At 38.7% G+C, this 144,179-nt stretch overlaps 2 protein-coding genes and 2 long non-coding RNA genes across 4 annotated transcripts; 2 read left to right on the top strand and 2 right to left on the bottom strand.

The window, feature by feature from the left end:
• Nucleotides 1-27,254: 27,254 nt before the first annotated feature.
• armc2 (armadillo repeat containing 2) lies at nt 27,255-88,362 on the top strand. Its single transcript, XM_002940547.5, has 18 exons — nt 27,255-27,343; nt 28,140-28,421; nt 37,660-37,732; nt 38,993-39,158; nt 40,556-40,715; nt 44,950-45,026; nt 56,443-56,538; nt 56,766-56,941; nt 60,567-60,669; nt 61,923-62,146; nt 64,318-64,463; nt 65,825-65,924; nt 67,886-68,204; nt 69,872-69,994; nt 71,681-71,794; nt 78,766-78,898; nt 85,710-85,870; nt 86,547-88,362. Exons 2-18 carry the CDS (start codon nt 28,213-28,215, stop codon nt 86,699-86,701), a joined length of 2,535 nt encoding a protein of 844 aa, XP_002940593.2. The 5' UTR covers nt 27,255-27,343; nt 28,140-28,212; the 3' UTR covers nt 86,702-88,362.
• An 11,408-nt stretch (nt 88,363-99,770) lies between these two features.
• sesn1 (sestrin 1) lies at nt 99,771-111,906 on the bottom strand. The gene is given in 10 exon segments (NM_001129939.1): nt 99,771-100,984; nt 101,935-102,079; nt 102,659-102,849; nt 103,722-103,834; nt 104,006-104,150; nt 104,905-105,144; nt 105,440-105,622; nt 106,056-106,256; nt 107,443-107,508; nt 111,690-111,906. Coding segments are annotated over 10 exon segments (1,449 nt in total). The 5' UTR covers nt 111,768-111,906; the 3' UTR covers nt 99,771-100,897.
• A 786-nt stretch (nt 111,907-112,692) lies between these two features.
• On the top strand, nt 112,693-114,377 carry LOC105947405. The gene is made up of 2 exons (XR_001170831.3): nt 112,693-112,912; nt 113,825-114,377. It is a non-coding gene; the product is annotated as an uncharacterized LOC105947405 (long non-coding RNA).
• Nucleotides 114,378-135,204: 20,827 nt separating this feature from the next.
• Nucleotides 135,205-139,124, bottom strand: LOC101734322. The gene is made up of 3 exons (XR_208629.4): nt 138,530-139,124; nt 137,284-137,407; nt 135,205-136,141 (listed from the first exon to the last, which is right to left on the bottom strand). It is a non-coding gene; the product is annotated as an uncharacterized LOC101734322 (long non-coding RNA).
• Between the last annotated feature and the right edge of the window lie 5,055 nt (nt 139,125-144,179).

Raw genomic sequence — 144,179 nt, 5'->3', positions numbered from 1 at the left:
GCTACGAAAAATGCGCAACTGGTCGCGTAAGTTTTAACGCTATGAAAAATGCGCAACTTTTTACGCAACTTTCGTAATGGATACGAAAAACTCGCGTTTTTACGCAAAAATCGTATTGGTAACGAAAAATTCGTAAAGAATCCGAAAAAATCGCAAAACATACGAAAAAGTCGCAAAATGTTCGTTTTCAAGTCGGAACTTTTCCAATTCGGGTCGGATTCGTGGGTTAGTAAATCAGCCCCTAATTAGTTGTGTGTATGCTTTGAGAAGGGTCCCAGTGTGGACTGTGAAAATCATGTTGGGTACATTTTTAATACACAGTACTATCTAATAACAAAGAACCCAGTATTCCTGGTATTTTTTTGGGAAACATATTATAATTTACAGTGCAATTGGAGAGTGTGAAGAAAGTGGAGCGTCACCCTACAAAATTATACATATATATATATATATATAAAGATACAAGAACAAAAGTGGTTTTTTCCCTGAGGAAGAGCACAGTTAGTGCTCGAAACGTTGGATTTCTTTGCTTAAATACATTTTCTATTTTTTCAAGTCCTAGTGTGTGCAGTTCACTGTCTTGCTCTATATATAAAGATATATATCTGTTAATAAAGTAAATTATGGCATACATACACAAGTGTTGTAATGATGGAAAATGGTTTGATAACTGTTAATTTCTGCTGAGCACTGGAAATGACAACATTCCAACTCTTAGCACAACTGTGTCTGGTTTGCACCTGTTGCAACTGGCCCCATGGCCACATTTATGCTGAGATTGTTGGAAAATGCTGCATTCAGGGTAAAACAAACAAGGTTAATTGTGTCCAAAATTGCACAATGTACTTTGTAAATGAGGCCAATAGTTGAGAACAATGTAAATTACACAAGATTTAGCCAAAGCCTGACATTGCAATATAATCTCATTTATTATACAATTCTCAAATGTATAAGTAACATTGCTATTTATAGGCCATGTATTTATTACTGTGTTATTCACCTACAGCAGAACTGAATAACATTCACAGATTATGAGCACACTGTAACACAAGAGTACTTAAGAACATTAAGCCATTCATGAAGTCCATTATTTTTTATCTCAATGGTAAGTAATTGATTGTTATCAGTAGTGACCTTTTAGTTATACCATTCCTGGATGCTGTTGCCATGACACCATAATTATGCATATACTGTATCATTATCTTCTAGTTCACATTAGTCATATTTACTGGAACATGAATCTTACAATTTCATATTAGGAATTAATGATTTTCCTCTGTTGTCCCCTGTTATGCTCTGTACTTAAGGTATAGGAGGAAAGTATAGATTATCAAAATTTTAATATACATGCTAATGCTACATGCTTTCAACTGAGCCATAATTTCCTGTAGGCAACCATTGTAGGAAGATTGCTCAAGACACACACACACACAAAAAATGTAACTTTTTAAATTCAGATAATAATATATTTAATATTAATTACACCTTTCTACAAATTTCCCATACAATAAAGACAGGGGTCTCCAACTTTTTTGCTTGTGAGACACAGTCAAATGTAAAAAGACTTGGAGAGCAACACAAGCATCATATTATAGTTATATATAGCTATATATATCATATAGTTAATGGGGGTGCCAAATAAGGGCTAAGATTGGCTATTAGGTAGCCTCTATGCACACAGCTTACAGGAGGCTTTATTTTGTACTAAATCATGTTTTTATTCAACCACAAATTAAGGAATTTAAAAATAACTACCTGGTTTGGGGGCACTGAGAGCAACATCCAAGGGGTTGGTGAGCTACTTGTTGCCCCCGAGCCACTGTTTGGGGATCACTGCAATAAAGGTATACACACCCTGAGTGGCTAAATGGGATGCCCAACTGATGTCACCTCACAAGCCTGCTGCTCTGCTTTGGGATAATTCAGAGTCACCTTCTTTAAATGGTGGCATTCACAGGGTATAAAGTATGTGGGAAACCTTTATAAGAGTACGAGTAAGTTTAACTGGATCAACTGGAACAAACATTTCACCCACCTATTAGTGAAAAATGTCACTTTTGTCAACTACAACATTACATTTAAGCTTTGCATATGCAATCAGCTTTACCTTCTTAGGTTTTGAGACTGTGTGTGTGTCTTTCCTTATTGTATCGGACCTTAATGAGGATGTTAGACAATACTCCACCATCTCATATACAGTATAAGGTACTGAAAACAGGAACTAAATGAAACCCTTGAATCATAAGCTTGGCAAAGAATTTGGGATAGAGCTAATAAGTGCACTATAAATTTGGGACAGGGTGGAGAGCTCTTATAAAGTTTTAACTCAATGATACTTAATCCTAAAACAGATACATAGAATGTTCCCATCATAGTTCCCATCATATAGATTGTAAGCTCTACAGGGCAGGGACCTCCATCCTCTTGTGTCTTTGACTCTTACCTTATTGCAACTATATCTTTTATTAATTTATTATGAATTAATGATTTATTGTAATACTTTGTATTTATCTATTATTATCTTAATAACCCCCTGTTTGTATTAATGTATTCTACTTTACAGCGCTGCGTACATAAGTAGCGGTTTATAAATAAAGATATACATACATAGTTCTCCTGTGCTTTAGAAATTTGGTGGAGAGGGAACAATGACCCATATATTGTACAAATGCCCCTTGGTACAAAGCTTCTGGACAAGAGTCTTCTGTATGATAGATTCTATTACAAATATTAATCTTAGGAAAGAACCTTTGACAGCTCTGCTCAACTTGTGGATCCCTAATATTAACGCTAATAACCCTTATCACTTTTATATTTACAGCTGCCAAATAGTTGGTTGCCCAATCGCGGTTAACCTCTTCCCTCTCAGCTCCCCATTTGAAAGTGTGGATTACTACAATCATGATTTTTTAAAAATAGACTTCTATATTATCTGGTACTCATGGCAAATTCCTTAAAGGTACAACATTGGGACTTGAAATGTCTATTCTTTCAATATAGATTTTGTTGATAACCTGCTACCCCCTCAATATTTCTGCAATGAATATAATATTTGGTGCTGTTTATGATATAACAAAAGAGCCAGGCAACTAGTTTTGTTAATTTTTTTAAAGGAAAACTATACCCCCGAACAATGTAGGTCCCTACTTCATCTAAATTTAGTGAAATCATGAACTGTTTTCATAAAAATATACTTTTTTAGTATTATGTGCCATTGGGTAATCCTAAATAGAAAATTGCCATTTTAAGAATTCAGGGCCCAGTCCTGGGATCATAGGATTCACAGTGCACACAAACAAGCCAAGGCACACATACATGCTAGGCCACATCAGCCAATTAATGGGCAGAGTTCTGCCTTTTGCTCCCAAACTACTTCCTGTTACAGTGAGAGCTGCATTATTTCCTGTCAGGTGATCTCTGAGGGAGCACACAGCCCATCACTAAATGGTGGATCAAGGGAAAGATGTAAAAGGGAAATATTTACTGATAAATGTATTCCAGTTTGGTAAGATTCTTTAATAGGTCACTTAACATAATATAAAAAAATCATTCTGGGGGAATAGTTTCCCTTTAATATAATGTCTTGCATAAACTAAAAGCATAAGTGATTTACATATTATTATAATATCTTACGTACATTAGCTGTAAAGGTTTCTGCACTTTATGACTATTACTTCTACATTATCTGTACCTTTTTTCTTTATGCTTGAATAAAATAAAACTCCAATAAAATGTTGTTATAAAAAACAATTTGGGGCAGCGAAAAAAAGAAGGTGTTACCCTAAATGTAACTTTTATTCAGCAGAACAAGTATTAAAATTGAGTAAAATAGCATTTTTACTAAAAACTCCTGATTAACAACTTACTGATTGTTTATCTGTCCCTTATTCTTTATACCTGCTTTTTCTTTTGAGTATTAAATGGTACTGTACAATATACCAATAAAATATATAAAGAGATTTTTCTTTTCTCCATTTATGTTATTATTCTGTCTTCACCACATGTCTGATAATTAACTTTTATTAGGGGACGCAGTAAACTGTAAAACTTTATTGGAATGCTAACAGTTCGCTGCCATCTATCGGCACAAATCGGAAAAACTCTAAGCATATCAGTATAAGACACAAGTTTTCTGTGTACTGCTGAACATTCCTGTTGTAAGTATATATTTATCTGCATGTGTGTAAAGTTATATGGAACTCTTTACAATATGCTGAGAGCTATGTGAACAAATAGGCACAATATTATGCCATTCAGTGTACAACACCCTTGCATCTGGTACTTGTGTCCTTATGCCCATTTTAGCATTAAAGACACATTCCAGACAAAGTGCACAGCAGTTACTAAAGCAAGGGAATTAGGGTATTTAATGTATCTTGCACCTGCAGACAATCTTGTTTGCATATTATGATGTACAGTAGGGGGCATGCATAAAGGAGTGAATGTAGCCTCTCAAATGGATGACCTTTAAATGGTTGTTGCAAACAGCACCTCACAAATGCATTATGCATTTATGTGATAAAATATGGCTCATTGTGCCAGTTTTTCGAATTTGCACATGCCCCACTTCTTATGTGAGTCCTATGGTCTCCAACATATTTACATTTGTTCTAAACATAAACCAAGTCTGATCCTATATCCTTGGTTGTATTGTACATTTTAAGGTGGTCAGGGTCGGACTCGGAGCACCCAGCGGGCATTGGGCCTGGACTGCCTGGGCCCACCAGGTTTTTTCCCACCGGCCGAGACCAGATCCCCGCTGGGTGCTCCACTGGGCCACCACTCTCCCTCCCCCTACGTGCTGAAGGAAAGTTACATGTGTTTGGGGAAGGGGGTCAGGTGGGTGGTGGGGCCCCCTGCGGTGGGTGTGGAGGCCGCGGTGGGGGTCCCTGGGGCATCAGGCCAATTGGGCCCTGCACCTCCAGTCCGACCCTGAAAGTGGCTATACACGCCCAGATTTAAGCTGCCATTTCAGCCCCTTCAGAGAGATTCAGCAGCTTATTTGTCCCTGTATGGGGCCCTGCAACATGCCTACCCAACCAATATCTGGCTGAAAATCGTGGATCAGCACAATATTGCCCACCTTAGTTGGGCATATTAGTTGTAGATCCACTCGTTTGGTGACCTTATGGTCAGCTTAAAGTAATAGTTCAGTGTAAAAATGAAACTGGGTAAAACAGACTGAGCAAAATAAAAAATGTTTTTAATATAGATAGCTAGCTAAATATGGAATCTATGAAAGCTGGAGTGGGCAGATGTCTAACATACTGGCCACAACTGTACTTCCTCCGGTAATCAATCAGTAACTTGAGGGAGGGCCATATGGGACATAACAGTTATGTCCCATGTGGCCCCCCCTAAAGCCACTGACTAACTAAGAGGTTAGAGAGCTGAAAACAGGAAATAGTGTGCTGGATATTATGTTAAACATCTGCCCACTCCTGCCTATATAGATTACATTTTTGCCTATCTAACTTTATTACAAATATTTCTTATTTTAAGCAGTCTGTCTTTTTTACCCAGTTTCATTTTTGCAATGAACTGTTCCTTTAATGCTAAGGGTACAAGGTGCTGTGCCTCAGCCTGCATTTTTATTGAAAATATCTTCTTCCCGCAAGCATCCCATATAATATTGGCTAAGGTTGCCCTTTTTTACCTGTGGCCAATCTTGCAAGTTGAAGATGAAAACAATTATCTGATTAGTTCCTTGTGATAGCAGCTATGTAATTACAAATTTTAATGTTCTGAATAATCTTGTCATTCAAAAAAAATCATGTCAAGAGGGAACAGGATGCTATTAGTCCTAAAATGTGGGTGTGTGTGGAGATAATATTTTTTCACTTTAGAGAGGTGTGACTTTATAGTTCCTACATAACCATAGTAGATGTCATGGGTATTTGAGTATTGTATGAAAGTATATTTTCATCAAATACTGGTTTGACAGCTCCCACTGTCTATGAAGAAGAACTCTTGATACTTGTCATGAGCCTCCTTTATTAAGCATCATTATTGGAGTGCTGATGATACTTCTCCTTAGTATCTGTGATATATATAGTTTATTGTACTGCCAGTAATGTGGTAAAAATGGTAAGAACGCAGGTCTTCAGGCTTCAAAGTCTGTGTGATCCATTTATTAATTGATTTTTTACTAAGTCATAAAAAGAAAAAGCTTTGGTTCAGTTGTGCTTTTACATTTTCAGTTTAAGGGATGCAGAAGGCAAACAGGTACAAATATTGTTTTCACCACTTATTCATAAAAAGCTTTTAACAACATCACCCCATGATTTTTTCAATTCAACAAGATTTGTCTAAGACAGTTTGAATCTATACTAGAATATTAAGTAGAGGTTAAAAATAAAACTTAAGAGAAGGGAGGTAGGGTGTAAAGAGAGGGGGGATAGATATACAAAATGGGGTGGGTTGATTTCTAGCATAGTCCTATGAATTTTTCATTTAAACTAGGGCTAAAGTGGCACTTTCTCTACAAGACTCTATTGCCAGAACTGCCACAATCCCAGAAATTTTTTTTTGATCAGTTATGTGCTGGACATTTGTTGGATAGTATAGTTGGTTTTTTGCCTAAAGCAGTGATCCCCAACCAGTGGCTCGTGGGCAACATGTTGCTCACCAACCCCTTGGATGTTGATCTGAGTGCCCCCAAACCAAGTAGTTATTTTTGAATTCCTGACTTGTGGTAAATTTTGGTTGAATAAAAACAAAATTTACTACCAAATAAAGCCTCGTGTAAGCTGATTGTAAGGAAAGGCGTATGACGTCAGCGCGCAATGGCGCGAAATTTAAAATATTTAAAGGGACCTTTGGTTTGTTTTCATTGCCCGTGATAATGTCATGGTCGGCACCCTAAACCAGAACAAATGCCAAGTTCCCTGGTCTCGGCTCGGCTTCACCAGTATTGTGACCGCCTTTGGTTTTGGGAGGAGCCCTCAGCTACACAGATGCCACCTGGACTTAACTAGAGGAACAAGGCAAGTTCTGGCAAGCAAAGGGACACGACTGTATAAGGAGTCAGTTAGGCCGAAGATCACGGTACAAAAGGGTTAGGCAAGTTCGTAGTCAGGCAGGCTGGGTCGAGGCAGGCAGATATATATGATCGTCAGACAGGCAAGGGTCAAAACCGGGTAATCAATCAGACGGGTGAGGCAGAAACGAAGTCGAAGTACAAGCTGGGGTCAGGTTACGGATATCAGAGTAGTCAGGAAGCAGGCCAGGCCAAACACAGGAATACACAGGCCAAATATCAAGGACAAAACGCACAAAGGCTCAGGAAGGCACCAGGAAACAATTCCTATCACGGGCAATGAAAACAAACCAAAGGTCCCTTTAAATATTTTAAATTTCGCGCCAGCGCGAATGCGCCTATAATTTGCAGAGATGCGCGCGGCGCGCACTAGGAAATAGCCGGCAAGGAGATAGGGCAAGACACCTTTCCTTACACTGATAGTGTGCATAGAGCAGGGGTCGGGAACCTTTTTGGCTGAGAGAGCTATAAACACCACATATTTTAAAATGTAATTCCATGAGAGCCGTACAATATGTTTGGCCGCAGATGCTGCGGGGCAAGGTAGGGTGGGTCCCAAGAATGCCGGATACGGATGCGGAGGAGGGCGTGGCCTGCGTTTGGCAGATAGAAGACGTGTTCTAAGGCTTAGAACACGTCTTCTATCCACCAAGCGCAGGGGCAAGGTAGGGTGGGTCCCAAGGATGCCGGATGCGATGCGGAGGAGGGCATGGCCTGCTCTCGGCGGATAGAAGACGTGTTCTAAGGCTTAGAACACGTCTTCTATCCGCCGAGCGCAGGCCACACCCCCTGTTATTTTTTTATCAAAGATTTGGCAGCGAGCCAGATGCAGCCATCAAAAAAGCCACATCTGGCTCGCGAGCCATAGGTTCCCTACCCCTGGCATAGAGGCTACCTAATAGCCAATCCTAGCCCCTATTTGGCACCTCCATGAACGTTTATGATGCTTGTGTTGCTCTCCAAGTCTTTTTACCGTTGACTGTGGCTCATGAGTAAGAAAGGTTGGGGACCTCTGGCCTAGGGATTGACTGCACCCAACTCTGTGCTTTCCTTCAATTATCTATTGAGCTGCTCCACTTCATGGAGAGAATTTCAGATATATGTCTCATTATATTTTTAACATCTTATTTAATACAAGCCTTGCAGCCCAGCCTAAGGCTGTGTGCCAGAAAGTTTTTATATACTAAAAGTTATCAGATCATGTGAAAAATGTAAAGGGCACCTGTCATCAAAAATTATTTCCCCCAATAGACCTGTGGGGTAATAGAGGCCACACATGCTTGCCATAGCCTACACTCCATATAATACATGACTTGTTACAGGGGTCTACAAACATCACTGACACATACATAATTACATTGCCTGTACAAAAATGTTGTACCCCAGAACTGCATTACTGGCAAATGTAGAATACTTAAAAAACATAATTGTCCATATATTAAAGTGAATACAAACTCAAATGTGCATTGCACTCTGAACTCCGTCAACAAAACATCATGGTTTGTAAACAAAATGCATTGCCTTCAGCTACCCACAGGTCACATGCATTTGGATTCAGTATGATTGAATAGTATGGATTCACCAGAATTGGAACCATGCCAAAAGGCTGGAATGGTTAAATGGCGAATGGATAGAGAAAGCAAGGAGATGAGTGTCAAGAGAACAAGTAGACAGTGCTGAATGTCTTCAGTTACATGAAGGAGAGCATCTAGTGTCTTCTGCTTGGTTTGTAGTGAAGGGGCAACAGGTCGGTTTTTCCAAAGCGAAAGTCCTTTGTGAGAGTATCTCCTAAATGTATCCGGCAAACATGGAGATATGCATTAAATATCCTTATGCCAATTCAAATTTAGTGAAGTTCTGTTCTCTAACTAGAAAGACATTATCCTCTTTAGAGAAGCGGCATTGCATTGCTTAATTACCACAGTCTGAAATTAAATCTAATTTGTTTAAAGGCAGTATCGTAGTACACTTTCCTAAACCTGCTACTGTTATTAACTTATTAGACTGACACTGTATCAGTTCCCCTCAGAGGAAAGAAGAATATTCAGTTGTTTTAATATATAATAATGTGTATGGGAATTTTAATTTACATGCAGTGACATTAAAGTAATATAAACAAATATATTCAAAAGTACAATCTGAGGCTTAGCTGTTGGCAAACAAATATTTAACATACAGGAGATTATACTGAGTTTAGAATGGCTTGTTACATTTGATAGGGACATGCATTCAGTTTGTTGCGATTATTGGCATACAGTCATTTTGGTGGATAAATCAGATAGTTCACAGTAAAGGTGGCCATAGATGAGCCGATTTTTTACTTTCAAATGACCAATTCCAGCACGATCCGATAATATTGTTAACTTCTCGTATAGTTGATGGTGTGTGAACAATCCTAGGGCCACTAATCGGGCCAACATTATCGGGCAAAAATTGATCAGATGGGTTTAAAAATTTTAGTCATTCAGTGATAAAATCTGACAGTTGGTGTGAGTGCCAGATATTTGTGGTTGAACAATTATTCTCTGCGCATGTCATGATTGCCAGCGGAAGTCAATGAACATATACTGAAGTACACTAACATTCTTTGTGAAAATTTAATTTTCTTATTGCAGTGTTCGCTCGTATGTGAATGCTACATATTGCATAACATGTTTTTTGGATAGTGCAGCAAGTTGCAATCATTTCCAAATGCTGGCAACACTCCCCAGAACTACTGGTAGAGTAGGGTATGGCACACACAGGGGCATGGGGCAGGCAGGAGTATGGCACACACAGAGCATAGGGCAGACAGGGGTGTGGCTACAGTCTGCCTGAGGCGATCTTTCTGTATTTTATGTCAACGATACGATGACATATTTTCAAATAATCATTGTTTGTTGAAATGCTGATGGTAGAACTATTTCAACCTTTCCTCAAAGTAATTCCAGGTTTATAAAGAATTCTAGAGGTGGAGCCAATGGAAAAAAAGCAAATTATTACAAAAGCTGATAAACATTTTTGACTTTTAGTAACTCTGCCCTGCCCTAAAATGCCTGAAAATTATTTTTGTATGGCTTTTGGCATCTTACAAATATGTATTCATCTAAAGTTCCAAGGAACATAATTGCTTGTGTGGGTTTTGTTTAGATGACTGAAATAAGATCACTGAACACTACCAGACTTTTTAGTAAACACACTGTAATAAAAGAAAACAGGATGTCCGCTTCAAAGTTTGAACAAAACATTTTACATGTGAAAGATGTGTTTTAAGAAATACTGGCTTTACACAGAGAATATTTTTGCTTCATTGCAAATTGTAGGAGGCATATTTTACCTTATTTGGCACCTTTATCTTAATCTTTTGTTTCTTAAAGGGGGCCTGTCACCTACATATAAAAAGGTGTATAACAAAAGTCCTTTCCAAATAAAATATGAAACCCAAATTCTCATTTTTTTAAAACATCCATGCCTTCCCTGAAACTCCCTCTAAAACATTAGTTAAGCAGAAATTAAATCAAATTTTCATATGGATTGGATAGAAAGAACAACTAAGAAAGAAAACAAATGTTTTGACACCTGGACAACTTACTTAAACTCATTTCCACTTATTCACATTTAAGAGTTTACACCTTCCAATACACAACACAGTATGACACAGAATCATTAAAATGGGAATACAACAATAATATCAAATAAAATCAAAGCACCAATTACACCCCCAGGTGTAATTGCTCAATTATGCTACTGGCCTCATATACATGAAGTAATAATAATCCCAGGATTTACAATTTTATTACAACTGACTTTATTATTATATAAAGTTATGTTTTATATTTTCTTACACAAAATGAGCATGTTTCTTATTACATTTGGCTTTATCAAGTGTTTGTAGGCTTTTATAAAATGTGAACATGTGTAGAAACCCAATATAAAAAAAAAGTTAAAAAAAACACCCATACCTATTATAATGGTATTTAAAAACCTCAGTTGTCAATCTTAAATTGCCTGCCCTGCCTCTATGTCTCAGGCAAACAAGTGGGGCAGACAATTACTTTCACTTTCCATTCTGCAGTTTCTAGATGTCACTGCACTCCTTACATTCCCCCTCCCTCCTTAGAGTAGGGTCCCACCCTAACAAATATTAGAACCATAGTATGCTGTACATGTAGCAGTTTGTTTTTCCACTCCTGTTTCTCCTGCCAAAATCATGGCATTAATTTTTCTAAAGTCGTTTTCAATTGCACCCTTTGGTGTAGGAATCACTCAAAAACCCACAGGTAATTTAAACTACCGTATTTTCCGGCGTATAAGGACGACTTTTTAACCCAGAAAAATCTGGGTTAAAGTCGGGGGTCGTCTTATACGCCGGGTACTTGCTTGCATGGCCCCCCAGCGTCCTCCACCACCCCTCCCGCTCGCCTGCTGCTTCCTCCGGCTGCGCAACCAATAAAATTAACCGCTGACCACCAATGAGCCTGTAACGCTTTAAAGGGGTCAGCGGTTAATTTTATTGGTTGCGCCCTGTGCATACGCGTCACGTCAGCGCGTACGGGGCACAACCTAAGCAGCCGGAGGAAGCACCAGACGAGCGTGAGGGGTGGTGGATAAAGCCGTTCCTTCAAAACCAGATGAAGCAGGGGTGGTGGAGGACACTTGGGGGAACTGAAGTATGTGGGGGAGCTGAAGTATGTGGGGGGGGGATGTGGGGGAGCTGAAATATGTGGGGGGGGATGTGGGGGAGCTGAAATATGTGGGGGGGGGATGTGGGGGAGCTGAAATATGTGGGGGGGATGTGGGGGAGCTGAAATATGTGGGGGGGGATGTGGGGGAGCTGAAATATGCGGGGGAGGATGTGGGGGAGCTGAAGTATGTGGGGGAGGATGTGGGGGAGCTGAAATATGTGGGGGGGGATGTGGGGGAGCTGAAATATGTGGGGGGGGGATGTGGGGGAGCTGAAATATGTGGGGGGGATGTGGGGGAGCTGAAGTATGTGGGGGAGGATGTGGGGGAGCTGAAGTATGTGGGGGAGGATGTGGGGGAGCTGAAGTATGTGGGGGAGGATGTGGGGGAGCTGAAGTATGTGGGGGTGGATGTTAGGGGGAGATGAAGTATGTGGGGGAGGATGTTGGGGGGAGCTGGAGCATGTTGGGGAGGACGCTAGGGGGAGCTGGATGATGTTGGGGAGGACGAGCTTTAGGACGCTGCGGGGGGAGATTGAGGATATTTTAACTGCAAAAGTTGGGGGTCGTCTTATACGCCCAGTCGTCTTGTATGCCGGAAAATACGGTAGTAGTTTTTTAGGCATATTAAAACAATACAATTGCAACACACTTGCAATCATTACAGTCTGCCTTTCCTTAGACAACTCACAGAAATAAACACAGAAAGACAGTTTTTGATTATGTGACATAATACACAGACAGTGTGTTTACATTTAGTATACTGGTGGGATGTTTATTTCTGCTTCCCCTTCAAATTTCAGGGATGGATATAAATAAATCTCCTCTCTACACCAGTCCCAGAACTAATGAAGAAGGGATTGAACAGTATTAAGTAATTGATTGATGCTAGAGGCTCATTTACACACTAAAAACCATAATACCTATTTGTGTTAGGATAGTTGTTTAGGCAGGCAACCATTGGGCTATGTTTTTAATTATTTTATTATCATCTGCCCATTCATTGCAGTGTATGGATAATATTTCAGTTTAACTTAGTAGAGCAGAAACAACACAGATTTGCTGTAACTTTATAGAAAAATAATATAGATAAAATAATATAGATGTAAGGTTCAGATTGAGGAACTGGAAGATCCAGGCGCTTAACCATAAGTCAGCTTTATCTGCACAACCTTTATCGCACACAAATACAATAATCTGTTCAACCTACTCTTTCCCTCTCAGACAGATTTTTTTCCCTCAGTTTCACACTGCCAAAATGGCCACCTTATTTCCTGTTCCTCCCTCTTTTATTTACTCTCCTTACTTTTAACAACTTTATTGTTTCTCTGGTTAACTTAAGCATAACTGCTACCTAGTGGCCAAACTAATTATGCTTCAACTGTTAAGCAGGTTGAACAGGTGATACTGACTAGGGTTCCATATCTTCCATAGCTGTGTAAAAAGTGGAGTGAAACATTACCGGTGTTGCTCATAGCAGCCAATCTGATGCTTTGCTTTGGTTTTATAACTGTTGAAATCTAATTTCTGATTGGTTGCCCTGGGCAACATCACCAGTAATGCTTCACTCCACTTTTTACACAGCATGATAAATATACCCCTAGGTGCAATAACTGTAATAAACTAAAAACAGCCAATTGGAAAATATAATAACTTCTTACTGAAGTATCTGGAAATAAAAGCCTTAATAGGACCTTTTTATACATCTTACCTCATGTCAGGTGCTGCTCCCATGTGCAATTTTAATTTTCTGCTAAGTTCATTTGCAAAACCAGTTATATTTAATATTTATACAATTAAGTTGAAAAGCAAAGCAGGATGTGGCAGTGCAAACTGCAGAAGTCGGTGGTTGATTGAGTATCTAGGCAACAGAAAGGTTGCAGAGTATTAGTCAGCTGAAAAGACCCTTGTCCATAGATATGTTTGCAAATGTGATCTCTGTGTATTAGTGTGAGCTGAAATCAGTTTGTAGTAGGATGGATATGGACATACAGTGATGGGTTAATTGTTCAGCAACTGAAAGCTGGCTTGTTAAACTAAAGCAATCTGCAGATATGTCACTCAACTTTGAAACAAGCCTGAGCTAAATCGAGTCATATCATCCATGACTTGGGCTGCACACTAGCAGGAAATGATACATTTACATCAAGTATAATTTTCAATCCACATACATCTGTATTAAGGGAGACTTTTTACTTACAGTTATGCTGCTTGTAAGCTTACTATCCCGAGGGTACGGCAAGCATCAGGCTTATGTAAACAGCAGGTCAGAATTTACTAAAGTCACATGGAATCTCGTGGCATTACTACAATGTTTCTCTGTCCATCAGTAAAAAGAAAAAAAAAGAAAATGCTCACTTCAAAGCATTTTATAGCCACAGATGGATTTATAGAGGTGGTTCACTTTTAAATTAACTTTTAGTATAATGTAGAGAACGATATTTACAATTGATCTTTAGTTTATTATCTGTGTTTCATTAAATTATTTACCTTTTTGTTCAGCAGCTCTCCAGTTTGGAATGTAAGCAGTTCTTTGGTTGCTAGAGTTTAAATTACCCTAGCAACCAGGCAGTGGTGTGAATATGAGGCTATATTAGAATAGGAGAGAGGCTGAATAGAAAGATACAGAATAAAAAATAACATTTACTATAAAATTGTAGCTTTACAGAGGAATAGGTTTTGGCTGCCAGGGTCAATGACCCCCAAGTAAAAGCTGGAAAGTCAGAAAAAGAAGGCAAATAATTAAAAAACTATAAAAGGTTAAAAAAGAGCAATTAAAAAGTTGAAAGAATTGCCCATTCCATAACACATTAAAAGTTAATATTTGCTCCAGGTTTAGAAACTAAGATCAACCAATATCCAGTTGGATTTAATTTCTTGACTGTCAGAAAATTTTTTAAAAAAATTCTTTAGTTTGATCTTTCATATATCTGCCCCTATATCACATGCAGGCTGGGCTAGGTGACATAATGCTACATTCCCCCACTATAGATCTTGGTGCATAGCTGAAAGCAAATTCTTATTATAGCATTATGTGTAATCTGAAAGCCCAATGAATAAAAAAAACCTTGTCGTCCTTGTCGGGTCAAGCATGCTAAAATCTCCACTGCATCTACTATGGCATTAACCTACTAAGTCAAATAAGGTAATGCCAGTGGGGGAGAAGAACGCATTTAGTAAAATATGTAGGTTTTGTGATAAGCACAGTGATTGGATTTAAAAGCTCCCCAGCGTGGGATTTATGTAGACTATTCTGAAAACTGCTCTGTGGCTAGCAATTAGGGGTTAACCAACTATATTCCTTACTCCTGTTTTAAATATTAACAAACCAACCATTCTTATTTTTACATCCTATTTTTATTTGACAAGCATATGTTTCTTAGTTTGTTTTCCTGTTGATGTGATGTTTCAGCATATTGCGTTAAAAAATATTCACTCTTTTTTCATAAGCATTAAAAAGGAATGAATTCACAGCTTTTCAATAAAATGCTCTGACACATCTGACAGACCTTCCACGTCTCTCTGTATTTCCCTCCCTTAGTGACAGCCAAGTCATTGGTCTGTGGCTGATGTGAGTGCTCTTCTGCTACTGGCTACGAGAGGTGCCTTAACCGTTATGATAGGTAGGCAACATCTGACGTGGTGACTGGATGAGTGCTTTGTATCCAGGAGAATCATGTTATGTACAGCTATTTAAATCTCAGCCAGATGATGCAAGCACTGGTGTCTGCTTCAAAAATAAAAGTACCAAAAAGGTTAACAATGATGCCATCTGAAAGGAATATCGTAGGATACTGAATTAATCAAGAAAAAAAAGAAGGAAAAAATACTAAACCTAATTCTGAAAAAATGACTGTGATATAAGCAGTGAGGCGCATAAATAAATGATTCTAGAGTAACACGAGATGTGGGTCAAAATAAGGATTGCCGTAAGCTTGGGAAATGTACAGTAGGTAAAGTTTTCTTTCGCTCAGATGCACTCAGTGAATTACATGATTGCGTGCCCTTGTGGCCTGCAGGAAAACTGAAAAATACAGAAGGGAACACTTAAGTCAGAAGCAGCCATAGCATGTTAATATGTCTACATGTTGCCTTTGGCATGAAAACAGAGCCCTTTATGTTTTCAAGCAAACAAAGATGTATTTTTATTTTCTTGCTTGAAAGCTCAAGGAAAATTTTTAGTGTTCTAGTCAACCACTATTAAGTCATTACAGAAATGAAAGAATAGCACTGTGTTTTAAACAAAATTCCCTTATCTTATACTGTACATATCTAGCTACTTTTTGTGCAGTAAATTAGGTCCTTTGGATATATAAAATAATTTTACTTCTTTGAACTTTCCTTGTTTTCTTAAATTAGTCATTCCATACATTACATATTTAAAATTCAACTTAGGGTCCTCCAAGCATTAAGCTGAAATTAAAGGACATGGAAAGCCCCCAAGAAAAAACGTAAGTAAACAATTGTCCTCCATAGCTCACATGAGTGTATATATTTATTTTCCCCCAAATACACCTTACTTTTACATCTGTGCTGGTTCATAACTGTGAAAATCTTCCTTTATCTTTGTGGACAACAGTTTTCTTCTGCTGACATCATCCTTCTGGTCAGTTCCAATGCTTTGCATATGTGTAATTACCTCCACCCAAAGACTCTGTATAATTACTATTCTTGAGCTGTACTGTTTAGAGCATTGATTTTTGTGTTTGTTTGTGCATGTTTTCCTGATACAGGTATGGGATCTGTTATCTGGAAACCCATTATCCAGAATGACAAATTACAGAAAGGCCACGTCCCATAGATTCCATTATAAGCAAACAAATCTAATTTTTAGAAGTGATTTTCTTTTTCCCTGTAGTAATGAAACCATTAATTGTATACAAACTCAGTTATAATTAATAATTTTTGGAGGCAAACCAATATCCTATTGGGTTTCATTAATATTTTTTTTAGTAGACTCAAGGTATGGAGATACAAATTACGAAGATACCTTATCTGGAAAACCCCAGGTCCCGAGTGTTCTGGTTAACAGGCCCCATATAGGGCTGCATTTAGATCTGGTGCCACCCTAGGCAATTTGATAAATCTGCCCCATAGTGTGTTTTAATTGTTCCTGCAAAAAGCTAATAGTCAGTCTGGTGCTTCTCTCCTTATGACACCCAGTGTGGCTATACATGTTGACCACTCTAAAGGTTGTCCCTGGATTATGTAAAATACAATTGTACCAGCATTTGTCTATGTGTAGAGCCATTGGATGAGCACAGACAGTTCAAATAGAAAAGCAGATCAGTGTATAAATTCCTTTTACATAGTTTGTCGTTCCTAAATGTGGTTAAGTTGCAAAATATCAGATCAATTCCCATGCAGGCTGGATAAACAAAAAAATGTTCCAGCAGTCTAGATTTAGGTACATTGATTTAACACTTATTATCTGAGGCAAAAACAATAAGAAATATTGTAGCAGTATAATAATTTGTAAATGACCGGACATGGGAAAACTGTAACAAAATAACATTCAACAAATATGGCTTTGAGTTTATGAGTTTATAAATCTGCATCTATATGTAACATCTATTATTGGCTCAAACGTTCTTTCTCAGACTAGTTCCAGTAGAACATAGGTTACACTGGACTCTCTCACCTAGAATAGGCCCAAGTAGAAGAAGATGACGGAGGTGTTGTGCAACTTCACCTCTCTTGCAGCTATACAGAAAAGTAATAACAAACAGGGTGTCAGAGGTTCTTGCAAACCAAAAGAAAAACAGATTATTTACATATCATTTGAGGTAGTCATAAACAGAGCACAAACTTTTAGCACCTCAGTGGAGACAAGCATGGCAGGTTTTCAGATACAATCTCAGGGCCTCTCTCAATGGCCTGGATCCCTCACACTGGATCAGGGAATACACGTAACCATATTCACTACTATAGTTCCTAAACTACAGGCCAGTCTTACCTAAGGGGAGGGCTACTTACAGCTTTCAATCCTTTTTTGAGCACAAGCTGCTCTTATTAGCTTGCCTTCCTATTTTACGTTCCTAGAAATAGACTCTGACTAAGTTAGACCTAGCTGGGTCCCTATTTCACCAAGGGCCTAACTACCTTTGGGGTGTTTCCTTACTGGGGCCTATGTCCCAGGCTCCCAGCATCATCTACCCTGTTCCTCAGGTGGAGGCCAAACAGGAAATGCCACTTCTGTCCCAACGCTATATTAAAGTGTGATATGAAATGGTCACCCTAGCTCCTATCTAAATGAACTAACTTAAATATAAGCCTCTTCGCCCAGTAATTAAAGACATTAATCCTGCAATGGTTTAAAGTCATAGGGGCCATTACCCTAACTTTTTGGGCCCCAACATATAGTAACATAGTAACATAGTAACATAGTAAGTTGGGTTGAAAAAAGACATACGTCCATCAAGTTCAACCATAATGCCTATACCTAACCTGCCTAACTACAAGTTGATCCAGAGGAAGGCAAAAAACCCCATCTGAAGCCTCTCTAATTTGCCTCAGAGGGGAAAAAATTCCTTCCTGACTCCAAGATGGCAATCGGACCAGTCCCTGTATCAACTTGTACTAAGAGCTATCTCCCATAACCGTGTATTCCCTCACTTGCTAAGAATCCATCCAGCCCCTTCTTAAAGCTATATAATGTATCAGCCAGTACGACTGATTCGGGGAGGGAATTCCACAACTTCACAGCTCTCACTGTAAAAAATCCTTTCCGAATATTTAAATGGAACCTCCCTTCTTCTAAACGGAGTGGGTGCCCTCGTGTCCGTTGGAAGGACCTACTGGTAAATAAAACATTAGAGAGGTTATTATATGATCCCCTTATATATTTATACATAGTTATCATGTCACCTCTTAAGCGCCTCTTCTCCAGTGTAAACAGACCCAACTTGGCCAGTCTTTCTTCATAACCGAGACTTTCCATACCCTTTACCAGCTTAGTTGCCCTTCTCTGGACCCTCTCTAGCTCAATAATGTCCCGTTTGAGCACTGGAGACCAAAACTGAACAGCATATTCTAGATGGGGCCTTACCAGTGCTCTGTAAAGGGGAAGAATAACCCCCTCCTCCCGTGAATCTATACCCCTTTTAATACAGCTCAGAACCTTGTTTGCCCTTGCAGCTGCTGCCTGGCATTGCTTGCTACAGCCAAGTTTATTATCTACAAGGACTCCAAGATCCTTCTCCATTATGGATTTGCCTAGTGCAGTCCCATTAAGGTTATACGGGGCTTGCATATTTTTACATCCCAGGTGCATGACCTTACATTTATCCACATTAAATCTCATCTGCCACTTAGCTGCCCAGATTGCCAGTTGGTCAAGATCCTGCTGCAGGGATGTCACATCCTGGATAGAATTGACTGGTCTGCAGAGTTTTGTGTCATCTGCAAACACTGATACATTACTCATAATACCCTCCCCTAAGTCATTTATGAACAAATTAAACAAAAGTGGACCCAGTACAGAACCCTGAGGGACCCCACTGAGAACCTTACTCCAAGTAGAGAATGTGCCATTAACAACCACCCTCTGTACCCGATCCTGTAGCCAGTTTTCTATCCATGTGCAAACGACTTCACTAAGACCAATAGACCTTAGCTTAGAAAGCAGTCGTTTGTGGGGAACGGTATCAAATGCTTTGGCAAAATCCAAATAGATTATATCTACTGCATCCCCACTGTCCAGCTTCTTACTTACCTCATCATAAAAAGCAATTAAATTGGTCTGACATGACCTGTCCTTCATAAAGCCATGCTGATTACTGCTCATAATGACATTCTCCACTACATAATTTTGAATGTGATCCCTTAACAAGCCTTCAAATAACTTGCCCACCACGGATGTCAAACTTACAGGCCTATAATTGCCAGGCTGAGATCTTATTCCCTTTTTAAATATGGGAGTGACATTCGCCTTCTTCCAATCACTAGGTACCATACCTGATGAAAGAGAGTCTGAGAATATCAGAAACAAGGGCCACTGCAATTCTGCCCCTAGCTCTCTCAGTACCCGAGGGTGTATTCCATCTGGCCCAGGTGCCTTGTTTACATTTATCGTGTGTAACCCTTTAAGCACCATATCCTGTGGCAACCACTGTGTAGTTGGAGCTGAGGCAACAGTGAAGCTATTGGGTGAGACTTGGCCCACTGGCTCCTCTACTGTATACACAGAAGAAAAGAACTGGTTAAGCACATCTGCCTTTTCTGTATCCGCTGTAACCATATTGTTATTATAACTCAATGGGGCCACACCCTCAAAACTCAATGGGGCCACACCCTGTAAATTAAGAAATAGTAGAAAACACACCCTGTTGATTATCCTTATTCCAACATAAACTTACAATATTTGTAAAGAATCATAAAAAGATGCAAGAAGAAGCCATTAAATGTTTATTGCCTACTGCAATGGTACTTCCCTACAAAGGAATCGTAATATAAAGACATATGCTTTCTTTCTTCACACTTGAAAACACTTCTTTTTCCTAAGGAATTACACAAATCGATGCAGTTTCAAGTTCAGAACATCTGAAAGAGACCCTCGGCTTCTTTTGAAGTGGACACTGACTATATATATGTAGCATATCTTATAACATAATAATGAATATTCGTTAATGATTTTAACATCTAGTAGATAGAAAATGGTTTAGTAAGTAAAACACTAAACTTTGATTAAACTAAACTTTGATTTTTACTATTTTTACTATTAAAGCTCCCTGTAACCTTGGGAAAACCACTCAAGGACATCAAGCCCCAGAAATAACACCAAACAAGTCACTTCATAAAAAAGCTGACACAGAAAACTGGACCATTGAAGAATAATGTGGTGCAGTTAAAAACATATTTTATTTAAAAAAAAAAAAGCATCTGAAACATAAACAGTCTGAATGGTTTAGTGCCAAAAAAGGGGGCACTTAATCATAGGCTCATTCTACAGAACGCTTGGAACTTGGGGTTGGCAGGCAGAAAAGGCAAGCGCCTGGTGCCCCTGCACCAATGTTGCACCCTTTGCACGAACTTCTTTTGTCAGCCCCTAGTTCCGGCCCTAACAAAGTAACAGGCAATTTAAGAGGAAAAGGTTTTACAAACAAATTTATGTTTGCCGCATGAAAAATATAATGTGTTCTTTAATGACTTAAAACAGCAATGTCTGATTGTCAATGACACTAAACTATAATAAAACTACTAAATCCATTAAGGATGTATCATCTCTGCGGCGGTATCTTGAGCAGCTGACGACCAATGGATTACAAACTATAGCAGTCTAGAGAAGAATGAGTAAGTTGTCAATAAAAGTTACTATGCCTTATTTAGCAGCTGGTCCTTGAAGGGGACACAAAAGTGAGATTAGAGATTAGAAGAAAGGTTTTATCACAAGGTGCAAAGAAGGCTTTTTACAGTGAAAGCTGTGAAATGTGGAATTATTTTCCTGACATGATTGCAGAGATAGATCAACACTTTGGGGCTGATTTACTAATCTACGAACGGTCCGAAGGCGTCCGAATGCGTTTTTTTCGTAATGATTGGTATTTTGCGATTTTTTCGTAAATTGTCGCGACTTTTTTACAGCCGTTACAACTGTTTCGCAAATTGTCGCAACTTTTTTGTAGCGTTATGACTTGCGCGAATTGTTGCAACTTTTTCGTAGCCTTCGCGCTGAGTACGAAAGTTTCGGATTCATTCAAGCTTCAGTATCGTGACTTTTCTTGGGCCAGGTTGGAGCTGCAGAGTGCCATTGAGTCCTATGGGAGGCTTCCAAAATCATGCAAAGTCTGAAAGTTTTGCCCGCCGTTTACAAGCGCTCAATACGAAAAAGTCGCGACTTTTCCCGCAAGTCGTAACGGCTACGAAAAAGTCGCGACAATTTACGGTAAAGTCATAACGGCGACGAAAAAATCGCAAAAATACGAAAAAGTTGCAAAATGTTCGTTTCCAATCCGAATTTTTCCCATTCGGATTCGAATTCGTGGATTAGTAAATCAGCCCCTTTGTGTAAAGTTGGTTCAGGAACTGGTCCAACTGGCCTTTTGCAGTCTTTTGCAATTTTTTCTACTTCTAAAGTAAATTGGGGACAGCCTCAGATGTATTCTTCCCAGTTCCCTCTAGATCAACAAGTTACAATTTACAGCAAAAAGCTGAACTTAATGCATATGTGTCTTTTATCAGCATTAGCTATAAAAATATAATGAGGGAAATGTTAAATACAGTCTCCATCTGTTGTAATTGTTGAACTGTGCATTAGATTTTGTATAACCTCTACCATAATTAAGAATTTATGGTGGTAAATGCAGCATTTTAGAGCTATTTATATTACCTGAATATATGAAATCCCTTGTGCTATATGGTTTGCCAGGCCACATATTAGGCACACACAGCAACATAAATGAACTTTATAAGTATATATAGTGAGCACAGAACATTTTTTATTCATAGAGCACTGCTATGAAGTTAGGAGAGTGGAGTGCAAAAAGCTGATGGAGGAGGGTTAAGCATGTTGTAGAAGACTGCTTTTCTGAGAACTAAAGAACTGGAGAATGGATGCTGAGCTAGACTATGGGTGTATTGAGTTGATTGAGCACTGACAGTCTGATATCTACAGGGCTGTATTTTCTATATGGGCATCCAAGAGCCCTTACCTAGGGCAGAATCTTCAGGGTGTGCCTCATGGGAAAGTCTAAACTGATATCCAAATGAGGCCCTGGTATTTCAAGTAGACAGAGGTCCAAACAGCCAGGGGCACAAAGCTTCTCCTAGTACCTTCATCTCTTTTAGTGCAGAGAGCACCTTCTATGCACTGGTAATGTGACCCCCTTCAAGCTTCTCCAATGCAAAAAAAACTGGGGGAGGGGGGCGGCACTCAGTGTCAAATCGGAGCTTAGAAGGAGGGAGGGTCCTATGTTGTACAGGTGGCAACTGGGTCAAAGAGAAAACAGGTGAGGGGGCATGCCTAGGATTGCACCAGCGCTGGATACCTGCATGAAGGACAAGTATGTAGGTGTTGTAAAGAATTTGCAGCAGTTCTTTATTGGCTCATAATGGCATATAGGCAACATTTCAGGCCCCATTAGATCCTTTATTAAGTTTAACATATACAACTATAGAGCAGGTTTATATACTGTTTCTTAAACAAAGAGAGTGAGTGAAGGAGGAGGTGAAGAGCCAAGGGTGGAATTGGGAACATTACCACCAAATATCTCACACATTGTGTACGTGTTAAAGGTCCATAATAGCAATGCACAAATCTGTCCCGTTTCATCATAACTTCACAAAACGGCAAAAAGTCACATTTTTTTTTACAACCGTTGGAGTCTATGGGCATTTTTTCATGGCGAAACCTGGCAAAAAATTTCACTCATCACTCCATAAGTATCCTTGTCCATAATTATCAAGTCCATTCTTTTATTTGTATCCACCTTTCCAAAATGGTTAAATTTTTTGACATTTTTTAAAAACATGATGTTACCTGAGATGCAATCATAGTTTGCATCTAGCATACACTCTCCCATTAATCTCTCTGGATCTCTCCATGGGTATGCAGATGATACAATCAGCACTCAAGAATTCAAACAAAAGTATGTGGAGTCAAACAAAAGAATGGACTTAATGATAATTATGGACTTTTACAATGTACACCCAAGTGTAAGATAATTGGTGATAATGTTCCCAACTCCACCTCCTTCTCCAACTCTTCCATTTACATCCCTTTTTATATAATTTGTTATAATTAATTTCTTTATGCAAGTGCTCTGAGCGACTGGAGGCTGCAGGTTTGACAGCCAAAGAGTTAAGATAACTCTGTGCTATTTATAATAGGAAAAGGTTACATTCATATCATATGTGTAGTGTGTTATATATTAAAACTATAGCTTAATATAGCGTATGTTTAATTGAGAGATTTTGACCGATTGTAGATAGTCACGGACACTAGAATGTATTTCTTTTCTCATGGGGTTGGGACCTCTTTCCATGGGTGTCTGCAGAAAGTTTTTCGGGGGGGGGGGGGGGGCAAAATTATCAAAGGAGAAGGAGAGACTAATAAAGAGTTAATCTCAAGCTGCAGGCATACCTTCAGTTGTCTCAATAGTGCCCTTATGTCTCCCCATATTTTACCTGTTCAGAAGATCAGAAGCCAAACAGGAAGAAAAAATGCTGAGCTGTGTATAGAAGATTCCCATAATGCAACGCTCCTGCACAGACACTGAGACCAACCAGATCTTCAGTAGCACATGTGCACACATGAGGAGCGCTCCACCTAGCATCCCATTGCCATGGCGACGCAGTATACACAGCCAGCAGGAGCGGTGAGCAGGGGGGGCTGTCGCTTGTGGACACAGTTGTGCGGTGAGCGCAGAGCGAAGCGGGGATCGGGGCGGGGGTTGAAACCAGAGTTGTGAGCAAAACCAACAGCCAGCAGGAGCGGTGAGCAGGGGTGGGAGCTGTCACTTGTGGAGGCAGTTGTGCGGTGAACGGTGAGAGCAGGGGGGGGAGGAGCCGGAGTTGTAAGATGATAAAACCAAAACGCAGGCGGCATGTGGGGGGGGGAGAGCAGAGCGGGGATGGGGGGGTTGGGGCGGCGAGCGGAGCGGGGATCGGGGGGGCTGGTAGTTGGTGTGTGAGCTGGAGTTGTGAGCATGCGCACTAGAGACGGTGAGGGAAAGGGAATGGGCATCCCTTGTTAAAGATGGCGGCGCCATTCACTAAAACAAGTATGTAGTTTGTAGTTAGTGTATCTCTGTAAATCTTTCATTAGGCAAGCCAGAAATATAGCGTTTTTACATAGCAATTGTAGTACTATTTAATTGTGTGCTTAATAGATTTTGACTTTCCTTGTCCTTTAAGCAAAAACAACCTTTATTTCTACGACTAAGCCTTTATACAATAACTAGGTGCCCAGTTTGGAGGAAACCAATTTATTGGCAAAGCCCATGAAGTTGCTCATACCTTGCATAATTGCATAACTAGGGAGGATGTTAAATAAAGAGTATATAATCTGGAACGTGTAGCGCTGCTAAGTTATTTGGCCACATGTAATTTGTGACAACACCCCTAAATACCACACGCATTTTACCAAAACATACCTCAGACGTGCCGGTGTAATTACTACAGAAAATGGATAATGAGCCAATTAACCACAAAAGAGCCACTAAATAAAATAGATAATGGGAATTTTAACCCTAGATGTGCTAGTATAATTACTATGGAAATTGAAAATCTGCATATTAACCCCAGATGTGCCAGTATAATTATTATTAAAAATGACAATCTACATATTAACCTCAGATTTGCCCATATAATTATTATGTGAAATGGACAATCTGCATATTAACCCCAATTGCGTCAGTGTAATGACTGTAGAAATGACCAATGAGAATAGAATGAATGCAGAAATCGATAGATTGAAAGCATTGCCTCACCTACACTTGTACAAGCAGAATCCCAAATTCTTCTATCCTGCTGCTCCCACACTGCTTGTCTCTCTTTCTATGCCTCCCTCTGCCTGCCTCATGTAAAAAATCCAAGATGGCCGCGCATCCCACAGTGGATGTTTTTTTTTTTTTTCGAAAAACAGGGAGCTGAGAAGAACTGAAAATAAGTAGGATAACATGGGACATTTGAGCAGCAATCTGGGCCAGGGAGTTGTGAGCTGTTAGGTATGCAAAATTCTGGGTGAGGGCAAGTTACCCCATTGCCCCTATTTGCAGGTGCTCATGCCTGCTTCTTATTGTCTTTCTAACACTTAGCACTTAAACTTAAATGTAATTAAGTTTATATTTATCTTTTACTTTATTATTGCATTGACCCCTGTTTGTTCTATAGATTGTTCTACTGTCCAGTGCTGCGTGCACATCAGCAGAGACTAAACCAGGGGTGGACAGGGTAAAATGGCCCTGTCTGGCATTAACCTTAGCCATTTCCCCCACATTGGTTTATGTCAGGCTTCCCTAGCCCTGTTGTAACTACAGGGCCATAGTACCTGAGTAGGACCTGTAGGCATAACAAAATCAACCTTTCACAGCAGAGGAAATGATGTGACCAGTAACCATGCAGGAGGTTGAGGGATATTGTTATATAGAAGGGGTACTGGTGGTGATTGAGTGAATAGGCACTCAGGTGTTGAAAGAGGGTGGTCTGAAACATATCCCACTCTTGGGTAAACAATGCAGTGGGGGAAGGGGGGTCCAAGGGATTTCCTGTTTAAAGCTAAACTCCACGGGACATCAGATTTTGTGGATCAGATTAATCTGATCCTTTATGCAACACCACGCAACAGCACAAGATTTTGTAGGATCCTACAAAATCTAATCCCCATAGGCTGTAATGTAAAGTTGGATCAGATAAAGTCTGACAGTGTGTTTTGTTCCTGCATCTACATCTGATGAAGTCTGTCAGGTGGCACATCTTTCATGTAGTGTACACTTCAGATTTTTCTATCAGTTGTATTATATTTTTGCCCATGCAACTACATCCGTTTTGTAGGATGCATTTTGTTTGTCCGAAACCAGCCTACAAAACTTTCTGTGTAGTTTAGCCGTTACTCATGTGCATTGTAGATAATTTAGAACATGTCTGCGTGGGTGTTTGTATATGCATGGTAGAAAATGAAGGGTGTCATGTAATAAAATACATTAATGTGTGAATGTAATAGAAGTCTCTAAGAGAAAAAATATTCTGTGAACCTTTATGTCTTTGCGGATACATTTTCATTTGTGTGAATTTCATATGGCTTTTGAAAACCCTGAAAACTGTTTAGCGACTGTTTCTGCCAGTGGAAGTGTGTGAATTCTCTAGTTTGCGCCAGTGTGCAGTGTTTGTGATATAACTTCTTTTGCAACCTTCAAAGCATGCCTTTAAAATGCACAAGGCGCAACAAAATTACTGTCTAATGAAGAATATTACATTGTAAAATGCTAATTTTTACTTTTTACAATTTTTTCCCATTTACCACTTTTATTACATTTCCTCGTAAGATCTTTTACACATGAGCGTTTCACCTGCATGCTGTATAGGAGCGCAGGATGTAATTCTTCCTTATCTGCCCGTACTGTCAACAGGAGCATCCAAGCTCTGAATACAGGTGGAATGCAACTTGATGTATTTGGTCTATAAACTCATACCAGTTAATTTAGCAAATAACATTTATTGTCACCTGTTTGAAAATTCACATCTGGTTGCTACCATAATTACATTTCTCTAATGTTCTAAGCTGCACTGGGGAAGTGATTGATAAACAGTCTCTATTTAAAGCACTGCTTAAACTATATGTAAACTCCCCCCACCACAAAGAAATTTAAAATGTGACCCGTCATTCCGGTTGCTGAAAGGTTAATAGTGAGGCTGCAGCATCCCCTTACTCACTTAGCATTCCCTTTAACCCACTCCCCTCCCTTAGGAATTTACTTTGGCTATTGACTGTAGAGGCAAGGCTACTTGCAAGCTCTAAGGCAGCCAATCTTCTCAGCTCAGGTTTCTAAACACGCCCTCCAGTCTAGCCACCAATAAAGAGATGGCATTGCTGGTTCCCATAGAAACTCTGCTGCTCTCTACACAAACATATTTTTTCTCCTGGCCTCCTCTCCTGAGCTCAGCTTAACCATTACAGTGCTCAATACAAGCAGGACGTTTTATTAAAGTAAGTGTCTGTGTAAGCCTGCATTCTTCATTGCATGAACTGAAGGGTCTTTGTGCACATGTGCTGTTTGCAGATATAAACGTCACTGATAATGTGTCAAAGAGAAAATGGCTGCCGGGTGAAAGCTGCTATTTGTTTTAGGATAATGTGACAATGATGGGGATTTATGCAGTACATATGATGTAGTTGGGGTGGAGGAGATGTGCTAAACTTATAAACATGGTAAGAACATGTAGGGTGTTTACATGCCCAGTTCTGTAAAATAAAGTATAACAATAATAAGATTTTTTTTGGCATTCAGCTAGACCCCAACAATGATTGCCAGAATAGGGTTTACCCAAATACAGGTATAGGACCTATTATCCATTCCTGGGACCTGAGATTTTCCGGATGAGAATTTTTTTTCCGTAATTTGGATCACCATGCCTTAAGTTTGCTAAAAAAAAACATATAAATATGAAATTAACCTAATGTTTGCCACACTATATATATATATATATATATATATATAGTCAAACTATATGTGAGCACTTAAATTCATGTGACTTTTTCATTAAACTTAATACTTATGGTGCTTATTTGTCCACAATATTTGAAATGAAAACTGTCCTCTGCACATTTAACACCACTATTGCTATAATACTACAGAGAGGACTTATCTCTGTAGTATTATAGCAATAGTGGTGTTAAATGTGCAATTTATACTCAGTGTAAACATAAAATTACTTTTCATTCATATTCCCCATGAGGGCTTGTTTTGCACAAGTAAACTATTTGTCCTATACCTTCTTTTCAGATTCACAGAAAAGCATAGCTGCTGTAGTTCCATTCTGATGCTTAGCTGAAATACCAGCTTCTGGAAGTGAAATATGAATCATTCCCATGCTAAAAATGCAGAGCCATTCTACAAGCCTAGGACATCGGCTAAAAAGACCAGTGCTGAGATAATAAATGAGGCCAGAAATTCTCTGCGAACACTGAGAACCCAACGTCCCTTTACACCAAGAGAAGATCAAAGAAAGTTATTTGGTCCTACTTCAAGCCGAACATCAGATAATCGTCCACCATCTGCATTTAGGTAAATTGCAAAATTTACTCTGAAAGTTCATAAAGCATTTTTATTTTTTGAGTTTACATTTTTAAATGATCTGGAACTCTTGGCTTGGAATTTAAAGTACTACTGGTTGCTAGGCCTTAATTTCCTTAGCAACAAGGCAGTAGGTTAGAGTTCATGTAGCAATGAGAAACAAAAAAGGAAATCAGTAAATGCTGCATAGAATAAGATGATTTTTAGCACAAAAGAATTTTAAAGGTAAAATTCCCCTGCCCTGCACTGAAGATTTAAAGATCAATACAAACAAATCTGACTCACACAGCAAGCCACAGGATTATGGGTTTTGTCATACATTGAGATTAGTAGAGACTACTTGTAGTTCAATAAAACCTATTTTGGCTATACTTTTTTAACTATAAATATCTGAGTGACATATGCATGGGTGCTGGGCCAGGTGAAAATGGTTCAGTGTTGCCTACTTAATTTAATTATGGGGCAGCACGGTGATTCAGTGAGTAACACTCCCTTGCAGCTCTGGAACCATAAGTGCGATCCCAACCAGGGCACTATCTGCAGGAAATTTGTATGTTCTTCCAGTGTCTGCTTAATCTCTGTATTGTTATTTCTAGGAAATGCTAACACTTCATTTAAAGATGAACTACCCATAAAATTGCTTAACCAAGAAAAAACGGGTTTGTTTCCATGATTCTTTGGCAGCCCTGTCCTGCTGCCTGCACCTCCAAACGCTGTTGTGGGCAGTGATATATTGAGGGTGTCTACAGAGTAGGGAGTGATTGCAAACCACAGTTCATCTTTAGGTGCCACCAATGCCACATTGTCAAAACTTGAGGATGCTTGTTAATGAACTAACTTTATGAACCTTCTTTTTGTGTGCTCTTGCTGATAATGACTTCTAAAATGCAGGAGCTGTCGGGTGTACAGCTTAGTAAATTTTAGGGCACATTGAAGGATTCCTTTGCTCCATTGCAACCTTGGTGTTTTTTACAAAGTGTGATGTTTAAATTGCATATTTTGCCTCTATTGCCAACAAATTTGCTGTAAGACTATGTCATTCAAATTGTAATTCACACAAAAGGTTTGCAACCCTATTGCTATGTGGTTATTTGAAAAATAGCTTATTTCTCTTTGCATTGATATGATCAGTGTATCAGTGTACCATTAATAATATGAATCTGTTCTGAGTGTAGGTGATTGCCATTACCAACATACTTTCCTTAAACTTGTGGATAAGAATGATCCCTGGTGTGCCACAAGGAAAGCAGCAGTCATAATTCCCATTGTGCCTTAGTCCTTGTGTTGTTTTATTATTATTATTATTTTTCATTTTACTTGATCCAGTATTTTCTTCTACTCATAAAAACACATCTGTGACAACCAGAACAATGTACATAAATAATTTGTTTGACAGTGGTTGTAATTTGGGAATTGATGTGATTGATAGAAGCTATGAAACAATAATGTATTTTCTCCTAGCAATTTCATCATTGTTTTTCTTTTAATTGCAGTGACTCAAAGGTTTAAGTATATGTAAACCCTCAAAAAGGAAAACAAATGTTTTCTCACAGTGGGAATGCACCTACAATGTGAATTTCAGACCCCTCCATGATTTCTAAGTGGGAGAACTTGCAAAATCACAGGGTGTTCAAATACTTATGTTCCTCACTGTATGTTAAAGCAGTGGCAAACAGTGGTAGTGCTCTATAGACATAGGAACTTCTATAGCTATAACAGATCTCGTTGTGTGTGAATTTTTATTTATGTAAAGAACAGCATAATAAATGAGGCACCCAAAAAATGGACATAAATTGGTGATTCTGGCCATTGTCTTCATTGAGTCACAGTCACAACCATGGATGGAGAGCCCATTGGCTACTCTGCCTATACTGTCTATATTTGATATGTATGGGTTTCAGTCCTCTACAGTTGTTGTACAACCTGTAAACCATTACTTTACATATTTAAAATCAAATAAAAATAAAGCCAAAACAAAAAAGCTTATGTGATAAAAGTCTTCTAAAACTTTGGTGTGATGTCTGTGTAGTGCAGGGGTGGGCAAACTTTTTGGCTCACGGGCCACATTTACTTACCCCCGGGCCATACCGGGCCAGGGCGGGCAGGGCCAGGCCAGCGTTACGCCCCCTTAGTCTGTTTAATTCCAGCCTGCCAATGACACCAAGTCTCACGTGATGAGACTTGGCGTCGGCGGCTGGCCGGATTAAAAAGGCCAAGGGGCCGGATGTGGCCCGCGGGCCGTAGTTTGCCCACCCCTGGTGTAGTGCAACAGTTTATCCATGTTGTGAGTTAAGCTGACATACTGGATGTTCCTGGAAAAGAGTCTATTAAAGTTATGATATAATTCTCACACTAATCTTTGTAGTAGACTGTAGTAAATAAGCCCTAGTTTTATCAATGCTGTTTCTTTTCAGGCCATGAGCATGTTTATATGATTGTTGCTGCTTTGGTTTTGTATTTATGGCATTTTATGAAAACTGGTTTTATGTGGTATATATGGGGCATTTTTTTCGCCCGCATTTAAGTGTGTTTGCACCCAGAGACAGCCCTAGATTTACAATTCTAGGCCCAGCCACCTTACGCACCCCCCCCCTCACTTTTACAAATGTGCAGTTGCTCCTTTTCTCTCCACTGCCTGTACCTTGCGCATACTGTACTGTACTGTCCCATCAGCCATCATGGGATACTAATCCCTGTATTGGGTCCTTAATCATTTTAGTTAGGGATTATACATAAAATAACAATTTCAAAGGTATGCGCATAGTCTGAGAAGACCATTTGTAAGAGCATTTTCATATACAGCTTGTTAAATCAGTTCTAGCGAATGGTGTAAAATATTTTGCATTGTCTCGGCATATCTCAATATGCTCATTAAAAAAATTGTACCTTTCATATGCGTTTTGGTGTTAAGGTAAGGGAACAGGCAGACAAATAAGGACTGCAAAGGTCACCTCCAGTCTGCAGATGGCAGCCTTAGGCAATCTGGTAACAGCAAGGCTGAGGCCATGTGACTGTGAAAGGAGACATGGGAAAGAGGAAGCCAAGTCAGTAAGGCAGGAAGAAGAATGCACAGGTCTGGTACAGCACAGGGAGGTACTGTGGATGAGTTCTGGACTGGCATTCAAAATAGGCCCTGGCATTTTAAGTACACAGATGCCCAAACAACCCCCACCAGCCCAATAAATAGTGACCGTCTGTGGCATCTTACAGCAGCCCCTCTGGCATTTGCCAGAATTCAGATTGCCAGTCTGGGCCTGCTGTAGACTACTTTAGCTTTTAACAAAATCCAAAATGTTATTGTGGTTCCATAAAGTGATTTATTGGCTCAAAGCGTAAACACCAATTCTGGCAACATTTCGGGCCATTCTGGGCCTTTTATCAAACCTTTAGCTTTTAAAGCATCTGGTGCTAAACCAAGATTCTTCATGGATAGCAGAATCCAGCTAGACTGCCAGGCAGATATAAAACTGGGATTTTTTTTCATGATCTAACTGCTTTGGCTGCCCTTTATTTTTAGTGCAAGCTGAGCTCACAAATGAAAAAGACAAATCCACATTGAACAAGGGAGTTACTTTCTCTGTTTTTTCTTTTACATCCAAAAAAAAGAATAAATCCCAAAAGCTTATGCCAGCAGACAGAAGTAAGCATCTCGAGGTCTGTTGTTATTTTAGAAGAGCATATGGTTTCAGTTTAGTGATTTCTGGTATTACTGAGCTCCCACATGGCCTTGTTTTCCATGTGAGATAGCTGGCCATGTTTGTTTTGTTTATAAGTAGTCTGCTTGTTCAGACCTCAAAAGAAAAAAAAATGAAATTAACAGGAAAAATCTATGTGCTTTTTCTTGGCTTTCATTTCTAGGGAGGTTTCCCACTGAACTGCTTTCTGTTAACATTGTTGTGTGTTCCCTGTAGGGTAGATATCTTAGATTTGGTTTCCTTTCAATATGATTGGAATTGCATTTGTTTTTATTGGACAAAGGGCAAAAAACAGGCACAGACAATGCATGACTTTGCAGCTTGCTAAATGAAAATGTACCAACCATGCTGCACCTCTTTGATGTCATCAAATTCTTCACAAAGAGTATGTTCTCTATATGTATGGGTGGCAGTAGGTGAAACAAGATATTTAAAGGAGAACTAAACCCTAAAAATGAATATGGCTAAAAATGCCATTTTTTATATACTGTGCTTACTGCACCAGCCTAAAGTTTCAGCATCTCAATACCCCAATGATCCAGGACTTCAAACTTGTCACAGAGGGTCACCATCTTGGAAAGTGTCAGCAACACTCACATGCTCAGTGTGCTCTGAGCAGCTGTTCAGGGTTAGGGGTTGTTGCAAATGATCAAGGAGAAATGAGGTTGCCCTGTCATATAATTTGATACTTTAGGGCTGATTATTAAATTCTGATGCTATTGCACTGATTTCTTCCATGTAGTAATTATCTGTATTCGTTATCAGCCATATATTTTGACATTCATATTCTGTATGTACAATATATTGTGCATCGGCCCCTAAGCTCAGTAAGTTACAGCAGTACAGAGCATGTGCAGTGAATCAGCAGAAAAGAAGATGGGGGAGCTACTGGGGCATGTTTGGAGGCACAGATCTTCCCTGCTAAAGGGCTGTGGTTGCCTTGGGCTGGTACAGAAGCCCAAAACATTTCTGCAGCATTTCTGTCCTACTTATTTAATTATGCTTTAGTTCTCCTTTAACTATATGCCAGGTCTTGGTAGGCAAACAATTTGAGGTCTATAGAGTAAATAAGAAAAAAAGTTTCATTCTGCCAGAAAAAAATAATATAAAATTATAAAAACCTATGTCTTTTTCTTAGTACCTTGTAAAAAGGCAACATTATCAGAAAAAAATCTGGATTCCTCTTTTCTCATAATTTTTACCTACTTTGGGGGGAATTAAATAAAAGTAACGGGAAAATTATTTGCATGCAAAAATGTATGCCTCTGTGTGAACATATTTGCCTGTGAATTTAATATGCAAACTTGGAACCTGTTTGACGACCACTTTTGGCAGCAAAAGAAAGTTTGCGAATTTTATTGTTTGCAACAGTGCACAGTGTATGTAATAAAACTTCTTAATTAAAAAGTTATTAAGTTTGCTCCAAAAGATTATGCTACCTTCAAGCATGCCTTAAAAAGTTTGTAATGCGCAATTAATATTTGCAGTGCAATAACAGTCTAATGAACAATATAACATTGCAAAATTCAAACTTTTATTCTTATTTGTGCGCATTCCCCCATTTGTGTGATTTGTTTTTACTAGTGATGAGCATTACTGCCCTGTTTGGCTTTGCCAAAAATAAGAAGATGAAATGACATTTTATGTAAATATTAGTGTTTTTAGCTCTACAATAACTATAAGTTCCATGCAGGATGCTGCCACTTTGCAGAGCGATTTGACAAAATTGGAAAACTGGGCAGCAAACTGGAAAATGAGGTTCAATGTTGACAAGTGCAAAGTTATGCACCTTGGTAGGAATAATATAAACGTGAACTATCTACTGAATGGTAGTGTGTTGGGGGTTTCCTTAATGGAGAAGGATCTAGGGGTTTTTGTTGATAACAAGTTGTCTAATTCCAGGCAGTGTCATTCTGTGGCTACTACAGCAAATAAAGTGCTGTCTTGTATAAAAAAGGGCATTGACTCAAGGGATGAGGACATATTTTTGCCGCTTTATAGGTCCCTAGTAAGGCCTCACCTTGAGTATGCGGTGCAGTTTTGGGCTCCAGTCCTTAAGAAGGATATTAATGAGCTGGAGAGAGTGCAGAGACGTGCAACTAAACTGGTAAAGGGGATGGAAGATTTAAACTATGAGGTTAGACTGTCAAGGTTGGGGTTGTTTTCTCTGGAAAAGAGGCGCTTGCAAGGGGACATGATTACTCTGTACAAGTACATTAGAGGGGATTATAGGCAGTTGGGGGATGTTCTTTTTTCCCATAAAAACAATCAACGCACCAGAGGTCACCCCTATAGATTAGAGGAACAGAGCTTCCATTTGAAGCAGCGTAGGTGGTTTTTCACGGTGAGGGCAGTGAGGCTGTGGAATGCCCTTCCTAGTGATGTGGTAATGGCAGACTCTGTTAATGCCTTTAAGAGGGGCCTGGATGAGTTTTTGAACAAGCAGAATATCCAAGGCTATTGTGATACTAATATCTACAGTTAATATTACTGGTTGTATATATATAGTTTATGTATGTGAGTGTATAGATTGGTTAGTATAGGTTGTGTGCTGGGTTTACTCGGATGGGTTGAACTTGATGGACAATGGTCTTTTTTCAACCCTATGTAACTATATATACATTGCCCTTTCTTTTTAGAGAAGCTTCTTTCCACAGTTGTTCTTCATAGAAAATAAAAGCTTTCATGTTGATAACTTCCAAACACAGCACCAGACAGCTTCTTAGACAGAAGGGGGGGGGGGGGGGGGGGGTGGCTCCAATTCGATTGGTTGATGAGGAAGTCAAGCTGCAACAAATCACATAGCAATGTGAAACCCTGAATTTTTCAGCAGATTGTACCAGGCAAAATAAGTTTGCTTGTTCTAGGTTTTTAAACTTTTTTACTTACTGTCTGGAACCACATTTTTAATTAAAAAATAACAAACCCTAAATTTGTATTACTCTCCATTCATAACTTTTGATATCTAAAGTCAACATGCCATTATATATTTGAACCAGCCATTCTGGCCCAGAGCAAAATGCAGTGGAATGGACACAAAGGATATGGGCATGCATTGTTTCTTCCTCTGGGGTATCATTTTGCATGAAAACCATGCTATTAAATTTGAGCCAGTATGATGTGGAGTTTCATCAGATATAGGCAAGCATAGATATCTGTGCCCCAGTGATGCTTTTAAAGAATGTATTTTTGAAAGTATATTTGTGTGCATATAGGTGCATTGTTTCCCCTGACGTTTATTAATTAGGAAACTGAGAGAAAAACATGTGCACTGGTAAAAAAATGTTATCAAAGCATATTTGAGGTTTTTGAAACCACGAATAAGCTAATTTCCACTAAAACCTTGAATGTCTAATCATTTCAAAAATTTAAAAAGCATGAACAAATTAAAATGCAGAATGAAAATGAAAAGAATACGAAAACCACAAACTTTTCTTGGTTTTCATGTTTTTCCACAAATCATTGTGAACTTATAAATAAAAAAAATCCTGAAAAACTCTAAAGCCACAAATTAAATAAAGATTGTTACAGTGTGCCTAGGACAGCTCCCTTGACTTCTACATGTCCTAGAGATGGTGTATTTTTATGTTTGTCGTTTTGATACATTATAACCTCTGACTTTGACACTTATTTAAATAGAACTTAAACTTTATAGGGCTGATTCACTAAAGTGCGATAATTTTTATCGCACATTTTTTTGCGTTAAAATAGACGCGATAATTAGCGCGCAATTCATTACAGTATTATCACGTGCGTTAAGTTGCATATCGCATGCGTTAATTTTCGCGCGACTGCATGCGGTAGATTTAAGGCATGCGTTAATTAGTGCACAGAAAAGAATACTAACGCATGATTCACAAACAGTAAGGCGCGTTAAATATCGCATTAGGCTATGCGAAAATTAACACCTACTTCAGGCAGGCGATAATTATAGAAAAGTACAGTTAATGAGCTTTTGGCAATAAAATATGGACTTTGCAGTGCTATTTATTCAAGTATGTGTTTCCCCTAGAGTGATTCAGCCGCCAGTTTGCAGCGAAATGGTCATTTTTAATACAGTAATTTTCCGCAAGTATTGGCGTGTATGGCTAACATGGCGTGCGTTTATTCGCACGACATTTATATGTGGCTAGAAGTGATGAAATGTTTCACCAGGCATGGATTTGCAGCAAAATTTTGGACGTGCGGCAAATTTTTCCACGGCAAATTTTCTCATGCGTTTTGCAAAACAATCCGCCAATGGCAAAACGCATGAAAAAATTCGCCACGCAAAAATTCACTGCACGTCCAAAAAATAATGTCAAAAAATAATAGTCACAGGCAAGAATTTTTTTGGCTGCACAACATTTTTGCCGTTTCATGGAAGATTTGCAAATTTTTTTACCAAAGATAACCAGAACACATTTGCTCATCACTAGCGGCTACTATTTATAAGCATCTACTATTTATATGCTACCATTTATATGCTACTATTTATATGTAGCTACTATTTATATACACTATTTATATGCGGCGACAATTTATATGCACTATTTATGTGCTACTATTTATATGCGGCGACTATACGCGGGTGTTGTTTAGCGCATGTACCGTCAAATAACGCACGAAAATAGTTAAATAACGCATGCAATATCGCGCATAAATTAGCACAAGTATGCTTATAGTGAATCGTGCGATAAGTTGCGAAAATTTAGACACGATAAAATTTTTAACGCACGCTATAAATAGCGCACATTTTATCGCACTTTAGTGAATCAGCCCTCATGTCACCATTATTATTTAATTACGTATGCTGTCATTATTATTGTCCCTATTACTAGTAGTGTTACTAGTACAGGTATGGGACCTGTTATCCAGAATACCTGGGACCTGGGTTTTTCGGGTAAAGAAATGTTTCCATAATTTGGATCTCCATACCTCAATTCCACTAAAACATTATTTAAACGTTAATTAAAGCCAATAGGATTGTTTGCCCCCAATAAGGATTAATTGTATCTTAGTCACCATCAAGTACAAGGTACTGTTTTATTATCAGAAAGAAAAAAGGAATCATTTTTAAAAAAATGTATTATTTGCTCATAATTGAGACTATGAGAGATGGCCTTCCCGTAATTTGGAACTTTCTGGATAACATGTTTCCTGGATAATAAATCCCATACCTGTAGTACCAACCAATGATACAGCCTTATAAGAACAATGCATTTGTGGAAGTTGTTCTTTTCAAATGGATTCTCTATAGACATTAGGGCATCAGGGCAATCAATTCTAAATCACCAATTCTGCTTTTCTGTTTGGAAATCCTAAACTTGCTTTTCTTTTTGGTGGAAATTGGAATTGCCAACATCGGGTGAGAAGAGCTTTAGGGGGGCACATTTGACGGTCTTGTTTTGCTGGTTTTCCTGTAAATGCTAATTTGTGATGTTCTATAAGTTATTATACTTGTTTAGCTTTCATTTGCTTAGTCATATTTTGAAAGTGAAACCTGTTTATTTCACAGTCCCATAACATTTCATAATATTGTCTATGTTCCACAGCTTGCATTCCTGCAGCTTTGAGTCTCCTGACTCAAGACCTGTTTCTGGGGCACGTCTGAACCCTTTACCTCATGTAAGTATACCTTTCTATTTAGTGCTGCTTCTTTTTCTGAACTGCATAAAGCAGTGGTTCCCAAACTGTATGGTTGGTCCTCCTATCGGGGTTCAGAGTTTTGACTGAAGGGTGCCCAGCCTGAAGGCAATGATGCTATAGGTAACTGCACAGGTGTAATTTGGCCCTTAGTAAATGAGCCAAGGGTGAAGACACACAGAGCTACTAGTAGCAGCTATTTGTCGTGGCTACTGAAATAGACAATGCTGATCATTTACTGATAATTGTCTCTACGTGTGTTTTAACAGAGGCAATTGTCAGTATTGTTTATGGCAGGGGATTTTCTGGAGTTAAGTAGCCATGAAAAAGGAGCTGCTACTAGTAGCTCAGTGTGTCTTCACCCTAAGGGCTGTGACAAACGGGGAGATGAGACGCCATCCCACCTGCTACAATGTAAATTGCTGGTGGAATTGCATACGCAGTATGGCGATTTGCCGAAATCGCCGTAGATGCCTTGAGAGGAAATTTAGGCGCCGCGTATGCCATCCCACTGGCGATTTACATTCTAGCCGGTGGGATGGCATTTCTGGGAGATTAGTCGCTCGCGACAAGGGAGAATTGTCGCGCGGCAACCAATCTAGTCTGTTACAGCCCTAAATGTAACATTTTGAATTGGTTTAACAGTTTGATTAGTCCTATTCCTTCAGCATGATGAGGGTGAATTGTATACTCAAATAAGTTTGTTCATAAAATAGTTCATTTCTCCATAATATAAAAACAAAATAAAAGATATTTGTAAAGCATGTTATTAACACAGAGATATTTTTCGCCTATGGTTTGCGAGTAATCTTTGGGCAACTTCAGAAAACTGAACACCATATATGCTTTTCCACAGCCGATTCATTTTATTGCCACTGGGAAAGCATTTTAGTGAGATGCGTCGCCTTCAGTAGCCCAGGCTTAACTGCAGACGACAAATCTCTGCCATCTGTGTGCCATCACCGTTCTAGTTTGCGATCTTACTCTAATGGGATGCTTTCATTGGCACAATAGAAGTTTCTTGATGGGAAGTGGCCTGCAGGCAGGTACCTTGTATAGAAATGTCTTTTTATGTTATTGTATCCAGTTAGCTTTCACGAATGACAAATATGCTGCCAGTAATTTGTTCAATAATATTTTAAATAATGATTTTTAAATCACAGAGAAGTCTATGTACCTATGCACGCTTTTACAGAATGTGCACACAAATAGAAGTCATGAAAGTCAGTTTTTTTTTTTCAGAAACCCAAACTGCATATGACTTCAGCATTTGACTCACATAAGGATAATGTCCCTTGTATACCCATTCCCCCAATGCATCCTATGCAAGCAGGGATGAGTCGTCCATGGTTACTCAGAGCAACATCACATGGAAATCTACCTGAAAATATGGTTTCACCACAAGAAGGTAAGGTATGGCTGTTTTTCCCTGTAACTAAGTGCATTGAAAGATACAGTGGCACTACCATGTCATTGTATAGTTGAAAGTCAACAGTGTAAACTGATTTTTAGAAATTTAGATTTTTTGATAATTATTTTACTATCATATGCATATTTTCCCTTCTAAAGGTTCCCTTCTCTTATCCAAACTGTGCTCTTTGTACAAAAATATAGATCTTCACTGAAATATTGTGCCTTTATTTGGTACATGCATATCTGTTTTCCCATATATGTGTGGAATGTAGCAAGGAGATGTGCTTTGGGCCTGTAAAATAATTTTAAAATATGTTAAAAAGCATTTCTTACACAGTGTTGTAGCTCTTCCGGTGCAAAGGAACCACAGCTTTCCCTGCATTCAGCATATAAAATAGGTTGGGCAGGACATGGTCAATAGCAGTTCTGTACAGTTATAACCACTCAAACCCATGTTGCTTTCCCCAGCATATGGCTTTTCAGGGGTAGGCAGAAGAGACAAGTGTATAGGGCACAACAGTGGGTTGTACCCTAGGCACGTATTTTCTTCGCCTAACCTTTGTCTGCCCATTGCCCGCATGTCCCCCTCACCGGCTGCATGCCTGTACACCAGCATTACCTTCCTCCATCTTCAGCACAGCCGCTGGCTGGGCGCTGAGGCCAGCCAGGTAGCCTAGGGTGCCCCGCCAACTTGGCCTGACACTGCACATAATTCCACTACAAGTGGAATATAAAGGGAGGGTAAATTTTAAAAACATGGTGTTTCTCTTCATATTCTGCTTATATGTATTTAAATGTTGGCTATATAATTCTACATTCTAATTAAATATTTTACATTTTTAAAAAAGATTTTGCTCTGTAATAATAATTAAACAGTACTTTGTACACGATCCCAACTAAGATATAATTAATCCTTATTGGGGGAAAAACATGTTTTAATTATTTTTTAGTAGACAGTATTTATTTTTTAGTAGACAGTATATGGTGACCCAGATTATGGAGCCCTTATCCGGAAAACACCAGGTCCCAAGCATTCTGTATAGCAAGTCCCATACCCCATATCTATGTTGTCAATAAAATTGCAAGCATAATATGTACAGAAACTCCCTTGCAATATATACAGACAACTGCAGTACAGGTATAGCATCAATTCTTTATAAACTTGTTACAGTCTCCAAAAAAACTTCAACTATATCATTTTCCATGGTCTGTAAAACTTTTTCTCTGTAATATTAAGACAGCATATGATGTTACTTAAAATAGTATACCTCTCAGGTTTCAAACTTCTAGAAAACTGATGCCATAAGTGGCCTGTGTTTTTTCCAGCATTTGTTTTGATACTAGCTATCTAATGACTACACATGGGCATTCATTTAATATGATCTCCTTTAGGAACAAATCAGCAACATACAAGTCTTGCTCTGAAAGGCAATTTGCCAGAAGACTTTCTTGGTGCCACCAGTCATTATCCAGAACCACGACAGATTTCCAAAATAGGAATAATAAACCAAACTTCTGAAAGACCATGTGAACGTAGCAGCAAACATAAGCAGTATGTATATATTAATGGATTTTTTTTTTTTAATTCTTAGCTTAACAGTAACATAAACCTTCTAATGTAGTGTTGCTCCTCAAAAATGTTCCTGGACCAGCTTCCAGCATACTCCAAAATGCAATCAAGAGTCCAGCAACACTAGGGGAACTTAGAAGGTAGGGCTTGCATGGGCATCTGTAATTAGAGGACATAGGCTGCTGGTTGTGGCGAATTACAAAAACCAGATGACAATGGGCCAATAATCATACCTGTATATAGTATAAGGTGATATAATGATTTCTTTCATTTTCATCTGAAAGTATTTCTTATGATTAAAGTATAATGTATTATAACTATGTATTGTAGCTGCAATGTGTTCTGAAGAAACAGTTTAGCGCTTAACATTTTACAAGACTGCCATCTAGTGGGTGATTTTAACCCTTTAAGTTGCTGTACTATTATATGCAAGCTAACAGTTTTGTTAGTGAGCTTCTGCTGTTATGTAAATAATATGGGGCAGTGTATAAACGTAATCAATTAATATTTTTAGAAATCTCCAGCGTGTCTATTGTTGTTGAGGGAACCCTAAAGGAGATAGCTCCATGGTTCCTTTGCATCAATAGGTACAACTGTGCTAAATTTGTACAGGAGTTAGGAAGGACTAAATGGCACATCATAATGGAGTGTAAAGAGTGCATTTTTATGCATGTGCCTTTAGTGAAGGGTGCTTAAGGTGCAACTAACTGTGTGCATAAAGGGTTTGAAATGTTAATTGATATAAACTGTTCTTTATATGTAGATTAGTTTTAGGCTAATGCCACACGTATTCTTGGCAAGCCGAAAAAACGCTTGTGGAGAATACGCCCTGCTACTGTCAATTTGGCCTACCTTGTGCCTGTACACGAATGAATGAAATACGCTCGGGTGCAGGCACATGTAGCCGATACCCACTGAAAATATGAAGTCTTGTATTTTTTGGCGGATATCGGCTACCTGTGCCTGCACCCGAGCATATCCCTTTCACTTGGGTGCAGGCACAAGGTAGGCCGAATTGACAGTAGCGGGGTGTATTCTCGGCAAGCATTTTTCGGCTTGCCGAGAGTACGCCCATTCGGCATTAGCCTTACCTGCAGTGAATCCATTATACTTTATGTATTATCTAAACAGAATGATGTACTCTAAGGCTAATGCCACACGGGCCTATTCTCAGCAAGCCGAAAAACGCTTGCCGAAAATATTCCCCGCTACTGTAAATTCAGCCTACCTTGTGCCTGCACCCGAATGAATAGAATACGCTTGGGTGCAGGCACATGTAGCCGATATCTGGCAAAAAACGCGAGATATTTTCTGTGGATATTGGCTACATCTGCCTGCACCCAAGCATATTTCATTAATTCGGGTGCAGGCACAGGTAGGGGCATTTTTGAGCGTATGGAGTGTATTCTCAGCAAGCGTGCCAAAAAACTCTCCATACACTACGTGTGGCATTAGCCTTAAAGGATATGGTATTTTTTTAAATAAAAATACTGGGGATGCATTCCAGGATTCAGTTCAGAATTTAGCTTGGGGTTCTGCTAAAAGGAATCTGAACCTGTAATGCCATGTGTGTTCAAAGCTCTGCATGCAACAACTTATTGCTTATAGGGGATGATTTTTGTTTTTGTTTTGTTTTTACATTTTTAAAATACAAATTAGGTTTCAGATTGGTATTCAGCCATATTTGTAATAGGGGATGTGCAGTGTATCCCTATCTCTAGTTCATGCCCTTGAAAAAACAGAACTGAGAAGCAATATCTCCAGGGCCTGACTAATAATAATTCACCCCTTCCTACTCTATTTTTGTGTGACCTGTTTTGCAGCATTTAAGCCTTGCTCTGAGCACTTACTTTTAAAGAATTTATTAAAACTCGTTATCTGCATACCTGTGGAGGTGGATGGTGTGGGTGTGGAAGAATGACGGTGAAAAAGACTGGCAGTGAATAATGTCTACCTAATTCACAGTACTTCTATAATTTTACTTATTTAAAAAAACTCATTGTGCAATTTATAGCTATATACTGCCTATATCAATTTTTAAGAACTTTTAATTACAGCACCATCTCTCAGACACAAATTCTACTTTTACCAAATTAAAAAAAATTCTTGTAATGTAAATATAGGTGTATAAAAATAACCTTCCCTTATAGTGGGGTCCCTATTAATAAGAGAATTAATCAGCTCTAAGATCTGCAGATTATGTCTAGGTTAAAACCAGAGCTCTGTAAATTGTTTTTTCTTCCCTGCCTCTTAACAAGGAGTTGCCTACAGTGTTGAGGGACTCTATAAGTATATTCTATAGAAGAGGTGGTAGAGATTGTCCCTGTTGGTTTAAAGCATGCCTCTATCTTCTTTGTGTCTCTAAGAGACAGTATAACATAGGATCCCCATATCCTACTTGCTAGATGGATGTTTAACAAGTTTATCCCTCAAATATATGTTCGGAGGAGGCAAATCATAAAAATGACACTTTTGTGCTGTTCTTCAGCTTTCTAAACAAGCATTTATTCTTGTCTCCCCTCAAAGACCAAGAAGCAACAACCTTGATCTAAATGTGACCAACCACATTCCAGCTATTGGAATATTCTCTTTAAGCATTACTCTTCATTGCCTTACCACCAAGGGTGCCACTATTTTATGCAGTAGCCTTCTTGATAAATCTGTGCTTCCTTCTTTGTGGAAACAGTTTGGGGAAGTACTTTTCATGTTTCAGCAGCATAACCTCTGCTGAATTGTTTTGCCATGGGATTAGAAGAACTTTAGTAGCCTGCAGAGAGCCCTGACCTCAATTCTACTGAACAGCTGTGGCATGAACTAGAACACTTATGAGACCCAGGCCTGATTGCCCAAATCAGTGCACAACCTCATGCTCTTGTGGCTGAATAAAAAATCCCATCAGCAATGCTCCAACATCAAGTGGAAAGCCTTCCCAAAAGAGTAGTGGATAAAGGCTGTATAGAAGCAAAAGGCACCAACTTTATATTGATACCCCTTGGTTTGGAAATCAGTTGTTGGACATACAGGTGTCTACAAACATTTGGCCGAGGAAAACTCTAGTCAACTTCCCCCCTCCTCAATTTCATTTTGCACCTTTTTTCTTGTATTTTTATGCCTAGGTTTTATGTATTTCAAGTTAAATATATGTGGCATCTCTTCATAACACAAATATTAAAGAATTCTGAGTACATGTGAAGCTACAGAATTTGAGGCAATGAAAAAAAAGGGTGTCAGAGATGTAGTACATTTAGACATACAGATGTTCTGTGGAGATTTGTGGCATTCTTATGGACTCAAAACTAAAAAAATCTAGCTCTTTTCTGAATTTTTTAATGGAGTTCTAACAAATTCATACTGAAGTCTTGAAACACTTGCACTTGCTTTGTACAGGTATGGGATACCTTATCCGGAAATCTGTTATCCAGAGAGTCAATTTTAATCAAATAATTCACATTTTTGAAAATGATTTCCTTATAATTCTTATAATTTATTTCTCTGTAGTAATAAAACAGTACCTTGTACTTGATCCTAACTAAGGGGCACATTCATCATATCAAGAGTTCTAATCCCGAAATGGGTAAAATTCGGATTGGATACTATAATTTCTGACGATTGCAAATATCACGAAAATGCTTAAGAAAAAATCGGAATAGTCACAATAATATTGTATTGGCACTCCAAAAGTCACAAAATTTTCGTACTGAACAATTGTAAACAGCGGGAAAACCTTTCTGACTTTGATCCTTCTGTGCATGATTTTGGAAGCCTCCCATAGTAATCAATGGCACTCTGCAGGTCCAACCTGGCACGAGGAAAGTTACTTTAGCGAAGCTTGGATGAATCCGAAAATTTCGTACTTGGCGCGACAATACGATTTTGTCGCACACATTTTTTCGCAAGGTACAAAATTGTCGCGCAAGATACAAAATTGTTGCAGAAAATATGCTTGGAGCGTTTGAACGAACACTCGGAGTGTTCGTACATTAATAGATGTCCCCCTAAGATTTAATTGATCCTTATTGGAAGCAAAACAATCATTATTTAATGTTTAAATGATTTTTTTGTAGACTTAAAGTATGGTGATCCAAATTACAAAAAGATCCCTTATCCAGAAAATAACAGAGCACGTAGCTGTATATTTTTGTTCTCTTGATATGCCTAATTATAAACACTGTTTGATGGATATTTATTGTTGATCTGTTTTTTTGTTTTTTTTAAGTGGCCCCAATGGAAGTGAGAGCAGGCCTTCTTCTTGCCCAAGCAGAACCAGCAGTCCTTTACTGGGAAGTAATTCAGGTAATACACATAATATAGGTTTTACTGATGTCTTTTACTGTTGTACATGTACAACAATGAGCACATATAACAACACCATTATGTTTAGATCAGTTTTGAGGTCTGATGCTACAGGTCATCAATGCTGTACTGGTTTTCATACTAGAATCTGATTAAGTTACTTAGTACTGTGAATCTGATCAGCTCAGAGCATGCAAATAATGTGGTAGAACATTTCTATCCTTGTTCTTTTTTGAGCTTACTGTTTGTTTGTAAGATAAATGTACCACATAATATTCACATATTCAGGTAGAAGTTTCCTTTGATCTTGATATGATTTTATTTGATGCTGTTTGACACATTTATCGCAACATTTGCACATTTGAATACACAGAGCCTCCAAAACTTCATTTCTAGTAATGTTTCTTACAGTAGTTTATAATGTTTTCTGAAACACACATTTTTTAGAGAGATAAAGGAAGTGATACTGTTGTCACAAAACAAATGTTTTACTTCTGCTTTAATACAATGTGTACTTTTGTAGAAAGCGATGTAATGTTGGGGCAAAAATGGTTTCTACAAAAACCTGGTCCACAGTCTCCTGTCAAATTCACCACAATGCACTCCTAACTGCTGAATTTGGGAGAAAGTTGAGCTGCCCTCTTATCCCCAATTGTAACCACACACTTATTTGCCAGAGGTTTCTCTTTATATCCTTCATAATTATGACACATGGTTTAGAGTGGCTTTACCTATATATGAAAAGCAGATGTCCAATGTGAACGATAGCTATTCTGCAGTTATGTAATGAGGTTATTTTAGTGTCTACCAAATGTGTCTACCAAATGCCATTAATGGATAGCTTATGTTGTAAACTTTATGTGAGCTGAATCGGAGGAATGGATCTGCCTGTTCCTTCCAGAACACTATAGGTTCCCTCCTAGTCTGGGAACCTATAGTGTTCTGGAAGGAACAGGCAGACCAGGTGATCCATTCCACTAGTTCAGCTCTTTAAAAAGAAAGCATTCTCTGTTTAGTAACAGAGCTTACATCTTCCACTATGGAGAACATAATGGGAAAACTCACATTTTTACTTATTTGTTCAGTCACTCTTCCACAATATATACATATATATAATCAATAGAGCATTTTGAATAAAACTTGGATGCATTGGTTGTGAACACATAGACCTTTATTATCCAATAGTTTGGTCCAATGATGGCTGAATAGCTAGGTCAGTTCAGTTTTTAGCCTGTTAAGCTTTCTATGTTCCTTGCCAAATTGGACACAGACAGTGGTTGACAGGTGCCATGACTGAATCTAAGTGAAGTTGCTGGGAAGTCCCAGGTTTAAAGTCAGCTTGAGTTACATTTGGTGTAAATTCTCTCCTGCTTACTCATGCAAGCCTTCTCATACTTAATTGTAAAATGTGAGGGTGCTATGTTCTGTATTGTTTTCATGTAAATTTGGCTGAGAAGCAACGTTTTAGTATATTGGTTACCTTATTATGAATCAAGGGGGGCTTGATCAATTAATGAACCTCAAAGGTAGACACTGGAAAAGTCTGACAGACACTGATCACAGAGCTAAGTATACGGTCAGCATGAATTTTAACATATTTTATCTCTTTCATGCTGCTGTTTATTATTATATATCCAGACACTACAATTTCAGATAATGATACTTCAGGCTTATGTTTTAATATAAAAACAAGCTAAATAGGTTGGTCATTGGACATAACACAGGGCAGGATGTGCTTATAAAGATATCCACTCGATGACTGTTGGTTATAAAGATATCCACTCGATCAAGTTGGTATATTGCTATAATAAACTGTTGTATCCAGTCAGATTCTTTTTGTTTTTGACTTTTGTATTGTAGTATTTATGTTTTATTACATTACCCATCATAATAAACTAGCTCTCGGCTCAGAGAAAGTATTACATACCTGTTTAACGCTAGACATCTGATCAGTTGCTGTGGGTTACTAGACCTGATGCAAAGTTTAAAGCTTTTATTATGCTATACATTTTATGTCTTGCTCAACACTTATTTATAGTGCTGGCCAGACCTTTTACAATACAAACAGCATAGAAGGGTTGGCAGACAACTTTCTGCTCGGGAGCTTTGCTCTGTTCCCAAGAGAGCAGTAGATGGACTTTCAGGTGATAAATTGTCTTTGTGATTAATGTTACCGTGTAAACTTGTTACTACTCAAAGGTGCGTGCATAGCAGTAAGGAGTAAAAATTGAGCTGTTTGTTATATGATAGGGTTAGATAATTAGGTAAGATTTTTTTATTTAAAAATTACCTTTTACATTATTCAGAAAGCAAGCACCAGGCACTGATCAGAAAACCTGCCTGAAACCCTATCCTCTAGTTCAACAATAATAATGTAACAAAATAATGTAATGGCTGTGGTCACCATCTGAAGCAACGAGACAGTGGAAAATGTAACAGAAAAACATAGCATTCATTTTATCAGGTGTTGGTTTGTGTGAAACCTCTAAATGAAGGCGTGCAGTAGATGAACAAGTATAAATATAAGTTTCATATGCAGGAAAGTAGATTTTGCTATTTGGTGAAAGGTGTGAAAACTATCTGCATTTTGAAACAAACTAAAGTTAAAATATTACCAAAGCGATATATTTTTTATGTTTCCAAATGAGATAACTATCATTATAAGAATTTTTGTGATGGCCTAGTATTACAATATCTTTCTGTAAAGGTAATTAGAAAACCTAAAAGGCTATGCATGGTATTAAAGGTCCTCACTATCATGATAAAGCATCTAGGAGGTTACAACTCCGTGGCATCTTGTACAGGGATAGCACTGAGCAACGACAAGGTACATTGTGACTTGCCACTTGGAGAGGCAATGTCAGTTTATAGAAGCCTTAAACAGCAAGCTGAATCAGAAGCTAGCAGAAATAAATTAGGGACTCTTTTGTAAAACATGCCATGTTGAGTGTCCCTCTGTGGTTCTCATGGCTTTTTTGGCATTCCAGATTAAAGATACGACCAGCTAAGCTCCTTTTAGAGCCTTTACTGAACCAAGGATTCAACATACGTATTACATAGCATATATTGTCATGCAGACCAGTCATAGAATATAGTAGAAGAGACTGTGAAATCTGTGCTGTGAGTACTTTTCTGGTTTTACCTAATCCGCAAAGAGCCACCAAGCAGTCATAGCTGTTAGCACTTTTGTACCAGGTTTTTCTTTACCCTGGTGCTAACACAGTTTCACGATGGCTGCAAGAACAATATATTACTTGTTCAAAATGCTGTCTTAAGCTAGCTACGGATACATCAATATTGTGTGTTGTCTTAGAGAGATGGCAGACTGGAAGGCAACTTTGGGCAATTTCGGAAAACTAAAGCAACGGTACTTTCCGGTGGGATGACATTTCAGGGAGAGTATTCTCCCGGTGTAACAAAGATTTATCACAGGCGACTAATCTTCCCATCTGCCACCTCCCTTAAAGCTACTTAAGTGCCCAAAACAATGACCTAACTGACTTATCTTGTCAGGGTACATCCAGATAGCAATTGGTCTGACTGATAAAGTTGTGAGATGATGACCCCACCAAGCCATGCAGCTTTTTAACAACTGATCTGTGCAGGCCACTCATGATCCATAACGTTATATAAAAGATGAAATAAACAATTAAATTTGCAAATATAAATAGTATAAACCCTGCACTGAGGACACGTGGGACATGTGTAAAAAAATCACAAAATATATATATATATATATTAATAATGTAGCAGTAAGTAGGTTATAGTATATTGATTAAATAACATATAACCAAGTCCTGCTGATTGAAATGTAACATTTTTTCTTGCTTTATGCTTTTGTCCTCAGGGACTGGAGTACTGTAAACCTAATCTTTAGGAGGAAAATAATAGTACACAAATGCATATTTTTCAAAGGAAGAATAATCAAAACAAAATGTTCTGTGTACAATATTCTTTCGCAGGGCATTTACATTTTTCATATACGTGGGAGTTACCACATTTCTTCTAAAAGCTGTATTAAGCCTGAAAATTCTCCATAGACCACACAAGCCATAGCGCCATCTATTTTTGACTACTAGTGTGATGATGTTGTTTTTTGCCTTTGGAGAGCTTTCAGGGTTGTCTAACCAGGAAAAACAACATGTTTGCCAGTTTCCGTTGATAGATAAAAAATGTGATTATAATAAGTACTATTAGATATGATGCACTCAGATTTTAATTTCTGTCATTCTCACTGCCCATCTCAGTGTTGCCCCATTTCAGTTCTTGAAAGGATAAGTCATGTATGCCATGGGTTTAATTCAGTGAGACATCAGACGTATAGATGTGGAGGAAACAGTAAACATTAATGGTGTAATTTGTTGCAAATATGTGTAGTTTGAACAAGGCAGGGCTAGTTAAAAGAAGCTGGGACTGGGTATAATATTGTGCTCATATTTGTAAATGTTAGTATGTGAAGAACACATTTTTATGTGCATATGTACTATGAAGGACCAGTAGCATTAAATGAAACTGATTAAATTCATTTGACATACTATTTTGTCTGTTTTGCACAATTTAATTACCAGTGTCTAGGTTGTTTTGTAATAAATATGGACATTATATAGATATATAAAATCAGACATACATATACTGCTAGCATAGGTATAAAGCTGTCCTTACTGCAGCGTGCCGGAAAGAACTCTGAGGCACTTGCATGTAAATTCTTTGTCAGAGCCCCCTTACACCTATTTACAAGTGTGCAAACACTAGAAATTGGCTGTACTCTATTATTTTACATCACTCTGTACTTGGTGTGGTCCTTTGAAAGATAGCATATGGAACGTAAAGCACTCCGGACACGTGAAAACTGCTAAAATCCAAAATTTATTTCTTCATGTTTTAAAGCAATGAACGCCTAACGCGTTTCGTGCCCTATTGAGGCACTATGATTAAGTGCCTCAATAGGGCACGAAACGCGTTAGGCGTTCATTGCTTTAAAACATGAAGAAATAAATTTTGGATTTTAGCAGTTTTCACGTGTCCGGAGTGCTTTACGTTCCATATGCTAACTTTGGAGATTTTCCCCTTCAGCTGCGGGTTCGGGGCCTTGAGCACCCGGACCACTATCGGCATGTGGTGAGCTATTCTCTGATTCCTCAGTTTTTTATACTGTTTGAGCGATACATATTGGGTGATTTTCTGAACTATAGTGTCAGACCCGGGGTTTGAACACCCGGGTCCAACTTGATATTGGGTATTATTGGCTTATTTTACATAAATTTATTGTCTGGGAATCCTTTTGGGGTTTGCTTGCATTGCATTCCTCTCTTTTTCAATATGGTCCTTCGAAAGAGCTGCATTTTTCTGCACTTTTGTCGCACTTACAGTTATACAGTATTTATGACATTGCACCCCCTAAAATGTGAGCATTGCACAACTATACATTTTAAAATATGTGATTGCGCCTTCCCTGTATTTATTATACTTTTATTTATCATAGACAAAACATATCACATATGCAAGAGCTAACAGAACTCTGCAGTCCAACGATTTTCCAGTCCCTTACTATTAGCGTCTAGTGCACTAACTTGTCATTCATCTACTAATCTCATCCTACCTGCCTCATGCCTCCCACCTCATGTACTGCTTGGTTTCCCTAGGTATGAGAACCTTTGCTGATTCAAGATAGAATATGCAGAATTTAAACATAAAATTAGCAAATTACTGCTAAATTAAATATTATTTTGATTCAGTCAAAAAGATGTTTTAAACAGTAGTAGTAAAAATAGATTTAACCCCTACTCCAGCATCTTTGGGAAATTTTACCGCATAGGTAGAAGCTTTTAAACAAGCACTAATAGTGGTAACTATATCACAGTGTTCTTGTGTCTTCCTAAAAATATAATAAGGTTATACAGTTTCAAAACTGTGTACAAAGAAGATTTTATAATAACCAAACTGGGCCAAGCTATATGACGCTTCCCTTTTTGCAGGCTCATTAGTTTTTATATTTTGGGGGAGGGCAGCGGTATAAAGAGAGAAGAAGGCAGTACGTATGAGTAAGTGTGTGGGAGAAGCTATAAGAATCTGCAGTGTTGCTAAGGCTCCTGAACCTTCCTGCTAAAAACAGTAGCCAATCACAGAAAATTGGGTAGTGAAGCCTCCGTCACTTTGTGACCAGTCTAATGTGTGTTAAAAGTACACCACAAAAACCACAAGAACTTCGACAATCTTCTGTACTCATTTGTTTTAAGCTTCCTGTTCTTTATCCGAAACCCAGTGTGATAATGCAAAACCACTTGTCTCATGTTATGTGCTTTAGAAACAAGTAAAAACGTTAGCACATTCTTGCTTGGATAAAATGAGATGAGATGTTATGGAACATTTATATGTTTTGATCTTACCTGTGTTGTTTTTGTAAGTATGAAGCATTAATAAATGCAGCGGGACACAGGACTTTGCAGCCTGATATATTGTATTGCTTAAGGGTTAATGAAAGCTTATTTTTGCAGAAAATGATTAATAACCCACTGATAAAAGAGCAACATATTCAATATGGTTTTTATAGCAGAGATATCAGCCCTACTGCAGTTGTAAACATTTCCCAGCATTCTTTGCACAGCTTTGGAAAGGGATGTGAAACAGAAGACAAAACTGCTGACTGCTGTAGTTCACAACAGCTCAACAGCTGTAGGACTGCAGGTTTCAAATGAGTTCTAAAATGTTTGCATTATCTTTATTTAAATGAGAAATGGTTTAGCAAAAGTAGATTTTTTGCATTTTTGATTGAGCTTGTTAAAATGTATAAAACGTTGATTTGTTGCTATGTATTTAAAGGCCTGGACATAAAATGGCCTAGGATTACGAGGATACAATAGAACTAAAGCATGTTTAACAGTAGGGATGCATCAAATTCACTATTTGGGGATTCGGCCAAACCCTGAATCCTTCATGAAAGATTTGGCCAAATATCGACCTGAATCCGAATCCTAATTTGCATATGCAAATAAGGCCACAAAAGAGTTAAAAAGAACCGAATGCTGTAAAAATGTTCAACTTCAGTGTTTATGTGATAAAAAGTCATATGATTTTAAGGATTCGGATTGGCCAGGCACATGGATTTAGTTAAATCCAAATCCTGCTGAAAAAGGACGAATCTTGGCAGAACCCTGGATTTGGTGCAACTACAAATCAAATCATGCTAGCAAATCTGCTGTATTGTCTGGTAACTATGCGCTGGCAGCTACCCCGGGCTGGTGCTGTTCTCTCTGAACAGGAGCACCAGCCCGGGGTAAAAGGTAGGCTATTGAAGTCATTTGGGGGTGCCTAACATTTTGGCACCCCCAAGTGACTTTGACTTTCCTTCTCCTTTAATGAATTAAATGAAGTTCATACAGCCTCATGCATTTCATTCGCTCATTGCACATGATCTATACATATATATGGATTCAGAAGTGAACAAAAGCAGATGCTTCATGTCCTTCCAGCTGGTATTTCACTGGTTTTTCACCAGGTTGTGTGGGTAGCAATACAATTAGTTTCAATGCTCATCTTTTTACTGCAAGTTTGTTTTGATGTGAATTGTCAGTACCCAAAAGGAAGAAACAATTGCATTATGCATGTCAAAGCAATCAGATGTGTATGTTTAAAGCTGGCTTAAGGCCTCATTCACACTAAAGACATGTAAGTCTTTAGTGTGTAAGTAAGTTTTTGTTTGTTTTAAAGGAATACTGTCATGGGAAAACACGTTTTTTTTTCAAAACACATCAGTTATTAGATATGACTATAAAGATTTTCATTCATCCAGGTCATGGTATATCTAGTATAAATAAATGTAAAGCAACTGGACTTGTTTGGTAATCATTGAAGACGTTTCACTACTCATCCGAGTAGCTTCTTCAGTTCAACTGACTGGTATGGGAAGTCCTCAGCATATATTCTCTTCCACTAATCCAATCACAATGGCACTTTGTAACTCTTCAGAAAGACATCTGAAAGGCATCTGAAAGATGAAGCACCACTCAGGACTATTGTCAGCAGCATCAATTCAGTGACTTACAGCATTGCGAAATACTTGGCCAACATCTTAGCCCCATTGGTAGGTAAAACAGTGCATCATATCCAAAATGTCAAAGAGTTTGTCACCAAGATTCAAGGAGTTAAACTAGAGGCAGAAGAAACTATGGTATCATATGATGTTACTTCACTGTTCACATGTATACCTACCACAGAGGCTATTAAGACTGTAAGAAATCGACTGCAGAAAGATAATACCCTCAGCAGCAGAACAAAACTCAGTCCGAACCAAGTATGTTTATTGTTAGATTTGTGCCTTAACACCACATACTTAAAATACAAGGACCAATTTTACAGGCAAAAACATGGCTGTGCATTGGGTTCACCAGTTTCGCCCATTGAAGCAAACTTGTATATGGAGGAAGTGGAAAGGAAGGCCCTACTCACATTCAATGGAACTACACCAAGTCACTGGTTCAGGTATGTAGATGACACGTGGGTCAAAATCAGATCCAACAAAGTGGCGGCCTTTTCAGAACACATTAACTCAGAGGACAACAACATCAAGTTCACAAGGGAGGATGTCCATGAGAACAAACTTGCTTTTTTGGACTGTTTGATATCCATTCAAGAGGGGGGTATCTTGAAAACAGAAGTATACAGGAAACCCACTCATACGGATCAATATCTGTTGCTCGATTCCCACCATCCTCTGGAACACAAACTGGGTGTCATTAGAACTCTACACCAAGTGTGACAAGGAATGTAAACATCTCATCACTGAAAGCTTGTGGCTACCCAGACTGGGCCTTTGTCAAAACAAGAGCAACTAAGCCCAACAGGAACACCAAAAGGAATAACCATCCTGAGGCAGAGAGAAGGCGCAATATAGTCATCCCATATGTAGCAGGAGTGTCGGAGAAACTCAGGAGAATTTTCAACAAACACCACATCCCTGTGTTTTTCAAACCTAGCAACACACTGAGACAAAAACTTGTACACCCAAAGGATCCAACACCAAAGGAAAAACAAAGCAATGTTGTATACGCAGTCCAGTGTAGCGAGGAGTGCACAGACCTTTACATTGGTGAGACAAATGTTATGCTATGTCTCAGCATAGGAGGGCGAACACTACAGGCCAGGACTCTGCTGTATTTCTACACCTAAAAGACAAGGGACACTCCTTTGAAAATAGCAACGTCCAAATTTTGGACAAAGAAGACCACTGGTTTGAAAGAGGTGTAAAAGAGGCCATTCATGTCAAAGTGGAGAAACCATCCCTAAACAGAGGCGGGGGACTTCGACACCATCTGTCTGCTACATACAATGCTGTTCTAACATCTGTACCTCGGCAGTTTCAGAACTCTTCACACATCCATTCATGCAACTCTAACAAGTAACACCTGTTTAGAAGAGTTGCATGATACTTTGGTAATCCTTTCAAAGTAACTCCACAGCATTCACACCTCTGTGAGTTCCAGATGTCACCTTTCTGAAGAGTTACAAAGTGTCATTGTGATTGGATTAGGGGAAGAGTATATATGCTGAGGACTTCCCATACCAGTCAGTTGAACTGAAGAAGCTACTCGGATGAGTAGTGAAATGTCTTCAATGATTACCAAACAAGTCCAGTTGCTTTACATTTATTTATACTAGATATACCATGACCTGGATGAATGAAAATCTTCATAGACATAAAAATCATGACAATATCCCTTTAAGAACCACTGGCACTTATTGATTTTACCTGAGAAAATAAGTTCTGCAACACCCTGCCTCCAGTATTATGCAAGGGCCCACTCCTAAGATTAAGGGGAACATTAACTAACCTTTGTTTCTTTTTTCTGATTTGGATTTTTAGTGCTAAAAGAAAATCCAATCCGACAATTCGCCAGCTAAAAACTGCCGAGATCATGGTAGATGTCCCTCCCTTCCCTGGAGCATCTTTTTTTGCTTTGAAACTTTAGAGGTTTCTTGTTTTGATCCTGGTGTTTTGTGTGACAATTCGAAAAAGTTTTACTATGCGTCAAAATGGCTAAAAATCCAAATCCGACAATTTGCCAGCTAAAACCTGCCGAGATCATGTCAATGGTAGATGTCCCTTGCCTTCCCTGGAGGATCCTTTTTCATGCGACAAGTCAAAAAATTCTGAATTTTTGCAAGTTTTCTGCAACTTTTCCCACCCTGACTTTTTCATGCATATACTGTAAATAGAACTTGTTCTTTTATAAGTCTTCAGTCAATATTATGTCAGTTTACTATATACTTATTACAGATATTGAACTGACACATGTTTCTCCTCAGCTTTCTCAAAACTTTTTGCACAAGCAACCACCCACTTCCTGCTTTCTGTGCAAAGGGCTCCCACCCCAGTCACTCACCTTATTCCAGCACCTTACTTGGCTCTCGCCTATTTGAACACTGCTTCTGTTATTCTCCTCATCTGCTGTGTCTCATAGAGCACTCACACTATGGATTCCCAGTAACTGTGCCACAGAGAACTATCATGAAAATGAACATTTTACATGAGCTTTATCTGATGGAAATAAGAAACTTTCAAAATATGATAAACAAATTCTGAATAGTTTCTGAAATAATCAGGTTACTCTTCACTGTTCCCCTTTCAGCAATCTGTCTCTCTTCATTCTCTTTTCATGCTGAGTCAGAGTCAGATGATTGACAGTTAGCTCTAACACATGATTGTGGGGGCTCCCTATGCCTATAAGATGTACAAGAGCTTCAAAAATAATATAATCTGACACAAATCCTACATGTGTCAGTCAAAACCTTTCTCTGCTGTGGATAGTGAACAGCATTTCAGGCCTGGCACAACATTTTTACTTGATTATAATTAGAAGGTTTTTCAATTTTGTTAGATGAAGCTCAGAATTAATTATTATTTTTGCAATAGTTCCACTTTAAGACCATTGAACTTCAGGGTGGTGGGATTTAATCAGTATGTCTGTCACATTAGATAACAGTTGTTGTGACTGTGCCAATCAGATAGTTCTGACATAAGACAATATGGCAATGTCCAATGACACTGTTTATATCAGGTCCATACTACAGTTTTGGTCTAAAAGTACGTGGATATCATATGTTCCAACATTCCTAGATTGTTCCCATTAAATCCACCCATCTGAGGATTGTGTAGTGATTTTCAGACTCGCAAATTGGAAAGTGCTGTTTAAATAAAAATGCCAACACAGTAGTAATTTGCAGGTTGTTAAGTGGAACACACATCCAAAAATATATTTTGTGTCCAACTGTATTTGCTCATAATGCAATAGGTGCATTTTATCTTAAGCACTGTGTATGAGAAGTGAAGTATCCTTGTGTTACTGACATGAGTCTCCTGTTGTTTTATTTGTACCCTGTACTTATTGTAATTCTTGCATGTCTTATCTCTTTTGCAAAGGGTCTGAACCAGAAGCTACTGAGGCAGACGAGGAAACTCGCTTTTGGGATGAGAAGATTTGCCCAATAGTGCAAGACTTAAACACTGCTCACTATGGTAGGAGAGAATACATGATAGCACTATAGGATGTGCATAATTGTTTTTAATGCATATTTGAAAACTCTGTATTTCATATTTGAAATATTCTGTATCTGTATCTCTCAATTTTCTTGTTAACATAACTTTCTCTTCTAAGTTGTTAGTGAAACAGCTTTAGTATACAGAATGTTGTACACATGCACCTTTAAAGATCCGTATGTTTGTCCTTTCTCCTCCTAAACCAGAAAAAAATCTGGATGATCTCTGTTCTCTATGTGTTAAACTACACAAGGTCTTAGAAGAAGAAAATATGTTGGGAAAAAGATGCAAATGGAGGGTTGTGCTTTTGAAGACACTATTCAAACTAGTAGACTTGGGTTCAGATAAACTTGGAATTATTCTTGCAAAATTAATTCTATCGGTAAGTTACACTTTTCTTTCACTAACTAAAAATATGATGTAAAGCAGAGATGTCTAACCAACAGCTATTTGATGTTCAGTTACATCTACATGGTTCTGCAGAAGCCAGAGGGCTAGAGGTTTGACATCTCTATCAGAAAGTGCCCCAAAATGAAATTGAAATGAATCCATGACCAACCATGCATATTATAGAGATCTACTAAAGGGGTTAACAATTCAGGGAATGCATGACCTTTCATTAACTGAACATAGGTTGGTCACATATAGGCAGATTTTATCATATGTGGCTGGACAGTTGCATTGTTGGATTACTGCAAGGCAGTCTGCATCCATGTAGTTCCAGGTGTAGTGACACTTAGGGGCACATTTACTAACCCACGAACGGGCCGAATGCGTCCGATTGCGTTTTTTTCGTAATGATCGGTAATTTTGCGTTTTTTTCGGCGTCTTTATGATTTTTGCGTAAAAACGCGAGTTTTTCGGCGTCTTTACGATTTTTGCGAGTTTTTCGTAGCCATTACGAGAGTTGCGCAAAGTCGCGATTTTTTCGTAGCGTTAAAACTTGCGCGAAACGTCGCGCCTTTTAAGTTTTAACGCTATGAAAAAGGCGCGCCTTTTCCAATTCGGATTCGAAATCGTGTCTTAGTAAATCAGCCCCTTAGTATTCGCAACGAATTTCCTCATTTCGCCATTGGCAAATTGTTTTGCAAACTTCTGTGAATATTCGTTGCGGAAAAATTTGTTGCGCAGAATTTTTTTTGTCACGCGTAAAAAAAGAGCGTGGTCGTGTTAAAAAGGGGTGCGGTCGGGCTAAAATGGGTGAGGTCGTGTCAAAAAATACCCACGGGCAACAAAAAAGACATGGGCGACAAAAAAATTGTGCGACAAATGCGTTTCGCTAATTTTTCTCCGTTTCGCAAATTTTCAGATTTGCTCATCACTTGTGATAATACAGGCCACTGGTTGGCTCATTTTTTTCATTTTGCCTTTAACAATTGCATCAGTATTTGATCAGCAACAAGCTTGATGGGACATGCACATGACATGTACCAATGTGATTTGTTATAGAAAGACCAAATTGGTTCAAAATCCCTCTTCCTTTTTACTTTTACATCTTGAGGCTTGAAATCATAGCCAAACATTATCTACTTTTAATGACAACTAGTAGCAATTAACAGATAGCAAAGTTGTCGTTATGTGTTCTTAGAAACTGTCCAACCTGGATTAGTTCACAGTAAACCTAAGTCTTGTGGTAAAGGCTTTCTTGGTATTTTAATCTGGAGCCCTTGTTTGCTAATTTATTGTAATTCTCAACATTGTTATAATCTTATCATAAATGAATGTGTCACTTGCTAGCATTTTATAAATAAATAATGATTTCCAATAGCAGTTGAACTTGCAGGGTAATGGTGTATGGTTACTGATGGGCACAATCCTCTCAAGTTGAATAGTGGTGATTAAAAGTGGTGATTGAAAAGTGTCAGCTTCTTATTATTCTATTAAAAGGAAGATGCTCTGCCAGTTCCATACAACCAGAATATTTACTCAAAATACAGTCTTTGGCATGATTGTAATTTGAACCAAATCAAACAGCTGATCCCATTAGAAAACAGGTTGAGCTGATTCATCATGCAGTTAGGCTAATGCCAGACGAGGCGTAGGATGGATATTTTTGGCAAGCGGAAAAGCGTTTGAAATACGGCAAAATGCGCCGAAATACGCATAAAAACTCGAGAATTTCAAACTCTCACGTTTTCACGCATATTTCCGCTACATGTGCCTGCACCCGAGCGTATTCTATTCATTAGGGTGCAGACACAAGTAGGAGGCGTAGGACGGAATTTTCGGCGAGCGTTTTTCCACTTGCCGAAAATATCCACCCTTCGCCTCGTCTGACATCAGCCTTACTTCTGCTCTGAGCACTCAAAATTGTTACAGTATGGCACAGGGAGGCACACAACAGCAACCCCCTTCAACAGTAATGTATTGGTATTGGGATATGATGTACAAGGCTCAAGGCAGACACTGGGGAATATTTATTTGTAAGCCAACATCACCAATTATGTTTTCCATAGCAATCAATCCGCTAGTAGACTTGAACGGTCACCTACAAGTTAGAACAAAAACAAAGATTTGATTGTTTGCTATGGGCAACACACTGGCGGTGTTGGTTTACTCACTATAATAAATATGCCGTGTATTTGATGGAGAACCATTGTGATCAACACCTGTCTACTAGCAGTATTGTCTGCTATAGACAACATATTTCATTTTTAAGTTAAGATGAGTTAGTGAAGATGAGTTTCCTATACAGGTATTGGACCTGTTATTCAGAATGCTTGTGCCTGGGGTTTTCCAGATTAGGGGGTCTTTCTGTAATTTGGATCTCTATACCTACACATACCTCCCAACTGTCCCGATTTTCATGGGACAGTCCCGATTTTAACAGCTCAGCCTGCAGTCCTTCTTTCTTACAGAAATGTCCCTCATTTCTCTTTGTTCTCCTGCACTGAACACTTAAAAAGGGCTGATTCACTAAAGTGTGTTAAAATGAGCGCTATTTATAGCATGTGTTAAAATTTTTATCGCATCTAATTTTTCGCGTCTTAACGCACGATTCACTAAAAGCATACTTGCGTTAATTTATGCGCGATGCTGCTTGCGTTATTTTAGTCGTGAAGACTATTTTTGTGCGGTATTTGACAGAACGAGTGCTAATCAACGCACCGCGTACAAATATTTGCCGCATGCCATGTTAGCCATACATGCCATTACTTTCGAAAAATTACTGTACTGAAAATTACCATTTCCCTGCAAACTGGAGGCTACATCACTCTAGGGCCAACACATACTTGAATAAATCACACTACAAAGTCTATATTTTATTGCCAAAAGCTCATTAACTGTACTTTTCTATAATTGCCGCCTGCCTCAAGTAGGTGTTAATGCGCTTCTAAGTGTTTGCGAATCATGCGTTAGTGTTATTTCGGCGCGCAAATTAACGCATGTGGTAGCATGAAATTTAACGCCTGCGATATGTGACAACGCATGCGGTAATACTGTAGTGAATCGCGTGTTAATTTTTGCGTCAATAAAAAGCTACACCTGTACTTGGATTTAATTGTAACTAATAAGCTAAGCAGGTCTCTTGGGGGAACTGAGACTTGCAGCTTAAAGGGCAATTTCACCTTTTTTTTTTTTTAGCAAAACTGTAACATAAACACATAAAACAAGGCCCCAAACACCTAGAAATGCGTTCAAACTTTATATAACCTGCCAAATTCTGTAAAAATGGTCACAAAAATGGTCGTCTTTGCAAATGTTGGGAGGAATGCCTTAAGTCTGCTAAAAAAAACCATATAAACATTAAATGAACCCAATAGGATTGTTTTGCCTCCAATAATGATTCATTATCTTGGACAAGCACCACGAAGCTGTGGTATTATTAAAGAGAAAGAGGGAATCATTTTTAAAAATTTGAATTATTTGCTTAAGATGGAGTCTATGGGAGATGGGCTTCTATAATTTGGATACCTGTAATGACAGTGTTTGTATGAAGTGTGCCTAATTCTTACATTACAATTCTTACATGAGTTGGATAAACCCCAATGTTTTTCTATTTCTAGCTTAAAGTGAGCGGCAGAAATCTTCTGAATATATGTAAACTTATATTTAAAATAAGCAGAAGTGAAAACAATGACTGCCTATTTCAAAATGATGAAATCATTGGTAAGATAATTTTGATGTCTTTAAAATAAGTTTGCCTTTTAAGTTTAGGAAGTCCCATTTATACTGTTTTAAATGAAGCTGAACTTTTATATATTAAATATTGTAAAAATGCTTCTTTATTGCAGTGGATTAGGGATTTTGTGCACCTTCAACAAATAAGAACCACAATACCTTTGTGGCCAAATATCAGAATATATGGTATTCACTGTATAACATTTGTATGAACTTAAAGAAAATCCATGTAGAAAATTCATAACATGAGATCATGTATGGGCAAGCTGATGTATGAACTTTGTGTGCTGGGGAATATATTCTAAATGTATAATGTCAAAGTCTAGGATAACAATAATAAAGCAACACAGACACTCTACAGACAGAGCATACTTTAGTTGAACTTTTTCTTAATTTTGCCTAATATAATGTGAATAAATAGTAAAGCTCACACTAAGAAATATTTCCAAATTCTTTTCTTTTGTGATAGTCAGGCAAAATAAACATTACTTACACTATATAAATTATATAGATCTTGTTTACCTCAGCAAGCAGGAATCATTTTGTGATTTCCAGATTTCCAAAATCTTCTTTATGTGCCAGAAATGGGGGACTTAATGCCCATGTCCATGCACAGGATACACAATTATAGACAGTGAGGAGGGAAGGGGTATGAGAGGAATGCAGTGACATCTAGGAAGGGCAGAATGGAAAGTGAAAGTAACTGCCTGCCCCTCCTTGAACATAGAGGCAGGGCAGGCAATATATAATTTATAGCTGAGATTTTTAAATACCTATTGGTATGGATATTTTAGTAAAGAAGAATCTTATCTGAAAAGGAACTTTAGTTGACAGGCCCCTAAAATGCAAAATTTGCTAAAGCCATTGTATACTTCTCTATAGTTGCAGAGCATTCATTTTCACGGCTTAGTCCACAATGTTTTTAAGAACCAGGAGTTATATTGAAATAATTAGATTATTTTAGGGTCTGTGAATATCATGTCAGTATCTATTTACCAGTATTTTGTTTTTATTGTAAAAATAAACCATCAGGTGCTTTGTCCTTGTATTTCAGTGTTCAGATATAATTTCTATTGTGGGCCTATTGCTATAGGATTGTAGCCAGGAAAAATTTCTTGCGTAACATGTCTAATTGCTACTTTTATTTCTCTATTAATAATGTATGCCAAATGATTTTTTAAAATAAGAATAATTCAATTTAAGTGCACATTTGTTTTGGTTTCTTTTAATACTCCTTACAGATTCTCTTCTCGAGATTCTACAGAGTGAAGATGTTCAAACAAATAGCGAAGCTTTCTTGTACTGCATGGGGTCAATCAAATTCCTTTCAGGAAACACAGCAATCCTGAATGACTTACTCAGGAAACAGGCCGTGGAAATATTAGTAAAGCTGATGAAGGAGGTCACCCGTTCAAGCAAATTTGCAGAGACAGCGTCTGCCAATATGAGCCATCTACTAGTGCAGGTGAGTGCATACTTTTATTACCATGGTAATAGGGTTACCCTGCCAGTAGTTCACATTTTGCCCTGTGTTTGTGCAAAGCTTTTCAAGTCACATTTGTAACTCATAGCATTACAATGGACTGGAATATTTTGGCTCCCATAAAGCATGTTTTTATCCTTACATTAATTTTTTATGCTAAAAGGAAAACTTGCCCCTATACCCTGTATAGTTATAAAGTACAAAGTCATAGAGAATACTAAATATATAAACTGTTAAATAGTTTAAATGGGCTGTTTACCTTTTAGTTAAATTTTGATGTTTATCAACTTTTCAACTGGTCTTTATTTTTTTATGGTTTTTGAATTGTCTTCATCTTCTACCTATTTTCTGCAGTCAGATAGGGGTCACTGACCCCAGCAGCCCAAAAAACTATTGATCTGCGGAGCTACAGTGTTGTTATTGTTACTTTGAAATATTTATATTTCTATTCAGAACCTCTACTATTCATCTGCCAGGCTGTCATTTAAAGCTCTGCCTGGTTGTTAGGTTAAACTGGACCCTAGCAACCAGATAGATGCTAAAATTCCGCACTGGAAAACTACTGGAAAAAAAGCTAAATAATTCAAAAACCACAAAAAAATGTAATAGTCTTAGAATTTGAATGTCTACATCATACAATGGGGCACATTTACAAAAGCACGAACGCTCGAGCGTTCATGCAAACGCTCCGAGCTTATTTTCGCCGATTTTTTCGTACGGCGCACGACTTTTTCGGACGTTTGCACGAAAAAAACGGAAAGGTTTTACCGCTGTTTACAATTGTTCGTTACGAAAATTTCGTGACTTTCGGATCGCCAATACGATATTATTGTGACTAATACGTTTTTTTCGTAAGCATTTTCGTGATATTTGCGATCTTACGAAATTTCCGTTTCCAATACGATTTTTTCCCATTCGTGATTCGAATTCGTGGATTAGTAAATGTGCCCCTAAAAGTAAAAGGTAAACCACTGCTTTAACAGATTTTACATGTTCTCAGTTGAAGTTTGTCCTCTCAGCATAGTAAATTCTATTTCCCCTCTTCCAGATTAGGAACAAATTTACTTAATGATTGTTACTTTTTGTTATTTTAATGGGAAAATAATTTTAGAGGGAAAACATTCTTGTGGGCTGTAATGAATTATACAAGGTGCCTGAGTTCAAGTTATTTGAAAATAAAAAAAACAGGAGTTCAGCAAATGCTGCTTTCAGTTGCAATTACGTTTACAAATTAAATACATTTTTAATAAGCTTACATTGGAAAATTACTTAGAATTATGTTTTCTTTTATTAGGCAAAAATTATTTTTGGGGTTGACATGTCCTTTAAATTATTCCTTTATTGGAGCTTAAGGTCACAATAAGGATGTGCAGTGCTGAGCACCGTACAAGTATGGGACCTCTTATCCAGAATGAATTACGCAAGCCAGAAATATGTGGCTTGAATTACTAAGAAACATTTCAGGAAGTTGAGTTGCCAAGCTGTAAGGCATCCCCCAGCAATTATAATTGCTTATCTGAGTCCCCATCCGGTGCTCCTGTTTGCTAAAAACTGCATGGGCCCAGGGTACTACTGCAGGAGCGCAATGCGCCCATCTTCTCCTTCTGGACGTTCCAGTCCAGGTTAGCAGGTGCAGTATGATAAACACTTATATACAAAAAGTGGAATTTGCACTATGCTGCGCAAGTGCACTTGGCCTGGGGCTGCAAAGAAGATCGAAGAAGGTGAATCAGATCGCTATGTGGTGCTCCTACAGAGGTACCATGGGCCGGTCCTGTTTTCATCAAACAGGAGCACTGGCCTGGGATCTCAGGTAAGCAAATATAATTAAAGGGGGGTGCTTATCATTTGGCATCCCCCAGTAATTATACCTTTCCTTTTCCTTTAAGGAATGAAGTAAACAAAAGATAGAAATGCTTATGTGAAAATAACTAATTGACAATTGTGCCTGATCCAGTAACCATGCCTGGTATTACTAAACAGTGGTGTATACTGTACATCTGAGGCCTCTAGTGTAAAATATTTGTGTAAAGGTGAATGCCATAGACCCCCCCTAATAATGTCCGGTAATAGTATTTTAAAGACACCGTTCTTAAATAACCTTATTATTATAGCTTTGTATTTTTTATGTTTGTTCGAATTTAATTTTATAGGTTACGGCAACTCTAAGAAACCTGGCTGATCTTTCACAATCAAGGGTCAAATTTCTTGCCAGCAATGCACTACCTGAACTGTGTACATTGCTGGAGCACTATGTTTGGGATAAGGACATCTGCACTAATGTCTCACGGATACTTAGGTATGGCTTTTGAAACATTTAAATGAATAGAGATAAATGTAATGTAGTAAGAAGTGCAATTCTCACTGTAGGCCTACTACCCCATAGCATCCAATCAGTAGTGAGCATTTACTGCCACACTTAAGTCTGAATAATGAAAGAAAACATATTTTAATTGCTGTGGGTTACTAGATCTGAAACAAACCGTACCTGTAATTACATATGCCTTCTATGTGTTTAATTGGAGTTGTGGTAGGCTTTCTTTGGATAAACAGCAGAATCTGATGATGTCAACTGTGTTAAGGGGCTAGTTACCATTGATAGATACCAGAACACAGTATTCATTGTTTAAGTGCTTGCTGTAAATGCTCTTACTGTATTGCTTTACATACTACGGAGATAAAACTTTTTTTTTTCAGTAGGGGTTTAGCTCCTCCTGTACAATGTTATGTCTCTGTGACCTTCCCTCTCTTTACTATTCTTTCCCTGATCTCTGTGCCTTTTCAGCCTTCTTCCCACTCCCACTCCTTCTCTGATCTATGCTTCTTCTGATCATCCATATGATCTCTCCTCTGCAATTTTCCCATTCTATCACACCACATCAACATATGAGCACTTTATGTGTTATCTGTTTGATGTTCAGTATTGAACATTGAACACATGCCTGACGAAGGGGTATGCCCCCGAAACGTTGCTGCTATTTTTTGAATAAACACGCAGGGGCCAAGCCCCGCTTGCATTACACTCGTTGTGCCGGTCAACTATTTTTTGCGGTATTGAACACAGGTCATCCATGAGTATTGGCAGTTCTTCGTTACCTAAGCAGAGAGGGTACAGTTTGCTGTAGGCCGATAAAAGCTGCCCGTTCAGACTGACGATTTGGCCCCTGTATGGGAATCTCCCAATGACCTGACCAATATCCGGCTGAAATTTTTTTAGCAGATTTGAAATCCTTTGGGCCTCTTTATGATCTCATTGTTGGCCTGGGTTCACATGATTGGACTATCTAGATTTGGCCTAGTATGTTGGTGGCCAAATTGGGTAAAGTCAAAAAAGCAGGTAGACACTTTGCACATTTGTTTAATTTGGAGATGTATAGTAACTTAATTTCAACATCTTTTAAACTCATTCGTAAAGGGCACCTGTCGTACACTGTTTGGACAGCCATGTTAGAGTGCATGCATGTGCATAATGAGTGAGTGCCTTGTTCGCTCTTTAAGTGCATGCATGTGATGGAACACCAATTGGCGTGTACCCTGTTTCTCTGGTGGGAAAAATTATTTTTGCATGATAGGTGTCTTTTAATTTGTCATTTTTCTAAAGACAAAATTAATTCAATGAATGCTTTATGTATGATTTGATTTTTTTTATTTATCTTCTAGCAAACTTTCAGTGTATAATGACTGTTGCATGGCGTTAGCGGATTGTCTCCAATGTTACTCTTTGTTCTTATCTGTGCTAAACAACCATCCAGAGAAGCAGGTCAGTAAATTTAGTCTATAAATTCTTATTTGTATTCTTATTTATATAGCTAGTTTGGTGTTTAGTTTAGACTTGCTCCATATATGTGGATTTGGTTAAATATAATTGTAGGACTTGTGTTAGTTTCCCTTTGTTTGCATTTGGTAGTTACTATCAAGAGAAAATGTACAATTTGTGTGTTCATATATATTTTGTCTCTATAACAAAAGCTCGCTGCTGCATTTCTTAGTGACAACTACCTGACAGATAAGTGCATTCATAGATGCAGGCAAGGAGAGGAAGGCCCAGACATGTCCTGCTGTGCTCTAGTCCCCATAACCAGTCCACTAAAGTTTACTGTCCACCACAAGTAAGCACCCAGTAGGTCCTTAGGTTTTTTTGCAAGGGAGCCCAGTAATTAATAACACTGCTGCTCACACTCCACTTTTTGGCAATGAAGAAATAGACCCACACAAATCTTTGTATACAGGGCTGCTCTTACCATGAGACAAGGTAAGAACCTTTACTTAGGTGGCATTGTACAGCACAAAATTGTCCATGGTAAGTTTAAGCGCATACATTCTTTTTTTTCCCAAGGTCCCAAAAGGGACCGAAATGTCGGTTGTACATGCAATTATAATACACTAATATTTATTTGAACCACAAGACCCTTGGTGCTGGTTGTGTTTGATTCGGTATATATATATATATATATATATATATATAAGTGAAGAACAGAGTGCCGCACACACAGGGACAAAAAATCTTTATTAATCCAACGTTTCGAACACTAAATGTGTTCTTCTTCAGGGACAAACAGGGTGTACAAAAACATTTTAATTAGTAGTGTGTGTAGATAGATAGACATTTTATATGACAGTGTTACTGTAAACATGACATGGGGGAATTAATATAAAAGTAGAATCTGCATTGCTAAAATATGGGTACCATTAAGGTGGCCATACAAGGGCAGATTCGAGTTCTTTAGACCGATTCATTTATATGCCCATGTGTGGGGCCCCCCGACGGGCATAGGTGGGCATATTGGGAGAAGATCTGCTCATTTGGCGACTTCGCCAAATAAGAGGATCTTAACGTGTATGGCCACATTTAGGCTAGGCAGTAAGCTTGTTTGACACACCTAGGCAGGGGAAGAATTTAGCTTGAAATGCACACTGAAGCGTTTTGGAAATTTTTGAGTGTCTGTTCTTCTCTGTTTTTGTACATTTACATTGTTTGTGCTTGTGAAATACTGGTGCTCGCTTCCTACTTAATTACTCATTTGTACTTATTTGAAGGCATGATGCTACCACCTGACATGCAAAATAGAAACATTAGCCCTTTCTCCTTTGCTGTGGTAGGACAGGGGAAGAAATCCTTCAGTACTGCATTGTTAATGTCAGAGAAAGGCTCACAAAGATTGATTGCAATGGCTCATACTGCAGAGCTATACATGTAAATGTTGTTCATTGATTATCCCAGGATAACACTATATAACAAGAACCAGGTTTTCCAGTGTGGCTAGTAATGTTTCTCACCTTTACCAGCTATTTACTTTGCTATTTTTATTTTCAGTGAAGAGTTGGTGCAATAACCTTCTGAAGGCAAAAAGCACCAGTACTAGTCCAAACTTAGTAGAGGTACATTTAAAAGAGTTACCTAACACCTAGTTGGAAGGATTAAGCTTAGTCGGTCCCTAAGATAAGTAACTGAAAGCAGCCCAGAGAATGAATCAGCAGAAAGGAAGATGGGGAGCTACAGGGAGCATCCTCAGACTTAAAGATCTTAACTGCTAAAAGGTTGTGGGTGCCTTGGCCCCAAAAAAACTGTTCAACATTTCTAGCCTACTTGTTTAGTTAAGCTTTAGTTTTCCTTTAGTTCTCCTAGCCCACTGATATAGACTGTTAAAATTACAGGCACTTTTATAACCTAACAATTGCATCTATATATTTTAAACAAATGCACCCATACCTTTGTTTCAGGACCTGGTTGTTCGCATTGTTTTTACCCTAGGAAACTTAACAGCAAAGAATAACAAGACACGTGAAATGTTTTATGAAGAACAAGGAAGTATTAAAACTATACTACGCTTGTTACACGTGTACTATGAACTTGATATAAAGGCTAGCCAGTCTATAGCCATTCAACAGGAGAAAACCATGGAGCTCAAAAAGCCTTCTGAAACTGAAGATGTCCTAATCAAATTAATAAGGGCACTAGCCAACTTGTGTATTCATCCAACTGTGGGCGCTGAACTCGCTGCTAATCGTGACTGCATTGCACTTCTAATGCAAATTCTTGGTAAGTGGGATGTATGGAGACACTCGAGCAGAATCATTGTTCATGATTGTCTGAAAATCTTTGCAGGTAATATTGTAAAAATGCTACCTACCATTGCTTTTATAAATGAGCATTTAAAACATAAAAGAAAGTAGAAGAAATTAAAGCTTTTTTCCCGGCAACTGGAGAGTGAGGGTAAAAGACACTTTCCCAAAAGATCTTTACTATATAAACCGCAACAAAGCACACACTATAAAAACCTTTCTGTGATGGCAAGTTGGTAAAATGCCTTCTGATGGAGAACAATTAAGAAAATGGATAATGATATCAGTAACTACCATTTAGATAAGATAAGACCTGCTTAAGGGCTCTGGGACACGGGGAGATTAGTCGCCCGTGACAAACCCCGTGTCTCGGGCGACTAATCTCCCCGGATTGCCATCCCACCGGCGAAAATGTAAATCGCCGGTGGAATGGCATATGGTACAGAATATGTAAAGCTTGTACAATGGCTCCTGAGGAACATTTTGATCCCCACACACTTTGCTGATGCTCCCAGGGGCCTTAAAGTAGGTCCCCATTTGCAAATTTCTGGCTTGGAGGAAAATTTGGAAGCACAGAGACATAGTTTTACTAAAAGCAGAGCCTCCTGCAGGCAAGCAGTCTGCATGGGGCTACCAAATAGCCAACCACGGGCCTTTTTTTTTAGCATCCTCGAATGCTTGGGTTGCTTTTTACACGTGGCTTACAAGTAAAAAATGCTGGGAATCCCTGTTGTAGATTATTAATGTTTGGTAGTTGACCCTTAGTCAAGTGTTGATGCAGGTCCATGGTCTCAAGACCGTGACTGTATTAGATAACCAGGGGCGTTTCTGGCCACTTAAGAGGCTCCTGTGATGCCGCCCCCCCCAAACCTACCTTTACAGCACCAGAGGAGGTCCAGGGGGGGCTGCATCGCTAGTGTAGAGAGCACAATTGCTCTTTCTGGACTAGCAGAGATGAATTTCCATTTAAAAAAACAGAAATTTGGCTCTTTAAGTGATCAGGAGTGGCTTTTTGGTGGCGCTGCTGTCTATGGCAAGTTTCTCATCCCGCCTTGTGGCAGCAGCACTGCCAACTTACCTGATCTATTTCTATATGTCTACTTCTTTCTGTCTATACTGTTATTATCTTTTTTACATGGGAAAATGAATGATTTACTTAAGTGAAGGGACACTAGATTTTTTATTTTTAGGCCTAAGCAATGCGGGGATAATTCTGGGCCTGTGGATAAATGCAGGGCAAGAATCAGCCCCTATGCTATGATGAGCTTACGGATGTGCCTGCAGACCCCAAAAGCGGATTTTGGCACCAAAATGAACAAGTATACATTTTGGTACTGAAATTCACTCCGTGTCCCTGCACCCAGGCCAACGCAGTGGCCCCAGGTGCAGGCACAGGGGTGAGCTGATTGGAGCTTAGGGGCTGATTCTCAGCCTGTGTGTATCCGAAGGGTAAGAATAAGCTCCCTGTGGCTGTAGCCTAAATGATATCTTGAAAAAGTGTGTGTGTGTGAAAAAGTTTGCGTGTGTAACAAAGAATTCTTTTATATTCTTGGTTAAATCATTGTATAGTCAGTGTTGGCATGAATTACACACTTCAGCTCTCATTTTCCCTGGTCTAATATGCTGTTTTCTTGGTTGCATTAGAATATAAGTCGATTGATGAATGTGAAGAGCTGGTGATCAATACTGCTGCAACAGTCAACAATTTATCTTTTTATCAAGATGACACTTCTGTTATTACAAAGAAAAAGCTAGAGATTTCTAAATGTAAGTCTTTCCTTTGGGTGTCCTTACCATGATCTCTGTTACATGTAAAATGTATCCTTTGAAATATAAATATATATTTTTTAATCTTTGTTGTCCAAATGCACTGAATTTCACTATGGATTTCTTTTCTGATGATTTACTCTTGATGTCCGCTGTGATTGCACTTCTATAATTGTAACTGTTGGGCTAACTGGTGTAGGTGTTAGTGCGGGAGCACTTAGGGCACCCTTGGGCCTGTAACAGTGGCAGGTGCAGGATGTGTGCCTTCTGCCTGATTAAAAGTCCTCAATGCAGTAAGTACAGGGTATCTTAGTACCTAGTATCTAGTGTCCTCTAGTGATTCTTCCGTTCAAGTCTTAAAGTATGTGCAAGGTAGGGGCATGCCAGTGTTCTTAAATTTCTGGCCGGTATAGTCTGCAACAATGGCAGTTTCTATACATCAACAGACACTTATTTGTACTTTTGTAGGTGCCGCACCTTTCAAACTACCCTTTATAATGCATAGGATTTTTTGCTGACAGGCATCAGCAGCACCAGTGACCCCTAGCAACCAGATACAAAATACACTTGGAATTTTCAGCATAGAGAGTAACAACAGAATACAAATTTAACCCTCCACAGACATCCTATTTAAAGAACACCATTTGTTCAAATAGGCAGGTGGATTATGCCTTCCATTTGTGTAGGAGGTAGCTGTAATCCAATCAGCCTACAAGATAAGTTAACTGTTTAATATTAACTCCAATATATTTCACTGTGGGACAGGCAACATTCACTTGAATAGGGGTTCTTTCCAAGCATAAAACAGCAAATAGATTTGGTGGGGAGAGGATTTTAGGAAAATAAGTTTTATCTTGAACTAATTTCATCACCTTATTTCAGTGTCTGGCTATTTTTGGGCATGACTACATCATGTGCATGAAGTTTATTTTATGTTCTCTACATTAGAGCAATAAGCCTTTGTCTATAGTCTCCATTCAATAAAGATGTAATGGGGTGATATATAAGTGAATCTGAATCAGTCTGATATTCCTATACCTTTTCTGTACATTCATTCCACCTTTCTGTAGACAGAGTCACTAGGTAATGTTGCCAAGAATGATATATCTGTTAAAATGTCGATAGCATTTTTGCCATCAAGTTACTATATAGTTTTGCAAATATTTCATAAGGGGTTGGTGATTGTAAGGTATGTTTAAATTTCGGTTAAGCTAGACTTGGCTGGGTCATTGAGAATTGTGCTATGAAGGCATGTTTAAATTACAAATACACAATTTGATCTATCCTTGATAGCAGTTCTCTTGTTATGAGTTGACCATCTGAAATGGCTGCCTCTGAGTTCTAAGCTCAGCCTTATGCCATCTCATATACCTAAGAAATCTTTTAAAATGAGAGCGATAAGTGTTGCCCTGTCCTCTCATTGAGTGCCATTAATAAATAACATTCTCAGACTAAATTTGAGAAATAGGATACAACATAAGCATCTAAGCAAAACTCAATGAGTTATTTTTCTCTCCTGTACATTATTGTTGTTCTCTATGTTCACCTAGTGAAAGTGAAATATCATTTATTTTTATAATTCTGTAATGCAGAATCTCAGTGGGTTAAAGTTTTATGGCAGTGCAATATGTGTACTTGTATTTCTAGTTCAAAATAAACTTACTCATAACTTTTTGATTTTCTAAGTGCTATTTAAATTATTACTGTGCAACAACATGGACGGGATACTTGAAGCAGCACGAGTTTTTGGCAATCTCTCTCGCTATCAAGATGTGCGCAGTTTTATGATGGAGAAGGATGGTGAGTTTCAGATAACATTAAACTTATATTTATGCACACCATATTTCGTACTTTGCATTACAGTACATGACACAGTTTCCCAGTGTTTAATAGGAGGTTGGTGTTATATTGCTAAGTGGCAGGTTTGACATTCAGGAAAGAAGCAAATGTTGCAAACATGATGTGTGATTAATAAGGGAAAATAAAATATCAAGACTTGTCCCACCATATGTGACATATGCCTTCTCTTCTAATAATGCAGTTAACCTCTTTTAGTGACCACTTTAGTGATCATTAGCTATTTCTCAGTAAATGTTACAAAATTTACTGCTTGGTAAAATTCTACCGCCACTTTAAGATTTAACAGTTTATGTTCCGCACTAGAACATTTAGTTTCAGTGTGGAAAATAATCATTGGAGTCCTTTCTCCCCTTATTACCACTTCATGGGGCAGAAAGGCAATCGCATTTCACGGATAGCAATGATAAATATTGATTTGCTAAATACTTTTCTGACTGTCAGTAAAGATTTTAATGATGACAAAATATATATATATAATATATAGTAGTTAACTTTCCCTTTAGTTACGTTTTCTTCAAATGCTCATTAAAATATATTGGTATGTATTCTGCCTACTGAGCCTTACTGTTCAGCATGTTCCAGTTCATTCATATAAATGGCAGTAGCCATACAGGTTACACTGACAAGTACGACAAGTACTTATTTAGTTTATTTTTTGCCAAATGCTTATTAAAATATATTGGTATGTATTCTGTCTACTGAGCCTTACTGTTGATGAATGGCAGTAGCCATACAAGTTACAATAACAAGTACACATTTAACCTCATACATAGACTGTAATGGAAACAGTGGTGTTAGATATTGTTAACACTTCACCTGCCGATCCCCCCCCCCGCGCGGTTATGCACCCTGCTCCCCAGCTGCTTAAGCCAATGTAGTTAAGGGGTGATTTCTAAAAACTATAAAGGAAGCAGACCCCGCGGTCCGGGTCGCCCTGCGGTGTCTGCTTCCTCTGTAGTTATGCAACTGGTGACAGATAAATCTGTGATGTATGAGTATTTCCTAAAACTTACTCTGTAGAAGGTTTTTTAATTTAATAAGACCCAACAATGAAAACTGTAGCCATATGACTATCTATCATTGTTTATAAGGTCAGAGATAGCAACTCCTTTAACCAATAAATCACTTTAGTACAGTTACTTTTTTTAACAGCAGTGCTATGACTAAACAATTAGGTATTAATCTGAATGCGTAGTTTGGGGGGTGGAAGGTGTCTTTTAAGGGCTATAAAACAATGGCAATTTTAACTGTTTTGCCACCCGAACAATTTCGCTCCCTGTGAGCAAAATGCTGAAATAGCCCCTCCATTGACTTATATTGTAATTATCTGGACCTTGCTGGTGCACTTGTGGGTCAGGAGATTATTGCTTGGAAACACTGTAGTGAGCATATTGCTTACAGGCTTCATTAACGACATTTTATTCAGATGACAGTATCTCTTAATAGATTTTGCCCCTGGCTGATTAAAGTCAGGTTAGACTACACAAGTACATAGAAAGAACAAAGGAACAGAAACATGTTTTAACTCACTGCAGCTACTGGCAGCACAATATATAATTAGTGTGCAAAGATCCATATGAAATATAAAAGATGTATATAGCTGTCAGAGTCACTTTAACATGTTCCTCGTGTACCTTTGGGGGGCATTGGGTGGGGTTTTTTTTGGGTGCCCTTTGGATTTGGCCTAGCACTGATTTTAAGTTCAAAATGTTAGTGTTTTAGTAGAACACTGTACTATTCAAACTGTTTTCCACCCACTGAGCTTTCCAGAACTGGATAGATGACATGAATCCCATTTGGCCTGTTATCTAGTTTGCATATATTAGATTTCTGCATAAAGAAACTGTGCCTCACTGAGTGGGAGTGAGAGAAGGAATTCATTCACCACTCTGTTATTTCTCTCCACTTACTTGCTTTTTCACACACTGATATTATATGCCTTGAATTCTTCTTAAATATTTAACAATTCTGGAAGTGATAGTGCAATCAATAAAGCTTGAGTTAAACATGCATTTACCCTTTTATTTTAATTATGAAACATCTCTGATTTTTGTGATTTCATACATTACACAGGGCAAACCCTGAAACTGAAAGTAGTTTCACTTTCTAACTTTTGTTCCTATTCTTCTTACGAACAGCTCTTGGGGAAGGAAGGTAGTTTAATTAAATGCCAGTCCATTGATAAGCCCTTTGTATAATGATCTCCTCCTTATCTAAAATCCTGACACTGGCTGCAGCTGCAGGGGTTTACTTATACAGGTTTCATTATCACTATTTTAACACACTACCCTTACTACAGGGGAAAGAAGTACAGGTAAAAACAAAACAATTATGTTTTTTTATAATTCAGAAATAAGGAATTTTTTAAATAAAAAAAATAGGCAGAACACATTTTCAATATAAGCCTCAATTACTGTGTTTATGTTGGACACATGTATATTGGTGGATACTGCCCTGACAACAGGAAATAAGAGAACCTTTTCCAGCCTACATTGCTCTCCTTTGTTTAATAATGGCAAGTACCAATATACTGTATATGTTTCTTGCTTTAATAGTGCTTTGCCATCCCCAAATCATTTAATGCCTTTGCCCATCCAATTTAAACTATGATTGTGCCAGGCTGTGCCTTGTATAGAGAAAATGAACGAATGTAGGGGAGTGGTGAAAACAGTACAGCCTGGCTCAGTGTGGAAAAGGAGCAGTTTGTTCTGCCTATTACTGATGTTGTGAAAAGGAACATATTATTCTCTGCAGTATAAGTTGTATAATTTCATAAGATTGTGTGCTACATGTATTGGGCTAAATATGTTAAATATCCAATTAAAATATGCTTGATATTAAAAAAGGGTACATTTCCAGTCACCCGATGACACCATACACAAGTCAATGGAGTTATTAGTTCTCATGCCCCCTGGAACCCAGATATTCAACACAAGGAGTTGCCAAACTGACCACTGACCATTAATTTAGTTGTTCACCAACTGGACAGAACAACCAGATACCAAAATATGATCAACGGTCTGTTCCCTAAGTATCTTAAAAGCCTTTCTGTGTGCCAACAGCAAGGATTTCTGGAAAACTACAAATCATCATAGGGATAAGCAAACGCATAGAATTATTATTATTCCCAATCCCCTTGAGAAAGGCTTTCTGCCAAAACCTTGGAGTTATTCTCATTTTGGCAAGTGTATACGCTATCCTGCTTTATCTTTTTCCTCATTGTGCACAACTTTGTGGTATATAAGATACTTTATGGCTATGTATAAGTGTCTGTATTTACATTGATTAGAATGGATAAATGTAATCTTTTTTAAAGTGCTACATAAAGAACAATGAATTTTATTACCACCACTGTGCTATTGGTGTTTTTTTGTGTGCAAGCCCATATATGCTTATAATGTACTGATTTTGTTACCCTATATGGGTGGTAATTTTTTGGGCTGAAATTGCACCAAATAAAAAATTGTGGTATTTGTAATTTGAGTGCCATTAATTTATATTTTCTAAAAGCATGGAAAGTCTCAGTTATGAAGAAAGATTGGCCAATTTTGGGTTGTTAATATTGGAGAGGGGGGATATTATAAGTATTTATAAATATATAAGGGGATCATATAATAATCTCTCTAATGCTTTATTTACCAGAAGGTCCTTTCCAGCAGAGATGAGGGCACCCATTCTGATTAGAAGAAGGGAGGTTCAATCTTAATATTCGGAAAGGGTTTTTTACAGTGAGAGCTGTGGAATTCTCTCCCCGAATCAGTTGTGCTGGCTGATACATTATATAGCTTCAAGAAGGGGCTGAATGGCTTCTTAGCAAGTGAGGGAATACAGGGTTATGGGACTCTTGGCTCTTAATACAAGTTGATCCAGGGACTGGTCCGATTGCCATCTTGGAGTCAGGAAGGAATTTTTCCCCTCTTTGGCAAACTAGAGAGGCTTCAGATGGGGTTTTTTTGCCTTCCTCTGGATCAACTATATTACTACGTTTACAGAGCTTATCCCTTGCCCTTTAGCCCTATATCAATTTAAAGGAGTGGTTCAGCTTCAGGTTTTTTTTAGAATGACATATTCTAAGCCACTGGTCTTTATTTTTATCTTTTAGAGTTTTTTAATTATTTGCCTTCCACTTCATTCTCCTTCCAGCTTTCAAATGGGAGTCACTGAGCCCAGCAGCCAAAAAACAATTACTCTGTGAGGCTACAATTTTATTGTTACTTTTTATTCCTTATCTTTCTATTTAGGCCCTCATCTATTCATATCCCTCTCTTTCAAACCGCCTGGTTGGTAGGTTAAATTGGACCCTAGCTACCAGATAGCTGCTGAAATTCCAAACTCGAGAGCTGCTGAACAAAACACTAAAAAATTTAAAAACCACAAATAATAAAAAATATATAACAGATATAAACTATAGTTTCTGAAGTAAACAACTTTTACCAGAGCAGACAACAGTACAAAATATTTTAATTACTTTCATTTTTTGGTGTTACTGTTCTTTTAACGTATATAAGGATATCTGTAATGCAAGCTACATATTACAGTGAGTGGTGTGCACAAAGGTAAAATTTCACATGCTTTTTTTCTCCTGCCTGTTCTCCTCCTTTCCCTTGTCCATTTTCACTTTTGTTTTTATTTTTTTTGTACTCCCCATTCTTTCTATTCAGAGCTGTCATTTTCTGTTTATCCTTTTCTCTCTCTTCACTTATTGCTTGGTCTCATTCCTTTCCTTGTCTTCTGTTTTCACCTTACTTCTTTCCAGTTTAGCTCTACATATTCAGCCCTCCTTCTATTTATACTCTCACACTTCCCCACTTTTTCTCTGCTCACCCCATCTTCCTTTTTTCCCATTTAGCTTTGCCACTTTCTCTTCGTATGTTCTTCCCCTTATTTCTGACCTCCCTGAGTACACTATACTGTACTGTAAAATACAAGCAGTGCTATATAAATAAAAATACACATTTATACAGTACATCGCTTCTGCATTTAATTTCCTGTGCAGCCAGCATTGTGACTTTCAGCTCTATGTATTATATTGTATATGTATGTTCCAAACCCCTTTCCTCACCCAGGGGTAGCATACAATGAAGACAATGATTTACAGAACATGATATTAATTTTCTGAGTTCCATTGGGTTAGGTAGGGACTCTACAGACTGTTACCCCATAACCATAAGAGGTGCAACTGGTACCCCAACAGCAAGGGTATGAATCAAGTGGAACAGCAAAACCAACAGCAGATTGTATTGTGAAGGGCATGTACAACTAAACAAACCAGCATTTCAGTCCACTCAGAAATCTTATCTAGGGAGAACCATAATCCCCTGTAAAACCACAGAAAAGCCCCACAAACAGTCAATTTTAATAAAAGTCCATGGATAAGCTTGGGCACATCAAGCAGCCTGCAGCATATGGTTTCACAAATATGCATCCAGAGAACAATTAGTACATAAGATGTAAGGCTGTCAAACAATGTACAACATATTCACAGTGTATGTAATTAAATGAACTCTTGATTCAGTAATATACCAGGGATGTAGGGTGTGCTAGCACCCTCCCACATGCTATAAAGAAGGCCTTTGCATGCTAAGGAAATAGACTCTTTTGGGGTGGTATATGTTGCACACCCACAGATGTCCTTATCTGCTGCATTGAACATTGTTCACTACTTGTCACATTGCAGTGATATTTTATGTTTTAGGCTGGCTGGTGCACTAATTGTTCTTCATGGACTTATATTGATGTCAATTACAACCCCTTCTAGGTAGCAGAAAACACTACACATGACTTACTCGGGCATATAGTAAAGCACACAGTTATGTAATATCCAATGAGAAATATTGGTACAAGAATTGGGGGTACTACAGAGCTCAGTGGTTTTCATCATATGATGCTGCATTACCAACGTGCTAGGTTGTCACTGACCACCTGCAGCCACACAAACTCAAGTTTGAGTGCTAAATGTAGTATGTAAGGCACATGTCCTCAGCATTCACTGCAAAGATCGAAACTGTCTCTAGAAGAGTACAATGCCTTTATAGCAAAAGTTTAGGAAGGCTTTTTCATTTTGTTTGATAATTGACAAAATGGCATTCATGCAGAACTGGTTTGCTGAGATGTGAGAACTTTGCTGGCCTGAACATTACATTTATAAATACATTTAATATCATTGAAAATTTGTAATCAATATACAGTATATTGGAAAGTTGCTTAAAATCAGTATTTTTTTTATCATGCTAAACACAGTTTTTCAAGTCGAACCAAGCCAGATTTCCAATGAAGCAATACCAATTTTCTTTCTTCTCATATAATACAACAACTTGTTTGCACAGGATTTAAAACCTGCTTGGGAAGAACACGGACCCATACTTACCCTTTACACTTCCAGAACAACTTGACTAAACTGGGTTTAGGTTTGGACTGAGATTCATAATGGGCCCAGGAATTTCAAGTACACAGAGGTGGTGGTTAGCATTTGGAAATAGTTATTATATGGTATCTAAGGTGGTATTTAAGGGTGTGTCTTCATGAACCTTTTTCATATATCAGTGATCGGTGATATCACTGCAGTGAGCACCAACTTTTTGCTTTTTTGGGTATGCTACCACCAATAATGCAGATATGGTTTTAAAAGTTCCTGTGATAACATAGGTGTGGTTTAAAAAAAGAGGATTGGTCAAACCTGGCTTTCATTATTGGCCCTCCGCCACCAGGTAACAAAAATTCCGGCCCTCTGTACCACAGACGCTGGACAGCAGTGGCCTATGGCATCTTACAGCCCTCTGGCATTTGCCAGAATCTACAGATTGCCAGTACGGGCCTGGTTGGGTTATGGTTTAACATTGTAACAAAGATTAAACACAGAAAGCTTTCTGAACAGTCCAGTTAAATATGCATTTTTTGCTTTTTTACCCTAGTTTACAAGTTCTTTGTTGCACTGCTGGATTCTAAACACCAGGAGGTCTGCTTCTCTGCCTGTGGTGTCCTGATTAACCTGACTGCGGAGCACAGTAACAGAGTCTTGTTGCAAGAAGAAGGTGCAGTTGAAAAGTAAGATATGAACTAAATATATACATGGTGTACTACTGGGAGTGTAATTTAGAGTTATTTTGCTTTTTTGTTTTTAAGTAAATATCAATGTATAACTTAAGGTCCCCATACACTATAAGATCCGCTCGCTTGGCGATGTCGCCAAGCGAGCGGATCTTTACCCGATATCTCCACCTACGGGACCAATATCGGCAGCTATAGTCGGCCCGTTTATGGGGACCTTTAGGTAACAGGTCCACCTGGGTAAGGAATGGAACACCAAAATACAGTATATACAGGTATGGGACTTGGGGTTTCCTGGATAAACCATCTTTCTGTCGTTTAAATCTTCATACCATACCAAATAATTTAAACATTCATTAAACCCAATTGGATTATTTTGCCTCCAATAGGGATTAATTATATCTAAGATCAAGTACAAGGTACTGTTTTATTATTACAGAGAAAAGGGAAATCATTATTAAAAATTTCAGTTATGGGAGATGGCCTTCCTTTTATTCAGAGCTTTCTGGGTAATGGGTTTCTGGATAATGGATCCAATACCTGTATTTTAATAAAATATATCAATTCATAATGCTGCAATGATGCAAACAGTGGATTTTATAAATCCATGATCTGCAATAATTCTTTGTTTAAAGCATGGCAGCATGGTCGCTTTGTGGGCTAAAGAAAGGAGATGAACTACATTGATTTATTTAGCATTACACACTGATTGCAGGGACAGATGTTACATTTTGATGATAATGCCCCTTTAAGTAACACATAACTAATTACTGCCTGTGGTAAAACTGCTTTCTGAAAATGTCCTCAAAACATGTTGCAGTTTCCCCTTTTGCCTCATATTAGTTCCTCTTTTACTTGCCACTGTAACTATGTTAAGATGCGCTATTTGTGTACAGCCTCCATATGTTTTCCTCTGTCTAAAAATACATCTAAGATTGCAAAGTCCTTTTCCACACATTTACAGTGTAACAAACACAAGCAGTCTACCTTCAGTCTACCTTCCTTCTGTAATCTCCATTTCATCTAAAATTGCTGACATTTTTTACCAAAAAACTAATTATGAAGCAGGAGTCAGCACAGTTAAGAGACTATTTCCATTACAAAATAGCTATATTTTTGGTATTTTTTGCACTTCCTGTTTCTGCCTAGTCACCGTTTGCAGCAGAGCCAGAACTATGCCCAGTGGAAGAGGCACTTAGCTAGGGCGCATAAGTGTGGGGGGGGGGGGGGGGGTTGCACTAGGACATTAGGCACATTATGTAACTCTGCTGCCCTTCTAACTCCAGCCCTGTGCAGTCAACAGACAAGCGAGCAGGTGGGATTGGTTGCAGCAGAGTGGAGCGAGGGGAGAGGTTGGTGGTACGGGTGTAGCACAGTGGTTGCTGTCTTGGTAGCAGTCTGAGAGGGGTGTGTAGAAGGTGGCGAGTGGGGTGGGGGTGCTGACAGCTGGGGCCCTACCTTGGGCACACAAAGATTATGGCCCGGCTCTGCAAAACAAATTAGAAGCTAGCAAAACATATTACCTGTCAACAGATAACAGATAAGCCCTCTGTTAAGTGAGTTGTTCCCTATCTTGGAGCCTAACAAAGGCTGCAGCTTAGGTTTTGTTTGTAATATTATATCCTTGAAAGTGCTAGTTCAACATTAATAAGTTCATGATTAGTATGTTAAACATTGGTCTTTTCTTATCAACTTTTCCATTAGTCTTTATTTTTAGAGTTTTTTAATTATTTGCCTTTTCTTCCTTTTCTTTCCTTCTGACCAAGCCAGCCAAGCAACTGTTGCTCTGTTCAACTGTTATTGTTACTTTTTATTACTTATCTTTCTATTTAGGCCATCTCCAATTCATCTTCCAGCACCTATTGACGAAAGGGAACCCTAGAGATACTGCCACTCCAGGGGCCTATGTCAGTAGATACAGCCCACATGTATCTTAAAAATCACAGATGTCATTTTGATGCTGGGTGCTGGAAATGATGACATCCCTACATAGAAAGTTTTCAGTAAATTGTGAGCGGTTTGCATCATAGCGCAAGCATAATTGTGAGCAGTTTAATGCATCGGATAAACAGTTGAGCCAAGCTACCTCCCCCCACAGAAATTACACTGGAATTATGGGAAAAACACAGCAGTATAGGTAAAAAGCAAGACAACTTCTGCCCAAAGTTGTACTTTCACTCATAAATGGGCCCCATAGTCTCTATTCTTCTTTCACAGCAAAACCAAAACCTGCTTATACCTATCTCTTTATAATGGCTGTGCATATTATGTATATCTGCCTTTCTTAAAGAATAAGTAAACATGTTTTTTTTTTTTTGACTGCCAACAACGTACGGCGCCATACGTCGTTTGCAGAGAGAATCTTTATCTGCCAGAGGCGGCATGTGCTGCTTCTGCAGAGAGTTCTTAGCGATGACAGCACCCTGGGTAACGAGCCGGGGGGGCTGTCATGACAGTCCTGCGACACCGATCGTCGCAGGACCAACCTCCAAGCAGCAGATGCTTGGTCCTCCCACTGACTTCCTGCAGAATGGAGGACCAGGACTGCAGCACCAAGGACAAGGCAAGCTTCAGGACAGGTAAGGGTGATTTTTTTTTGCATTTATACACACTTACATACACTTACACACATACAGCACACAATTTAGCAGTTTTTTGGGTTTTTTTTCATTTTGCAGTTATATACACTTATATAGACACTTACACACTGTCTCACAATTTTTACATGTGTACTCACATGTATACTTAAACACTTTTTTAAATTTTTCTCATTTTACATTTTTGTTTTTAGTTTCTTTTCGTTTATTTTGACAGCGTGATTATTGGATCAGATATTCTGACCACTAATTACGCTGTTGTGTGACTTATTTTGTTGTTTTACTGATTTGCCCAATTTTTGTGGTTTTCTGGGTTTTTCTGTATAGCTATTGGGTGTTACGGCACATAATACGCTGACAGGGGGCTCTGTGTGCAAAAGCTGTGTTGGCAGATGAGAAATCCTTATGGGCTATTTTCATTTTGGGGTCAGTATATACCACAGATTTTGGTATATCTATGCATATTGGGCATCAAACTGTTCAGTAGACCTTAGGTGTTCCTATTTGGGGTGATGTGCCTTTAGCTCCAAGAAATTGTGAGAGATAAATGCAGCAAATTGCAACATTTGTATGCAATTTTCTGAAATGTCATAAAAATCAACAAACTTGGGAAAGCCTTGCGGCTTGGTACTTTGGAGTAAAAAGAAATGTGTACCCATTATTTCCAAAAATATATGACTTTCTGGGGTGAGTGTACTTTTTTGTAACATTATCCCACATAAAAGATGTAAATGTATCACATTGGGGCCCCTACATGCTACATATTTAGGTAAACCTATACATATTGGGCATCAAACTGTTCAGTGGACCCCTGGCATTCATATTTAGGGTGTTTTATCTTGGTACCTAAAGCTATGTGGGAGATAAGATGCTGCAAAGTAGAAGCTTTGAGGGGATTTTTGGAAATGTCATCAAAATTGCTAAATTTAGAAAAGCTTTGCGGCTTGGTACTTTGGAGTAGAAAGACATGGTTATCCATTTTAGATTCGGGGGAAAAATATATGACTTTCTGGGGTGAGCATACTTTTTACTAGCTTTATCCCACATATAATGATGTAAATGTGTTGATTTTGCTGGAGCTGAAATGACAAAAATGATAGATCATATGGGGGTATGTTCACATTGGGGCCCCTACATGCCACATACTTAGGTAAACCTATACATATTGGGCACCAAACTATTCAGTGGCATTCATATTTAGAGTGTTTTATTTGGTTAACCATAGACTGGAAGCTGGAAGATCTTTTAAAAATTTCACAAATTTTGATAAAAACCTATAAATTTAGGAAAGCATTGCGGTTTGATAGTTTAGAGTAGAAAGACAGTTGTGCCTACTCTGGATTCCCCATAATCTGTTCTTAAACCTTCTGTTAGTTGAATTTTTGGCCTTTGGAAATTTGCTAGTGTACTGCTGGGAGTTTCTGACCTATACAAGTGAGAAATCTCCATAAAACTATATATATTTGGTATTTGCACGTTCAGGAGACATAGGACTTTCCAAATCAGTTGTATTTCCGTGCATAAAATAATTTTTGTTTCTGGTATTTGTGTTTATATTATGGAAAATTTGATTTTTTTTTTTTCATTTTTAGACATTTTGAAGCCTATATCTTGTTACAGAATTGGAATTACACAAAAATACCATATTTTGAAAGCTTAGGTTGTCCTGAAAAAATCTATATATTGTTTTTAAAAGTCCCCCTGTGGAAAGGCCCCTAAAGTTAAACAGTGCAAAAATGTTTAAAAACTGTCTGGCAATACAAGTTCTGCTTTGACCAAAACAGCTGGCAGTGAAAGGGTTAAACTTACTCCATACAGCCCCCAGAAAAACACACCTGTTCTCTGAACAGCAGCTCTCTTACTGAGTTCCTTGTATAGCATGAAGCTCTCTAGACTATAATGACCTCAAAGACCTGCCTACTGCATGCCCAATTGTTTTTAATTGGAGGAGGCTGTGAGCATGCCCAGTAGGCACCTCTTTGGGGTCTTCATAGTCAGAGAGAGAAGGAGTCAAGCAGCTGTGACCGGTGATTTATGCTGTTTGATTCTTGACATTGCATTACCTTGGGTCTATCTGTCTGTGCCTTACTCAACAAAACTGTATATGAAAGCCCTGATGGCCTACTGTATAAAGCTATTACTAAATACAAACAAATGCATGCAAGCAAACACATACACAATTTCCCCTAAAAATTACAGTTCAGTATTGGGGCCCATAATATATATTATACATTATATATAGCGAGACTACCCCAGAATGCTCGGGACCTGGGGTTTTCTGGATAAGGGATCTTTCCATAATTTGTATCTCCTACCTTAAGCCTAATAACAATTTTTTTTTATACCCAATAGGATTGTTTTGGCTCCAATAAGGATTAATTATATCTTAGTTGGGATCAAGTAGAAGGTACTGTTTTATTATTACAGAGAAAAAGGAAATTATTTTTAAAAATTTAAATTATTTGCTTATAATGGAGTCTATGGGAGATGGCCTTTCCTTAATTCGGAACTTTCTGGATGATGGGTTTCCGGTTAAGGGATCCAATATCTGTACTGTAGCAACATACCCTCTGTGAGCGAGTCTCACACTGCCTGCTTGCCAATTTAATAATTGGTGAGTGGGCTCCTTTACTACCACACACACGGCTGAAACCGCAGCTGCTCTATCATGGCATTGTATCAAATATGAAACATTCTAATTGATTCTGTGAGAGCCATGTCAGCATTTGTATAACTGTAATGTTTTGCACTACCCTTCAAGCTGTCTCATATATGGGGAAGGTAAAATAAATATTAGTTATGATAATAAAGTGTGTACTGTCACTGAGATTGTCCTATATTTCAATTAATATTCTCTGTCTTTGAGGTGAATAAGTCCTTTAGCGCTGATTTCTGTTTAGGGCGCCCAGAGACCGCCACCATATCCCCCGTATTGTTTGTTTAATAGCTTTTCAGTAGATTTTATTTCATGGTTTCTTTTCCTTTTCTGGTAAAGCATCTGAGTTGGATACTGGCCCTCATATATGAACTGGTTAAAAACACTGCTTACAGTGCGTTGTTGTCTCTGGGACTATGGCCTGAGCAATGCTACTGTTAGGCAATCTTAGCAGCAGTTATTGAGGAATACAATAAATATCTGGTGCTAAAGCCACTAATAACACGACACTGCAGGCTCAAAATACCGAGCACTGCAGGCAATCTGTAAGTCAGGCCAGTAAGTCTAATTCCAGTTCATTTAAACCAAGCAATACATCAGCAAACAGAATTTATATCTTGCCTTTTTATTGTAGGGACATACTACCCTTTATTTAAGGGCATTAAATAAAAGGGCATATTAGAGTAATAAAAATCTATTAGACAAAAAAAAAAAAAAATATATATATATATATATATATATATTGTATATATACTGTATATATATATTTTTAAATTTTTTGGATCATAGATTTGTTACTGTTATTTTACCACTTTTAAACCACTATTTTTTTCACTTTTTTATAGAAATTAGTAAGGGGGAGGGACGGGTTATAAATACACAGATTCCAACATGTAAATATTGGATCGCATTTTGACATCATGCAAGAACAGAAGTTCAAAGCTTAATTCCATTGCTATATTACAGTACCAGACTTGGCACTTTTGCATTATACATATGTAAGCAATTCCCCATCCTCTTGCACCCTAACACTTTTCCCACTGGCTGAAAGATAAATAAGTACAGGTATGGAACCTGGAGTTTTCAAACATACATATAGGGGCTGCCCACAGTTCTTTTCATTTAAAGTATATGCAAAGTAACTAATTCTGTATTGTGTTCCTGCTAAATATACATATTAATATTACCTCCTCACCCCAAGATAAATTTTTGCTTAGGCATTGTGTCAGCACCAATGCAATGGGCCCAATGCAATGGGCAGGGTTATCCAGTTGAAGTGCTAATAAGACTGATATTTGAGGGCAATCTATAATTATAGGGTTGCTTTTATGACAATACTTCCTCTTTCTATGACCTAGTTAACCTAGTTATGTGTTATGGGCAACCCTTTAAGTTGCTGGGTTTAAACCCCAGACATGAAGCCTCCTGGATTGTGGGTTATGATATGTAAGTGTGACTTCACACAGTCTATCTGTTGGTAGATTTCAGTTATGATTTATTACACCATGCATTGTATTTTGTCTAACAAAAGTCTCTACTTTAATTCCTAACACAGAATGATTGACTGTTTGCGGGACTTTGCTTCTTCTGATTGGCAGCTGGCTGGGTTGTTGTGCCAGGCACTATGGAATTTTCATGAAAATCTAGAATATGCAGAGCCATGCTTTGCAGCTCAAGAGGCTGTTTCTCTCCTGGAATTGCTGGCATATCTACTAGGTGAGAAAGGAGTGGGAGAAAGCAAACATCCTATAAATATATCAAACATGTTTTCATGTATTCTGCAAAGAGACTTATGTGTAGAGGAGAGGGAGTACTAGTGCACTATAAATCAATGAATGTCTGGGTATTTATTAGACATCTCTTCCTGTTTATAACGGTGTGTCTATTATCAGCACTAAATCTGGCCATACACTCACCAATATTATCGTACCAAACGAGGTTTCGTACATTATTTGGTGCGTGTATGGTGGATTGGCGAGGCGACCAGTATCGCAAAAGCCTTGGATATCGGTCGTCTCATTGATTGGGTGGGACAAAAGATTTTGTTCGGGCGCTGTTGAAGGCACCTGAGCAAAAGCTGTGTTATGAGCTAAATTGTCTCATAGGGGTAGAATTCCTACTGTTTTTACCTTCTAATCGATTCTGCTCTAAACCTTAGTGGAGGGTACGAGCGACTGTGGGTCACAGGAAAGAGCATAATTATAACTTTTTTGGGCACCTTTACCTTACCATTTCTAGGCTGTGGCTGAGCTACTGCTTGTTTTGCAGGCTGATCCACTTACAATTTCCACCGTGTTGTCCTAGTAGCTTTCCATTTATTGCAGAAATATTTGTAGCCACAACAACATGGCAACAGTTAGTATATTTATTTTGGTTTTCCATCTTTTTGCAGATGAGCAAACAGCTTTGGACAACAGATTAAATGAAGAGTTAACAGAATATCACAAAGCGTGCTGGGAAGTGGAGTTCAAACCTGTGGCATTTCAGCTCCTGGAAAGGCTTAAAAGGCATCATTCCTGTTTAGAACCGCTGCCTTCTCCAGTGTAGTCTTCACTTTGGTTTTCCAGTTTGTATTTATATAAAGAGATGATGTTGTAAGTTATTTATATAAATGTTACTGTGTGTGCTAGATAACTGCAGTGCATGTCTTGTTTACAAAAAAAAATAATAACTTTCTATTGGTTCTGTTAATATATTTAAGATACTTGAAAATTATCTTTAAAGGGGCAGTTTACCTTAAAATTAATGGAGTCCTCCACCCAATAAAAAGTGAATAATGAAAAAAAACTTAATTCAAAGCAACTTTACAATATACAGAAATAAAAAATGTTCAGTAATTAAAGGTAATATAGGGATCTTTTACTCAACTCTGAGGTGTAAGTACTAGCATGCACCCCCTTAGTGCTTACTTAAGAAGCACTTGCAGCCAGGGGAAAGTTACGCTTTGCTCCTTGTGAAAAGTGAAAATCCAGTGTGAGGGGTGAAGCACAGCATCAATGTGTCCTTAGTGGCTGCCACAGGACAGGAGGTAAGGACTGATCCCTTTTGGGCCTTCTCCTCCTGTTGTTCCCTAACTTAAGTTATGGGACAGAATAAGAATGAGAAAAAGAATAGCCAATTGTGGCCTTCATTGCACTTTGCATACTGTGTTCTTCTCCATAAATGGACCCCAAATATGCCTCTTTTTTCTGCTTTCCTGGCCCTGACTCCTGAAACAATGTTGCAAGCAAGTTGATTGAAATTCATTAAAAGACCTAGAGGAGATCTAACTCCTGTTACACTTTTTTAAAGGACATGTAAAACTTTCATGGGGGGAAATTAGGCACCCCCAGTAAAATACTCCTTTTTAGAGAAAATGTCATGGGGCTGTGGAAATGTGCTTCACGGGCCTTTTCATAATTCTCCAGCCCTTTGCCTATTGGCCATTGTACATACGCATTTGAGTAAAACGTGCTAGAGTCTATGCAAGGGACATGTGGGCCACAGGGAGAAAAGTAAAATGTTGGTGCAGCTCTTATTTTTTTTACAGGTTTTGTTTTCTCGGAAATCCAAACCCATGGGGAAAAATTTGTGATTTACACGTAACTTTAAAAGCACTGAAAACCTTGAGTAAATGTATATTGGAAAGTCGCTTATGATATTTGATTTCATTATGCAATACAATGGTATTTGGGTGGAGGACCCCTTTCAGTGTGTTTAAATCAGTGATATCCTGAGGCAACTTGCAGACAGTTTTCATTTTTATTTTTCAGTTTTAGAATGGTTTGCCATTATAGTCTGCTCTTTTCCTGCCGGTAATTTACTGTACTCTCTGGTTGCTGGGATCAGCGACCCTAACAAGAAGAAAGCTGATTCTGCTAAAACTACATTGTTTAGATTTGTGTCACTTTTCTTTCTGATCAGACCCGCTTCTAATTATCCTCCAGTCTGCAATGGTAACTACTGTACAGTTGCTAGAGTTAACAGGACCCAACCTACCAGTTTAGTTTAGCTTCCAGACTTCCAGAGAGCTATAAGTTATTTTCAAGGTGGACTGCCCCATTCTTTATAATAGAAATGGCTTTCTACAAAATTGCAAATGTTCCTTAATTTTTCAATCTATGAAAACACTGTGTGATCCATGGAATTTGCTTGAAAATTATTGAACGGGATACTGTCATAACAAGATTACTATCTTTTTATGATAATAAAATTTATTTTTTACATAACATTTAATATTATTCTATTTTCTTAATATTCTTCATATTAGTTGTGTAGAATTAATATATTTACATGATTCAGTGCATCTGTGTATTTTGGCTTAGCTAAGCTTTGTTATCTTAACCTGATCATAAATGCTAAGGTAAGCTCAATTAGTAAGGAGCATCTCTGCCTGGTTTGTCTGCCCATGTGTTGGGTCAAATCAGACTGGTCCCCCAGGCCATAGAGCAGGTCTGCTTAGATCTACTGGACAAGGATTGCTTCTACTGGCTGATGTGGAGCTTGCTTCATAACATTGTCAAACATGCCCAAAATATACCCAGCCAGGTATTACAGAAATACACAAGTAAGCATTTTTGCACCAAAATCCACTAGATTGGCTGTTTATTGGTCAGTATTTATACTCAGGCCAAGAAACTCCCCATTGTGTACTAAACAGTACAAATCACCTATGGTGATATGTACTGTTTTGTCGCCCCAGCAATGTATAGCTTGTGGCAGGGAGACAAAATGCTACAGGAATGCACTTTAGTACTGTCACTAAACAAGAGAGGGTATGATCATCCTGATTTCCATTCACTTTGAATAGGGGGACATTTGTAGCATTAGTATTCCTCCCTCTCTCAGAACAATAATTGTGACGGTGTCAAAACCCTGCAAATCTTGGATGGGTTATAAAATCCTATGGATGTTGGACTGTCCATTGAGGCCTGGAAGCAAACAACAGGATTAGCATAATGTGGCCAAAGTGGCAAACCTTTATGTCTATACTAAGCTTAATATAGAGAACATAGGTAGAATCATTAGATAAAGCATACCAGGGTTTCTTTCGCCTGTTTAGGTCCCTACTGTTTCACTTTAAAACCTAAAGGGAAATTTGAATGTATTTAATAAGGATATTCTATTCAACACATGCAGATGGCATTCGGTGTAGGACTGCGCCCCCCATGATACCAGAGTAGTTCCCAGTAGCAATATGCAGATCACTAATCATTGTACACTTACTAGTCTCAGGGAATGCTGGAAACATCATCATCAAATGGTAACCAATGAGATATTTTTTTTGTTTTTAAAGAAAATAACTTTTTGTTCTGAGAGGGATGTAACTGGTTGTTTAATTATTTATATGTGTGATAAATATGTTAGTGGCACAACTATAAGTGAACAAATCAGAGCACAGTTGCCAGTTGACTGGTACTTGAGCATAAGTGAAGTTCACAGACTCATTTTCTACCTTTCTTATCCTCTCTGCCGTATTGCCATCATTTTTCTCACAACCCTCCTAAAACCTGAACTTCTTTCAAAGTGTGGAAGACTTATGTACCCTGTAGAATTCAGTCCCTTCTAAGTGGTTTTTGTTCAGAGTTACAGCTCTCTTCACTAGAACGCCACGCGCCTGACCTTCCAACCCCAGGCCTCTGCTGCTCATTTCAGCTCCCAGCTGTATTGGGCCTCATTTATAAAAAGTGTCCAGTAACCCATGGCAACCAGTCATATGTTTGCTTAATTGCCAAGTGTTTGTAAGTAAGCCCCGCTATCACTGGAGAATGCTTATGGGACGAATTCTATGCTTCCTGAACTGATCCTCTTGCAAAGTAGCCTTCTCCAAGTATAACAATGTTCCTTTACTTTTCAAATAGATATTCACAGTTATAATCCATGCTGAAGATTTTCATTTTTTTTCTTCAGGAATCTGGGCACCACCCACTATGTAAAGTAGAGTGAAGTTCCAGAATCCATCACTTTACAAGGAAACATGGTTTGGGATGGGTTGGATCACTCTGAGCCTAAGGGGAGTGGAATGATCCCTGTGAGCACAGGCAGGCTATCATGGCTTTCACTGTCTGCTTAATATATGTCTCCTCTGTCACAGGAAGAAGAATATCAACGTTTGAGTTTTAAATCTGTCAACTTGTGTCCTTCACCCTATGCCTTCACATAAACACAAACCTAATTTATTAACTACCATTGCAGGAAAGATTACATTTGATTATATTTAGCATTAGTAGAAACAATTTTACCCCTTTACATTTAGGCCTCTAATATGGATATTCAACTAACTTCTGTGGGAAGAGTAACAAATGAACAAAAAGCTTAGGAGACTCATTTTACTAGTTCTACTTTCGCCCATTGACCAGATGTTGTTATGAGGCATTCTACAGATGTTTGCTATTTATGGAGCTTCCTTTTTCTCTTTGCATATGCCAGGGGCCCAGGCCACTTCTTTTTCTTTCTATCTTCACCCACTCTTGGTGAGCTAATTGCTTGGTTTTAAATACAGCCTGAGAGTTGATGACACTCAAATCTATTTATTTTCGCTTGACCTTACTCCCACAATCCAAGCAAGAGTAACAGTCTATCTAAATGGAACTGACTCATAGATGTTAAAGCATTGTCTGAATTAGGTATTTTAGAGACCAACCCATTACATGCTGCATGGTTTGGTCACACATGCACTTATTCCACTGATTGTCATGCAAACTACCATACCACTGGTTCCAGAAACATGTCATACAAAATGTTCATTAAGGTCTTGCCGAAGATGAGGTTAGCCTTGACTCACTATAATATGGCTGTTTTCCACTGGATGCCCAGTGCTTTCCCATCTGTAGCTGAACATAGAAAAAGAATTCTATAAATGATGCAAAGACACACTGAATAATTGGTCAGGATACCTATCACAGTAATAGCTGACGTAGAGACTGCTTGCATATAAAATCAGAGAGGAAGACTTGCAGAGGAATGGACTGCTAGCATTGAAATGCAAGTGGTGTTTAGAGATAACGTAATTAAAGGGGAAATGTCATTAGTAAAAAAACACACGCAACTGCAGTGGTGGTTAAATATATCTGTTTTATATACAGTATAAAGACATATAGGGCCCGATTCACTATAGTGCGATAAAACGTGCGCTATTTATAGCGTGCGGTAAAAATGTTATCGCGTCTTAATTTTCGTGACTTTTCGCACGATTCACTATAAGCATACTTGCGCTATTTTACGCGCGGTATTTCATGCGATATTTTTGTCGCGATAAATAACGTGCGCGGTATTTTTCGCATGCACGCTATTTATCGCATGCACTAATTGTCACGACATTACTCACGCGACAATCGGCAGCATAAAATTGGCGACATTTTGCACTGGGAGAGCACAGAGTGCTAGAGAGGTGCTGTATAAATGTTTATTTGCAAAAAAAAAAACCCCAAAAACCAATAAAAATCTAAGTAAGAAAAAAAAAGAAGTGCTAGAGTTATCACACTCGGCAGAAAATACGCTACCTACTAATTAACACAAGTTGTTGCCCGCGACTATTATTTTTTGAAGCCTTTGGCAATTTTTGGACGTACGGGGAATTTTCGTGTGGGGAATTTTTTTATGCGTTTTGCCATTGGCGGATTGTTTTGTGAAACGCATGAAAAAATTTGCTGCGGAAAAATTCGCCGCACGTCCAAAAATTCGCTGCAAATCCATGCCTGGCGAAACATTTCATCACTTGTAGTCGCATATAAATAGTCGCGCAAATGAACGCACGCCATGTTAGCCATACACGCCAATACTTTCATAAAATTACTGTATTAAAAATGACCATTTCCCTGCAAACTGGCAGCTGCGTCACTCTAGGGGAAACACATACCGTATTTTTCGGACCATAAGACGCACTTTTTTTCCCCCAGAAGTGGGGGGAAAAAGTCCCTGCGTCTTATGGTCCGAATATAGCCTACCGATATACTTTAAAAAAATGTTTTTACTTGCCCATGTGGTCTCCGCAGGGCCCTCCTCTATTTGCCGGCGCTTAGCTATGGCGCTGTGCGCATGCACAATGACGTGCATGCCCATACGCATGCGCGTCATTGTGCATGCGCCAGAGCTAAGCGCCGGTGAATAGAGGAGGGCCCTGCGGAGACCACACGGGCAAGTAAAAACATTTTTTTAAAGTATATCGGTAGGCTATATGCTGGTACAGGTGGGGGGCAATATGTTGGGTGCTGCTGGTACAGGTGGGGGGCAATATGTTGGGTGCTGCTGGTACAGGTGGGGGGCAATATGTTGGGTGCTGCTGGTACAGGTTGGGTTTTAATGCACATAAAATATTTTAGGACACTTTGTTTCAGAATCTTTTTTTCTTCATTTCCCTTCCCAAAAAATTGGTGCATCTTATGGTCCGGTGCGTCTTATGGTCCGAAAAATACGGTACTTGAATAAATAGCACTTTTATTGCCATATTTTATTGGCAAAAGCTCATTTACTGTACTTTTCTATAATTATTATACCTAGTAATGTATTTTGTGCGACTAAAGATGTACCGCTATTGTACTGTATAATATCCCGACTAAATATTTTGGCGACAACATATTCATCCGCTATAGTACTGTATATTTTGGCGACTAAATATTCACCGCTATAGTACTGTATATTAGTAGCGAAATTCCATACATGCCAAGACTTTAGTAAAATTGAGTAAAAAGACACATACTTGAATAAATAACACTGTAAGTCCATATTTTATTGGCAAAAACTCATTTACTGTACTTTTCTATAATTTTTCGCCTGCCTGTAGTAGGTGTTAATTTTCGCATAGCCGAATGCGATATTTAGCGCGCCTAAGTGATAGTGATTCATGCGATCGTATACTTTTGAGCGCGGAAATTAACGCATGCGTTAAAACTAGCGCGAAAAATACCGCATGCGAAAATGGCGACTTAACGCATGTGATAATACTATGGTGAATCACGCGCTAATTATCATGACAAATTTAACGCAAAAAAGCGTGCGATAATTTTTATCGCACTTTAGTGAATCAGGCCCATAGTGTTTTTTTCTTACAGTTAATGGCTATTCAACAACTTCTGGACTGTTCCTCCGTATATTTTTCCAGCTGCAAGCGATACACTCATGCTGTGTGCCACTGATAGTTTTCAGCTTGTCTGACTGGTTTATCAATTAAAATTTCAATTAATTTCTCATCTCTCAATTGATGAACGCAGCACCACATGAGTTATATCCAGTAGGTGTCTCCTATCAAAGGGAAATGAAAACCTCCTGGAAAAAAAGTTTTAGTGCCAGTGCACAGATCCTTCAACCTCCCTTACCCAAGCTCAACTGTGGGCCGTTGTACATCCAGGAATAGTGGTCGCCCACACACCACTGGGCAGCTCTGTGCTTCTGGACATGCTACAAGTGCCTGTAAATTGTCTTTCTTTCTCCATAAACTCTTGCTAGGACAGACATTGTCCAGTTGTTTAGTTCTTTATCAGGTTTTGGCCAGTGGACTGGGGGAATGGGGGTGGGTTAATTTATATACTGTAAATTTGGAATTATTGGCCAGCATGTTGGGCTGAGTTATGTTAATCTTTTATGTTAATATTTTCAATGAAAACCCTTTGTATGCCCTTTAAAAATACTAAAAACTTTAGAAGTGTCAGGCCATTGGGTGTCTTGGTGCAGTGTCATGGTATCAGACATGCCATGGCGGATATCAATAGCCTTCTGGCCGTCGCAGATGGTAATTCTCCCATTATTTGCGTCATTATGTCACCGTTAAACATTCCCATAAAATGCCTGTTGCAGATGGACGTAGGCAGCGCAGAAGCAATATGAGCTACTTTGCCTTAAACCTTGTACTAATAAATCTCACCTTTGAGCCATTTGGCAGGTTCTCTGTTGTTCCCTTGTGAAACCACACACCTTCACTTGATTAAATAAGTGGCCAGTGATACGGCTAGGCCTGGACACAATGTTCCGGGTATTGAAAAGGCATAAGTGATGTGTTTGCTGTAGAGAAATTGCCTTATTGTTGTTCATGTAGCAGAGCAAATAAACCCGTGATGAATGACGGTATGAGGTAATCAGTGCCTCCCCAGTTAAAGAAACATGCTTATTACAAACAAATATCTTTCCCATTTGTACATTATATCAATTTGGGATGTTTTGTAGAGGCAAGTTACATACTTAATTGCACTAGTACGTTGCCTTTCTCTTTTAGGTCTGTCATACTTTTACAGCAAAGATGTTAAAGGGATTCTGTCATGATTTTTATGGTATAGTTTTAATTACTGTATTACACTGATCACATAGCAGATAATTCACTCTACCTAAAATTTTATTCTTGAACCAACAAATGTATTTTTTTTAGCTGTAATATTGGTGTGTAGGTGCCATTTCAGTGCACTGTACCTGAGTCTGAGCTTTTAGAAGGAGCCAGCGCTACACATTAGAACTGCTTTCAGGTAACCTATTGTTTCTCCTACTCCCATGTAACTGGAGGAGTCCCAAGCTGGACTTGGATTTTTAACACTGAGCTCTGATATCTACCACTAGGTGGGGCATGGGAGGGTTTAGCAATAGCTGTCAGGAAGCTGCTATCGTGCTACCTTCTCATTGTTCTGCTGATTGGCTGCTGGGAGGGGGATGATATCGCTCCAAATTGCAGCTCAGCAGTAAAAAGTGACTGAGGTTTATCAGAGCACAAGTCACGTGGCCGAGGACACATCAAAATTTTAAAATCTGTTTGCACTTGAAAAAAAAGAATTTTAATCAAGAGTTCTGCTGGAGCAGTGCTATTAACTGATGTATTTTGAAAAAACATGTTTTCCCATGACAGAATCCCTTTAATGCAAGGTGAGCTTGCCCCAGACACACTTTATCAGCAGAGAAAAAAGCCACCATGATAACCTAAAGGCAGGCCCAGACCTGGCTGGCCACTACACCTCCCCAAGCATGTGTAAACTGGTGTGCGCGAGTTGACTACAGGGGGGGGGGGTACCGATGAGCAGTAAGAGGGGGGATAAGGGGTATATTTATCATGCTGTGTAAAAAGTAGAGTAAAACATTACCAGTGATGTTGCTCATAGCAGCCAATTGGATGTTTTGGTTTGATTTTCTAACTGTTGAAATCTAATTGCTGATCTTTGGTTGCCATCTACTCTCTGCTATATATTTTATCTATAGTGTGGAGGGGGTGCCACTTGGCTGTGTCCTTTATAAAAATATATGTCACGTATGAATACATCATTTGGGGGTGCTGGGAGTTGCACTTCACTAACATTTGGAGGGTTCTAAATTTGTATTCTCCTTCTTGGCTTTAGCCTTTCAGCAGCCAACCCTTTTTTGTAACTTAAGCTTTTCTTCCGCCAGTGAACTGAGCATGGCTGTATTTTTGCAGTATTATCGAAGTGTAAATGTACCAATGTTAAGGAACAGGGTGATAAGCAACATTTTTGCAGTGATAAGGGAAATACTTTCAAAACAACTACTGTACAAACTGTCATTTTTCGTTCTTTTTTCACTCCACAGCTGAATCCTTGTGTGGCTTGTGCAGCCTTTATCAGCCATATGCAATATGCAGCTGGCCAGTGTAAAACAGCAGGGATGATTTAATGGTGGGTCCGTCCAAGGCAAAGATCCAGTATACCACATTCCCCCCTTCCACTAAATAATTGTAGTTATGTTGTTCTACTGTAAAAGGGATCTAAACCCCCAAAAACATTCATGGAAACTTATTCACGGTGCTTCTCTGTGCACTTCTTTGTGCCATTTACATTCATTTTCTGTTTTTAGTGGTTTCTGAGATCTTCTCTAATTCCTTTTTTGAGGTAATGGTATAATGCACATGCATCAGCAATGGTATCCCAGAACATCTCCATACTACTTAGACTTCTTAGACTGCTTATATCCAGACACTATAGATAGGCCCTATCCTCCTCTCCTAAAGGTTAATAAGCCAGTATCTGCCCTTGTTAAAGCACCCCCACAAGAGCAATATTAAACATTTAAAGGTGTAATACTAAAGTACCTCCCAATTGTCACATTTTTTGTAAATAATCTTAATTTTTAGTTCCCATTCCGCAAAGATGAAACTGTCAATCATATTCTTAAATGCCAGTGCTATACTGTGTCTTGTCATGGAATTCTGGGTGCCACAGAGTACCATGAAATGATTGGGGCTACAGTGTGTTTTTCATAAAATTCTGCCTCACCTAATACCTCTTTACCCATGATACTGTCATTCCAGTGCTGTCTAGCTTATTACATGTAGTGGGCCAATTATATTTCATACAGTACATTGGAGTGCCAGATTGAATTAAAACATGATTATTTTTGACACTGGCTAACACGGAACTACAGTTTTTGTTCCTTGCAGAAGAGAAGCTAAAATATCCAAGAGGAGGGGAACAGAGGACCTTAGATTTGGCAAGTAGAACTTGCAACTTTGAAGAGCATAACGTCCAACACAGAAATGCATACAGAATGGATACAACATGAGAAGCTCACAGGCAAAGGGAAGTGAGGGATTTGAAAAAGACATAATATAAATATTATATTTGGTAGATGAAAAAGACACAGTAACATCAGTGATGAAGCAACACTGCTCCACAGAACAATCCCAGCACTCCACCTGTGACCCAGTGTAACCAAGAGGACCCTTTATTAAGAATCTTACCTTCTCTGAGTACAGCCATTTTAAATTTAAGACTATGCCTTGGGCACTTTGTCATATTGGGAATTTAAGGGCTACTACAAACAGGGGCGGGCCGAGCCGACCGGGCACCCTAGGCAGCCCAGTCGGCCACCTCTCCCCTACACATGCGCTTCCAGCCCCCCCCCCGTTTTTGCCGCGCATGCGCAGTTTGTGGGGGGGGGGCGCAAAGCGATAATTCATTGCCCCCGCCGAGTGATCACAAGCGGTGGGGGCAATGAAAACGGAGCGCACAGACTAGGGGTAGGCAAGAGAGGCTCCTGCCTGGTGCCCCCCAGTCATTGCGCCCTAGGCAGCTGCCTCTTCTGCCTACCCCTAGTTCCGGCCCTGACTACAAATCATGGTGCTTATAGTACCCAAATTAGCCCAATGTTCATTCACCTTACAGTCATAGTTTACCTCCCCCTATCAGCCCAACCTGTTAAACAAAAAGTAGCAATTTAGATCTCTGCTGCTTATGATTTTACAGTTAGGCCAATAGCATACTATGCAGTGCTGTACAGCCAGCTGAATAGCGCATGACCACCATTTTGCAGCTCCCATTAACTTGAATAGGCAATGTGTGGCATTGCAGATGCAATACTGAATATCACCGGTCCTGCATAAAATAGTGATAACATTTAGGGACAGATTTATCAAAATGTGAGAGTAGTGCTCACCACAGAAAAATTCACCCATTTTCTATTCATATTCTATGGGCTATTAGAAATGAAAGGGTGAAAGTTAGAGTTTAGCATTTAATAAATACGCTTCCAAAAATCTAGTAGGAATGAAACGAAAATGATTTCTTTGGGATTAGCTCTAATCCCAGATTTTGATAAATCTGCCCCTTAGTAGCAATAATGTGTACAAGTCAGAAAAGGGGCAATCTTCAACCTGAAGGCCAGCAGCATTGCATTTTTTTGTGAAAAAATATGGCACTTGCATGACAAATTATGGTATTTTAAATAATTAGAAAAACATGAGGGCATACCTGCTGTGGTAAACTGTCATTTACAAGTGGTGACACCTGCTAGCACTTGTGCCCTGCACCAGAGTGTGCCAAAATATCAGAGGTGTCTGTTGCTAATAATTGGATACAAGGTGTAGCACATTCTAGCACAAGGGAGCCCTGTGATTTATACCCGCTTTAAGCAAGCCATTATTTTAGGGTTCCTTTGCGTATTGTCTCTATAGGCTCTCCTACTTGTGCTGACACAACAAGATTTACCAAACAGGTTCAGCGTATGCACCCATAGTGACCGCATTGTGTTGTGTGAAATTTGTTGCACAATACTGGGCAAAAATGCATAGTACCTAGCTCCAGTATAATAAATAAGCCCAGCTAACATCAGGCTTGAACAGCTAGTTAGACAACTACTAAAAACGTATTTTTAGAATAAACATCCTTGTTTTCGTTTCCATTATCCCCTACAAACCCCATAAGGCTACATACTTCCTCCTGCCAGAGGCAACTTTGTTGAAAAGCAAAACTGCAGCATTTGACAAAAGCTTGTGACTCCACATAAAAAATAATGTTCCTTCTAAGCTGTGTGCTTCTGTCCATGTACACAAGTTACAACACCAGTGCAAATTATGAAATGCACAAAACATTCTGTAACCATACACTTAATTATATTGGCTTGGCCCCCTAACAAACCACGGGAGTCCTGCAATATAGAGTACAGTTGCAAGATTCTAGCTGTACCTGTTCTACCTGCTACTGTTATTTGATTTTTATATATATATATATATATATATATAGCTATATTTTATACTATATTTGTACATGCAATTTTAATACACGAGAGATTTTTTGAAACACAAAGACCCTTGGTGCTGGCTGTTTTATTTTGATATTTATATGATATCCCGTGCACAGGGGCAACTGCAGAGCAGCAGATTTTGGAGTGTGGTGCTGTCGTGTGGACTGTTTTATATATATATATATATATATTATAGTAAACCCCTTTTCCTATACCAATACTCTAATGAGCATTGTTTTCTGACAAATAATATTTTAAGTTTTTTACCCTTTATCCATTCATGCCGAGCTATATCTCCTTGCGACTCTTTTTGTGACATATGGTGGGCAAAAATACCAAACTGGCCACATTCAGGACTGATGCTCTATATCACAGTAGTGTAAACAGATTTCACTGGGCCCTTCAGCAAATTCAATGTAGGGCCCAAAACACTGGTTAGTTGACCTGGTATACCCTTACTGGGCCCTCTTCATTCCTGGCCCCCTGCAGCTGCAGGATCTGCTTCCTCTGTAGCGATGCCTCGTCTCTATGGGTTTCTGGGATACCATATGATGACTGGTCCACGTGTCCATTTAGCACATTTATTTAATCCTCATTGGACCTAAAACTGCAGTCACTTCATTTGGATCAGTGTAAATTAAACCATGATTTAATGTGACTGACTGGAACAATATCTGCTCAGTTTGACAGACTGAATAACCCGGCTGTAGTGTAATGTATACAGAGGTTATGCAGGCTTGCTGCAGTGGTGTAATGTTATTTGGCCAGACCCCCCATGCATAAAAAAAAATTCTGGACATACAATTACCAATCAGCAATGGGCTGGAGGAGGAATTTTAGCAGATACATGGTTGCTAAAGTCCAATTTACCATAGAAAACAGGCAGTGGTGTAACTGTGAGACTGGAAGATGAATAAGAGATGGAATAGAATAAGGAGTAGTAAAAAGTAACAATAACAAAACTGTACCCTCACAGAACAATAGTTTTTTGGCTGCTGGGGTCAGTGACCCCCATTTGGAAATGATGAGAAGCAGGCAAATTAAAAAACTATAAAAAAAACCTGATATGAAGACCAATTGAAAAGTTACTTAGAATTGGCCATTCTATAACATACTAAAATGAACCAAACCTCGAAATTCCAAATGCTGAAATTCTTGGACACCATTTCACAAGGAATAAACAGAGATGTAATTTTGTTTCTTAAGTTTTATTTAAAAAAAATGTCAATAATACTGACAGACTTTGAAAAAACAAAGTTTCATAGCATATTCTCATGTTGATATTTCCATAACACAATGGGTTTCATCCATTTTAAACAGTTTTCCTTTTGCCTCCCTCAAAGTCAGAATCTAAAATCAGATCTGAAACTCAATGTTAAGAAAGAGAAATAAAAAGGCTGTCCTTTTTTCTGAAAAATTCTGCAGTCACGAGGAAGTCTGCATTGCACGAGCCAGTTTTCCTGCCTGTGTTCCTTTGTTCCCAACTGCTAGTAACAGAGCAGCAGCTTGAAAGAAAGATTGGAACTGTTACAAAAGTGTGCACCCCATAACCAAGAGGTATTCTACATTCCCTGTAGTCATTTTATAATATAGAACATACCTACTGAAGACTGAAGAAAAACAAAAAAACATATGTACATTTTTTAGGAAGACAACTTAAGTTTCAACCATTATGAAAAAAAAATATAGAAAAAAACAAACCTCACAGTTTCTTATAACTAAACACATAGCCAAAGAGCGAGATGGAACCTGGGAAGTATGCAAGGAAGTATGTTGCCTTGTATGGCTAGCTTTAGAGCATGCACAAATGTATTTTGTAAGTCTCTTTAACTAGGCTCAGACTATAGCAGTGTTCATGTAGAACTGTCATTTAGCTTAATTTGGCTGCCTGCACCTTGGCGTGTTTTCTCTTCCTCTAAAGTCATTTACTGAAGTAGCAGTGCCATCTTAATCTCATTTTTGTGTGCACCTAAGGAGAAAATAGGTGGGGATATCCCAGTCCATCCTCTTGAAATGTCTTTCATTATAACCATTGTAACCATATCCTGATATACAGGTAACATGTGCTATATTATAAAGCAAAGTTCAAGCATATGTGGCACAAGGCCAGAACTTGGCATCTCTTCTTCACACATTCAACTTCAAGTTCGCTACAAGTTGTCGGTGGTACTAAGCCAACAGTTGATACGATGAGAAATATGGCACAAAGGATTTCTGAAAAGGCAGCTGCCGTAGTTTCCATGCGAGCTGGGGAAACTTCAACATTCTTTTGTTTTTTGTAGTTTTTTTTTCTTTTTTCCTTAAGTCAGGTAGAAGAAATCAGGTCATATATCGAGTAATTGCTCTCAGAGCATAAAGCAGTTCTGCCTGCATCCTCGCTTCCATAAGAAGCAAATTAACATGTACCTAGGGGAAAAAAGGGATAATATTAGAAAAACTATATTTCTATACAGAATATTTAAGAAATCTTAAGAGTGGGAAATGTAAAGAGTAACAGAACATGTTAGAAAGAACATGAAGAAAAATAATAATAATGGAAGCCAAAAGGCATATAAAGGGGTAATTGTTCTGGAAAACCTGCAGTTCTACAGATGTTTTTAAAAACAACTACCAGCTCCTGAGGGCAACCTTGGGCTGTCAGGGAAAGCTAAAAGCTGTAATAACATAGCAGCACAATAGGTAGCACAGTAATGTTCTTGAGTGGGGGTCCTAGGTTTGATTCCCAGCCAGGGCACTATCTGCAAGAAGTTTTTATATTCTCCCCTTTGTCTGCAGAGGTATCCTCCCACAACCCAGAAACATACAGGTTAACTGGCTCCTTATACACCACAGTATAAATGTGATGGGGGCCTTTGATTGTAAGCTCCACTGGGGCAAGAAATATGTTGGCGCTATATACATAAAGAATAACAATAATTAAAATTGGGGGTTACAATTTGCCCACTCATAATTGTGCAATAGTCCAAGTAATGGAGGTAACACTGGGAACACAGTTTGTTAGTATGTAATAAACCTAGAGTTCCTTTTAAATAATATTGTTTCTACCGTAAGAGAAAGGAGCAAATACAATCAATTTTGGAGCTATTCCTGGGTTCTAACCTAGCAATTGTGAATTTGTTAATTTTCCCCAAATCTCTAGTTATGCCATTCAGCCACGAGGTTCTTGGAAAAGTTCTACATGCCAAGATTCCAAGCTCAGGTTTTGTTGGAACTTAAAATCTCTTGTACCCTTTCATCTGTGTTTCCTTCCAATTATACACACCGTTTACATTATAAATACATCTGGCTGTATAACCATATGCTGTAAAGCATTAGCCATACAAAACAAGATGTGTGCCTTTTGTCCAAAAACTTACTTTTTCAGAGTGCTTAAACTGTCTCCAAAAACCATCATACATTCTCTTTGAAGTCTTCTCAGGACTGCACACCACATTTTTAATGTAAACCTTAAAGCTGCGATCCAATAATTGGTTGATTTCTCCATAATCATAGTCATCATATCTGTAATATACAAAGCAATTGCATTAAGACTTAACATGCATATGAAAAACGTAACATGAAGCTTCTTAAATCCTCCCTAGAAAGGCCTTGTTTTCATTTGAGTGCTGTTATTAAAAGGGCTTTTTTTTCTAAAGAATTTTATAGAAATAATTGTCATAAAGCCCTTTCAGTCATGAAATAGAGTGTGATTATTGTTTGTTATAAATTATTGTAAAGTGCTGCGTAACTCGCTGGCATCATAATTCTTACATCTCTAATGATTCTAATTCAATATAGAGGAAGGTCTGAATTAAGCTGCTGATTTGGCCCTCTACAGATCAAGTCAGTAACTTATTTAAACATTTAGGGTGTCAAACAGTCTGATTGGCATCTGGTCAGGTTTAAAAATCCTGTCAAATATAGACTGCATTATCCTTCACCTAAAGTTTTCTACTAATGTTGTCTCACTGTGCAGGTGGCCAAACTGGACAAAGAACCACTGGTCTGAAGACCTCACCAAACAGATGTGCAGATGTTATCGTTAATGCCTAGATTTAGACTTGATAATGACAATGAGCACAGTCAAACGTAGACACTCACCTTATACCAAACATGCAGTGGACATAATTCCATACTGCACGTCTTAAAGTTGAAGTATCCACATCTTTATGCATTGCCATAGTATTATAAGTCAAGTTGAAAGCAATGTGAAACTTTTCATCTAATAGCTGCCCAACATCTGGATAAAGGCGATTAACTAGTGAATAGCCATGGTCTTCCCAGCTGTAATCCTGTAGGCAAGAAAAAGAACATTGCATCTAAATATCCTGGGATCAGTGAATTTTACATTGCATTTGAATAAACTGTGTCCATGTGTCTGATATTTAGGTTTCTAAAGTAGAATTTCTGGAAAGAAGCTAATTCTACAACTTGTATCTAAAAAGATGAAGCAAACTTTATCCAGATATTTCACTCATGGTTCACCGTGTCATTCCATTCACTTAAAAGCGTAACAGAATGCTGTAAACGTATTAACAGTTTACTGCGCAGTAGTCTATTGTGATCTCCAGAATACAGATACTTTAATGCTTACAAGGCAAAAAGATAATATATTCTGAGCTAAATATATGTGATTTACAGAAAAAGAGATTAAAGATTTTTTTTTTATCCTGTAAATTTATGGTACAATACATTGGCTTAGGTCAGTGTTCTCCAACTTAATTTTCCTACGTGGTTTTGAAGGCCAAATTCTATAAAAATGTCAAACAATGAAGTCTATGGAGCCACTGAGCAACTGGGAGGCCATAAAAATGCTTTGGAGGGCAACATCCGACTTGTGGGCCTCCAGCTGGACATCCCTGGCAAAGGTGATTTTGTATGTGAAATTTATTTACTTAGCTGCATGATCATGAGAGCAGTAGCTACTATACCAGCAGAAAAATATCCATTTCTTCTTATCTACAGACTGAATAAAAGTATCCTATTGTGGCCAAATTGTTTGGCTCTACCAAGCAATATAACATAATGGTATGATATGTGCTGTCACACAGCAGCATGGAGTTGAAACAGTTTATGATTTAAGTTGAAAATCAATTTTCCTTTATAAAGAATAGATCTTTATACTTTGCTCTGAAAAGAACTGCTTGCATTCTAGTATTCATACCTGCACCCGAAAGGTAGGCACATGCATCCCCCGCCGTGAAAAATCTTTGTAACCATAACTTGTATCTTCAAAATGCCGGGAAACATCTATATCTGGGGGAGGGTCTTCATCTTCTTTTATAAAAGCAGAAAAAAAAAATAAAGAGGGTAAGCATCCCCATTGCTGTTATGTAAGCCAGAATTGTTGGTAACTGGCATTTAAGCATCATACTTAAACTCCCTCACACAGTTGAGTAAATCCAAATGCACTGTAGTGCAGTGTAGCAACCTGTAGCAAAGTAGTACCTGTAGCAAACACCATGCTTTCAGTTTTCTCTCTCTCAAAACGAGTTGTCATCTCTTCCTGACTTGCTTCTTCTTCATCTCTTCCTTCTTGAAGTTGCTTCATCTTTACCATCAAAGCTTCAACCTCACAAGAGGAGTCTGTAAGCTGCAAGAAACAATACATATTTTAATTTTAACGACACCTGAAAATTAAAACTCAAGAAGCACCATCTTTAAGGTAATGGTAGATGGGGCAATTTGCCACCTGTGTCATTTTCAGATCAGTGGTTGAAAAAATTGCCCTCAATGCACACGTGGATCAAGCGATTATCACTTGAATATGCAATTTCCAAGGAGCTATTACCCTAGGACTGCAAGTGAACTCAGGAGTGGAGGTGATTGCTATAGAAAGTAATTCAGGGTACTTAAGAGCATTTTGTCATCTACCAGCCAAGATGGATATTACTTGAGGGACAGAGCTCCCTAAGGCTGAAGGCCCAATGAGTGAGTTAGTCACCCCGCTATAGATCTCCGCTATCGCTGGTGACTAACCACTCCAAAATGGCTTTTTCACAAGCAACAATAGGAGTTGCTAGTGTAATGCAACCCCTTCCTCACTGTAATCCTTTGTGAAATGAATTCTAGGAATCAAAGTTCCTCCGCTCTCCATAGTGGGTGGTGCACTGATTCTCTGGAAATCTTGAAATTGCATCACTTCACAAAGGAAGAATGCAAGGGAGGCATTGCATCACTGTGTGAGCCTAAGGTAAATCAGGTATGTCTGTGTACTTAAACACATTTAGATTCATTTTTGGAAGGTTAGTTTGTTTCTCCATAAGCTCAACTTACTGATGTCAAAAAGAGGAGGGTATATATCCCTTCAAGTACATTTGGCCAGAAAAACACAGAATATTACTTACTTTTACACTTCCAAGAGGATAATGGCCTTCTTGACTCCCATGGTTGCCATTGGCAATATCACATATACAGTAGTTGCTGACAGAGGGAGGGCGGAAGGTGTGACCACCATCACTGTGTATTTCGGGGTTAATTCCACAACCAAATGTGAAAGAGGCTAAAGAGTGGTAGTGGGCCAGAAGAACGATTGCATGAATTAATTCTGCCAAAGACCAGCTGTGTTCTCCGGCTTTAAGCAATTTCTGCAAGAAACATTTGAAACACAGAATTAGTCTACATAGTGGTTATTATTACCATATACAAAGCAAAATATGTTACACAGATTCTTAGAGCGATTATTCATCATTCAGTCAAGCAGCATTCACCCAACATACAAATTCAATCTAAAATTACAGTAAAAACACTGTGGCCTCCATACCAAGTATTTTCAGTGTTGCAATATTTAATTAGACCTTATATTCTGTAAGAGATCAAGCACTGCCATAAAAACATTACATTAATTTAACACTGCAATTATTCTGGCAAAATAAGTCTTACCTCAATGTGCTCTTTTGTAATGAGCCATGGCCTGTGTGCTAGCATCTTGTTTAGCTCCCCAAGGTTACGCAGCTTTTGGGGGGCATTCTCCAAGCCATTTAACCACTTTTGGTCCCCTCCATGATGAATAAAGTCATTGACATGAAGATTAACAAGATAGGAACACTGATGCCTAGATGCTGCCTGAAAATATAAACAAACAATTTAGCAATTTAGCTGTGTTTTTAAAGAAGGAAAAGTCTAGCTAAGGCACCCACTGTTTGAATTAGTGACACACTGAATCCTGGATTTCGTTTGGGATTTTTAGCAGGATTCAGATTTGGCTGAATCCAAAAGTGTGGCAAAATGTAATCTGAGCCCTATATACTAAAAAAGATTTGCCATGCTCCTTTATTTTCATAAATTTCTTCTTCTACTTCAGATCTGGATTGATATTTGGCTGAATCCATACACAAGGATTGAGGGATTCGTCCAAATACTAAAATAAAAGGTTCAGTGCATCCCTAGTTTGAATACAAATGGGAAGTGACCAGAAGCGGGTGGAAGCAATGCGACAGCTGTCATAGTAGTACATAGTACCTGTCATAAGTGTTCAAAATCCTGTGCATACACTCACCATGATGCCAATGTAGTGCTGATAACAAGGTGAAAGGGGGCCATCCATTTGCAGCAAGTAATGCTGAGTCTTCAGAAAGCTGTCCAAGTACTGAGGGTGAAATACCATCACTAGGGTAATGTTGTCTAAGCGACCGAAATCTGCAAAAGTTTCAGCAAACACAGAATGCATGTTTGCATCCTCACTTCCCACCTGCAGAATCTGTAGGGAAGGGAATTATTTACACTCATTTAATTGGATTATTTATCTTTTCATATTCAAGGCTTAATGTATCACTGCAAGAGTAAATTATTCAGGAGACATTTGCTACACTTATCTTTTTGCTTCATTACAAGGCAATATGCACTTAAATTCACTCTACAACCTAAACCTGCTGTGATCACAGGTATGTCTACAAAATTCTGGCTTATTATCAAAGGAAATGTGCTACAAGTCATCACTACAATAACTGCTTTACATTATTTTATTCACAATATATAAAGTCTCCAAATAACAATGAATTCTTACAGTAATAGCAGACGGGTCAATTTCAGGCATTTTGTCTGTCACATTTTTGTAGCCAAAATTTGAGGGCCAAAATGCTCCAAATTGCCCTGCAATGGCCCTTATGAAATTTGCCTTATAGTGCCAGCCAGCGCATGCCAGACAATTTTCACCTGATACCATGTAATTCTGTTGTTCAGCTAAAAAATGCAGTACCCCAAATTGACCTGTGTGCCATGCCTCATCTTACATTACATTACATTTTAATACACAGCATTCTAGGAAAATTTGTCATTTTGATTTTCTTTGTGTCTTTTTTTTTTAAACTTTTAAATATATACATTTGTTGTTGTTAAATTCTCGAACATCAAATTACAACCACTATCCAGTTGCTAAGGCTTAATTGCACTAGCAACCAGGAAGCAGGTTGGAAATCAGAACAGAAGCCTGAATACATAACTACAAAATACTTTTCATCTGAATAAGACACTGTTTTAGTTTTTCGTGGCCACCTGGCTCCACTCTGAAGCTGGTAGGTCTGCATGCTGTATGTGCAGAAGAGCAAGGCCCTACCTACTTCTATTTAAACTGGCATGGCTGGCAGCTTCCCCCCCCAACCCAGTTTTTTCTGCTGAGGAGAAAACTGTTACAGTACAAAAATAGTACAAAGTAGTTGTATCACTACAAAGGTACAAAGTTATTACTTATCATTTACAATTGAAATCCCATTTTTTGTCAGTGATGTATGTCCTTCCATAATGAAAAATGATACAGTACTAATATTATTATTGTTGTTGTATAACAGGTAAATATGGCAGTGGTGTCATTAGATTAACTGGGTTGGCAGGTCAAACAAGTTTATCGTCACCTACATAGAAAGTTCTAGAGAGAATATAATACCAACCTCTTCTTCTGGAACAAATCTGCTCGGCCCCTGTCCTAGTGGTCGTGGAATTCGGATTCCTAGTTCCTGGAAAAAAAATAAAAATTATATTATTCTGATTACAAGTCTAGAAATAAAGACAATAATCAGATACCAATGCAACTGCATTCCAGTTCTTGTACGGTGCTTTATACGAATGGCACAGTCAGCATAACATACCAAGGTGCACTAAGAATCACTTTCTGGCACTGAGCATGCTCATTATGACTTGCTAGTGAGAATACTGAGCAAGCATATGTTGCGAGCTGGAAAATGCTGACATGTAATATGCAATCTCTGCTTTCATTTTTGCCAATTTAAACGCCCCTTGAAATGATCAGGCCACAATACTGACGCAACTCCCTGATTAGGAAACGCACTAGTAAGAGGAAAAAAAAATGTATTTTACAATGCCCTTCAGTCATTTGATTCGCATATTACAGTTCGAAATTCAAAATCCTTTCCTTGTTGGCCCACAAAGTTATATTTATCTGAGTACTCTGCTTATCCACTAACACAAAGCAGCCTGGTTGTAAATGCATCCCTGTTTATGAATACGGCATCCCATGATCGAGTACTTCTGATGAACTGATATTAGAACACTGAGTGCAATTGCACATGGGGGAATTATGCATGTTATGCTGCCCACGCTATTTCCAGCCCGGCGGGCAGCAAAATACTCCCACTTGCTTTAAATGGCTTAAATGTAACTAGCTGGACACTTGTGGGTCAGGCAACTATTACTTAAAAACACGGCACAGCTCTTACTATATACACCACCTATAGGGGACAAATACCTGCTCAAACTACTACTATTTATTAATTTAGTGTATGTTACTTTTAAGAGGCAAAATGCTAAGTGCAGCCCATACCTATCCTATAGTTTAAACTACTAACAAATCTATTAAAAAAAAACAATTAATCATTTGCTTTAATCATTTCCCAATTAAATAACCTCTGGAAGAACATGCTCTCCAAATCAATAGACTCCCCATAAACAAAGGTAGAAAATTCTTCCTACATTAAACTGCACTGGTCTCTGCTATATAAGCTTTTGAAATGGGATCCTCCATGAAAGTTTTCTACCTATATCTTTCCAGAAGAATCCCACCCTCCCTCAGACCATCTCAGGAAAGTAGGTGGGGCGAATAAACATTGCTGTGTTGTTGACAAAAGACGACTCCGATGTAAAGGCACAAAGAACTGTGTCATCGGCTGATATGCAGACGGGATACAAATTGCTGCCTATGTAGAAAGATCATGACATGATTATAAGAAAGGGAATGCTTTGGTATGATCCTGATGCAGCCTCAGTTTTTTTGCCACCCCCCCCCTAATATTCCTTGGTTAAAAACACACTGTATTTTCAGCACAAAGAGCTGTATCAGTGTCTCTGCTAAACAAGTCTTTGTTATCACACAGGTAGGCATTGCCTTTTGTCTGTGCTAACAGGATGCCAGCCAGCTCTGTAACACCCATTTACATGCCAACAAATCCTCAAGTCATTACATCACCAAAGTGCTTACTGAATACTCAGCATTAATGCAGCTTTTTCAGTTATACAGAGAATTAAATCATTCTCAATACAACAAACTGAAGAAAAAACATATACACACGCACACATTTCCATATATACAGGGTCTGGATTACAATCATAAAAAAAGGAAGCGCCAATCAAAATAAGCATACAGCCATTATTTCTTTAAATGAGACTGTATACTCATCTTTCAATGCAAATCTTTCAAAATCTTTCATTAGACAAGAACATTTTTGTAGAATATACCATACATACAGTACATAACGTCATTTTACGTAACTGCTACATAAAATCTTTACATTTTAATCATAACCCAAAACCCAGATGATTCCTTCCCCCTCCTTGGAATACTTCGCCCTTGTGCTGAGCAGTACAATCGAAAGGCTTGGCACAAGTTCAAAGCCTTCCTACATGGTCATGAAACGGATGTTTTGGTGAAAGTATAGGCAGCACTTTCCTCATACAGACTTGTCCATACATGTTCTGCCAACCAAAAAGTCCCAGAGACAAAAGCCATCACAGGGTGGCTACTATACTGACAAACAGCAGATACCCTCAAGCCAAGTAGCTCCAGCAATTTGTATGGTGCTTTAAAGATTGTATATTATTGGGTGTTTGTTTGGCAGTTAGAAGGTACAAAGACGTCATTGCTGGTATAGCAAAATTCAACCACAAAATCTAATATAATAATATAAATAATATATAGGGATGCACCGAATCCAGGATTCGGTTCAGGATTCAGATTCACCCAAATCCATGCTCTTGGCTGAACCGAATCTGAATCCTAAGAATCATATGACTTTTTGGCATTTTAACACGCAGTGCATGGCAAGATGTAACCCTTCAAAAACCTAATTAACATATGCTAATTAGGGTTTGGACTCGGTATTCGGCCAAATCCTTTACAAAAGGTTTGGGGGTTCGGTCAAACCCAAAAAAGTGGATTTGGCGCTTCCTACTTATATACAAGGATTGTATGCAGCAATTCCTGTGCAAAGTAACATAACAATAAATAATAAGCTTTTCATTGTTTGCCCTTGTTATAAATATCTATTCTTTTAAAGAGAGATGTAAGATGCAACACGGGTCTATATATACTGTGGCACACAACCATTCTGATTGCCACCACTTCCAATCAAAACGCCAGGGGTCGCTAAGAGCCAATATCATTCAACAGCAATGGGGAGGGCTGTAAGTAGCCATACCTGCCCATATGTTTCTAGGCAGTAATCGTGGGTACAGAACTAATCACTACCATGGCTTGTCAGTGGGTCATGACCTGCTGTGATCCACTGGTGTCTGCAAGTAAGAGAAAGCGAAACATCTAGTGGGCCATAACCCTTAGAAAATTACTTCAATCAGCAAAAGCATAAAAGCTATTTATTTGATATATGAAAAAAGGCTGAGTGCAAATCTTAAAAAGGATTGGGAGGGAATCTTTGGGCTTTTCACTGAGCCTGTAAAAAAAACCCAAGAGGAAGGGGTCAGGCAGCAGAATACTGGGGCCAGGAAGGGGAGGGTTGGATGCTAAAACAACAAGGTAACAACTCTCCGTAAGGCCAACAAGGAACAAAGATTAGTGCCCACTGTAATAGATAGCTATGAACTCACTTATAAGTATTGATGTTTATTAGGGTGGTGTAACCCATAAACAACTGCAGTTGCTGAATTATATCTCTTAGGATCTGTTGCGGCATCCATTTCTGTGAGTTGTAGTTCAGTAACAGACTATCTGTAAAACATCACTGCAAGTTTGCTGCTCATTTTAAAGGGACTGCAACCAGGTATCGTTCTTCCCCAGCCCAAAAATCCATTACTGAACACAGCTTTCCAGAACTTTTGCAGGCTGATTATCTCAGGGCTGCAAATTTAATGACAGGGGCAATTTTTGCCATTGCCCTGTGAGATTTAACAGAGAATGGTGTATATATTGTAATACCTTTTACTTCACCCATTAAATAAAGTTATTACACTACAGGCATTAAGACAAATGAGTCAAATTAGTGAGATACAGAAATCACCACTGCACAAAGGAACAGCTGTAGGCATTCAGTATTGACATAATCTAACATGCAGTCAAGTAAATATTCCTTATGGCACCTATATATAAAATGCACTAAGGACTGGCACTCCAGGTGGGCATCTTAACAGCCAGCGATACAGTAGCACAGTAGAGCATCACAGGAAAGAGGAGCAGCTGCAGCAGCGCTATTCTGCTTCCAGATTCCATGGGTAACAGACTTTATCCTCCTAGTGACCAGAATCAGTAACCGCACTGTGATCAATGGGGGACCAGCATAATCCTAGTGCTAACAAACAGCCTGCTGACACCTCATGCCCTCTCAGCATCAGTGCCTTTGTTACAGCATGGTGGCAAAATACATATATTTATATCTAAGGAATACTTTATAACCTGTTCATTTTGAGAAATACCATATTCACATGGATTTATGCGTCGAAACTGTCATATAGTTTAATTCAAAGGAAACATTATGAATTAGTACCACCAGCGACCAAATACCCATGAAAACAGGTAGAATGCCTGCATGCCATCTTCTGCCAACCAATGACTTTAACTAAGCAGAGGGCCCTATAGCCAACTTGTACAGCAGAGCCCTAAGTGGGCAGCAGTCTATTGTCCCTTTAACTTCATTTAGGCAAGGAGGTGAGAGCTGGGGGCTGCATTCCTTACCTTGTTGTTACAGGACTGGCTGCAGCGGCTGCAAATGATCTCTGGAGGTGAGAGAGCTGCCCGGGGAGATAACCTCATCGTCCTCACGTCCTGTCAGTGTGCAGACAAAGCTCTGTTCGGCAAATGGATGGGCAAAGCTGTTAGTCCACGGGCTGCTTTATTAACACAAAAACCTCACTTGCCCTTTCTTACAGGCTTCGCTTTGGGAGCTGACGGGGGCTTATAGAATGATGTTATGCTGATATTTCAGAACACAATGTCACTGTTGTTACCCGTCCCCCAGCGTTCCGCTGCCTACTGCTCCCCAGCACACTGGCACCGAGTTCAGCTCTTTACACAGACTAATAAACAACAGCCAGAAGGGAGGCGGGGCATACTCGGCTAACACCCCCCCTTTCAGGATAAACCAATGAGATGGAGCATACAGAAACTGCATGGCTTCAGCTGCCAATCCAGTCCCGAACATAAAAAAAAAAAATCAGATTGAAGAGTGGGCGGGGGATCAGTGCCATCCTGACGTAATGGGGGTGTGTGCTCCAGCTTGTGGAAAACAAGAGTCTCTGAAAAACACCAGGCTTTGCAAACATTTTCATTTTTTAACCAGTTAGGTACCGCAAGCAGGTTTGGGGGAAATAAGTACAATGAAACACTTCACAGAGCTTTCCAGAGAGCCCAGGAACAAGGGAGTGACATTCTCCCTTTTTATTTGTTCATTTTATAGCAATGCGTTAAAGTGTTCTAAAAATGCTTGTTGAAGCATATGTATAAAGAAGGGATTTGTGTCTCTGGGCAATTATACATATATCACGGTGCATGCTTGTGTGTAGCAAATATGTGTCCTTAGGTCAGAAGGAAGCTGGGGGCTAAACAGGTTTTTACAATAGAAGGGTGAGCAGTGGAGGAAAGGAGAGGGGAGAGGGGAGAGGGGAGAGGGAAGAGGAGAGGGGAGAGGGGAGAGGGGAGGGGGCAGGGGAGGGGAGTTAGGCAGAGCAAGGTATGTAATGGGATGTATGTTTGTTAAGGATACATTCTTACTTGTTTCTTGTTGAGGATTGGTGTCCATGGAGAATTTGGCAGAGTCTGGATCAGCAGCAGGCATCGTTCAGCAGAAGCAGAAGCATCAGAGTATGCAGGGGTTGCAGGTCAAGAGATGGGTTTGCTGAAGGAACACATGAAGATCAGATGAATTGGTAGGAGAGGGATGAGATGGGGACAGCTGAGAGGTATGGCCTTGGATGCAGCACGCAGAAATACTATACATCTGATGGTTGTACATGCGGGGGGGAATGACCTTACTGCATATAAAACCCCAGCCCTTATTGAGGCCATGAGGGATGACCTAACGGATATATTAAGGGACGAGAGAGTCCAGTGTATAGCATGGTCAGATGTGATACAAAGGCGCAGTTGGAGAGGCGCCATTTCCCACAAGGGCATGAGAAGTCCAGGAGAAAGGTTAATAGAGCCATGCGGAAATTCATGTGTTCACACACAGCTGTTTAGGGAAGATGGAGTTCATTTGTCCAGGGAAGGTTTGGATTTGTTCATTGGGAATATCAGGGCTTTTATTGATGAATGGTGGAGGTCACGGGCCAGGTAGTGGGGCCATTGGAAAAGGACAGGTGTCACCCCTCCCCTTTTTTCCATTGGTTGGCGGCAGTGCGGAGTATGAGTTGGTTGAAGTGCAGGCCTACTTTAGTGAGTCAGTGTACATCAGACTTTGACTGCACGGTCTTCTCTGATGCATGCAAGAGACTGGTTAGCGCCATTTATGCACAACGAGGGAGCAGGGGGATGGGCTTAAGAAAGCGATCACTGAGTGCGCGCGGCCCTATGATCCCTGCTCTAATTGTTTCATGGTAAATTTTTTGGGCATTGCGCCCACATTGGGTAGGGGGATGGGCTTAAGAAAGCAATCACTGAGTGAGCGCAGCCCTATGATCCCTGCTCTAATTGTTTCATGGTAAATTTTTTTGGGCATTGCGCCCACATTGGGTAGGGGGATGGGCTTAAGAAAGCAATCACTGAGTGCGCGCGGCCCTATAATCCCTGCTCTAATTGTTTCATGTAATGGGATGTATGTTTGTTAAGGATACATTTTTACTTGTCTCTTGTTTCCCACCCTCCCTCCCTAGGTAAGCTGATCCAGTTGTGAAGACGGTGCTCCAGGGTCATTGCGACTGATCGCCAAGAAGGGGTCACGAAGGAATTTTTCTCGTAGCGCTAATTGGCCGAAAAGTGCTAGTTTTCGCCTTCCTCTGGAGTACCATTATCTGTGGTGGTCAAAGGCACTGAGTGATTCAGCTGCGGCTCGGCAGTGCCGCTCTGAGGGCATGAGTTGGTTGAAGTGCAGGCCTACCTTTAGTGAGTCACTAGTGTACATCAGACTTTGACTGCACGGTCTTCTCTGATGCATGCAAGAGACTGGTTAGCGACATTTATGCACAACGAGGGAGCAGGGGGATGGGCTTAAAAAAGAGATCACTGAGTGCGCGCGGCCCTATGATCCCTGCTCAAATTTTTTCATGGTAAAATTTTTTTGGGCATTGCGCCCACATTGGTTTTTTGGAGACACAATAGTTTTTGTGTTTGGAAAATAAGAGCCGCAGCTGGGGTCAGGGTGTACCTATATATTGTTTTTATGGTTTCAATTAATAAAAGCCTGTGACCTCCACAGAATTTGCCACATTATGTCTCAGTGTGTTTACTTTGGTGGTAAGGGGGGCAAATCCGGGGGATAGGGGGTTCCTTGACCTAATGATATGGAAGCCTGGGCCTCTGCCAAGATAGCAAAGTACTTGTATCAGCTCCACAGTTGTTCCATTTACTTTGCTCTTTTTATTGGAAACAGTTATATATCCCTGCCGCACAGTGACACACCTTGCAGCCTGTGTGAGGGCGTCACTTCACCTTTGCACTTCCTGCATCCAGGTCACAGCACTTACTAGTCATCAGCATGATAGCCCAGGGCCCCAAAACTACAAAACTAATTTCATTCATCTTGAAAGGAAAATATACCCTCCCTTTTGACATGAGCTCATTCCATTGGGATAATTTACATAGAAATATATGTAAATGTTTTTTTTAACAGTCATACTTGATTCCACAGATGGCAAGAAAACCACGATAGTCATGATCACTGAGACCAGTTCCCCTATTGTGAAGTGATTGATTATGGGACTAATCCTCTGCTTTCTAGAGAATCTGTGCACCAACCACTATGGAAACCAGAATTCATCACTTCACAATGGATTCTGGGACACAAGGGGTTTTGATACACTGTGAGCCTATGCAGAGATGGGAATGGTTTTGCAGAATATTGCAGAATCAGGTATGTCTATGTTCATGCACTTTTTTACATAAACCCAACTGATAAACTCATGTCAAGTACTTACAGTAGATTACTGGTGTTCATCCAACTTTCAGGTACTTCCCCACAGAATCTACACAGAACAGGTTTTTATACAATGATACATAGAGCAGCTACTGTTTCCAGATCCTATAATATTGTAGACCTAGTGTAATATGTAAGAAATGTTACAAAGTTGGCTCCAGGTGCCAGGTATGAGCTTTCTAATAGCAGGTCAGTAAAAGGGATTTGATTGATTTCTATGGTTAACTGGAACTGGAAAAAACTTTGCACATGCTATTAAATTATCCCCTCTAGCCCCAAATAATGGTTTCAGCAAAGCATTCTTCCACTGCTCTGTTATAAATCAATTGTCATAAGAGTGTAGTCTGTTGTGATCAAGGCAAATTACATGCATCAACCATGTTTATATACTGGATAGTGTAAACCCTTATGTAATTTATGAGTACAGGTATATTACAACTCAGTCGGGAGTAGGTTAAGTGCTTTTATATAAATCACAGAATTCCAAGCTGACTTCTAATTTCCTAATAAATATGAAATACATAGTTAAGCCCAAAGTATTCTCCCCACTGTTTAAGCAGGTTGTTCTTTAAAATCTCATGTTCTTTCATTATTGTTGCCATTGCATCAGCCTACGTTTCGTGCACAAAGGTTAAAGTCTTTCAGCGATGGCATTTGTGGTCTACATGACCTATAAAGTACTGTTTTTTACTTACATAAAGGTAGCAATAGTGGCAAGAATTGGGGCAGAAATTGAACACCTACTTTTACAGCATGTGGTTATACCAGCCAATCCCTATTTTAAGGGAACAGTGGGGAACACATATGATGGCTGTGCACTGTCAAATTCAACAAGACAGTGGCATTTCACACCATGGAACACAATTCTGTGTGAATGCATTCAATTTCTGTGAATCACAGAGAATGATAACATATTGAAGCTCAATACTTTCATTGAACAGCAGCATCATAAATAAATCTATAGCGCCTTTATATTGTTTCAGCTCTACTATAATGGATGGGGAGAGGATATAAAGCATGGATGGTCTTTGTGGCAATATAAATCTTGTGTACTGTTTGTAAAGTGCATTTATGTGGGTGGCACATTGCGGATTTGTTATGTGGGTGGTATAAAGTATGTAAGTGTCATGTGTTAAAACAGTGGTAAAAAATTGTTGTTATGTGGCTGGTATAAAGTTTATGCAGTACAGTTAGGTGGTAATGCTAGTAAATATATTACTTATGGCTTTTCTTGAAAATCAGCATAAATTGGTACATGCTGACTCTTGCTGGTCCTCAGTGGATTTTGGCAGCGACAGCATGATTCTTAATCCTTAGGCAGTTACAGGTTACAATACATATATTTTGGCAATGTGCAACAAATCCATAGTTTTTACTAATTTCGAGTAGGTAAACACCTAGGCACACACCTTTTCTGTATATATATTCCTACTTTGGACCCTGTGTGAGTTAGAGTTGGCAGTTTCTGATTGCACTCCACATGTGCAGGTGTTGAGGAGCAGTGGGGGGAGCGATGAGCAGAGGGGGTAAGGTGCTATCGGCTTGCCTTAGGCGCCCTGCCAACTTGGCCCAGCTCTGTCTACCACAATGGGATAACCATAACCATCTGTGCATGCTGCTTTGATACCGCTTTTATTTCTTTGCACATAAAGGTTTACAAATATAAAAAAGCTATACCCCAAACAATGTCTCTATAAAAATATATTGCATAAACCAGTTCATATGTAAAATGCTGGCTCATCTAAATAAACCATTTTCATTCATATATAGTTTTCTTTTAAAATGATGTGCCATTGGGTACTCCTAAACAGAACATTTGCATTTTAGTATTAAGGGCCGCCCCCTGGCATCATCCAATTTACGGTGCACACAAACAACCAAAGGACACACATACATGTTATGTCACATAAGTAAAGTAGCCACCTGGCCAGTATTTTACTGGCCTATCTTGCTAAGGCCAGGGCCAGTACTACAAATGTACCCACAACATAGTTGCAAACATTCTTCATTCTTATGTTTTTAGAGTTGTTCTTATTCAGCAGCTCTTAAGTTCAGCCATTACTTTGATGCTATAATCCCACTGACCCTAGCAACCAGACTGGTTTGAATGACAGACATATAGGATAGGGCCAGAAACGAACAGTAATAGAAAGTAACTATAACAATAAACTTATATCCTCAAAGGCCAACATTTATTTTCCACAGTGACCCCTATAGGCTAGATAGCATTTTAAATTGGAAACTGGAAAGGGGCAGAAGGCAAATAATTTCAAAACCATGAACTTTAAAGACCAATTAAAAAGTTGCTAAAATAGGACACTTCTGTAACATATTAATTTAAGTTAAAGTTCACAATGTTGAAAAAATTGATAATGTTCAGTAGTGTAACTGTGACTAACCAGGACCCCTAAAAAATGTTTAGGGGGCCTAGCACTACCACTTAGCAGTGTGCACTCCTACTCTCCTCCAGCCCAGATCGGCCTTACTTGTGGCACGTGATAAACTTTTTTTGTACTGGTAAGAGGGACTACAATACAGCAGACCCAGCGGTCCAGGGTACTGTACTGAAGTTACGCCACTGTTAATGGTATAATGATAATCCCCCTAATGATGAGTCTGACAAGTTGATGGATAGTCACTGCTAACAAAAATGATTATAAACTATGAAAAAATGCTTCATGTTTGAAAATAAGCATTTATAAAAATGCTGCAAAAACTGACATTAGGACAAGCAGAGCCCCTTGGGCACTGGTTGAATACAGTAGCACTCCTCAGGAGTTAAAAACCTTCAGTGGATTAAAGGTGCTTCCCTCGTGATCCTGTTCTCATGCTTTAGTTGCGCAGAAGGTCAGTTATTGGAGCAGCAGAGGAAGGGTGTGCATTGTATTCTTTCCTTGCCAAAGATCACTGCTTACATGTGCAGCACATCCAGCTTTTACATCAGCCTTACATTTCATTATTTTTTCTGGATTCAAAACAGTCCCTGCCCTTTCACTCCTTTTCTTGTTGGAAAAAAAAAAGCATTTGGTCATGAATATAAAACTAAAATATAGCTAGAGTATGAGTCAGAAAAAACATATAACCAGATAATCTTTCTTAATTAATATCTAGAATAAGGTTTTTTTGTGTAGTGTACAAATAGTTAACTTTTTTATTGCCAAATCATTTTGCTAGTTTCAGTAGATTTCAACCAATAAAGCAAATAAGCTGTTGTTGCCGTTCATTATCCTTGCCTAGATATGCCTTACTATAAACAGATTTATTTGCTGTCAGCAATTGAGTTGTCACTGTAATGTTAAAGAGACCTTATCATTAACTATTAAGTTTCCAATTTTTTTATGGTTTATTATTTAAAATAAAGCAGATGGACCAGGGTCAATCCATTTTTTGGGGTTTTTTTTGCAGGAAGTATATCCAATTATCTGTGGTGTGATCGATCATATCAGCTTGAACAGTTCATTTTAAAGAGCCATACATATACAGGTATGGGATCCCTTATCTGGAAACCTGTTATCCTGAAAGCTCAAAATTACGGAAAGCCCATCTCCCATAGACTCCATTTTAATCAAATAATTCAGATTTTTAAAACTGATTTCCTTTTTCTCTGTAATAATAAAACAGTACCTTGTAATTGATCTCAACTAAGACATAAATAATCCTTATTGGATACAAAACAGTTCTATGGGGTTTCATGTTTTATTGATTTTATAGTAGACTTAAGGTATGAAGATCCAAATTACAGAAAGACCCCTTAGGAATACCCTTGGTCCTAAGCTATCATGCAGTTCAGTAGGGACTCTAGCAGCAGGAAGGTCACTACTAGGGACATCAATAGAAAGGACCCTAACAAGTAGAAACTGAGGTCACTACAGGCCTACCTATAAACTACTATGGATTTTTGACTGTTAAAGGCACAAAGTAAATAAATGACTGTTAGACCAAGGGATGTTTCCGATCCAGCAAGTCAAAGCTGAGAAAAACATTCAGGGACAGCATTGAAATGTATCTTGGTGCAATTATGTCTTAATCTTACATCAGCTCCTTGCTTGCATGCAGAAGATTTTATTTCAGACACTTGGCATTCAGTGGGTGATAAACTATATTAGCCAATATCAGATCTAAGTGTCATCAGCAAAGACAGTCATCCAAAATCCACGCCATTAATCACTATACTTTAATTATGTCAAACTCATCCCCCCCAGCTGTTGTCAAGTGTAACTACAGTCCCAGCACCCTTGGCTAGACCACAAGCTACAGCATTTGGAATGAAAAAAAAAAATGGTGTGAGAAGCCCAGTTTAATATTGCCTAAAATTATTTACATAAAAGTAAACACTTTCTTGAGAGTATGTCCTTCTAAATAGACTTGTGTGGGTATATAAAAGTTCTTCTCTACTTGCTGTTGTTTGTACAGATGAGTGACAGCTACCATATTTGTTGGTTGAACTGATTCACTCTCCATAAGCTATAATGGAAAAAGACCTACAGTGTTTATAAATAAATGATGATGCCTTATTAAACGATACAGAAAATGCTGCAAGTAAAAATGGGCACAAAACAATACATACCAACCCAGTCTACTGGCACCTTTTTTAAAAATGGGTATGCAGAGTGACTGGAAGGTGTTTGGTGCTACATTACGTTGCAGTATTAATGTTGCATGCTTTTCAATAACAGGATAAGCAAAGCATTTGGGTGCAAATTACTGACAAATGGTGTCTAGGCTGTTATTGTGGGTTACCAGGTGAGGGGGATTAAATCCAGTTGTCTCCTGTGTCAGACTGGGGTGTCCTGGGGCCCACACAAATGTAATAATTAAGATCGCAACATAAAATCACAAAGCCCTATTTATGCATTTAGCCAGAACACTGCATAGTAATTCAATATTATATTCTTAAAAAGACTAAAATATTTCTGAACGTTTTGATTACTTTAAGAGATAAGCTGATTTACAAAAAGGATGCAGTTGCAAAGGCATGTCCATTTGGTGAAAGGGTATATGACGCATGTTGCAGCATTTTTGTCCTAATATTAATAATATTCTTTTTTTTAGCTCATCTGCGCAACCCATTGGCAGGTGCTACCAAATACTTTACATTTTTCTGCCTACTGCTTTCAAAATTTCCTATTATAAACTCGATAATTTTTCAGAATCTAAGATCATTTTATTTAAATGAAGGTTATAGTGCTGGCTGTGCCTAATAGGTGCTGCTATAAGCAAGGCAATATAAATATCACAGGACAAATGAGCACAAAATCACAGAGAGGCAGAGAAGGCCCCAAACTTTCATTCATGGGGGGAGGGGCTTAGACCCCCTAAGTTACACCTCTCACCATGCAAGCTTTGTATTTAAAAATACAAAGAGTTTCTGTGGTAATCTCTGAGATCCATAAACCATGATACTCTACAGAGTATCACAACAGGTCATGGAAGTCCAAAGTGACTTCCAATATCCTCATACTTTACAATAGGGGGTATATGATTTATTTTAATACACAAGTTTTAATGAGACATAAAAGAAAATACATCACTGACTATATAGTGAATAATGCACCCCCTGTTATAAATGGTTCTTTGTGATGTCATTTCTGTCACATGATTCACTAAAACCTGTGCATTCTCTGCAACATACAATATCCCTATATTTTACAACAGGACATTTTTTACTGTATTATCTAGTGCAGTTTACTACAGTCACTAGCCTGCACATGGTGCACATCCTGAATATTGTATATGGCCTTGAACTTATGGCAATGACCCACAGCCAGGGCCAACCACCAGACCATCTGCTATAACTTTTGACTGAATCATCCCCTAGAAAAGGCAGACCCCTCATGTAAAGCTGGAAAAGCTAAACATAAGCTTTATTTTTTTACTTTAGTTTTTGTTACCAAAGGATATTTTTTTCATTAAAAGCTGGTTATTGCGATTATAGTTTATCTTCTTCCACTGCTGTTGTTCCAGGCTGGCACACCTGGACCTTATGTCTACTTGAGTAAGCATGGACTAAAGGTGGACATATACCTGTGAGGTCACCAAGCGAGCGGATCTTCTCCCAAATCCCCACCTATGGGTGGGCGATATTGGGCTGATTCAGGCTAATTCGATCATTTGGCCCTGGGGCCAAACAATCGAATTAGAGCGACTGGTATAGGCACAGTCGGTTCAGGGACCACATCAACGAGCCAATGCGGTCCCTGATCCGACTAAATTTTTAAAACTGCCCGATCAATATCTGGCCGGTCGGGCAGGCCTGTTGTTATTGCCCATACACGGGCTGATAAGCTGCCGAGTCAGTCTAAGGGTGTCTAACCTTTAGACATAGTGGTGTTTCTGTATGGACAGACACATTGCTATCTTATGTAAAAACTGCCTTACAAGGAGCCAATTCACATAACAGTGGCCACAAAACTGAACTGTCACATTGCGTAACAATAATGCTTTGTGTAAAACACTTAAAGAAACAGTTACACCAAAAAATTAAAGTGCATCAAAGTAATTCATATATTTCCCATTATATTCTACAGGGCCTATCTTTTAACTGCTATGTAACCTGTGACCTCCTTTTTTCCAGCTTTAATGTCTGCTACCATCACTACACAGCAGCTTTGTTTATATAGTCTATACTATAGTATAGTACTGAAGAAAACACAAAACTTTTACCATTGCAGGGCAACGGTACCTTATATATGAATTACTTTAAAACACTTTAATTGTTTGTTGTTACTGTTCCTTTAAGTCTCAAAGGAGATGTAACTCATAGGAGTTAACATGGTCATTAAAGTCTCTAGAGAAACTGGCTACTTGAAAAACTGTCTGTATAAGATATATCCCGTGCACTCAAAATGTTCAGGGATTGAGTGTGATCAGCACTACCATTTGAAGTTTAGTAAAACCTTGAGTGAAACTATGACTCATTTGGTTTGTGTTGTCCAATCCTGTGGAATGATTACCCTGATAACTCATCAGACATCTATTGCAATGGGTAACTACACATTCCCAACAAGTAAGGAAAGAAGGAAACATGCAATGCGTGCAAGCACTAAGTTCTGCTTACATTTTGGTGATACTTATTCTTGCAATTGCATTTTCCCTTTAATAAATTGTTGATTAACGGTGGGAGTAGTCTAGCAAACTCTAGGCATAACCAGTTAACAGTTGGATCAGTAACAGTGCAAGTTTTTTTTTTCTTTTTTTTCAGATTGAGTCATATGATCCAACAAAGGGAATGGGTGGTTTCTGCAAATAAACTTTAACAGAGGTCATAGGAAGTAAGTGCTTAGTTTTAGCAACAACTTTTAGAAAATCCAGACCTGACAGTGTCTCGGAAATAATGCATTTTATATCTAAAGTATAAAAGCAACCTCCTGTAACTGCATTTATTTTATGGAAAATGTATTATATATATATAAATCGGAATGGCTTTACTACAAACACAAAAATCTAATATTTAGATCCTTGTAGGTGCCAGTCTGATAATAGCAGTGGCAATGCAATGTGATCCCCAGTTGTTATTACAATCACGCATTGCAAGGTGGCTCCTGTGAAGCATTACTCCTGCTGCTCATCAGCTCCCCTTCTTTCTCCTCACCTTGCTGTGGTGTGGAGGGGGGGGGGCATCCAGAGTGTCGTCCAGTGTGTCTGTACCCAGGCACACTGCTTTGGCAAGGGTGCAAACACACCATACTACAATACTTGTAGCAGCTACTACAGTACTATTTACTGATACTTGTCTCTAGCAAAGGCAGTTCTCAGTACTATCTAGCCGAGTATTTTCTGACATTTTGTAGATTTGACAAGTAGCTGCTAATGAGTAGCTTTGTGTGTCTTTGTGAATTTGTCACCCATAGTAGCCCAGATTTAACTGCAGGTTACAAATCTCCTCATGTGCCATCACCTTTAAGGTCAGCGCAACCCCCCAATCCTACATCATGCATGCATTTTATGAGCAAGCTGGGGCACTCGGTCATTATATGCATGCGTGTACCACAACAGGTGCAGGGGACAGAGAGGTGCTTCCTGGCCCTTTTAACAGCAACATCCATAGATACATATATTGCTTGGTCAAAACTCCATTCCCTTCAGTGAATGCAACAACTTTGTATGGATTTTCTTCCTGTTGAATTTTGAACTACTTTTCGTAGATGTATTGTTTGGTCTACGAAGAACAACAATTGAATATTGTAAATATAATATAGTCATTATTGTTTTCAGGCTGCAACATTTACACATGCCTTCTATGGAATGTCCTGTGCTGAAAGTGATACATTAAATGCAGCCCACTAATAACGCTGTAATGTTACCAATACATTTATTTTGTGTATTTAATAGAAATGTTTTGTAGAAGTACATTACAGGCCTGCTGAATAGATACATTTTGTGCTGTATGTTAAAAACAGCCTTTTAATTTAACAGGTTTATATTCATATAAAGAAAAAAGAAGCATTCCTATTCTGCCCTCTTCTATCTGAGAATATTGTCTAGTTGTCAAATACTACTGCCATATAAGACTAAAAATTCATTTTAGATGTGAGCTACCCCAATATGTATAGCTAGAGGCAACATGTTGAATAACTCTAATATAATACTTTACTTTTGATGTGTTCTATACCCTATTCCACAGTCTCTTAAAAAAAATGCTGTTCTTTGCACCACTAGCTAAGGCTGCCATCATGGGCAGGCAAAAAGGGGCCCAGTAAAAGCAGTAACCTGTAGTTCTGTGAAAAGTATTGGGTCTTCGCTTCAAAAGAATTGAGTTTGATGTCCTGTATCATTTTCTCACCTTTTAATAATATTAGTGTCAAGTATAGTTTTTAGTGGTCCATCTGTTAAAATATTAGGCAGGTGGAACCCTAGTTGGACTTGAGGTGCGGTCATGTGAGTGTATGTGGCCCTGCTATATCGTGCATGACCAAGCTGCGTGCACCCCTTTTCTATAGGTCGTTATGTAGAGTGTACTTACTAATATAAGTAAGTTAGATATTTAATGGCACATACAGTAATTGTCCTTACAGCAAGGTAACTATGAAGGGCCATCATAATGTCTGTGCAGCTGCGGTACATCACTGCTGCGCTGCCTGTGGTTAAAAAGAAATGACTGACATTTATGCAAAGTAGAACTAATTTATAGGAATATGTTGCAAGCAGAACTGATGGGAAATCTAACAATATTTTAGTGTAAAACCATATCGTTAGCAAACAAACAGTTACACTTTTAATTTAGATCTCAATTTTGTACTGGCTACAGTTATAAAAAAGAACAGTTATAAAAAGTCTAGTAACCGATAGCAACCAATATGATTTTTGCTTTTAAACAGGTGATGCTACTTGCTGATCAGTTGCTATAGGGAGGAAGACATGCAGGGCCAGATTTAGGGTAGGCAGAAGAGGCACCTGCCTAGGATGCAATGGTGGGTGGGTGCTAGGCAGGTACCTCTTCTGTCTGCCCCCATAACTAATTATCACATGCATCCCTCTTCAGTGTCAACACACATGCTCGTTTACATGCTCATTCACGCACCAGCGGTGCCAGCTGGGTTGCCTAGGGTGCCCAGCCTGCTTGTTCTGCCTCTGTACACCTGTAGCAAATTTTGCAATAGAGGGAAAAGTAATAAGAGGTGCAAAGTTGCTACTGCTCCAAAGCAACCAGTCAGCAAGTAACATTTACCGGACATACGCATGATCTATCTAGGAAGCAGCCATGTTGACAACATTTACTATTCTGCTGACAAAAACAAGATTTCTTAAACAAGAATACAGTAATAACAACGGGGAATTCCAGGAGCTAAAGGACCAAGTAAGCATACTATAGTGCCAGATGTGTAAAAGATAGGAATTTAGCAAATGTGGTTATTTACATATTACCAGGATGAAGTGACATATTTGAGATTCTAGGGGCTATGACAATACAGAATTTCACTGTTTGAATTCCTTTCTGCATCCTACTATATGCCATGATTTGGCTGATAAAATCTGAGCCTTTCAAGGGCACTAAAACTTTATAAGTGCAAGTCTGCTCATGAAATATATTCTGGAATGAAAAACCAGCATTCTGCAATCAACTGTTAAATGAATTGATTAAACGTTGCTCCTCAGCAGAGTCCTCATTTGGCTACTGGTATAGAAAAAAAAGATGTGTTTATTTTAAAGCACCTGTGAAATAAAATGCTCACTGATAGCCCAAATGTTCTTTCTTGTAGTCGGTTTGACCTGCTATAACACCAGTAGATGGCTTTTACAGGGGGTTTGAAATAAAGCATTATCCAGAGAGTCCATAACTCTTCTGTTAGATCCACTTGTATGGCCATTGGTTTTCAATGCAGATAATAATAATAATGTAGACAATATTCAAAATTAATGTTTAAGATACAAACAAGTGTCAAAATATTCTCAGAGCTGAACCATAAAACATCCAGCTTGACTTAATAAGCATTAAGATCAGAGAGCATTAAAAGGTGCCAGTTTTCATTCCTATTCAGCAATACGTTATCTTTATCTTGGCTATAAGCATATGAGACGTGCAGTATGACAAAGCTACATGCAAGGCAGGGCTATGTGCAACCAGCAAGTGTAAGAAAGTTGCTGATTACATTTCCTGTAGCTGATGACAAGCTCAGAGGTTAAAGCGAAGCAGACGTTCTGTGGGATTCTGCTAATCAGAGTTTTCTAGCAAACATGCTTATATTTATATGTATAGCTATTTTTTTCTGCTAGGAAGAATGAGAAAAGATGCTGGCACTGTATCACATACTATACAACTTGATTTGAAACACCAAATTGGTTTCCAGATTTGCTTAGTTATAATTTTTTAGAATTTCCAGATATTTAGGAATATTTAGGCCTGACAGAGGTACAATATAAGTTACTTCAAGATATCAGCAGCTTATGTCTGTCTATCATCTGTCAATGTATTGTATATGTTTATCCTACATTAGTTAGGTTTCTGGTGGAGAGCATATATAGCTATCTCAGTATTTTGATAGCAAAAAGATAGAGGGTATATAACACACACACATATATATATATATATGTACAGGTATAGGACCCATTGTCCAGAATGCTCGGGACCAGGGGTATTCCGGATAAGGGATCTTTCCATAATTTGTATCTCCATACCTTAAGTCTACTAAAAAATCAATAAAACATTAATTAAACCCAATAGGATTGTTTTGCATCCAATAAGGATTATTTATATCTTAGTTGGGATCAATTACAAAGTACTGTTTTATTACTACAGAGAAAAAGGAAATCAGTTTTAAAATACTATATTTGATTATAATGGAGTCTATGGGAGACAGGCTTTCCGTAATTTGGAGCTTTCTGGATAATGGGTTTCCGGATAAGGGATCCCATACCTGTATATATATATATTTCAAAAAAATGAAAACAATTAACTAAAGTTACGTCTTGTAAAAGGCTTTATAATTTTCACCATGATACAATAGGCCAAAGGTACAACTTTACAATTTGTGCATGTTGCAACAGGCAAATTTAGCATCTGAATTCTAAATACTGTATACCCAAAAGAAAATGTTAATCTCTTCCTTAAATTTGTTTTGACACATACAGTCTTTATACAGTAAGTGATACATTCCTCTGTTTAGTCTTCTGAAGCACTGAATCCAGCTTGACTACGTGTAGCCAGTCACAAACTAACACTGCATGTTGCTTGTGCTTGATCATTCAGTGTAAACACACCCACACCACAGAAACAGCCAGGTACTAAATACCATAAAAATGCATTCAGATGAGTAGAGGACATATGTAGCAAAAGCATTCCAAGTTGTTTTTATTCCCTATTAATAGTGCTATATACCTGTATGTTTATTTAAACATAATTTTTGATACAAGGTATTTATTTATAGATATATTAGTATCTACAAAGAATGTCTCAGCAAAGGAAACCTATAGTTTTATAGTAAATTGGCTGACTAATGCTGACCCAAGAATGGCCCTTCATATAAATCTGATTAGTGATTAACATTCAGTCATATAAGGTAAATTTCTGTTACTGTATATACTCGAGTATAAGCCTAGTTTTTCAGCACCCAAAATGTGCTGAAAAAGTCACCCTCGGCTTATACTCGAGTCGGGTGCCATGGGTCCCTCTAGACTAGCACCCTCTCTCCTTTGTGTGCAAATTAGGCCACCCACAACCAGACCCGCCAGTGCCCTGGCCTAGGCTCCCACTAGCAATACTTATTTCCCCTTACATCCCTCCGGGACTGGGTCTGCTGCCAGTTTGCCAATGTGCAATGAGCGTGGGGTAGTACTCATATTGTTTTTGTTGACCCTCTTCTCCGCTTACAGAGCTAGTTTACTGTTTTTCTTTAAAATAAATATTGAAAAACATATACCCCACTGATGCCTCATTTAATGTCATTTTATTGGTATTTATTTTGATTATTAAAACTTATGAGTAGCGGCTGCATTTCCCACCCTAGGCTTATACTCGAGTCAATACGTTTTTCCAGTTTTCTTGGGTAAAATGAGGTACCTCGGCTTATATTCGGATCGGCTTATACTCGAGTATATACGGTAATTAGGACAAAGTGAAGTTATTAGTTAATATGAAAAAGGCACAGATTGCACGTTTGGCACTCCCCAGTGCATTCTGACCGTGTAGTTTGTCCCATGTACCTGTCTGCCCAAATCATATATGACTGAATTGCTCTAGAATCAATATCTGTGTGCAGAGAATAAAAATATACAGTCATTAAATTAGAGGTATGAGACCTGTTATCCAGAATGCTCAGGACCTGGGTTTGTTTTGGATAAGGGGTCTTTCTGTAACTTGGATTTTTGCTAAAATATAATTTAAAGGACAAAGAAAAGTCTTCTTTTCTATAATTCATTATCTGATTTGCCACCCCTGAATATAACTGTTTTGCCCACCAAGAAGGTGGAACCAATGTCTAGACCACTAGATATATTAGCAGAAATTACGTAGGCGTCAATGTATACAAATGTAATTGTGGAAGAATGAAAGATGCATGCAAAAATCCAATTTCAATTCAATTTTTCTCAACAGACAGATTTCTCAAAAATTGTATTTTGTGGGGTTGTAAAAGTTCCAACAGTAATGTACAACAAGTACTGTCTCATTCATCATTATAGTTTGGAAAAACTCACTGGAAATTCTAACAATTTCTGTGTGGTGGATTAAATTATTTAATGTTATACACATAAGCTTAAACCTATAATTTATATGAGTATCACATGGAAACAGTCTAGAGTAAACATTTGATCAATCATTTGATGTGTATCAAGCTGCTGGAGTAACACCACCGTATGTTAGTTTTAGACTGGCATTTTTAAATACAACAACTTGGCAATTTTCACAAACAATTGGCCTAAAAATGAGTTATATTACTGGAAGTGCATGGAACTGCATTTCATTATAACTACTGCTGGGAACCTGCATTCTTAAAAAAGATAAAAATCTGTGTGTGCACTGAAACAAAGGAAATGTGCTTTTGGGGTTTTGTTCAAAGCCCCAGTGTAACTGAACTGTACTTCGGTATTAAATGAAAGTGATTGGTTTCATATTCAGTAAAGATGACAGATTCCTGGATTTGTGTAGACCAAGTCACTTTCAGTCGAGACATCTAATCAAGGTAAGAACCAAAAGATGACACAGCCTTGCTGAAAACTATAAACATGTCAAAATGCCTGTTATATGATTTGATGTAAAAAGGACAGACTGTACCACACACACAAACACATAAATATTTACTGTTATTATTTAATATCAGAATTCTCATCATTACTATACTATGCTGTTGGCCAAGAGAAGAAACCTTGATACTCTGCTCCCTGCCTCACTACACTGGCTGTAGTTCTACAACCCTTTGTCACGAGTGGTATCCTAAAACTCAGAACAGGCACTAAGGGTCCGGTCTCGGCTCACTCTTCCGCCTATAACCGCCGCCTTTCACGTCGGGAGGAGCCCTTCGCTACTCGGATGCCGCCAGGTCTTATTGTGAGAAACCCAAGGAGAGAGTTCTGAGAAAGCACAGGAACCAATCGTATGACAGGCAGATGGGAAACACTAGAGTAGTCAGGACAGGCCGGGGTCAGCAACAGTCAGGCAGCGCAGCACAGAATCAGAATCCAGTAGAATAGTCAGGCAGGCAATGGTCGGTCCAGGCAGCAATAAGGAAGGTCAAGAACAGGCAAAAGGTCAATACAGGCAGCAAGCGAGAGAAGTCAAATACAGGCAAGGTCAGGAACACAGGAGAACAGGAACAGGAATCGCACCCAGGAAATCAGCAAGGAAAACCTACGTTGGGCAACGAATAGAGCACAGTGAGCGCTTTAAATATTTGAATTTCGCGCCGAAATGACGTCACGCGCGCGCCGGCGACAACGCGAGTGCGCATGCGCGCGCATCAAGAGCGCGCATGCGCATAAAGGACAGAGAGAGGCGCGCGCACGCGCCTAGAAGATGACGGCGGGCGTCCCCGCACCGGAGGAGGCGGCGGGTGTCCCCGCCGCCCCGCTAGACCACCAGGTATCGTTACACCCTTGGAACTCTAATATGCCTATCTCTACATAGGGCCCAAGAGCGATAATGCAACAAACAAGCAACCTAGACAGAAGGTCTAATGGTCCTGCATATATAACCATGCAATATCTGGTTAGGGCCTCACAGATATTAATATCTCAGTTACCATCAATGATTCCACGAATATCTAGAAGACCCGATAAATGTTCTGCCTCAACCTCTCAAACTTGACTTTAAGGTACTCATGAATAAAAATTAAGCATTCATTAAAATGTTTACCACAGAAAAACTCAACTCATTGGGATTTTAAGAATTTTATTTATCAATGGGTGAAAGTCATAATTCACCATTTAATAAATATGCTTCTAAAAATCCAATAGAAATAAATAGAAAGTGGGTGGCTTTTTCTGTTGTAAATTCTAACACTTTGATAAATCTGCTCCCAAATGTCATCCTCCTAGCTGGGTATCCACCCTGTCCTTTGAGCATCCTTAGGTCAGCCCAACAGTTTGGAACCCCTTGATCTGTGAAAATTTAGTAAAGCACTTGGGCACAAGTTTACTATCATTAGATAGAAAATGAGGGGCCAAATTTATTTTTAATACAGGTAAAAAGAACATGACTCAAGCCCAAATGGACTAACACTGGGAGCTTAGCTTCTAACTGAGGAGGAATAAATGGTTGTGGTTGTGAGGGCATAAGATTTTTGTGGGCAAATAGGTGGCACAAAGAGCAAAAGCCTCAAAACCTATTTTGGCTAAGAGGTTTGAAGATGCTAAGCAGAACTGTTAAAACAGAATAAGATAAGAATTTTCAAATAGCTGTAAATATCTTCAGAACTGGAAATTTTTATACTCATGCAGACACATTTTCAAAATAAAGCTTTCATTTAAAGTTTCTCAGTAGTGTGAACAGACATTAACACCTTGTGACAGTGGTGAAAAACAAGTTCAGTATCAATGACAAGCTCAGATATTATTTTAGTCAGCTGTGTATCTAAGTGAATTCATGAAGATGAAATCGGGCAGATCTCGATTAGGCAGGTTTGACTTTTAGTCGGATCGGGGACCGCATTGGCTTGTTGATGTTGTCCCCCAACAGACAGACCCCTATACCCGTCATTCTAATTCCATTGCCAAACGACCAAATTAGCCTAGGTGGGGATAGCAGGAGAAGAGTAGCCAAGCAAGCGGATCTTAGTGTGTATGGCCACCTTAACTCATAGCAACCAATCAGTGATTAGCTGAATATGGAAGGCTGTGCAGCCTCCAGGCTCCACTTACATTGCCCTACATAATAAAGTAAGGATTTTGTTTACCTTTCCTTGTCCTTTAAAGTTGCCTTGACTCGCTTTTGGCCTGCAGGGCATACTATAGGGATTTAAAGCCAAAGGGGCTATTAACTTTAAGGGTCCCTACGTGAACTTAGTTGGACAAGGCCTTTCTAGCCAAGATCGGGTTACAGTACTCTCGCAAGAAACAGGGCAGGATCCATTATCTTTTCTATGCACCATTATTGGTGGTATAACAATGAGATAAAACTACCATAATAAGCCAAAACAACTTGGTAGGTAAAGGAGGTCAGGGTGGAGAAATTCATTTTAAGAAGAAGCTTTCATGTTAGGAATAACTAGCTATTCTCCCTCTTGTAGATTTATAGTCAGGAAACGAAAAGAAAGGAAGGGAAACATATTATTAAAATAATATATTTAACAGGCATGTTTGTATGTTAAAAGACTTGAGAATGTACATTAAAAACTAATAAAATGATACTGGTTAAAACTTGCTTGGGAAAGATATTTAACATACAACAACAGGAAAGTTATAAGACAAATACATCCTTATTCAGCCTGTATATTGTGACATCACTAACACATTGTCATTTTTGATATCAAGAAGTATAGATCCACCAAACCTATCATTTTTGGATTTGCTTGAAAAATTAACCAGATTTGAATTCTCATTGCATATTAATGTAAAAAATGTATCATCTATAAGGAAGAAATTGCCATTCTCAGCTGTCTATAGCTTTAAAGGTACAAAACTTTAATCCTTTAAGTGCTGTAGTAAAATAACAAATTGAAGACTAATTGTAACCTGTCTTGGAACAAAACTGTCTACTTACTAGGGCTCATTTGCACCAACAAGCACAGTGGGCAATTTGCACTTTTCCCTGCAGCCAGTTGCATGCAAAGCCGCAAATGCACTCATTCCCTGCACTCTGTGCTGCTCAGTCTTTTCTGCCTTCAGTTCTGAATCGGATATTGCTCTGCCTACTGATGCAGGGGAACCCTGGAGCTACTGCCACCTCCTTATCAGACGGGAGCTCCAGAGTTCCCTCAGCATAGTGCATAAATAGGTGCAGCACACTTGCACCAAAAGAATAGGATGCACACATCACTCACATGCCAAACACCAGAAATGACTCCATGAAGACTTAGAAAATATTTAGCGCAACTGCACCTAACTTGAGACAGAGCAAACAAGCAGTTGTGTCCATTTTGTCAAACTGGATGCAACTGTGTTAGGTGCAGTACAATTGCATTAAGAGAATCACCCATTTTAGTCTGCAATGATTCTGGAATTCTGGAAAAGAATGCTGCATTATGGAGGGAAAAACATGGTGATTGTGCTCAAAATTGTACTTTGCGCACTGCTTCAAGGTAAGTAAGTGAATGCGCCCTTCTGTCACAGTTAATGCAGAAGTGAACTACCCCATCAACACTTTTGGTGCCAGTTCATGTTGATCTTGCTTGCAGCATGCAGTGTCGCATAGATCAAAGAGCACATCAGAAACGTAAATTCTGCACTGTTCGTCAACAAATCAAGTACATAAAGATAGTCAGCAGTTGTAATTTAAGTTGGCAAAACTTGCAGCCACACTTTTGGTATATGGGTGGATAGAAGGGGAGGTGAAAAGAAGCATGCGTATTTGGCGGTCAGTATGAGCAACCAGGGAATCAGGTTATACTGCTTACCTAACAATATATATTTTCCAGGGACATATTTTAGAAGAAAAGCATGAGTTCATATTGAGCGCTAACTAATTACACCATATTATTTTTTTTAAACATCTCATTTAAAAACCTGATTGCTTTCTCTTTGTTAGGGACAGCATGTTCTCATCTAACAGCAGGTAATGAGAGTTTATTCTAGCGCATTTGGTATAGAACTGTGTCTGTGAATTCAGCAAGAAATGATTGCATGTATTCTCTTGGCTTGTGAAGCAGCATTTTGTTGTTGCATGAGAAATTTGTTTTACCTAGCAATTCCTATAGTCTGTTTGAGTATTGACTAATTTTAATTACATACCAAAACCCCTTTGCTTCTTGAAAAAACTCTTAATGTTATTTTGCACAAATATACATCTCCTTAGTGTTGCATGGGAGAAAACTTATACCTGAATTATGCTGTTCACTTGTGAATGCTCTAGTTCAGAGATTTTTGGACCTTCTTTTGGATTGCCTCCTTGTGGGGACAACAATTTGCGAGGACACCCACTTACAGTAGCTAATAACAAGGTCACCATTATGTGAAAACATTCCAGTATCACCCATTATCAGTAGTGCCGGGCCAAGCTGACCTGACTCCCACTATGTGCCCGTTCATTTGCATTTATTATTTTATGCTTTAGAGAATGCGGTGCAATTACAAACAGACTAGGGGTAGGAGACAGAAGAGATATATGCCTAGCACCCCCCCCCCCCAATTATACCCTAGGCATGTGCCTCTTCTGCCTACCCCTAGTTCTAGCTCTGATCATCAGTAATTCTAAGAATATAACTTATTCTTAAGAGTAAAATTTATGTCCAAATAAGTGTAACCGACTAACTTCACTATAAATTATCTTTGAAATGGGCTTGCAGGAGTATGTACAAAAGTAACAAACTTAAATGTCACGCTTAATAGGCTTCAAGATGGGTGCTTATAAACTAGTTCCTGGGCCCTCAGCACCTCTAGTCTCGGTCCCATAAGTGTCTCCCACATCCCCTTCAAGATCAAGAAAGCCACCTCATGTTTAAAGGTCACACCAATACAATGATTTACTTTCTAGTGTTGTTTTTGGTGCTTGACTACTAGTTAATTACCCCAATATCCATAACCATGCATATATTGTAATGTACACAATCAGGCTATAGTCCTTATAGCCTTAATTGAATTTCCTCATCAGGGACAGGTAAAATATTTATATTTCAGCAAAGGTGAATCATTTATTTTGACTGAATGCACTTTAAGACTTATTAGCCTTTTTTTTTGTTCAAATAGATGGTGAAAAAATGGAGATCTAATAATACTTTTTTTCACCTGACTTTGAGTGGCTTACAGTTTCTCTGACATCTTCATTAGAACATAGATGTTATTTGATAAGTAGGGATAGGCTCTACATGTTTAACCAAATATGCGTCCTTGGAAAATTAGCAGAGTTTTATTTGAAGTAGTTATTTTTTCATTTCTACCTGACTTTTTCAACTTTCCTACCTGGTCTTTAGACGTCATTAAGCTATGTTTTATTCTAAGATAAGTACCTACATCATCATCTTTATTAATGTTTACGTTCTAGATATAGTTATTAAACATACTTGGAAATTTTTGCTTTTAAAGAGTACAAAGGGAAGTAGCTAATAAAATGCATTCTAAAGTTCAAATTGTAGTTAATTTATACTTCAAAACAGTGTGTAAAAAGCTTTAAAAAAAAGTTGATTAAAATTTACATAATTATCTAGACAAAAAGGCTAGCATTTCTTTACCATGCCAAGTTGCTTGTAATTCATTTGTGTCGTTGTGAAAATGGCATACACAGCAAATACTGTCTCATAAAGTACAGTTCACATAGTCATAAAAACTGAAACCTTACAGAACCAAGTGGAAACAAAGCCGAGTCAGGCAAATATATTGCTGCTTGCTAATGCTGATGCCTATATTTCATGTCTCACTTGCGCTACTATCCTGGAAACAAACTTCCTTTGTGCAGCTAACCTCACGGTTTGCTAGTTAGTACGTTATGGTTGGTTGAATCTGTGCTTTCATTACTTTCTCTTATTTTTAGCTTTTTTATAACTGTCTTTATATGCCTGTTGATAAGGTTAAGGGTGTGTGTGCCTTTTGATGCACATTGTATATTAGTATATCTGTGCCTTTTTGTTAAAGTCTTTGAAATATATAAACATTATTTGGTACATGTGAAGAACCAATAACACCTTAAAGTAAAAATGCTGCAGATTCTTTAGTTGCGCATTCTAAATAGGTTGTCAGTAATCTGCTATATAAAGAGTTCTCTACAGCTTTGCCAGATCAATAGTGGCAATATTCAGTGCTACAAATCACCTTATTTTGTATTATTAGAGTTTCTGGGGCAAATAGGCAATATTTAACAGTACAATAGTATATACACTGCTCAAAAAATAAAGGGAACACAAAAATAAGACATCCTAGATCTGAATGAATTAAATATTCTTATCAAATACTTTGTTCTTAGTTGAATGTGCTGACAACAAAATCACACAAAAATTATCAATGGAAATCAAATTTATCAACCCATGGAGGTCTGGATTTGGAGTCACACTCAAAATTAAAGTGGAAAAAAACTCTACAGGCTGATCCAACTTTGATGTAATGTCCTTAAAAAAGTCAAAATGAGGCTCAGTAGTGTGTGTGTGGCCTCCACGTGCCTGTTTGATGTGATAGTTGTGCCATAAGCTTGGTTATAGCTGTATAGCTGTAGTTCAGGACAGCAGAGATAGCAAAAGTGAGTTGGGTAGGGTTATGGATAGATCATTCATGGCCGGAACAAATTATGGATGTGGGCATAATGTGCTATTTTTTCATGTAAGAATGCTGGATAGCATGGAGGACCATAGGTTTAACTAAAGGGTTATGAAACCCTCTAAGTACTGCAGAGACGGAACAGTGTAGAAGGGCCACTAGATTTTATATTTCTATCCCTCAAAACAATTTATAGGGGCCTAAAAAGATATTGCTCAGGGATCCATGGCTTACTATTATCATCATCTACTAAAATGTGGTTAACTAGACAGCACAAAGAAATAATATTTCACAATTATTTTATAGTGCAATGATGTTTCTTCTTGTTCCAATGTCTTTTCTTACAAAGAGATCCCTCTAAGTCTGGGGTACTAGGAATTTTATGCTGTAATATCTGTGATGCAAATTAATACATAAACACACAGATTAAATTATAGAAAACATAGGGCAACTTTACTGTAGTCTGTGGTAAAATCTGTGACTGAAGTTGGAGATTTTCTATTAAGTAGGGCAGCATAATTCCACGTTAACCATATTAGCATCTAATAAATGTGTATACAAAACAGTAAATGCTGCACTTTAAACGGTATATTTTACAGCTTATTGGAACATGTATTCCCATCTGGTTAATGTAAAAACCTTTGCAGTTTCTTCTGCAAGTACTTCTGCAAAAGCTGGTCTTTTAAGTCTGTTCTTCTAAGTAAACTGACGGGAGACAGCGGAAAGTGTAGGATAGTCTGCTGCACTTGAAGCAAACGCAATTTTCCACCTGCCAGTACCAGCAGACAATCTGAAGGGGAAGTAAGGGTACAGTAAAAAGAGTGTTTATACATAGTAGGTGTTAAGAGAACAAGATACACAGGAAAGTGTAGGAGAACATAGAAACGTACTGGGGTGTACAGTGAACAACATCAGGTCAAGCCACATTAAAGACCCTGAAAAAGAACTGGATGTACTCAAGCAGCATACATATTACATTATTTAGTACCATGTAGTTAGAGGAAAAAAGGACGTATTTCACACATAAAAGAAACACATACAAACACTGAAAACTGAAATAATTTTCCAATAAAAGAAAAACAAAAAAACTTATTTTAAATAATGAATTTGCTGTATTTTGCAGGAAAAAGAGGAAAACTGGTTTTATTAGTATAAATGTATTGTGACTTGTCTCTCTAGTAGTCTTTGTATGGCACACTGTATTGTTAGACAGGTAGTCTTTGTCTGTGGGGCTAACATTCCTAATAGGTGTTAAATTGGAGCAGTATAGTACACCCCACTTTTAACCATGCCCTCTTCTACCCAGGCCAAATCTTGTTCTACCTGATAATGTTCCTTGCTTTGCTTGCTTCTAAGGATTTCAAATGCCACCTCTATGCTTATCAACAACGGAGGGTAAAGGAAATAAGGGTTCAGATAGGGTAACAGGGTAAGGGGCAGTTACACGCAATGACTCCTGAAAAATCCTGTCTGCATGTAAAACATGGGGACAGGAAGTCTGTTAATCCGTGTGTGCTCACAAAGTCTGAGATATGCAGAGATAAATTATACTCCATCAAGGAAAATGTATATTTAATTGTATATGTAAATGAGGCAGAAATGATGGTAGAAAATAAGGTACTGAGAGTGGGCACCAGTCAGCTCCTTCATTTGCTATCTCTCTTTTCACAATTTTTGAATTTGTGAATTCAAGTTTGTTTTTATAAATCGAGTAAACTCAAGATTTTTTTTTTCACAATTCCAGTTTTTTTGGCTAAAAAAACCTCTAATTTAAGCAATGGTATTTATTAAGTGCAAAAAACTAAAAAACCAAAAAGCTAAAAATTCACCATCTAAAAGCTTGCAAGTTTCTATAGAAGTCAGTGACCCCTGTCCTTGATATTAATCCAAAGGCTTGGTTGGAAGAATTGTGATTGTATATTATATACAAACCTGACACTGTTGACCCTGCATCCATGAACTTATCGCCAGGTGCTTGGGTATAATGTGTTCCTGATGTTACCCAGATGTGCTGCCCGTGTGCTTCCACAGAACAGGAGGCTACTTCTGGTTGTGCCTGGTGTATAACAGAATTTATATGGTGTTAGAAGATTAGCACATACAGTGCTTCTGCCCCACAAAGTTATTGGTTCCGAGAGACCAGTGTTTATTCCTCAAATGAACGCTCTGCACAGCAGACATATACAGCAGAAAAAAGCATTACTGCCATATTTGCAGCCACACTGTCTTTGAAAATGACTGCCAATACATACAGTCCCAGAATGTCAGTTTACAAAGCATTTTGGGATGCACGTCTGCCCCGCTGTGTGGAAACCTGGTGTATGACCTTGCTAGCCCCCTAAAGCAATTCACAGTTTCACTTGACAGGCAAATGTCCAAGACTCAGTAAGCAGCAGCAACAGACACTGACACCAAAAATGAGAATAGTAGCATTAAATAATATTTGTATTCCAGTGAGGTAATGTGTCTGAGAGATCAGCTTTATTTTAAAACCGTCATATGTTTTTAAAAATCCATTTTTTCCCCTTGCCCATCCAGGGAAATGCAAATTAAATCTGTCAAACAATCCATTTAGATTACAGAATTAAAGGTGAGTTTTTTTAGGTTAAAAAACTGGCAGTTTTTTAGGACTCAACTATAAGAATATGTTAATAACTGTTCCAACCTCTTATTGCCACTTTTGCTGTTCTAATAGTACTATGCCAATAGTAAAGTGTACAGTAGGTAGCCAAAACAAAATACTAATGGAAGCAATAATCTGGTATATTAATAAATTAGACCCAATACACCAGTCACATCCACAGCAATGCTTCTAATGCAAAGATGTATGTCATATGATATAAATAAATGAATGTCCCTGCTTGCAAAATCCATTGCAGTTTTCTATTATAGAAAGGGTTAACTCTGCAAGGCTTTTTGTTCTACAGCAAATAAGAGGTTAATGGCTGCAGACGCTTCTCAAGGGTATTAGGATCGGCGTGTATAAACAAGGAAAGATAATGTTTACAGGAGGGGCAATCTCTAAACAGGAGCATTTCTCTGCACTAATAGCAATAATGTAAAACCAAATACAGCAAAGGCCGATATTAGAAGTGTTTTTCTCAGCTTATAAATAGCTGACGTTACCAAGGCTGGGAGAGGTAACGTGTCATTACTCCTCCTTCAAGGCATCTCCTACCTGACTGGCTGACCTCCTATTGGCTGCTGCTGTTTCTAGGCGGAATCCTTTGTTCCTCAGGCAGAGTTAGAAAGTTGACTGCTGCCTGTTTCAACTGCTTTTCTTTTGTTTGCACAACTTTCTTTCTTTCTTTTTTTTTTTTTTTGCTTCTCCTTCAACCAAAACAATTTCCTATGTAAGCACTTGCCCTGATATATCAGAAAGACAACATGTCTTATATTTTAGTGCAAGGATTAGTTCTGAATTTAAACTCCCACTATCCTCAGTAAGAATGCCAGTAGATGTATATCAAAACAGCTGGGCCTACTAATAAGGATGGGAGTTAAAGGTCAGCAGTGGAATTCCAGCAAATTGCTGTGCAGATTTGTGTAGCTGCAACAAGTTTCCAGCAGCTTCTTGTTCACAGAAATATATTATTTGCGCTGTCACCAGGCCAATTTTTCGAGCCAAACTTGAACATTAATCTCCTTATGTTTAATAACAGCAATGTGATTAAGGTTGTGCTGGTAGGGATGATTCTCAGTGATGAATTCTTTTGCATCTGTAATTAAGTTTGGAAAGCTATGGAATGGGGGAAATAGGAAAGTTGAGGGAAGGTTTACTTCCCCTTTACAGTTCTCTGCCGCATCCCTTATGTTGAATGTCACCAGATATAGACTGCGGCTGTGCCCAATCTCTCAAAAGACTCCCCGTGTATTACAAAATGCAGCATCCTGCTGTACAGTGCAAACCTATTGCACTAATATGTATTTGCGTATCTGATGAATATATTTGATATCGCCTTGGCAAAATGAATTTATGCTAAATCTGGTGGTTTTCCCTAGCTGCTATATGATTGGTAGCCCCAAATGAATCCTACCTTGTTCACAAGGTGCAATTCCCCATGTGACTGTTGGTTAGAATGGGATCGTTATGGAAGGACTGGAACTTCTGCAACTTTAGGGTAGTGAACCCACAAAAGCCAGCTTCTGCTCAGTTGGCAGTAACGCAATGTAGATGCAAGAGTAAGCAGAGACTGGAAGATTTTAAAATCTTAAAGACACGGAGTAATAGTTCCAGTTGAAGGTTGCAAACAGATTGATAGTATGGAGCACAAAGTGTGTAGTACTGTGTTGAGCTCAAAGCTAGTGAAGAGAGTTGCCTGCCTGCCTAAAGAGTTGTTTGTACAAACAGCATGGTCTGACCTCACAGTAAATCCCCTCAGAATAAAAGAGCTTTGTCTGTGAAAGTTTTCCTCCTTCCCACAGTCTCTCACACAATGTCCCATGACACCCTCATATTTTTTATTGGAGTAGATAGGGCATGACATTATAGTTACATTTCAAATTTTCCTATAATCCCCAACATATATGGATTTTTTATGTATTGGTATGATACAACTAGTTCTGTTGTGTATTGCATTAATTTTGCTTTCTTATGGGAAATTCATATAGCTAATATTTAGCTAAGCAGTATTGTAACTATAGAGGCAACAGACGGGGGCCTTAAGAGAAAACTGAGAACCCTTACCAGGGACACAGACTCTCGGGATACTCATGGGGGTTGTGGGTTATGAGAATATGTAGTTACTCCATGATAGCTGAGGATACCATTAATGCACATTATAGGTAACATACCCTCTGCTGTATATTTCAGTAGAGGGTACAGTATTGCTTGTCTCTGCAAAGGTATTATCCACAGAAAATAAAATAATATTATTGCTATATTGGTGGGCTAGATGTTCTTTGAGAACAATGTTCACAGAATATTCCCCTGCCTGGATTAGCATTATGGCATCTCAGGCTTATATACAAGCCAGCCAGTAAAACACTTGCCAAGGGTAGTATTGAAAATTTACAAATGTATTTTGTAAATTTATAATACCATTTTGTTGTCACGCTGGCCACCCACTTTAGCCCTGATCTGGCCCAATCTTACTCTTTTCTTCCACAGTCTGCCAATTATGTAACTGTTCTGCCCCCCCCCTTGCATCATCACTGCCCCCTTGTGTCACCACCCCTTCACCCAGCATTGCTTGTCTTGGCAGAACATTTAGGGCCCGCGACAAATCTCCCTGTTCGCGGGCGACTAATCTCCCCGAATTGCCATCCCACCGGCGACAATGTAAGTCGCCGGTGGGATGGCAACTGATGGCAACTCGGAGAGATTAGTCGCCCGCGAACAGGGAGATTTGTCACGGGAGACTAATCTCCCCATGTGCCAGAGCCCTTACAATGCTCCTAAGAGAAAGGCCCTACTAACTTAGTAGTATGGGTACCCATGATAACTGATGGCAGACCTGCAGGGGGATAGTGTAGTGGCGGTAGCAATGGTCTAGTAACTCTTAGCAACCAATCCCATGTTTCCTTCCAAACAAGTGACCAGTAAATCTTACTCATGATTAGTAGCTGTAGGTTACTTTTAATTGCTATCACATTACCCTCTGCAACTCTGTGGTCCTAGATTTTCAGATTGGCAAGTGATATAATAAAAAGTACAATCATTTGATTGATTCCTGTGGGTATCTAGATTATGTATAAATATATATTCCCCCCTTAAGTTACTGGGTAAAGGAACCAGTCTAATAGAAACAAAATTTGCATATGATTGTTCTAGAACATAGAAACTTGTGATCTACCTGTATATTTAAGCTGTTCATGTAAGAGAACATGATGTGACCTGTATTCTGCAGCAGAAATAGGCTGCAAAGCAGAAGTGAAAATTCACAGCATTGCCTCAGCCCTATTTGAGAGCTAACTGCCAATACTAAAGCAGACTGTACATTGCTTTTGGGAGTTCCCTGCTTGTACTGCACTTCTTGCTTTAACTTCCTGTGCCTCTGTCAGCCTTGCACCTGCATGATCTTAACCCACGTTCCCTAGGTAGGGCAGGAAGAGGCTGTTACAGCGCAGCCAATTACATGGCTTTATCTATTCATGTATTGCCAGGCAATAAGTTCCAAACCGCTTTGGTGCTGTAACTGACAATAAACATGTCAGAACTAAGGCATTCCCTACTAGGCACCCATCATTGTGTGGGGTTCTCCTGTATGTCACCCCAAACTTTTCTATTTGTTAGTCATGTAGGGCAAATACCCATTTTTTGGGATAAGTGAATATGGCTTTATTAACATTTTTCAAATTATAATTTTATTGCTGTATTTAAAATAGTCCTTGTGTTTTTAAAGTTTGATCTGAACAATTTTATCACATGGCCAGGCACTAGGTTGCTACAGAACTAGGATGCACAGGTATAGCAACAACTGTATAGTCAAATTGTTTGACAGCCACAGGGCTACAAAATAACCTATGTTCATAGGCCTGTTGCCATGACATAATTACCTTATATATGCAGAGGCTACTTCATTACTCTGTGCAAACATTGGCACACCAGATCTTTAAAAACTAAAACTCCCCACACTCAATGCCAGCACAACTGTCAATGGGTGTTTGGAGTTCTCCTGTCTATCCTGCTTCTTTGTTCCAGTGTCTGTACTAAGCTGCTTCCATAAACAGGAGGCTTACTCTGTTTTTCTCATGGTTGCCACAATAACAAACAAGCTGTACAAAAAGATAATAAAGCAGCGTTCTGCTGAAGTTGATTTTTTAAAAAGGACTTGTTTAATTTTTCTTTGTACGCTTGTTTTGCATTTTTTTATCTGTTCTGCTATAGACAATAAAAGCAGTTTGACTTGGGAATACGTAAAGAGCATTTTTACACAATGACAAGAGGAGAAAGAATGTGTCATTATATGTATGTTGTTTGTGGTCCTGATCATTGCTTTGTTTTTTTAATGGCAACAATGTTGTACTCTCCCGCTGACACAAGAAAGAGGTAATTGCAGGTTATGTAAGGGAATGCTCTTTTCATTTAGTCCCAAGTACTTATTTTTTAAATGACTAAGTATTCCTCTGAGGCAAAATCTGAGAACTTGGCTCTACCTGCTTAAATTAAAGATTGATGCATGTTAATACATAGCATTTCTATAACTTAATACATACAGAATGTACATGCAGCACACAAGTGAACAAGACTGTTTTCAGTATAATGGCATAAACGGTAAAAGGGTGTAAAATGCCATCATAGACTATAACTCTTTTGCTGTTTAAGAAAAACCCTAGCTGTTCTGTATATTTAGGGTGGGTGAGTAGTCTGTAACTTTGCAAATTATTGTAGACAAGCCCCATCCAATTTTATTTGAATACATTCCAACTGGAACACTTCCAAGCCATTATAACCAGCAAAGCAGTTGTTGAGTTTGCAGGGGTGACTATAACTATGTTAAGCTAAAGCTAGAGGTTGTAGTTCAATAGTGCAACAACTGTAGGTTCTGAAGATACCAACTGCATCTGTAGCAAAGTGATTTCATACTTCTGGCCCCAGGCTTGTAACAAAAGAACTTAGTGACAGATGGGTGATTACTGGTGCTATCGTTAGATTTTTAAGTATACATTAATGTACCCCCTATTCGACAGAATTTTACCTCCTCACTAATAATTTATTGTAGACTGAGCTGCACTGCAACACAGTTAAGAATATATGCTGTGTGAATGGACGTTTCCAAACCTGCCCTAACTACAGCTCCCTATGCTCAATCTGTCCTAAATACAACAGTACACTCGACTTCATCTCTATGCAGCATGCTTTTATATACAGTATAAATATATATATATATATATATATATATATTGCAAGAAGACAGGCACTCACGTATAAGTAGGTCCAAGGGAGCCTGGGTGCAGTCCCAAAATAATAGATGGAGTAGCTGTAGAGAGAGTCCGCACTCACAGGTCTTACAGAAAATGTAGAGGTGTTTATTCAAATCAACATCTAACGTTTCGGCTGCATCCGCAGCCTTTCTCAAAGACAATGTGAAACAAACACTGGTGCACTGAAAAAAACGAATTTGGCGCCAAACAATGACGTCATAGGTGTGAAAACATTAGCATACAGTGTGAACAAAACGCTCTCAAAACACAGTGAACACCAGGCACTACTCTGGCACACCAGTAACCCCGCTGCCGATACTATGGGAGACAGACCAATGATGTACGTCAGTCATGTCAGGCAACACATGCAACACATGACAGTCACATAGTTACATAGTAGTTACATAGTTACATAGTTACATAGGGTTGAAAAAAGACCATTGTCCATCAAGTTCAACCCATCCGAGTAAACCCAGCACACAACCTATACTAACCAATCTATACACTCACATACATAAACTATATATATACAACCAGTAATACTAACTGTAGATATTAGTATCACAATAGCCTTGGATATTCTGCTTGTTCAAAAACTCATCCAGGCCCCTCTTAAAGGCATTAACAGAGTCTGCCATTACCACATCACGTCAGTTACTTACTCATTTCAGCAACTCCTCAATGCATATTTGCCCTACTGTCCCTTATTATTTCAGCCACGTCTGTCATGTCAGGCAATACATGCTGCACAGGACAGTCACGTTAGTTACTCATTTTCAGCAACTCCTTGATGTATATTTGCCCTACTGTCCCTCATTATTTCTTATTCCTGGGGCCAGTTTGATTTTGTACTTTTACAAACTTATAACTTGGTGATGTCTTTGCGAAATGTGTGAGTTGCAGTTCAGCACTAGATACATATGCAGGCTTTTTAATACACACCTATTTTTCCTTTCCCCTGA

Source organism: Xenopus tropicalis, chromosome 5 (assembly GCF_000004195.4).
Source record: "Xenopus tropicalis strain Nigerian chromosome 5, UCB_Xtro_10.0, whole genome shotgun sequence".
NCBI classification, from domain to species: Eukaryota; Metazoa; Chordata; class Amphibia; order Anura; family Pipidae; genus Xenopus; species Xenopus tropicalis.
Note: the sequence above shows the minus strand (reverse complement) of the source record. Positions and strands in the feature narration are given on the sequence as shown.

Excerpts from the sequence above, each read along its gene's own strand:
- armc2 (XM_002940547.5), top strand. The coding sequence starts at position 28,213 with ATGAATCATTCCCATGCTAAAAATGCAGAGCCATTCTACAAGCCTAGG. Across the intron at positions 40,716-44,949 it reads CGTAGCAGCAAACATAAGCA|TGGCCCCAATGGAAGTGAGA; the intron begins GTATGTATATAT and ends GTTTTTTTTAAG. Across the intron at positions 78,899-85,709 it reads GAAGAAGGTGCAGTTGAAAA|AATGATTGACTGTTTGCGGG; the intron begins GTAAGATATGAA and ends TTCCTAACACAG.